At 38.5% G+C, this 119,477-nt stretch overlaps 4 protein-coding genes and 1 long non-coding RNA gene across 6 annotated transcripts; 2 read left to right on the forward strand and 3 right to left on the reverse strand.

Annotated features, from left to right (window-relative positions):
• Nucleotides 1-330: 330 nt before the first annotated feature.
• Nucleotides 331-44,319, reverse strand: cdc73.L (cell division cycle 73 L homeolog). Its single transcript, XM_018258721.2, has 17 exons — nt 44,023-44,319; nt 41,265-41,370; nt 39,923-39,992; nt 38,145-38,207; nt 37,967-38,019; nt 36,480-36,568; nt 34,404-34,620; nt 33,383-33,481; nt 32,854-32,932; nt 31,930-31,994; nt 11,337-11,394; nt 8,067-8,102; nt 7,884-7,971; nt 7,536-7,697; nt 6,779-6,879; nt 2,782-2,923; nt 331-989 (listed from the first exon to the last, which is right to left on the reverse strand). The coding sequence occupies exons 1-17, from the start codon at nt 44,151-44,153 to the stop codon at nt 953-955; spliced, it is 1,596 nt and encodes a 531-aa protein (XP_018114210.1). The 5' UTR covers nt 44,154-44,319; the 3' UTR covers nt 331-952.
• Nucleotides 18,162-22,472, forward strand: b3galt2.L (Beta-1,3-galactosyltransferase 2 L homeolog). Its single transcript, NM_001094544.1, is given in 2 exon segments — nt 18,162-18,502; nt 20,875-22,472. A coding segment is annotated over 1 exon segment (1,266 nt). The 5' UTR covers nt 18,162-18,502; nt 20,875-21,011; the 3' UTR covers nt 22,278-22,472.
• An 8,993-nt stretch (nt 44,320-53,312) lies between the features above and the next one.
• glrx2.L (glutaredoxin 2 L homeolog) lies at nt 53,313-60,960 on the reverse strand. The gene is made up of 5 exons (XM_018258722.2): nt 60,863-60,960; nt 57,536-57,613; nt 56,625-56,682; nt 54,150-54,326; nt 53,313-53,570 (listed from the first exon to the last, which is right to left on the reverse strand). Exons 1-5 carry the CDS (start codon nt 60,910-60,912, stop codon nt 53,451-53,453), a joined length of 483 nt encoding a protein of 160 aa, XP_018114211.1. The 5' UTR covers nt 60,913-60,960; the 3' UTR covers nt 53,313-53,450.
• Nucleotides 60,961-63,806: 2,846 nt separating this feature from the next.
• ivns1abp.L (influenza virus NS1A binding protein L homeolog) lies at nt 63,807-100,345 on the reverse strand. 2 transcript variants are annotated; one of them, XM_018256772.2, is made up of 14 exons: nt 88,172-88,190; nt 87,069-87,193; nt 86,624-86,793; nt 80,053-80,128; nt 76,421-76,594; nt 75,730-75,855; nt 72,278-72,376; nt 71,178-71,304; nt 69,451-69,675; nt 68,285-68,406; nt 67,737-67,863; nt 67,040-67,171; nt 66,778-66,951; nt 63,807-64,915 (listed from the first exon to the last, which is right to left on the reverse strand). In XM_018256772.2, the coding sequence occupies exons 1-14, from the start codon at nt 88,173-88,175 to the stop codon at nt 64,662-64,664; spliced, it is 1,935 nt and encodes a 644-aa protein (XP_018112261.1). In that variant the 5' UTR covers nt 88,176-88,190; the 3' UTR covers nt 63,807-64,661.
• A 48-nt stretch (nt 100,346-100,393) lies between these two features.
• Nucleotides 100,394-115,282, forward strand: LOC108714455. The gene is made up of 4 exons (XR_001935368.2): nt 100,394-100,521; nt 110,791-111,092; nt 111,531-111,573; nt 112,595-115,282. It is a non-coding gene; the product is annotated as an uncharacterized LOC108714455 (long non-coding RNA).
• Nucleotides 115,283-119,477: the final 4,195 nt, after the last annotated feature.

Genomic DNA, 119,477 nt, shown 5'->3' on the forward strand with positions numbered 1-119,477 from the left:
ATTTTGAACAGCCTATTTCTGTTCCTTTGCTGTTAAGGAATGTTTGAGCACTAAAAAAAGCATATACCGTAGTCAGCAAGTGTAAATTCATTTAAAAGAAAAAAAATCTGGTATCTGTTTATAAGTGAACAAGGTTTATCAGTTTTGGAATTCCAGTGGAGACACTGATAAGAAGATACAAATAAATTCACTTTTTAACAAACAAAAATCCGTCTGTCTTCCAGTATAGGATGCACAAGTAAATGTCACAGTGCTAAGCAAAATAACAAGAGAAACAAAATATATAGATAAACAGATGCTTCAGCATTGATTAAAGATACCGGAACAAAATATTCTTCCCTTTTTATTTTATTTTTCATATTAGGTGCTTTTGGGAGAAGGAAAAAAAATCAAAATCTTTTCATTACAGTATTATGTGTGCCCACCATTTTATTAGAAACACAAAGAATATCACTTTAATCCACATACAAAGCTGTATGCTTCTCTTCACACTGCCTACCAATGAGCACGCCTGATGCCATATAGAAACGGATTTGGCAAATGTGAAACAGCACAGAAGAGTTTCTTACCGTAATGAACGAATTCCAAAAAAAGGGGGGTAAAAAAAAAAAAAATCAAGAGTATAAGAGTGAATGTAACATTTACATATACATCAGTATACTGTATTTGAAAGAAAAAAAAAAAAAAAAGTATTTGTTTAAAACAAATGCTCTCCCTGCTATCAAAATATACAATTTGAATTGCAAACATTGCAAACCTTTTTTTGTTTTTTTAAAAATAGTATGTTATCCTCTTTTTTTTTTTTTATTGTAAATGATGGCAAATTGTCCAAAAAAAAAAAAATATGGTGGCAATCGTGGTTCATTGGACAAATGCAAATAGAGTCCTAATCTCTAAATGGAAGTAAAGTCTCAATCCTTTCTTCCCATGTAGAAATGAGTATCCAAGCTTCTCAGAATCTCAAATGGGCTTTGTTTTTCACCATATACCTAGTGGACAGAGAAAAATGTGCATCATTAAATGGGAAATCAAATTAGAATTAATTGTATGAATTGGAAAGAGCACTTTGCGGCTTGGAGAGCCTTGAATTCTAAGGCATAAGCAGTAGTTTATTTTCAGAAGGCTGATCTTTAATTATTAAAACTCTGCCTCTAGCCATGTGAAAAGTAAACTGCTACACCAAAGCATAAACAGAAGATGTAATATAAATTTGTTCAATAAAACATTAAAGCCTTTACTCAGGCTCATCTTTGCTTATGGCCAAATTATTTTTTTGTGAGAATGTCATCCCCGGCGACAGTGTCGGGAACATTTAAGGAAAGCTACACCTGGATATTTCACTATACGTGTATAAAAGTAGCTCCTTTAAAATGCGTAAAATTTGGAATACAAATCGATTATTTATAATGCTGCAGCACTGAAACCTGAAAGCAGAGCTTACACTCTACTGCTACTTCTTTTAATGGATATGCCATTATGTTACACCAACAGTATATACTTAAAGGAAGTGGCACGAGTCTAGTAAAGGGAGGGATGCACCAAAGGGATCTGTCAGAATATGGAATGATTTGTCCGACTCCCAAACCAACTACGAACTCACAATAATTTACATATGAAAATGAACAACATCGAAAAAGTAAAGCAGCCGGGGGGAGTTGAACAGCTTAGCAACCTTCTAAACGTCCTGCAGTATTACATGCATGCCCACACAAACACAGTTGAAAGAAACCCCAGAATGCCACAAAAAAAAAACAACAACACGTATGTTGAGTTTGTAATTGAAATTGCATATAATCACATGCTCGTTGCATACAGTTTGTGGCATTTTAATATAAGAAATGTAATCTATCCCTAGTAAGGCATCCACACACTTAAATATAAACTTAAAGGGGTTCACCTTTAAATTAACTTTTAGTATGATGTAAAGCGTGATATTCTGAGAATTGCAATTGGCTTTCATTTTGGTTTTTTTTTTTTTGGTTGCTAGGTTCAATCTACCCTAACAACTATGGATTGATTTGAATAAGGGGCTGGAATGTGAATAGGAAAGAGTCAAAAAAAAGTGCAAAAACCAAAATATAGTAATACATTGTTTTTAGATGGGGGTCAGTGAGTCCCATGTGAATGTCGGAAAAAGTCAGAAGATGAAGGCAAATCATTCAAAAATTATGAAAAAGAAAAAATGAAGGCCAATTGCTTAGAATCAACTATTTTATAACATACTAAAAGATAACTTGAAGGTGAACCACTCCTGTGATAAATGGTGATATTTATTAAATATATACATTTTTAATGCTTTAAGGATGGAGAAGATGATGTCTTAAGGACAGATACACCATTCCTGTAATTGTAATTGGTTGCCTACTAAATAGTAAAGGCCAACATACATGGGCCAATAAAAACTGCAGACAGACCAAGACAGTAGCTTATTGGCCCTTGTGCGGCCATCCGACGGGCTTCCCCAATCGTTATCTGGCCAGATGACGATCGGTCAGGGTAAAAAATTCCGTTGGATCTCGGCCACATCTGTTCCACCGCCCGTATTGCCTCCATTCTGATCTGATCGCTGGGCCCTAGGGCCCACGATAGTATCAGCCCAATATCGCCCAACTCAATGTGGTCATATCAGGGAGAGATCCTTTCGTTTGGCAACATTGCTAAGGAAAACCTAGTTCCCCCTCTCATTAACAGAAATAGCTGGTTATCACAAAATACATTTTAAAAATCTGCCAGAAATAATTGGCTTTTGCCTTCATATGCCTTGATAAAATGAAAAGTTACCTGTCCAAAGTCTCCCAGAACTTTAAAAACACAGGTCTGTCCAAGTGCCGTTTGTGGTAACTCAATTCCAGAAGTGTCACATCCCACTTCTGCACATTGGGATCAAGTCTAACTTCATCGTACTTTAGGTGGAAAGCTTTAACTGAAATTCAAAACATAATAGGACCTCAGATATGCCTAATTAAGCCATATATTATACAGGTATGGAACTGGTTATCCAGAATGCTCAGGACCTGGGGTTTTCTGGATAATGGATCTTTCCATAATTTGGATCTTCATATCTTAAGTCTACTAGAAAATCATGCAAACATTAAATAAACCCAATAGGCTGGTTTTGCATCCAAAAAGGATTAATTGTATCTTAGTTGGGATCAAGTACAAGGTACTGTTTTATTATTAGACAGAAAAAAAGGAAATCGTTTTTAAAAATTTGGATTTGGATAAAACGGACTCTATGGAAGATGGCCTTTCCATAATTTCAGAGCATTCTGAACAATTGGTTTCCAAATAACAGATCCCATACCTGTAATACATTGTTTTTAGAAGGCCTTTAAAACAAAACACATTCATTTAAATGTTAATATGTATTTTAATTTATCTTAAAGGGATAGTCATGGGGAAAAAAAAAAATTCAAAATGAATCAGTTAATATTGCTGCTCCAGCAGAATTCTGCACTGAAATCCACTTCTCAAAAGAGCAAACAGATTTTTTTATAGTCAATTTTGAAATCTGACATGGGGCTAGACATATTGTCAATTTCCCAGCTGCCCCAAGTCATGTGACTTGTGCTCTGATAAACTTCAATCACTCTTTACTGCTGTACTGCAAGTTGGAGTGTTATCACCCCCTCCCTTTCCCCCCCAGCGGCCAAACAAAAGAACAATGGGAAGGTAACCAGATAACAGCTCCCTAACACAAGATAACAGCTGCCTGGTAGATCTGAGAACAACACTCGATCGTAAAAACCCATGTCCCACTGAGACACATTCAGTTACATTGAGAAGGAAAACCCGCAGCCTGCCAGAAAGCATTTCTCTCCTAAAGTGCAGGCACAAGTCACATGACTGGGGGCAGCTGGGAAATTGACAAAATGTCTAGCCCCATGTCAGATTTCAAAATTGAATATAAAAAATCTGTTTGCTCTTTTGAGAAATGGATTTCAGTGCAGAATTCTGCTGGAGTAGCACTATTAACTGATGCATTTTGAAAAAAACATGTTTTCCGATGACAGGATCCCTTTAAATCATACATATCATTTTGAGCAGATCTACAGGTGTATGGCCAATTTAACTCTAACTCATACATCCAAGAAATGTACTATTTAAAGGAACAGTAACACTAAAAAAATAAGAGTTTTAAGGGAATGGCAAATATAATAAACTGTTAGACTGCACTGGTGAAACCGCTGCGTTTGCTTCAGAATCACTACATTAGGTTATAAAAACAAGCTGCTGTGTAGCCATGGGGGCAGCCATTCAAGCATAGGATACACAGTAGACAACAGATAATGTCTGTAGTATACAATGGTATTCTTCAGAGAGAGAGAGAATCCTGTGCTTTCCTCCTTTTTCAGCTTGAAGGGCTGCCCCCATGGTAACACAGCAGCTTCTTTATATAAACTATTTTAGTTTCTGAAGCAAACAGACCAGTTTTATCAGTCTAGCATGACAGTATATTATATTTTCATTATTTTAAAAGGCTTTCGTTTTTTGGTGTTACTGTTCCTTTAAGGTGGCATTTACAAAGACTAAGGAACACTGATACCACTGTGCAAAGAAAGAGAAACTAGGACTGTGCATACATAGTGCTTGAATATGTACCTCTGCTCTAACCCAGTCTGCAAGTAGAGATGTAAGAAATGGGTAAAGGTAAGAACCTGAAGTGCTGAGAGAATTGCTGAAGATAATTCTGGAAATAAAGTTATTAGTTTCTGGAACGGACAGATTATTTTCCCAGTTAAGCAAATCATTTTGTCCTATAGATTTCAGAGCCAAAATAATGGAATAGTTCTAGATCAGCAACCTTTTTTTTCCAGTTAATGGAGTCCTTGAATTCTTTCCTTGCATGCAATATGGAATTGAAGCTGCATTAACGAATAAATGCCAATACAATGTTTGTAGCTCATTTTGTAGACTGCCAGTAATGAACTAACATTGAAGTAACTTTTAATATCATTGGTATATTTTTATGGCATGGAAAACTCAGTCTTTTGTTAAAGGCTGCAATAGTACAAAAATAGCAGATACGGAATCTTGCTATGGATATTAGACAATATGCTTTAAATAACACCACTGGAATGAATGCAGAGTAAAACCAGCACATTATTTCCTTTACATAAGTTAAAGGAACAGTAACAAAAAATGAAATTGTTTTAAATTAATGGAAATATCATATAGGGGCTGATTCACTAAATTCGAGTGAAGGATTCGAAGTAAAAAAACTTCGAATTTCGAAGGTTTTTTTGGGCTACTTCGACCATCGACTACGACTTCGAATCAAAGGATTTGAAGTAAAAATCATTCGACTATTCGACCATTCGATAGTCGAAGTACTGTCTCTTTAAAAAAAACTTCGACCCCCTAGTTCGCCAGATAAAAGCTACCGAAGTCAATGTTAGCCTATGGGGAAGGTCCCCATAGGCTTGCCTAAGTTTTTTTGATCGAAGGATATTCCTTAGATCGTTGGATTAAAATCCTTCGAATCGTTCGATTTGAAGGATTTAATCGTTCAATTCGAAGGATTTAATCGTTCGATTCGAAGGATTTAATCGTTCGATTCGAAGGATTTAATCGTTCGATCGGATTTTCTGCGCTAAATGTTTTCAATTCCTAGTCGAATATCGAGGGTTAATTAACCCTCGATATTCGACCCATAGTGAATCAGCCCCATAGTGTTGCCCTGCACTGGTAAAACTGACCTGTTTGCTTCAGAAAAACTATTATAGTTCATATAAACAAGCTGTTGTGTAGCAATGGAGGAAATTGGAAAAAAGCTTTATGGCACAGGTTAAATAGTTGATAACAGATAACACCAATATGTTCAACATAGCTTATCTGCTGTGTAACCCAAGCCCTCTCTCCTTTGACTGGCTGCCCCCATTGTTACAAAGCAGTTTATTTATATAAATAATAGTAGTGTTTCTGAAGTAAACAGCAGTTTTACTAGTGCAGGGCAACACTGCATTATATTTGTATTACTTTAAAACATTAAATTTTTTGATGTTACTGTTCTTTTAAGAGCAGGCAGGGGAGAAATTAAAGCAGCAGACATGATCTTACATGAAGCAAGCTACACAACTGTAATGTTCTGGTAGCGTGGGGCACAGGAATGGAAACCCCAACTACACCAGTCATCAAATCGTCATTAAACAAAATGATGGGCTGAGCTCTGCAATTCTGGAGAGCTGACTATTGCCCACATTACATTATTTCAAGGTTCAACACCAACCTACGCAACACTGTTGGTGACTCTCTCATGTTCAGTGTTTAAATTGTGTATAAAACTGTGGCCTATTTAGCCACAGATTTATATGACAAATCCAAGGGTGTTTCTGCAGAGGCAGGCAATATGTTACTTGCATGACCAGCCATAACTATAAGAACAAATTAGTTTCCTTCTTTCTTTTACTCATGTTGCTCAGGCCATGTTTTAATATGTATATAACACTATTTTCCTATGAGGATTCGTACGATTTTCGGACGGGGTGTGGAGAGTCGATCGAACAGGATAAAAGATTTCTGTCGGCTGCCGATAATATCTCTGCGTGTATTGCTGATCGTACGATTTTCAGTGGGAGACTGTCATTAGCTTTTGTCGGACATAACTTTTGTACAATTGCCGTCAGGGGCAGAACATCAGCTGATCTGTTCTTTTACTACTTTATTTGATCAGAATGGTTAGTGGCAGGTCAGGAGATGGGGAAGTCCAATATTTGGAACGATCGGATCTTTGCATCTATGGCCAGCTTAACACAAGGCAGCAGAGACGGCAACTTACTTTTCGCAAATATGTCTACAGGAGAGCCATCAGGCAACACCCACGGCCAACCCTTAAATTGCCAGGCCGGTCCTTGGACAAAAACTGCCACGACACGATCCCTAGTGGGAAAAAAAACCAAATAAAAATGTTTTAGTAATAAGGAATAATGGTTATTTCTGAAGGCTGAAAAGGTAACAGAGAAACCAAACATGTTGGCTCATTATGTGCCCAAACATTGTCGCCCGCACCATGAGCTCCCTCCCAGTGAGGGGGTCAGAGCACCAATGAGGAGGGATGTTTTTTAGGGGATCAATTAGTCAAGATTTAATTTGTTCATAATGGCTAAAAGTAGTGATGCACCGAATACACTATTTTCGATTCAGCCGAACGTCCGAATTCTTCCTGAAAGATTTGGTGGAATACCGAACCCTAATTTGCATATGCAAATTAGGGGTGGGAAGGGGAAAACCTTTTTTACTTCCTTTTTTTGTGACAAAATGTCCCGCAATTTCCCTCCCTGCCCTTAATTTGCACATATTTATAATTTATATAAAAAATATATAAAATATTGACAGGTTGCATTTTTAAATTTGAAAAGCAGAAAGTTGAAAACTAATAACTCTCAACCATAAAAGAGTAAAGCCAACTGACAAACTTTCCCTTTATTTCAGTGACCAGCTGTTAAAAGAACAACAATCAGAATAAAATAACTTCTGCAGAAAGTAGCCACGTTTGCTACGAATAGTAAGAGAGAATAAGTATCTTTATGTCATACCAGTCCTGGGGGAGCAGCTTTAGTGGCTGGTCCACAACTCTGTACGGAACTGTAACACTTATGTTTGTTCCCCCTGGCTGCATTTGGTCTTTTCTCCTCTGAATTAAGGTTTCATTATCCCTCTGGCAACCTTGTTTCTTCTTTTCGTCGGATGAAACAAACCTTAAGGTAAGCAGATATTTATGATTAGAAATTAATCACCCAAAGGGGTTTTTTGGAGGCTTTGGAACCAAGCAGACAGATTACAATACATACAATAGGTAGTAAAATGTCTGTATAACTTAAAACTTTGTACAAGCAGGAAGAATGGTTTGTTTAGGGCCCTTGTATTTTCAACAAGCCACTTACTTGAGATCTTGCAGAAGGTCTTTTGCATTTAACATAGTAATTAAAGAAGTGGTAGCAGCAGGTATAATGATGATGGGCGTGCGTGACCCTGTGCCAAGTAAAAATACAGAACAATTTTTAAATACATACATTTCAAAACCTCGCTTTTTGTTTATTTTATTTTTTCTTGAAATAAAAGGTTACCTTTTTTCTGATTTGGAGGTGGCCTTGCCTGTGAAACTGAGGGGAAAACAGATGGAAAAAAAAATGAAAAACCACCATATGAGCAAGCAAAGTAGATATGTAGCTGTAAATAGATGCATGTGCAAGTGTAAAATGTACAGTACACACATAAAAGACATCTAATTTGAATATTTGTGAAATGCAACAGGTTAGACTTAAAGAACCATTACATAATATAGAATATATTGGGGCAAAGGGGACAGTGGAACAATTACAGATCTGATTTAATGTTGCAGGCGATTTGCCAGTGGGTTTTCCTTAGTTTTGTTAAAACCCTAGTTGCAGGGGAATGTTGCCTTTATTCCCATGGGCCCAGCAGTGCTTTTAACTGCCAACAGAGGCTGGCTGGACTGATAACAGATTTACAGCTTTCCAGCTGGCAGCCCTTACTGCACTGGCAGAACTACAGCTCCCAGCTAGAGGCTGTAATGGCATGCTGGAATTTGTATTATAAACAAGTATTTATAAAGTGCCAACGTATTCCACCGCGTTGTACAAGACTGTAGTCATGAGAAACAAGAAAATGATTAAATGTGTCCCCCCCCTTGACTGCTATTTGAGATCAGACACCCCTCAAATCTGGGAGCCATTAAGCATCAGTAAGCAACCATTCTCTAGCAAATATAAAAAGTTCCACTTTTGGGATTTAGTTCTGCTTCAACAGGGATATGTTCCAATACAAACCAGACACATATAGTAGCAGCAGCAGCTTTTTCTAGTACAATGTTCTTATCTTAAATGGAATTTTCTGTGTTACTAGCCACTGCCAGCATTACTTGGGATGCAGCACACAACGGAGCTTCATGGAAAGATACAAACACATTGTGGCCTGTCAATTTTAAATCTATCCCCTTGTTTCGCAACAATGAGACAAGCCGGGCAGCAATCCTGACCTTTTAGTGCTGATAAGTATTTCATAGACAGGGCTTTGCAAATACCATATCTCAGGATACTGGAGAAGGGAGCTTGCAGACACCTGAAGTCTACTCTTTTCCCTTATCAAATATAATTTTTAATTAAGGGCAGCCAAACTGCAACTCCATCAAAATGTTGCATCTTAGAAAGCATATATTGTAAAGTCTGGTAAAATGACTTTGTATAATGTAGTTTCTTTGTTTGTTAATTTGCACCCAGCGATTTCTATATGCTGTCACAGCACTGCTATTATAGTGTAATGTATATATAACAAAGACGTGTACACACAGTATGCTGCCCGTTGCATGGTTTCAGGAGTAGGATACAAGGAATACATTGTGACAATTCAGAGAAAGCTAGTATTGATTTGAATGCACACAGAATGAGAGCACAGGGAGGTGGGTGGCTGAGTGTATTAAAATTCTCCTCTGAATAGGTCCCATTGCATTAATGAATTGAATGCGTGGAAACATGATGCTTATTGTGGTGTGGGGTGAGGGGTAGGGTTGCAGAAATGTTAAGGCCTTTGTTAATGGGTGTGTGGTAGGGGACAAAGAATTAAAATAAAAATGTTCAAATCAAATTGTGTATAGATCTGTGGTTGTGTTCTGCCAATTTTCTGGCTATATGTCACATGTATATATCAGTTATCATAGGGCCCCATACTAAGTTAGTAACTAAAAAAAAAAAAAAAAAAAACTACTTTCATTATGTCAAAATGCTGCTCATGATCTCCCTAACACCACCCACATTCCCAGAAGCCACATTCTCTATGCAACAATCACCTGTACCCCCTTCACCCAACACGGTCCTGACTGGAGTACCCCACTAGTGGTGACCATGGGTATATAAGCATATGCATATATGTATACAAAAATTTACAAAGTATTGTTTGCCTCTTCGCCTTTACACTATTCACACAAAAAACAGCAGATATCCAATAAACCCAAATAAGGAGTCTACCAATGTAGATGTAGAAATATTTCCCTTTTTCAGGAGGATTATACTTCAAGGCAACTTACAAGATCACTCAAAAATCAAACAGTAAACTTACTCTGGACCATTTATCAACACTGGGCAAATCTGCCTGTAGGCAGTAACCCATGGCAACCAATCGAATTGTTACATTCGTTCTACCTGCAGTGGGCGGAAAAGAGATAAAATTGGTTGCTATGGGTGATTGCCCATGTGCTAATGTGCCCAGTGTTGGTAAATGTGCCCCACTGAGTTCTAAACGTCAGAATGTTTTCTGTACACACGTATTTGAACAATCAAATCAATAATTTGCTGGGTACAGGAAAAAGTTTCCTATATTTACCCATCAGTTTTCAGTGACATATCAGCCATATATTTGGGTTCCTAGATCCTAAAGAATGTTGTGATGAGAGAGAAGACAAAGGTTTCCCCTGTGGGCTCACAAGCTGAGGAACTGTCCCTCTGAGAGTTTTGGGTCTATGCTCACAAAGGCTGAGCTTTTAGCTTGATGTTAGCCAAACTGTGCCTGATTGGCAATCAATAACTCGCACAAGTATAAAAAAATATATATTCTGCCAATTAATGCACATCTATTCTAACTATTAAAACCAGATTTCTCATCAATCACATTCTTTTATATAATTATGTCTCACAATACAATCCTTTCATTTTGCCACTGCCTATAAATACACTGCCTGTCCCTTTTAAAAACCATGAATACATGAATTTAGCTCAAGGTAAAGTAGAATCATAAGGTAAACTGTGAGTAGTGGAATAAGGAAAACAAAATAAGTCCGATATGGGTTAATGAGCAGCTTATTAACAGTAGCTATTAATTGAAATGCTGGTTAGAAAAGGCTGCCTGTCACTTATTGTGCAGTATATATGGGGTTAATAGCGAATAGGCTTTGGGCCCAGAGGGACCAGCTGTTTGATAGGATACATGACATGAATCAATTTGAAAAAACAGATTCAGTTTCAGGCTTGTGACATTATGAAAAGTGAGCTCAAATTTCAGTGTTTTATCTCAGTGCTTATCACCTTCACCTTCACTTGGACTCCAAAATTCCTTTCAACTTCTCATTTTCCCTATTAGAATATAGAGCGGGTTACGGCTGGACTCACTCTGCTGGTAATAATAAACAGAATATATAAAGGTACTGTTTTAAAAAGAACGACATGAAGAGTTTTAGCTGAATAAAGCTCTCCTCATAGAAGCACTGCAGCATAGAAAGTCAGCAGACATCACACCCTACTAGTCCAGAACATTTTATAATATAACTATGCCCAAAATATATCTAACCTGACCCCAATATCAATAACCTGCAGGTACATAGTTACCTGGTCTTGGCACAGGCTGTACAGCTGGAGTCTGTGTCTTCCTGGCAGATGCACCTTCCTAGAAAACATAAAAAACAAGAAGTTGGTCACAAATAGCCAATATAACAGAGTGGAGAAATGTAATTATTTGTAAGCCTCTATGTGCAGATGCACTGAAATATAATCATAATAGCTGCCTTTACAAAATGTTTTCTGCACCTTAGGCAGAAAAGATGTGACTGCCAGTCCCTGGAAGGACCAAAATCATAAAAAGGTGCAGTTCACCTTTAGGGTAAGTCCACACAGGGCGTTTTGGGGAGATATGGTCGCCTGCCGACTAATCGCCTCGATTTTGCGGTGACCAATCTCCCAAAACGCCTTCCCTGAATATACGCCGGCTAAAATGAAAAAACGCCGGCGCTAATCACACGCAGTGGTTCATTTTCCGAAGTTGCCTCACGAGGAAATTATGAGCATCAAAATTTATTTTTGACGCATGACGCCATACAAATCTATGGGCGTCATTTCAGCGGCGAAACTAGGCGGTAAAAGTTCGCCCATCCCTATTCTCCAGAAATAAAGACTTTTCAATCAATTTCAATGTTTCGATTTTCTATTTCTGTTTTACCAATACTGAAGTGTAATTTTTCACCTTATGTCTTTCTCAAGCAAAGAAAGGGGGGTTACCAAATAGATACATTTATTGGATACATTTCTTATCTTTGGCCCTGCTTAGCAAAATCCCTGAGTTTCATTGAAAGCAGAATTGATACAATAGTTGCTAATATTCCCACAGATGCTGCTGAGAAATGTATCAACTAAAGTATCAGATTTGAACAGTTCTGAATATGTGCCTGGGTTACTGAGCTGCCTGATTGAGAGACACTAGAGACGGAAACATTAAACATTATACTTTAATTGTGGAAAGATAGTAAAAAATAAAACATGGAAAGCAATTGGGGGGGAAAAAAAAAAAAAAGCTTCATTTCTGATGAGTAATCCTAAAAACAGGCAAAAGTGTTTGAAAAATGAACAACCCCTCTAATTAGAGCAAGGATCACCCTTGCTGGAATCTTATGTCCCTTTCCATTCAACACAGGCTACAATAAATCAGATGGTGCAGATAATTATCTATCAAGCAAATGTCTTAATGAAAAGCCAATTCCACATAATTGATCCCAAACCTGTACACCGAGTGACATATTTATCTTCCCTGCCCCCTCCCAATAGTAAAGTGTTTTCACTTAAGCCATTTACCAAACTCCAATCAATGAGCCCAGCTGAGACCTTCCCCTACACCCAGCGCTGGAGGCCTCCAAAGGGTTTTTATGGTCTGCTTAAAGGGATTCAGTCATGACTTTTATGGTGTAGATTTTATTACTAAATCACACAGATAATTCACTCTAAACAAACAAAATTGCATTCCTGAACCAATAAGTGTATTTTTTTTAGTCGTAATATTAGTGTGTAGGCAGCCATCTCAGGTCATTTTGCCTGGTCATGTGCTTTCAGAAAGAGCCAGTGCTGCACTATGGAACTGCTTTCTGGCATGCTGTTGTTTCTAGGGATGCACTGAATCCAGGATTCAGCCTTTTTAAGTAGGATTCAGCGAATCCTTCAGCCGGCCGAACCCAAATTTGCATATGCAAATTAGCAGTGGGGAGGGAAACCACATGCCTGTCACAGAGCAAGGAAGTAAAAATATGTTCTCCTCACTCCTAATTTGCATATGCAAATTAGGATTCGGTCCGGTATTCAGGCGAATCTTTCGTGAAGGATTTAGGGGTTCCGCCAAATCCAAAATAGTGGATTCGGTGCATCCCTAGTTGTTTCCACTACTCAATGTAACTGAAGGTGTTGCAATGGGTCCTGGATTTTTACTCGAGTGCTGTTCTTATATCTACCAGGGAGCTGTTATCTTGTGTCAGGGAGCAGCTATCTGGTTACCTTTCCATTGTTGCTGGGGGGGGGGGGGAGAAATATCACTCAAATTTACAGTACAGCAGTAAAGAGTGACAGTCACATGACTGGTGACGCCAGGGAAACTGACAATCTGTCAAGCCTCATTTCAGATTTAAAAAGTAAATTTAAAAAAAAAAAACCAGTTTGCCCTTTTGAAAAATAGATTTCAGTGCAAAAGTCTGCTGGAGCAGCTTTATTAACGGATGTGTTTTGGAAAAAAAAACAAATCTGTTTTCCCATGACAGTATCCCTTTAAGGACTCCACATGCTACATTTTATGGAATTGTCATTTGAATATTTTCCAGCCCTTGAACAAGATGTATGAGAAGTAATTGGGCCACTACAGGCAATAAGCTGGAGAGCAATGGCCTAGCCCTAGCCTATATGGCAGATAAGAAATGGGCTCATGTTTGTGACAGGTCAGTTCAGAGACCACTACAGGTATAAAGGTAGCTTCATAAGATAATCGCTGGGGAATTCATCTGAGTAACTTTACAATATTGGCAAAATCAGTTGAGTCATTTCAGCCTTAGGAACAGTAACACCAATTACAAAGTGTACCAACGTAATTAAAATATAAGGTACTGTTGCCCCGCACTGGAAATACTGCCACAGTTGCTTCAAAAATACTTCTATAGTTTATATAAACAAGCTTCTGTGTAACCATGGGGCCAGTTATTCAAGATGGAAAAAGGCACAGGTTACACATGAGACAACAGATAAACTCTGTCCAATACAATGGTGTTTTTATCTATTTTCTGCCATGTAGCCTGTGCCTTTTTTTTCAGCATGGATGGCTGTCCCCATGGCTAAACAGTAAATTGTTATATAAACTATAGTAGTGTTTCGTAATATAATATAGGTTTAATACTTTAAAAGGATTTCATTTTCTGTTCCTTTAATAAGCAGGCATTAGTGCAACAAGCAACAGAAAGATGATGAATACAACATTTTGCTGCTTAATTCATTTGTCCAGTTGCATTACAGAGATTGGAATTGCTTAATTTGCCTCCCAATCTATAATCATACAGAAAAGCTTAAATAAAGCTGAAAATCCCTACTTCCAACGCGGCACAACAACTCACCTGGGGACACAGAACAAAAAGAGAAGAAAAAAAACAAAGCAGAATTCAACCATGCGCTCCCATACACCAACAGAATATAAAATATATATGACCTTCCATTGATCCAACAAGTGTTTTATAGATCTTTCAATGTGTATTTTACAACTCCAACAGAAACCATTACCTATTGAAGGTGAAATGTATGAAAAAAACCAAAGAGACTTAAGTCTTAAAAATTTCTATTTTCTTTATACAGTCCTAAATATGAAAGCGAAGCATAACGCTAACTCTTGTTATGTTTCTCACTGGTACAATTAAGCCGGCAGAGAGGAATACGCTAACGTGGAGCTTTTCAGCTTTAGGAGTGCAAACATTAGTTTTATGAAAATTATAGTTATAAAATCCAATAGAATGTTATGCGTGAGCCAGAGGACAGGTTTCTTTATGGTGACTTACTTTCTCAAGAAGTACTATGCCAAAAAAAGAGCAGGATGAGAACAGCACCCAAAATCGACCAATAAAGTCATATGAAAAAGTTTGGGAAGTTTGGGAAACTGTAGCTGAGCTTTTAAAGTAGCAACTTCCTTTTAATATATAAAATGCCTTATGGAAACCGTAGTATTTCAGCAGTGACAGTTTATTGTATTAACAGAAAATATGCAATATGCATCATAACAAAAATAGACAGGTGCATAAATCTGGGCACCCCAATGGAGATATTACATCAATACTTTGTCTCCTTTTGCAAATGTAACAGCCTCTAGACGCCTCCTATAGCCTTTGATGAGTGTCTGGATTCTGGATGGCGGTATTTTTGACCATTCATCCAGACAAAATCTCTCCAGTTCAGTTAAATTTGATGGCTCCCGAACATATGGACAGCCTGCTTCAAATCATCCCATGGATTTTCCATGATATTCGAGTCAGGGGACTGTGATGGCCATTCCAGAATATTGTACTTCTCCCTCTGCATAAATGCTTTTGTAGATTTCCAAGTGTGTTTAGGGTCATTGTCTTGTTGGAATATCCAACCCCTGCTTAACTTCAACTTTGTGACTGATGCTTGAACATTATCCTGGAGAATTTGTTGATATTGGGTTGAATTCATCCAACTCTTGACTTTAACAAGGGCCCCAGTCCCTATACTAGCCACACAGCCCCACAGCATGATGGAACCTCCACCAAATTTGACAGTAGGTAGCAGGTGTTATTCTTGGAATGTGGTGTTCTTCTTCCGCCATGCATATCGCTTTTTGTTATGACCAAATAACTAAATTTGTGTCTCATCAGTCCAAAGCACATTGTTCCGAAATGAGTGTGGCTTGTCTATATGAGCTTTTGCATACAACAAGGCGTGAGTTCAGAAAGGGCTTCTTTCTAATCACCCTGCCATACAGATGTTCTTTGTGCAAATTGTGCTGAATTGTAGAATGATGTACATATACACCATCTGCAGCAAGATGTTCTTGCAGGTCTTTGGAGGTGATCTTTGGGTTGTCTGTAACCACTCAAAATCCTCCTCATATGCCGCTCCTGTATTTTTCTTGACCAGGGTTTTACACATCTTTTGAGAGTTGCTTAGAGGATCGCATGCCGTCAGTCTTCAGAGGAGAGCCAAACAAAAGCACAACTTGCAATTGGCCACCTTAAATATCTTCTCATGATTGGACACACCTGCCTATGAAGTTCAAGGCTTAATAAGATAATCCAACCAATTGCAAATTGCCTCAAAATGTCAATCTACATCATACTTAAAGATCATTTAAAGGTGAAAAACCCTTTAAAAGCAAGACAGCAAAGCCCTGGGCTGGTGCAACTGAGTTATGTCCTATACTAAGGGGCTTGAGGAAAAAGTGGAAACCGTTTAATAGGAAAGCGGCACAATTCCAATAAGCAGTTGGTACAGCCTTAGTGGACTTCCCTGGAAAGCTAAGCCTTTACAGGGCTGGGATTAGATAATTAAGGTGGTGGATGATGGAAATGTATTGATCTCACCGATATCTTAGTATACAATGGGTTTGATATTTTTTAAGAATTTAAATCCTAAAGTTACAAATGCAATGCATTCATAATTACTAGAACTGGGCTAAACGTTGCATTTATTATTACATACCCTATAAAGTTTTAGAAGAAGAGCAATGTATAAAGCAGGGAGGCTGATGTTACATGCAACTGTAGAACAATACTATGCAGCTTTGGCTTGACTTTAACATGCCTGCGCTATTTTAGTCTCTGAACAGTTCAGGGAATATTTCTCAGCCCCATATGCAAGTCAGTCATTGCCATCAGTTGATGTGATGAATGATGCGCTGCATAATTTAATGCACTTGTTTCAGAGTGCTTATACTCAGGGGGACACAGCATTAAAAGCTTGCTTACAGGGTGTCTAGATGATTGGAGGAAAAAAAATATTCCTTAAAGTGATACCGACACTAAAAATTCTCTTTTCAAAATATTAATCTACATTAAAAGTTACCTATAGGTCATGTTGATCGTTTTTCATGGATAGTTCTGCTTTTGTGAGTAATTAATTGTCACTTGAAGTTTCTAAACCTGACTGTCCCTTCTCAACCTGTCAGTTAAGAGTTTCTAATGCTAACCGACTACTGCTGCACAAATATGGCAGCCCCCTGATACAGAAACATGGGGGTAAGAAATGTAATGTTAAAGCATCAAGCAAATACTTTTATGGCAAAATTATAAATAGAATTCAAAGACAGTGTTATGATGGAGAATAAAAAAAGGTTATTTTCTGATGTCCGTATCACTTTACTATGGGCGTGAGAAGATAATGTATTAATGAGAGGGTACTGGTACATTTACATCTTAGAATCTAGAGAAAACATGAATTTCATTGGATTGTGTGAGCTTTGGGAGGTGCATATATTCAAATTACACGTGCCTAAATCTGGCATTTAAGGGAGTCGCTTTTTGTTTTAATTAATGTAACACAGCTTAGCAGACTAACTTCTACAGTTCTTCAATAGCAAAGACGGCACATAAAACTATATTAAATTATTATGTTTCTAAACTTGCTTATTTGTTATATGGCTGCAGTAGGAAAAGCATGAATACAGGGGAATAGAACGGACTCTGCTAGCTCTGTGTATTCCAGATAAAATGCATAAACATTCAGTGAGATGCAGCCCAAAATACCAACGGGTTGGAAAGCAGTTCCAGTTAAATGACCTGCCCCTAGTGCTGGAAGGAATGAAAAAGTGACTCATAAAATAAATATATAATGCCTAAGGTGGCAAAAGTAAATGATTTGCAGGCAAAAACGTTTCGGTTTTGCATTAGATTTTCATTGTACTGCCTGTAACAGATTTTACCCAGGATATGGGTCACACTCTCAGTATGTTGGCAGCTGGCTAATTCTTTTAAAAAGACATCCTATTGAGGGGGTCAGGCTACCAACATAGAAGGCATGTGTAGATGTTAAAATCCATGCGGTCTTTTTAATGATTGTCATAAGCAAAAGAGAAGGAAAAAAAAAAAAAAAAAAAAAAAAAGGACAGGGGGCTGGCTTGCTGCTTGTAGACAGGGAGAAATGCATGCAAGGTTGTCACGTGAGTATTAGCCTGGCTGTGACGTTCAATTCTGCTCTGTCAGAAGACGGCATCTGTCAAATCGCACATTTAAACCACTGACTCTGAGAGAAGCAGCAGCAGCCTGGGAAACAGACCTGCTTCTCTGCTCCATAGATTTTCCCCCCGCCCGCCCCCTCCATAGAGCTCAGTCTTCCAGGGAAGCAGCCTAGCAACAAGGACTGAGGTAAATCCTCCACTATTCTTTCATTCAGCTACACTATGTTCTTGCCCAGCTTTCTGCAACACTGCTGATATTAAGCAACACTGGCATGGATACAGACGGCTGAACAGCAGGGACACCAGGCGAGATCTGATGAAGCTCTCGGCAGCCAGCGAGACAATGCCGGGGATGTTGGTGCATGTGAGTCGGCGGAATATACAAAATGCCCATGAGTGGAAGAGGCAATAGGACAGGCTGCGGGAAGACGGACAGTGGCCACAAGTACACGCAGAGAGGACATTTCCCAAGTGCGCATGTTCCACTACACATTTTCTCTGGCCAAGTGATGACGTGCCAAAACTATTCTCAATAAGTGAATTCCAACCATCATGAGCAAATACAGTAAAAAAGGTACGTAACAAAACCCATTTGCTTAAATCAGATTAACCCAAATGTCGCCGAGCAAAATCCTACCAAAAGAAAAAAAAAAACTATGAAACACAACGCCTAGTATTGTATAAAATCCCACACAATGTCCATAACTGCTTGGCATGGGGAATGTCACAGGGGAAAGCTAAATCCCCTAACAAGTAGGTCATATTTAATCTTTATCTGGACTAATCTCTAAGCTCGGGTGACTCCGGCAAGCTGCTGAGATGAGGGAATGGTTAATAGCAGATCTACAATTTAGATTCAAGCAGATGGGGAATCAGAAAGCAGTTCAATGTGTTTAAGGGAAAGTATTTATCCCTTGACGGAAAATTAACGTTACCTTGTATTTAAATGGGTAGCAAGGGTTACTGTAATGGGAGGTGTAATAGTGAAGAATTCATGTGTGCACTGCAGGGCTTGTATATAGTAAAGTGTGCAAAATATGAAATACTATATATGCCATGGACACAGCTAGTTTGTGCAAATGAAAACAGTTTTACAGGACGAAAAGCATAGGGAAAGTAAAACACTGTTTCTATAATGCAACACTGCTGGGAATTAGCAGTCTTCGGATCGCCACCAAGAAGTAAACCACAGCTCTGAAAGGGTAGTACCGTAAATGCTATTAGTCCTAATGAAGGAAGGGAAAGAGGCTCTTGAAAATAGCTTGTTCAATTCCATGTGGCCTGCAATGGGGTACCATGAATGCATAGAGAAGGAACACAGGGTATCAGGGATGCCAATACCAACCACAGGCACTGAAGGTGCAGCATAAACATATTTTTACAATAATAACACCACCTTAAAAATCTAACACTTTACTTAATTATTCCACCGGCTACCCTGTGCTGCTCAGTTGTCTTTACATCAGCCAGGGGAAATTTACAATCCGTTTTTTATGGTTTAGGCATGGGAAATCTTTGTACAGACACTGCTCTTATTTACGGAAATCATTCATTCTCCATAGAAGCCGTCTCACTGGCTGACACAATGTTTTTCTCTACATAGTGGCCGTGTTTATAGCAGGACTAGGTCAATAGTTGCATTTCACAGGCTGCAGAAGGAAGCACAGGCATTGGTGCATCTGCAACAGTAATCTAGATTTTCCTTTAGCAGGGAGGAGAGGAAACATTGAATTGCATTACCATACATTATCCCAGGGTGAATAACATGAACAAAAACAGCAAAATGTGTCAGCCCAGCACATGCATTGTTCACTGGTTTCCATGCGACTTGTCAGATCCATTACAACTGATATAATATATTTGATTAAAATGGGTACAGAAACGGCAAAAAGGATGTAATAGTCATGAAGAGGTTATTGCAACAGGAAGTTAAATTGCAAATAGAACATCCTCTGTAAAAAATACACGCCCTCAGATTCACAATACAGCATATCCTATGGAATATTATTACAGGCAGAACATTTTGAAATGTACGAGTAAGGGCTGGAAGTAGCATGGTTTCATATAAAACCAACATGCTCAATGCATAGATATAAACAGCTGCAATCTGACAGAGATTTAAAGTATATTTTAGTATAAAAATATACTAATATACCTTTGCAGAAAAACTTGTATACAACAAGCTAAAAACATGATCACCCGTGCCGAGCGAATGAAGTGCCCTTAGTTTAGTCCAGTGCAGGTCACCAAACAAAATGCAACTCTGGCTCCCTCTTGAGGAAGAGACTGGTAATGCAAAACAGTGAAACCCAGAGATGTTTAAATATTTTAGCAATCAGGGATTTAACAAAACAAAAAAAAAAATCAATGTATAGTAGTGGAATTTTGAATGAATGACATTCCAAACATTTGTTCTGACATTACATCTTCAATTTCCTTTAAGTGTATAAAGTGTAAGCAGACTGAACTGGGGAAAGCTACTGAACCCTGAAAATGAGTTTTGACAACTGCATCTTCTCATTGACTTTTTGAACACAGCGGCTGCCAATGAAAACATGCTAAGCAGCGTAGTGTGACTAACACAACCCAGCTCCCATCAAGCTCACACATGCAGCAGGCTTCTCCAGGCACATGACAAGCACTGAAAATAAAAACAGCAGATTAAATGAACACGTTATTTCACTAAATTAGCTACACGATTAATCAGCTAACTAGAAGCCTAGCCCCAAGCAGATGACTTAAAGCATCTCCAGCTGCAAGTGAGCGTTAAATCACCTGGACAAAGTCTTTATTCAGCAGCTTAGTCAATAACCGGACAGAGGCAACATCTACTAATTGAGCAGCTCATTGGAAAGGAATAGGTTGAGGAGGAGGTTTTTGCCATGTTTTGTATATATCAATAAAATATTGGTTTAATGAAAGTGCTTCTAATACTTCTCTTTGCAGGTTCTCCTTTACTTGATAAAGCAAGTGGCAATTGGAAGAATGAAGCCTAACACCAAAGAAGAGTGACAGCCGCACAGAGTGTGGGACGAGAGTATCCAGACCTGTGCAATAGAGCGCGGGGCAGCATCACAACCAGCATGCTTCAGTGGAGGAGACGCCATTGCTGTTTTGTCAAAATGACCTGGAATAGCAAAAGGTCTCTGTTCCGCACTCACCTCACCGGTCTCGTATCTCTTGTGTTTTTATTCGCCATGTTGCTCTTTTTCAACCACCACAGCTCACTCTCGGGCAGAACTGGACTCAAAGAAAATCCAGTGACGCACACAATACGAGGATACAGGGCGACAAAAAGCGATACGAACAGCTCGCTAAGGAGTATGTGGAAGGACGGCGTTCATCAAACGCTAAAGCCTCACACAGCTTCTAATGTGAGCAGCATGGAATTGATACAACAAGGAGTAACTGGGTTGGAGAACACACTAAGCACAAATGGAAGTATATACAGCGAAAAAGGCTCCGGACACCAAAATGTGTACCATTATAAATATATCATCAACGAGCCTGGGAAGTGTCAGGAGAAAACGCCGTTCCTTATTTTGCTCATAGCAGCGGAACCAAGGCAGATTGAGGCTCGACAAGCAATTAGACAAACTTGGGGTAACGAGAGCCTTGCTCCGGGGTTCCGAACAGTAAGGTTGTTTTTACTTGGGATACATGCCACGGCAGATGGGGCAATCCAGCAAGCCATTATGGATGAAAGCAGGCAATACCATGACATTATCCAGCAAGAGTATTTAGACACCTACTACAACCTGACCATTAAAACGTTGATGGGCATGAACTGGGTAGCAACATATTGTCCAAAAGTTTTGTACGTCATGAAAACAGACAGCGATATGTTTGTTAACACGGAATACTTAATACACAAGCTGCTGAAGCCTGATCTCCCCCCACGAACCAATTATTTCACAGGATATTTAATGAGAGGGTATGCGCCAAATCGGAACAAAGACAGCAAATGGTACATGCCCCAGGATTTATACCCCAGCGAGCGTTACCCAGTATTTTGCTCAGGGACTGGCTATGTGCTCTCTGGGGACCTTGCGGAGAAAATCTTCAAAGTGTCTCTAAGCATCAGACGTTTGCATTTAGAGGATGTATATGTCGGGATTTGTCTTGCAAAGCTGCGTATTGACCCTGTGCCCCCGCCAAACGAGTTTGTCTTCAATCATTGGAGGGTTTCATACTCAAGCTGTAAATATAGTCACCTAATTACCTCCCATCAGTTCCAGCCTGGAGAACTTATTAAATACTGGAATCACTTACAACAGAATAAGCACAATGCCTGTGCCAATGCAGCCAAGGAAAAAGCCAGCAAGTATCGGCACCGTAAAATGCACTAAACAAAAAAAAAACTGGACAACGTATTAAATAATAGATTTTATTGTGCAAATTGAAAATATATACAAAAGCATGTGCAGTTTGGCAAGCTTACTGGGAAAGGCTTTTCAATAGGAGGATAATGGGGAAATTATTTTTTTATTTTCAAAAGATTATTAGAAAATAAACACGGAAACTAAAGGGTATTAACAAAGAAACAAAAAAAAAAGTAAAAATTGTTGTGTGTTAAATCTGTGCAATAAGACGCATGCACACTTTCATGGTACACCCGCTCTTTTATGTGCCAATAAAATTCAACTGGTCAAATTTTGCATACAAACACAAGGAAAGTGTATTTCTGTTAATGAAAAAACTGGCAACAACAGGAGAGCCCGAAAAACAGATCAAAGGCTTCAAGCTCCTACTGTTGTTAAAATAAAGAGATTTCAGGGATTTAAAGTAGAATAACTATCCAAAATATAGAAACACTAACTCACGGTTTTAACTTTACAGACCTAGCATTTCAAATGGTGCATTATATTTAAGAAGATTTTCCACCATTTGTAATGTACAAGTGAAAAGGTATGGAATCATCAACCAGAATCCCAAAAAATATGGCAGTCAGTGCCAATATCATTTATACAAATATTTTTTTTTTATATTTGACGGATTCTAAAAGCATCAGGCAAATACTTTTATGTCAAAATTATAAATAGTATTCAAAGGCAATATTATTAGAGATATAAAAAAACAATTATTTTCTGGTGTCAGTATCTCTTTAAGGCTGGGTACTCTAAAATATACAATGACCAAAAGCCTCTGAAATATTATCAAGAGGAACCAACAAATACCAATACAACTGAGGGCCCAGCAAACACAAATACGACTGACCTAAGTTTTAAGAAATATATTCTTCTCAACATATTTAATTCAAGAGCTCAGTCACTCTCATCCAATTAATTTTGGAACCTACATCCAAAATAACAGGCACATTAAGTAGGTTCAAGGAAACTAAAAAAGTTGAAACATCCAAAATGAAAAAGCTTGGGCAGCCATTCAAACTGTTGGATCCACATACACATAGCAGATAACAGCAACTGTGTATAATAATCGTTTTATGTTTTACACCGTTGGCTTAAGAAAGGGGTTAAATGCCATTTGTATAGAGAGAACTATATAATAAAAAACGTCTCATAAAATTGTATCTATTCATCTACCAATGAATACCCTGATTTCAAACATTTCATTTTATGGGGTTGCTGGGCCTTTAAATACTAGTAGTAGTAACCCTTTCATTTCACATATAGATGCAGATATGTAGAAGCCCTATATATGCTCATATAATACACAAAAGCCATGAATATCTTGTAAATTATATCCTTATAAACGGTGAGTTCTGATGTCATCAGTTATAAACGGTGAGTTCTGATGTCATTTGTCACGTGACTCATTGAAACGTGTGTATTATAATAAATAAAGTACCCCCTGTTGTAAAATATGAGGATATTAGAAGATACCTCGGAGTTCCATGACCTGTATAAAAACACTCGGCCTTCGGCCTCGTACTTTTATATGGTCATGAAACTCCTCGGTAACTTATAATATCCTTATATTTTACAAAAGGGGGTACTTTATTCACTATATATTATTTTCCCCTCTGGGGTAAAAGGGTATGGTAGCATTCCCTATTTATAGCTGTGCAAAATGTAAATGATGTATTTTTTGTGCTTTGTATCTTAACAATGAAGAAACTGCGTAACAATTTGTGCGACAATACAAATGATTGCACTTGATGTTTGCACTCTACTAAGTGGGGTACAGAGGGAAAGTTACATCTATAGAGGGGTTGGTGCAGTTCTTGGCAGGGCACATTAGAGCAGTTGTGCAGTAAAGTGTAGAGAGATCAGAAAGACCCACTACAAGAAGGGCAAAAAATTATTATCAGAAATAAATTGGGACCTCTGTATTCTCCATTGGGAAAGGGACTAATGTGGGTGATAAGAATTTTCTGCGAAGAGCTGAAAGATGGGCAAGGAATCCATTATCCAGAAAGCTCCAAATTACAGGATCGACATTTTAATCAAATAATTAAGATTTTAAAAAATTATTCCATTTTCTCTGTAATAAAACAGCTTATACTTGATCCCAACTAAGATCTTAGTCACCTGTTGGAGGCAAAACAATTCTAGAGGGTGCATTTAATACTGTTTAATAATGCATTTAATAATGTTTAAATATGTTTTTAATAGAAAACTCCAGTTCTCAAGCATTCTGGATTACAGGTCCTATACCTGTAATAATCATAGTAGGTACTGAATGTTAAAAGGCCTAGTGAAGTACAACAAGGATTTTATGTCAACTATATTGGGGAGCATAAAAAGCAATTTTGTATGTACTTGAGAAGGGACTGCTCAAATTAAGTTGACTTTAAAGGGGACCCGTCACCCAAAAAAATTATTCAAAATCCTATTTTATCACATTAGTCAAGCAAAATGAACTTAAATTACACTATATAAATTATTTGAATCATGTTAACTTCAGTCTGGTAATTTAAAATGATAGCAAGCAGGCAGCAGCCATTTTGTGGACACTCTTTTTAAGGAAAGCCTTTCATCATCTCAGAATCATGTTTGTGCATCAGAATGGGGGAAGTGATGTCCATCCCCATATGCCCTGGCTACACAATTAAATGGTGAAGAGAACGGGGGAATGTGTGTAGAGAAGCGACATCTAGGAAGTGCTGAATGGAAATTGAAAGTAATTGTCTGCCCCGCCTCTATGCCCATGGCATAGAGGAGGGGCAGACAATATTTGATTGACAGCTGAGATTTTTAAATGAGCTTACAACAGCAATGAATGCTTTAATAAAAAATAGAAATTGGATTTCATGTTTAATTTGAAAAGGACTTTTATTATACAGATTTTTGTGTCTGGGTGACAGGTCCACTTTAAGGAAAGTTAAGATGAGGACACCAAGGGGACACTAGTGAGTGGGCACCAATATGCGTCGCAAAACATTTGTAGTAACACAGCTATGTAGTCAGTAACACAGATATGAAGTCATACAAGCTGGTATAAGAATGTTAGTCTCAGAGAATGCATTACTAGTAACTGTCAGTCAAAAACCTCACATGCTGCTGTAGAAAAAGCAGATCTCTGCCTCAGCAATAAGGATGAACTGTGTTGCTCTGCTAGAGACTTTCATACAGTGCTTGGATGCCATATGAAACCTCCTTGGCCAACAACCTTAAACAGGACTTTACTGAGCGTCTCTTTGCACCATACGGTCTATGGGAATATTCCTGTCCAGCCATGCAATAAACTGCCTCCTTTGCTTCTAAAAAGGTAACCCACCCTCTATGGCTGTAGGAATCGGAAAAACGTTATGTTTTAAGGAAATTGGCTGTGCCATTCTTGAGCTTTTCTGGCGTATGAACTGGGTTAAGCAAGCCAAAGATCACTGACAAATGTGGCACTGTATGTGCTCAGGACAGATCAGTCAAGGAAGGTAAGGCTGCTCGTTTTAATGGAGATCAAATGTGTGCTTTTTAGTAAATCACAAATAGGAATGCAAATGACATATCGGGTGTATCTGGGATGCAGCTGCGCCATGGGAAAACCTTTCCTAGAGATTTTTGTTATTCAACTGCCTGGAAAGTATAAAGTGTCCAAGAAGATAGGTTCTCTTTCTGAAGTTAAAGAGATACAAAGGAAAAAAAAACCTGAAATCAATTATCCAAAAAAACAAGATAGCAACTAGCAGCCGTGGGACACATAATGCTATGCCAAGCTTAAAGTTTTCAGCCTCATACATAAAAATCTGATTACAGGGAAGTTATACTGTACAGCAACAATGGTTAGGTTACTGGTCCAACAACATCCCATCAGTGAGGTTTCCTTTAAATGTAATTAAAGGAAAAGTAAAGGTATGTAAAATGCAACGACATTATAAAAGGTACAATAAATCAAAACCCTCTGCGTTTTGATTTTTTTTGCGCATGCTTTTAGATTCCTACTTCCATCCACAAATCCAACATGATAATAAAAGTGCCACCATTTCCCTCCAAGTCCCAATCAGTCACACCAACAACTTAGCGAGTGACTTGCACATTGCAAATGAAACACAGGTTTGATTTTTCTTAAAAGGAAAACAAGTTTTACTAATAAATAGATGCTTATTTCCTGGTCGGCTTCTGAAGCATGGGTAGAACTGCGTCCTGTGCTATTATGAAATATACACATTAAGGGTTTAAAGGGAGATAAGCGAGCTAAATGGCAATTGTTTATATAGAAAACACTTTTTAGAAAGAGTACATTATGCTTTATTTCGTACCTAGTCTATTATGCAGTGAGGGATATAAAAATGATACACCTCTAATTCAGAGTGTAAAAAGATTTTTAAAATGACATTTACAGTGAGAGGAAGTGTGAAGAGTTCCCTTATTTATGGGATTAGCTCGCTGCATAACAACTGTTTTTTTTTTTGGGGGGGGGGGAACTTGGGGGACATGGAATACCCAGAGCAAAATATGCCCAAGTCTAGTAACCCATAACAAGCAGGTGCGTTTCTTTCAAATGGTGACCAGTAAATGTTACCTGGGCAGTTGCTTATATTAAATTTCCTTCTTAAAAATGTAGGACCCGCAAAGTCCTGCTACAAGAATAATGGCAGACTGGGAATTTTTTGCTGCAAAAGCATTTTCTCACTCTGTGGGAAAGGGGGACAAGATGCTAAAAACCACCATCCATTCAAAAGAATGGAAATTGCTGCCAATTTCCAGGTCCTGCCCAGTGACAGGTGCAAATGATTCAAATCCACGCTGTGAATATGAACTTGTCCTTGGCAAGGAATCCTAGAAATGAGGGCAATTCCCAGCATTTTGTCACCCACCCGCTGACGAGAAAATCATCCAGCAACAAAACACTGGAAATTTGCCCAGTTTGCATTTCAATTAGGTTTAGAACTCTAGCCTCACGCTGTCTCAATACCCATAAGCCCAAGAAACTCAAAGTAATGGAAACCAACTACAAATATTAACTCCGGCCATATACAGCATGAAATACCAGTTTAGAGAAAGTACAGTAGCAAGTCAAAGGACCAGTGAACCCAACTAGCAAAAAAACACATTTATAATAAAGGTATGGGGCCGGTTAGCTGGAAACCCATTATCCAGAAAGTTCCGAATTACGGGACGGTCATCTCCCATAGACTATTGCAATCAAATAAATCAAAAGTTTAAACATATTCTCTTTTTCTCTGTAATAACAAAAGAGCATCTTCTTCTTAATCCCAACTAAGATGTAATCAATCCTTATAAGGTATATTTAGAGGCAGATTTAACAAGGGTCGAATTTTGAATTCGAATTTTCGAGTTTATTTTTATGGCCAAAACGGTCAAATTCAACTAGAGAGTTATCCAAATTCGATTTGAATTTTCAAGATTTATCATACTCAGGCCCTTTAAGAACTCAAATTTGATTTATACTGCTGTATAAGTCAATGGGTGATCAATCTTTTTCAATCAATTTGGTGATGTTTGCAGCCTTCCTGACATTGAGGTTTTTTTGGAGATAAAAATCTCTAATTGTGTTTTTAAAAATCAAATTCGATTCGAGTTTTCGGGTCGATCTTATTCACCCGACTTTTAAAAATTATATTTTATTGATACATTTAGATTGGTCAAATTTCGAGTTCATGGAAGTTTTACAAAAAAACTCGCATAAATTCAAAATTCGACCCTTGATGCGATCACTTGGGGGTGCCTCACTGTTGGCACCCAAGTAAAAATGATTTTCCATCTCCTTTAAAGTATGGAGAGCCAAATTACTGAAAGATCCCTTATCCGTAAAACCCCAGGTCACAAGCATTTTAGATAACAGGTCCCACACCTGTATAAAAGCAACTGCAGGATAATAAATATGAAAGAGATATTGCCTAACACCTCCCGGCATACTTTTTGTGTTTGAACAATTTTGCTTACAAATATCATTGATATCAGCGTCGGATCATTTTGGGGAGAATAAAAGTAAAATGTGACAGATGCATCACAAAATGCTCTTAGATGAAAGCCTTAATGCGGCCGTGCAACATTACCATGGAAACCACTCGGAGCTCGCTGCAAAGTATTTAAATTTTGACAGCCTCATGAGAAGGCTCATACTGAATGATAGTAAGGCTTTGTTTTGCTAGGTAATTCAGCCACTTTTCTGCTTGAACCATAGAATTTACTACTAAGTGCTAATGCATTCCATGCTGCGGTTATTTCAGAAGTAATTGGATGAGCGAAGCTGCAGAAGAATACCCAGCGGATGGGATTTTGGTACAAGCGTATGAATTTTTATTTAACAAGGCCACGCATACTAAGGTACAGACGACTTGGTAATAGTAATAAATACGATTGAAAGTTTTTACTGATCCCCCAGATACAAATGAAAGGCAAGTCTGAAATTAAGAATGAGTTAGCGAAAATGCAACCACTTAATGAAGCCAATCAGAATGCAGAAGAATAACAAGGCCAAGGCGAATTCTCTTATTGACGAGCCCTAAGGAGCCACTTTGTGCTGCTTTATTCACGGCCTGCAACTGGGAGCTTCTCGGGTCATTAGAACCTGATCTCATTTCTCTCATATTGATTTTACTAAAATGCAAGATGCATGATAAACATTTGCAATAAGATATTAAAAAAACAAAGAATATCAGTAGCCGTTTTAACCCCTTGATTGCCAGCACCCACTTGAACTATTTGCTGTGGACTTAAACCTGCACTGCAAAGTACAATTTCTTATAGAATTCAGGATTCTGTTTGGGATTCAGCCAAATCCTAAGTGATCAGCCATATTGAATTGGACGGATAAGCTTTAGAAAACTGATGGGGGCACTTTCTTTATTGTTAAAAATGTATGCACTAATTTCAATATGCAGATTAGTTGTTAGTGAATTTGGTATTCATCCGAATTCAAGATGTATGTATTCTATGCATTCCCCGTATCTGCAGTTCCAGTTTTCATACCCCCTATCCTTTATACTGCAAAGGCAAGGCAGGCATAAAGCCTCCAAACAAAACAGTACATCAATTGAAGCTAAGTGCTATCAGTTGGTACAACGAACGGATGCAATTTTCGCCAGTATAACGTTTAAATAGGCATCACATAAATCCCCATTCTCAGCTAGGGTTGCCACCCGGCCGCTATTTTACCGGCCTACCCGGTAAAACACCTGCCAAGGCCGGGGCCGGTATTACAAATTTACTGGCAATGTAGCTGGCGGTAATTTGTAATGGCCCTGACCCCTTTGCTGTGCCCCTCATCTGATCCGCCCCTATTTTCGTCACACCCGCCCCTTTCTTTTCCGCCCCCCACCATGGCCGGTATTTTTTTTTTTTTTTTTTAAAGTTGGCAACCCTATTCTCAGCAGCACACCTTGCAAACTTTTTCAAAACTTTTGCAAATGTTTCCGTGGGTCAGTATAGAACTGCAAATCCCACAAAAAAAAGGTCTTTCAGAAAGAAAAAAAGTGAAGGTTAAAGACAGGCCCGGTCTCATTGGAGGGATACTTTCATGGGAAAACATGTTTTCTTTCCCAAAACGCATCAGTTAATAGTGCAGCTCCAGCATACTTCTGCACTGAAATCCATTTTTTTTTCAAAAGAGCAAACAGATTTTTTTATATTTAATTTTGAAATCTGACATGGGGCTAGACATATTGTCATATTCCCAGGAGCCCCCAGTCATGTGACTTGCGCTCTGATACACTTCAGTCATTCTTTACTGCAAAGTTGAGTGATGCCACACCCAGGCCCCCCCCCAGCAGCCTAACAATAGAACAATGGGAAGGTAACCAGATAGCAGCTCCCCAACAAAAGATAACCGCTCCCTGGTAGATATAACAACTACATTCAACAGTAAAATCCAGGTCCCACTGCAACACATTCAATTACATTGAGTAGGAGAAACAACAGCCTGCCAGAAAGCAGTTCCATCCTAAAGTGCTGGCTCTTTCTAAAAATCACATGATCAAAATGACCTGAGATGACTGCCTACACACTAATATTATAACTAAAAAAAATACACTTATTGGTTAAGGAATACAATTTTATATGGTAGAGAGAATTATTTGCAGTGTAAACAATGTAATTTAGAAATAAAAACTAGCTCGTAAAATCATGACAGAATCCCTTTAATAAACACTAGGCAAATTTAAATCTGGGCAATAAGCCACAGCAACCCTTCATTAGTTTTGTTCAGCTTTGTTACGGGAAGTTCAATGATAACAACTGTATGACTGGTTACTATTGTTACTATACTTGTGCAAGTATATTAAAGAAAAAGGCCTTCTTTCGGACATAAGGAGTTAAAGAAATTCTTCCAAATGACATCAAGACCATTTATTCAAAGAAATATCAAACCATTGACACGCCACTAGAAAGAAATAATGGGATCATACTACCCCCAAGTGGCCATTATATATAAAAAAAAAAAATTCTAAATTCACATTTAGGGCAGAACTCCACGGACGATTCCAGTGCGATCCAATGTGCTGCGCAAAAATGCAGGTGTCACGTCGGATACACCGGAAATATGGTAAGTAATTCTATTGTCGAATCGTGTCTCAGCGTTGATGCGATGCAGGCGCTGCGTCTGCATCCGACAATCGTGTCACGTTGCATCAACAATGCGACACGATCCAACAATAGCATTACTTACCTTATTTCGGCTGCATCCGACGGGACGCCTGAGTTTTTGCACAGCGCGTCGGATCGCGCCGGAATCGTCGGTGGAGTACTGCCCTGAAATCCCAGATACATATGAGGTAAGATATGCCTTTGCAGCAGAAGTTGAAAACCAACAAATTTATACAAGATTAAACATCATTTGCCTCAGTTGCGTTTACAATCTAAGATTCCTATCACACATATTGTGGTCAGTTTTATCCGGAGCAAATTAACCATCCAATAGGTTTTCCAGATTGTGGGGAAAAACAGGAAATCGTACCCAAGACTCCAGCACTGCAAAGAAGCAATGCAAACCACTCAACCACCATTATGGCCATTCTATTTTAATAAATAATTGCTTAAACCAGGATTAGGAAGCCAGAGCTAAATCCTTGTGTACAGCAGGGGAACACACAAGTTTGGCCCCATAAAGATCTGCCCGTCACTGTGCCAAAAACTGGATTTTGGCCAGAAAATATAAACTTTGGTTGGTAGCGTGGAGTTGGTGTTTCTCCACCTGCATTTTCTACAAGTATAAAACTGGAAGGAACATTCATTTTCCTAAAAGACAATCTTAAACACGCACTTAGGCTGTGGCCAAGCCTATTTAAAATATAAGAGTAACAAATGTTGATTTGCATAGGTTTCACTTTTCAATCATCAGACCTCAACCCCAATGACTTATCTTGAAAACATTTATACAGGGAAAAGCCTAAACATATCAAGACACATTAATGCTCTAAAAGTATCAGATTCTCAGATTCTTCAACATAGGTATGAGCAGTGGACACACCAAATAGTGAGACACTTTAACTTGGAAAATATTAACAATCACATGACAATTTAAGTTAAACTATTTATGTATATAAGAAACAAAACCTGGATATTTGCGGAGTTTTAGACAATTAAGTAAACACCTGCAACTTTCATCTGCCAAAGGTAAGTAACAAATTTTAAGACTTACAGTCACAGACTTCAGTGTCATGCCGTGGTATGTTCCCATAGTGTCAATCTTAAAGCCTTCCGTTTCTATAAAGGGTTGAAAGAATGGTTAGCTTTTCCTTTCAATCTACACAGTTGTATGAGCAACACTCAAAATAAATATCTTTTGTATTGTTGATCAGACTTAATTTAGTATTCTTGATTCACAAAGAACAGAGTTAAAAAAAACTGTGCACAGGAAAAACGTGTATATACATTATAAAAAAAGCTTAACAATTGGATAAAATGCCCCAGATTACTGCTTCTCTCTCTCAATAAATAAGATTTCCAAAAGAAGACATGACAAACATTAACAGGACGTGCCTGTGACTTGTATAAACTTGACGTTCTAACTCACCAAAAAATGCTTAGTTATCTTAGTGCCATAGTGAGTTATGCAGTAACTCCAATAGTAATGTCTAAAACTATACAAAATAATACCCCACCCCCCATTTATTTGGACAGTACTGATTAAAAATTATTATAGTGTTGGATATAAGGTTGACTCAAAGATCCTCTTCCTTTTTATTATTAAAGGCAGTGGTTAGAATTGATACAATAGTTGCCAATATCCCACAGATGGTGCTGAGAATTATATTCACTAATGTAGCAAATCGTAACAGTTCAGAATCTGCACCTGGATTACTGAGCGGCCAGACTGAAAAACCAGAGACATAGAACATTAAACCTTAAACTTAAATTTTGGAAAAATGTTAAAAAAAAAAAAAGAAGTAATAATTTTATAAAAAGTCTATTCTGGTGAACTATCTGAAAACAATTGAACTGAAAAACTTTGTTTGGCATGTGAACAACCCCTTTTAGATTATAGGAAAGTTGTTTTTAAAAAGGGTAAGTGTGCCTTTATGGGGAGTTAGCATAATATAGATATTGAAGCCTAACAACTTACCTTCTTTTCCTTTGAACCTTTCTTGATCGTATCTGTTGTACGCGGCTGGGACTGGCTTATTAGTTCTTAATGCTGGATCCTACAAAACAGAAAATCATATTCAAAGTGAAGATTTATATGTAAAGCTGGCCATAGACGCAAAGATCACGATTTTTTGTGTGGAGAGTCCCGACATTTTTCGTTCGGCGGTCGATCGGACAGGTTAGAAAATTTCTGTCGGCTGCGGGTAATATCTCTGCATGTATTGCCGATCGTACGATTTTCACTAGCTTTGTCGGACATAACTATTGTACGATTGAGGTCAGGGGCAGAACATCGGCTGATCTGTTATTTTACTACTATTTGATCTGAATTGTAAGACTTTGATCTGAATGGTTAGTGGCAGGTTGGGAGATGGCGAAGTTCCGATCGTACGTTGATTCGTACGATCGGATCTTTGCGTCTGTGGCCAGCTTAAAGCTACAGACCACTAATAAGCAATGAGCCAGATGAAAGACAAACAGACACACAAAAGCAAATAGTCACTTACAGTTGGTGCTGTGGTTTGAGTTGGTCTTTGCTCAGGAGCCCGGCCTTCTTCGCGAGCTTTCACAGACTGAAGTATTGCAAATATGTTCTTAGCAAAGTTCTGGAGGGGAAACAAATCATTTTAAAACTGGATATCTGTATTGGAACTTTTCAAATCAGTTCAAAGAGCAGGAATATTCTGCAACTTATTACCAGGTTCCCAATTAACACTATACAAAAGTGAAAAAAGAAAATATGAAGGTTTGATAAGTGTAAATTGTATGCAACAGAACACTTCTTCATTTCTATGTCTGCCAATTAACTAAACTTTCTCTGGCAATGATTAAAAAATGCAAAGCTGTACAAAGTGATATAAATTCATCTATAAATAAGATGTTATCAGGAATGCAGGGAGTCTACTATTTTTGAATTTAGCAAAATAACCAAATATGAACCTTAATTTGCATATTCAGATTTGACAAATACTTATATTTGTGCAAATCGTGAATACCCAGGTTTTACCATCACTGGTAAAACTTGGGTATTTATATAAACAAGCTGTTTATACAGTATACACAATGGATCACAGATAAGCTCTGTAGTTTGCAATGGAATTCTTCAGAACTTATCTGTTGTATCGTGTGCCTGTTCTTTTTCTTTGAATGCCCACAGCAGCTTGTTTATATAGACTATTGTAGAGTTTCTGCAGCAAACACACCAGTTGTCCGAGTGCAGCACAATCAGTACATTATAGTTTCATTATTTTAATGCACTTTCATTTTTTTGGTGCTACTGTTCCTTTAATAGGTCAAAAAAAACTTGCTCCTCACTGGAACAAAACATCCAACTGGAATGCTGCAGTCACTTTTTTGACCATGGTTTAGCCTATATACCTATGGAAGAATAACACTTTTTTCACTAGAACTATCTAAAAATAATGGAAACGCTTTCCAGCTATACTGAGTCTGAAACTGTAGTTATATAAACCATAATATAATCTGAAAACAAAGTTATAAGCAAACTAGAGATCACAACAAGCATACTTTGCCGGTGCTCTGTAAGATAGTTGTCCGCGTTCTCCACACTCTCTCTCTGCTCACAATGTCCCTGGTGAAATCTACTTCAGCGTCTACAAAGCTTCTCTGTTTTAAGGCAGTTATATCATCATCCAGATCTGTTTTGATGGTGGATCGTTTCTTTGCCATGATTTTCGCTTTGATAGCCGCAATTTTTTCAACAGACATAGCCTCTGAGAGTGATCTGAAAGGCAAAGAATGTATAGTAATATTATGTGAAGTAGTCTTAGCACAGTAATCAACTTTCACAATTCTATCAATTTATGAGGCAATTGCTTTGAAGCAGAACATAAACACATTTATAAGTAGGATATCTAGAACAACTGAAGAGTAAATAGGAAATTAAAATACTGTACCAAGCGGGTAGAAAGAGAATACAAATAATATTTTAATGTTGCATTTAAAGTAGGGATGCAGGATTTGGTTTGGGATTCAGCCAAATTGGAGCCTTTTTCGGTAGGATTCAGCTGAAACCAAGTGCCTAGTTGAATCCAAACCCAAAAGCCACATAAAATGCCTATTGGCAAGTGCGGCTTTTCCTGAATACTGCATGAAAGATTCACAACTTGTTGTACCCCCAAAAAAAAAACAATAAAGGGCGTTCAGTATATCCCTAATTTGAAGTAAATCGGATTAGAAGATGCAGACTGCCATTTATATTTATAAATGGACAATATATAAATTATACGTACATTTACATTTTGGTGAGGGAGAACTCAATCCACTGCACCAATCAGATCTACATATAAAGTTTTATTAGAAAAATCAAAATAATGCCAGATAACATTTAGCCATTAGGTCTAGTGGCATGAAGCGCAAGTAGGTAGGTGGATATTTTAGATTTTAATCTGCTTAAGAGACAAAGCTATGACTTTAGAGAGGCATAAGACTCAGAACTGTAAAAAATATTGCAAAGGAAGCATTTTATCAACCAGCATATTTCAGCTGGAGAAGTACCTGAAAGCACTACTCCCTCACTTAACTTCAGTGAGAGGCTTAAAAGAGAACTCAAACTTAACTAAAGAAGTAGGGTAGAAATGTTGTACATTATATTTTTGGCTCCTGTATCTCCTCAAGGCAACCACAGCCATTTAGCATGAAAGATCTGTGCCTCCAAATATGCCCCTGTAGTTCCCCCATCTTCTTTTCTGCTGATTCACTGCACATGCTCTGTGCTGTTGTCACTTTTTGAGCTTAGGGAACAACTCAAAATATACAGCACACATACAAGTGTCACAATATAAGGCTGATTAGTAATCAATACCGATAATTATTACATGGCAGCACAGAAAGCAGTGCAACTACCATCAGAATTGAATAATCAGCCCTGTAGCCTCAGCTTATATTACAGGCCAATTTCATTTTCTGTGTGATAATTTGCAACGACCCCTAAGCTTAGCTTCTCAAAGCCCACCGAGCATGACAGACACTGAACAGACACTTTCCAAGATGGTGACCCCCTGTGACAAGTTTGAAGTCCTGGATCATTCCTGCTATTGACATGCTGAAACTTTAGGCTGGTACAATAAGAGCAGTATATAAAATACCTTACCTTTTTAGTGTTTAGTAACACCAAAAATGTAAGTTTTTTTAAAGGAATGACATTATATAATGTACTGTTGCCCTGCACTGGTACAACTTGTGTGTTTGCTTTAGAAAAACCATCTATAGTTTATACAAACAAGCTGCTGTGTAGCCATATGGGCAGCCATTCAAGGACAGGATACACAGTAGATAACAGATACTGTAAGTTCTGAAGAATTCAATTGTATACTACATAGCTTATCGGCTATCTGCTGTGTATTCTGTAGCAGTTTCTCCCTTTAAGATTTGAATGGATGCCCCTGTAGCTACACAGCAGCTTGTTTATATAAACTATAGTTGTGTTTTTGAAGTGAATACAACAGTTTTACAAGTGTAGGACAAAAGTACATTATATTGTAATTCCATTAAAACACTTTAATTTTTTGGTGTTACTGTTCCTTTAATATAAGCTCTATATTAATTGCCTACGTTAATGGAGCATTTAAACACTTTCCTTACCGAATCTGTTCTGTTGCCACCATTCCTTCTTTATGGCCTTCCAGTCGAGCAGCCAACCGCTCTTTGTCAAGACGTACACGTTCCTCATCCTAAAACACATTATTGCTTTTTACTAATTTGTAATACATTAAAAGCTAAATTCTTTTCTTTATCAAAAAAAAATTTAGGAAAAGGATGAACACCTAAAGTTTCCTTTTGAAAGTTTGCGAAGTACTGAGTGTGTTTAGCATCTGCTTTATGGGATTTCTAATAGTTTATCTGAATACTGACCACTGCTTTAGACAAATTTTAGTTTTTGCGAATAACCTCACACTATTCCACCTAATCCCAGCTTCATAAATATACACACAGTGATAGCTTGCGTCTTCAGAGTGCTTAAAAGGGGAGTAGGGCAACACAGTCATTTTTCATAATCTGTCCATGCACCCAACAAGGTATCTGGGAATAAAAGAACATAATGCAGGAAAGGTGGGGTATATCATAGAAAGCAAATAGTAGTGTTGTCAATTTATTTATCTATCCATTCATACGAAAAGTCATGGGCTACTGTGCATAACAAAGGTAAATCCTGACAGCAGCCCAAGTGTGTCTGTCTTATTGCTTTTTCAGAATTATCATCTTTATTGTATTTCAGCTACATACATACATATATATTAACAATGGTCAGTATGGACGTATGATTTAGCTACCACCATATTCATGGTGCAGTCGTTTAATGTACAGAAAATCAGTCAAAATAGTAAAATAAAGAATTGTTTGCTAAAAAGGGAAACAAGCCCAGTTTGGGCAGGACGGGGGGCTTGTCCCATACCTGTAAAAAGAGATTATATAAATGCATCACACAGTAAAAATTCTCCCCTGCCACATTTGGTTAAGAAACTAAATACCATTACTATTAATGAAGGGTTTAAACAAAGGGGAACTAGAACAGTTTATTATTCTTCAGCTGCTAGTGGGTGGTGGGAAGTTCAACATCTGCAGAGACTCAGGTGGCCAGTCCTAGTGGACCATCTAACCCAGTGATCCCCAACCAGTAGCTCATGAGCAACATGCTGCTCACCAACCCCCTTGGATGTTGCTCCCAGTGGCCTCAAAGCAGGTGCTTCGTTTTGAATTCCAGGCTTGGAGGCAAGTTTTGGTTGCATAAAAACCAGGTGTATTGCAAAACAGAGCCTCCTGTGGGCCGACAGCCCATATAGGGGCTACCAAATAGCCAATTACAGCATTTATTTTTTGCCCCAGAGACACTTTTTGTGTTTGTGTTGCTACCCAACTCTTTTTACATCGGACTGTTGCTCACGGGTAAAAAAGGTTGAGGACCCCTGATTCTAACTTATACAAAACCAAGCTACTGCAATATATTTCCCAAGCCAACACCTCTCAGCAAATGTAACATCGGGTTTACTTGACTCGGCAGAAAGAAATTAGCAGGGGAGCTGCAAGAAACTTCCTAACCCCTTCATAATGTGCAGAAAGGGAAGACTCACCTCTACTCTTGGTTTCTTTGCCTCAGCGGATATTTCATCTGCAACTCTTTTCACTATAATGAAAACAATTGTTATGGACTCATTTAATTCCCTGGCTGCTAGAGATCTTGTAGAGCACTAGGGGGCCATCCTTGCATCCAAGAGAATAAAGATTGCATTAATGTTCTTATGTACATACCTTGGGAGGATCTCTGAAGACCAATTTCAAGTGGAGCACTTCTGTCTATACTGGCAGATGATGCTGTAGAAAGTAGAATTGGTTGAGATAATGTAAATGCAAATATACTGATATATTAAGGCCAACATCAGTTCAAAATCTCTTATTTGTTAAACTTGTGAAATGATTTTAAATACATGGCTTTTAGGTAAAAAAAAACCTGTTTATTTATCAGCACTATACTGTAGCTCTAAACCGACCAAAATGTAAACATATGTATCCCTTAACCTTTAAAAGGACATAAACATCCAATGCTAAATCCGGGCATGCATGCTGTTAAGAACACAAATTGTCCTCAGCAACAGTCCACCCAAACTAATTGCAAAGTGTTTACTTCACCCAGTGACACCTTAAAAAGACAGTGAGCCAACAGTAACAGTAAATGCTCAGCCGGGCAGGATGTTTCACAACAAGGGGCAGATTTATCAATGGTTGAATTGAAAATTCGGATTTTTCGAGTTTTTTTTATGGTCAAAATTGTCAAATTCGAAGAGTTATTTAAATTCAATTTGAGTTTTTAAACAAAATTTTATTCAGTTTTCAAGATTTATCATACTCTGGCCCTTAAGAACTCGAATTTGACTATTTGCCACCTAAAACCTGCTGAATTGCTGTTTAAGTCAATGAGAGAGGTCCAGGAATCAATTTTGAGCTGTTTGCAGCCTTCCTAACATTCGAGGTTTTTTTCGTAGAAAAAACTCGAATTGAGTTTTTAAAAATTTGATTCGAGTATTCGGGTTGATTACATTCACCGACTGTAAAGTGCCCTTGATGGTCTTTCTTTCCCCTGGACAGAAAACACAAAAATAAATATATATATGTACCAAGGACAAATATATATGTATATGTATGAGGGTATACACCCGGGTGGGTGCATATCTCTGCTGCAGACCTCCGGAGAGCGGGAAGACAGCGCAGGGGGTGAAGAGCAAGCCTGCGAACCTCCGGAGAGCTGGAAGGCAGAATGGGTTACAGCTGGAGAGGCTCTTGAATAAATCAGTGGCCCCTAAGTGTGGCGTGATCTTAGACGCCACACTTTGAGGACACTAAATGAAACTGAAGGGAATAGGAGGAGGAAGGAGATGAAGCCCAGAGCAGGAGGAGGAGCCATGTTTTGCAACTTAGTGTCCATCTCCAGCTCCAGGATCTTCATCCCAAAGTGCCTGTGTCCCCCAATTAGGCAAGAGAAAATAGATTTTTGCAATACATTTCGATTGGTCGAATTTCAAATTTATGGGAGTTTAGGGGTGTTTTTAAAAAAAACTCATGAATTCGAAAATTCAACCTTTGATAAATGTGCCTCCAAGTGTTTCATATAGCTTTTGGTGTGCATTAAGGAGCTGTAAAAGTTTACAAAGCTGTTATTTTGCCACCAGAGAGGACAGCATCTCTTACCATGAATTCTCATAGATCAATAAACAGAATAGAGGTGCTTAAAAGACCAGTAACAGCAAAAAAGAATACTTCAGATGCAATGTTACATACTTTTTATAGGCTCATAGCAACACAGTGCCCAAACACAGAAGTTCTGTACCATAACTGCAACATAAGCCCTACCAGAAAAACTACAAGTAATACAGATACACTCTTTAGAAATGGTTCAGCATCTTTTGTGTGCTAATCATTAGTAATGTAAAATAACTTTCATATTATTGTTCATTTTCTGGGTCTGTTAAAAATAAATGCTAGGGAGTTCAAAAACAGGTAATGAACAGTATGAAGTCACAACTGGCACTTACATGTTTCTCCATTTAAGTATGCAAGGAGATCTTTTCGATCAGGTCTTCTAACCACAGGAATGTTTTCAGTCTGCAAAAAGTGAACAAAAAAACACAGTAAATTAAATATACACACTTAGACAAAATACACACTTACACAAAATATATTCAATGAAAATTACAATTTATTATTACAATTTTCTAATGAATATCAGAAGGAAATCCAGTTCCACTCCTAAATCTCAGTGGGTGATATATATAGCCTACAGGGCATTCTGTTAATATGAAAGTTTTAGGAGGGGAACAGTGTTTCTTTTCTTTTTGCTCTGCTTACAAATGAGAAGACGCTCTCCTTTCTCCATTTCATGTGGATCCACTTCCCTAGCTCTGCATACGCGGATCATAAAAACCTTGCACTATATTGATGAGTCCCAACAATACCATAAGTGGTCTGCACTTGGGATCTGATCAACAACTGTTCTGGCTGCGCTTTAACACTGGGGGGCACATTTACTAAGGGTCGAATATCGAATTCGACCCTCAAAGTAAAATCCTTCGACTTCGAATATTGAATTCAAAGGATTTTGCGCAAATACTATCGATTGATCAAAGTATATATCGTTTGATTGAACGATGAAATCGTACGAATTGAACGATTCAAAGGATTTTAATCGATCGATTTTTCTTCGATCAAAAAAACCTGATGGGGAAGGTCCCCATAGGCTAACATTGTACCTCAGTAGGTTTAAACTGCCGAAGTATGTAATCAACGTTTTTTTTTAAAGAGACAGTACTTCGACTATCGAATGGTCGAATAGTCAAGCGATTTATACTTTGAATCGTTCGAATCGAAGTCGATGGTCGAAGTACCCAAAAAAATACTTCAAAATTCTAAGTTTTTTTTACTTCGAATCCTTCACTCGAGCTAAGTAAATGTGCCCCCCAGTGTTCGGACTCTAGTCTATACAGTATTATTTTAGGAGAAAAAGTGGTTTCCTCACTTGAAATGATCTTCATGTTGTGATGTATATCAATAACATAACATTTGGAGGCTTTGACTGAATTGCATGCACCAATTGTTGATATTCGTACTTGGTTAATTTACTAAATGTACTAGATCATGAGTATTAAAAAAAAAGAGAATACAAGCAGCTTGTCTAAAATGCATTGGGCTTTGTCTTGACTTGCCTGAAAGAAAACTTTACAGGTAATACATCTCTTGCCTGGAATGCTTTGAGACCTCAGGTTTTGTGGATTAGGGTTGTTTCCATAAGTTTTGTCAACACTTCTTAAGGCTATTACAAAATATTAACTTAATGAAAGCCATTTATATAAAAAGTTTATTTTATTTTGTACCACTTACCGCAGCACGCCTGACATACACAGGATGAGAAAGATGTACATTATTGAGCAGGAACAAAATGGAGTCTAGTGTATAATATTCTCTGGGCTGCCCTTCTTTTCCTGTCCTGCATTAAAAAAATGAAGACCATGTTTATGAGCCAGTATCCAGATATGGGAATAAATATGGCACATGCAGTATTTTAAGCAATACCAATTAAACACCCACTACTGGTTGAAGGCTGTTTCCCTATATTTATAAAGTACCAATGTATTCTGAATAGCTAGGCACTTATGATTAAAACAGTGATTCCCAACTAATAGTTTGCGTAACAACATGTTTCTCCAGGTGGCCTGAAAGCAGGAGCTTCTTTTTGAATTCCAGGCATGGATGCAAGTTTTAGTTGCATAAAAACCATCTATACTGTCAAACAGAGCCTCCTGCAGGCTGCCAGTCCACCTAGAGGCTACCAAATAGCCAATCACAGCCCATATTTTGCACCCATAGGAACTTTTTGCATGATTATATTGTTCTCCATTTAAATGTGACTCATGGGTAAAAAAAAGGTTGGGGACCCCTGGATTAGAAGGTTAACTGTAAAACATCACACAATTATTGTTTCTTATAGAGATGTCTTAGATTTTGTTGAATTTGCACTTTTATTTATTAGCTGTAGACTCATTATTAGTTAAATTCACTGTCTGCCTGCAGGTTACATAGTTACATAGTTAAATTGGGTTGAAAAAAGACAAAGTCCATCAAGTTCTACCCCTCCAAATGAAAACCCAGCATCCATACACACACCCCTCCATACTTTTAATTAAATTCTATATACCCATATCTATGCTAACTATAGAGCTTAGTATCACAATAGCCTTTGATATTATGTCTGTCCAAAAAATCATCCAAGCCATTCTTAAAGGCATTAACTGAATCAGCCATCACAACATCACCCGGCAGTGCATTCCACAACCTCACTGTCCTGACTGTGAAGAACCCCCTACGTTGCTTCAAATGAAAGTTCTTTTCTTCTAGTCTAAAGGGGTGGCCTCTGGTACGGTGATCCTCTTTATGGGTAAAAAGGTCCCCTGCCATTTGTCTATAATGTCCTCTAATGTACTTGTAAAGTGTTGGCAAGCAACCGTTTAATTGTAACCCTATGTTGTTTAAAACTTCATTACGCAATACTATAACGAGCTAATTCAGCTATTGCATCATTATTAAAATGGAGACTAAGTGTTTCCTTTCCAGTGTTTTCCTGCCCTGGGACAGTTCTCTTTTTTAGGAAAAAAGAAATTAAACTGCATGGGAATAAAAGCAGAGCAGCAATGCACAGCCATGTTACCTGCATATCCCAGGTGTCTAGCTTCATGTCACTAGGGGCATTGAGGAAATATAAAAAGCCTGTGTGGTGCTGTGCTTTTTGCGCTAAGAGAATGATTTAATTCACCGAGGGGGACCTGACATACAGACACACCATCCCCAGTGTTCGTGTTCATTAAAGGGGTTCTTTGAGTTAGTAAACCAATTGCAAATAGTCTCGTAATATCACTATATTACGAGACTATTTGCAATTGGTTTAATTTATTATTTGTGGTTTTTGAGTTATTTAGCAGCTATCCAGTTTGCAATTTCAACTATCTGGTTGGTAGGGTCCAAATTACACTAGCAACCATGCACTGATTTAAATAAGAGACTGGAATATAAATAAGAGAGGACCTGAATAGAAAGACAAGTAATACAAAGTGGCAATAACAATACATTTGTAGCCTTACAGGGCATTTATTTTTTAAATTGCGTCAACGACCTCAATTTGAAAGCTGGAAAGAATCAGAAGAAAAAGGCAAATAATTTAAAAAAAAATATATGTATATACAAAATAAACAGAGCAATGGAAAAGTTGCTTAGAATTGGCCATTCTATAACATACTAAGAGTTAACTGAATGGTGACCCACCCCTTTAACCCTAGTTTCCAAATGCCTGAAATGTATCCAGACTACGCAAAACCATAACTTTTTGATACTGTCAACTTCCCCATAAAGCAGGGCTGGGAGGTGGACCAATTAAGACAAAAGGTTTAATATGAAAGGGGGAAAAAACCTTGAACCAGCGCTTGGAAGCGGTTTCTCTATTATAGACATGCATACAAAATGGACTATTTGTAACTATACACCCCCTTATGATGTTGCCTTTACTATAGCTACATGCCAAAGGCAGACACTGCTGGACTGAAGCTCCCAGAATCCTTTGTATATTATTTAATGTTTACACATGCTGAGATTTGTAGTTCAGCTACTTCTGGTTAGACACATCTAGTTACAATAGATACATGCCATCAGTACTTCTTATAAACACACACAGATAGCAAGAGATGGAAGATGTGGATGTACAGCTTGTGGGAGTAGAAATATAATGCTGAAGCAGCCATAATATAGACAAGAGGAAATCCAAAAGCAAATGCGGAGCCATGAGTCCAAGTGGAGAGTGTACTATACACTTATACAGGGAGCTGAACTCTCAGCAGGGAGTTGTAGTAGAAGGAGTTCCAAATGGAACTGATACAGTTGTTGCCATACTCCCAAACCTTCACTAGCATTCCGGGATGTGAGAGTTGTAGTTGAACAGGGAGCACAGAAGAGAAAGGTTGGAGTTACCCGGATAACCCAATGAGGAGCAAGACTTGGAGTGCGGCATTAATGTATGTGTTGCCTGGTGGCCACCCAAACAGGGGAAGAACAGCATGACAGCGAGTGCCCCCCACTTGTGCGATCTACTCACCCCCAAATCACATAGTTCGTCTTAACATTCTTGGGCCAGGAGAACTCCCCGAAGATAACCTCATCTCCTTTCACGTTGATCTCCTTCTTTTGGATGTTGTACTGACGCAGAACGCTCAACACGTCCGCCATCTTCTCCTCCTCCGCCTCCTCACTACTCCCGAGGATGCGTACAACCTACTAATGCTGTGGCTCCGTTCCGACAACAGCAAGGACCCGGAAGGGCCAGCTGCCCCACGCAATGCCTGCTCAGATCTCACACAGGACCCAAGTGACAACCTGCCCGAGCGATAGCCTGAGCCTTCTACAGCAAGGACGCAAACACTAGAGGTGTCCCAGAACATGCCTGTCTAGAAGTGCATGCCACGCGCATGCGTACAAAATTGGTTCCTAGCTGTGTGGTGTACCTGTCTGTATTAGTAACTAGTAGTAGTGTAAACAAATCTATCTGTTTTATCTACACGGGGAAACTGTTTGCATGGGGACCCAGTGCATACCTCCCAACTGTCCCTTTTTCGGAGGGACAGTCCCTCTTTTGACAGCTCAACCCGCAGTCCCTCATTTGTACTGGAAAGTCCCTCTTTTGTCTGCACTGAACAGCCAGAAAAAGAAACAAAGTTTCTCACTTAATTGGCTTTTAGCAGAGAGCCCAGAACAGCTAACAGGTGCAAATAAGATACTTCCATAATTAAGAACCAAGACCTGACGCATTTGTCTACCAGGGACACATAGTCACAGAGCCTATGACTAATTGTCCCTGGAAGACACAAAATGATTCTTCCAGCAACCACCACAGAGCAATCCTCTTCCTGCTTTTTCTTTCTTTCTTCTTCTTCTTGCATGCGCAGTACAGCGAAAAGCCAAACTTTAATGAAAAAGACAGCTATTTCGTTCTTCAGTGCGTCTGCCCTGGGACATTTGGAGAGTGAAAAAGCAGGAAGTTAATTGCTCTGTGGTGCTCACTCGAATAGTAGTAGTAAGGTAAAATGGTTAATTGTTTAAGTACAAATGTGTACTAAATAGGTATTTTTAGGTTACCCACCAGGGGGAGCTAGAGGGTAGCTGTTGCTAGAGAAAGCCCCTAGTTGGTGGTGGAAGGGAAGTTATATAAGGGAAGGTTGCTGGAAGAAATAGTGTGATGCATCCTGGGCAAGAAAGAGAGCATCAAGCTCTCTGGTAGTTGAGTCATTCCCTAAAAGAGATAGTGACTTGGGTAGTGAGGAAGCTTGTGTTGGAGTTTAGATAAGGAGAAATATTTTCAAACTTTCATAACCTGCCAAATTTTGTAAAACAAACATGGTAATTAGGGGGTGTGGCCACAGAAAGGGGTGTGGTCAAAAAAATTGCTGCGCTACGTGCGGAAAAACATTTTTTGTCCCTATTTTTACTTCCAAAATGTTGGGAGGTATGCCAGTGATATAGGCTCCCATCTGGGTGGATTGGATATCCATGAACTGAGTACATCCCCAGTCTTGAATATATAGTGAATAAAATACCCCCTCTCGTAAAATATAAGGATAATTATACCTTACCGAGGAGTTTCATGACCATATAAAAACGCGAGGCCGAAGGCCTGGGGGTACTTTATTTATTATAATACACAAATTTTAGTGAGTCGTGACATAAATGACATCAGAACTCACTGTTTATAACTGATGACATCAGAACTCACCGTTTATAAGGATATAATTTACAAGATATGCATAGCTTTTGTGTATTATATGTTTTATCTGTTCTTGGAAATGTCCCAAATTGAAAAACGAATGCATTTGTATCATCAGCACAACACGAGAGATGAAATGTCCCTGTAAGCAGGGATGCTCTCTTGCTATGAGAATGGTATGTGTTCATTAGGGATGATCATGTACTTCATGCAGAGGTTAAAAAAAAAATGTGCATAGTGAGAGATGGGCAGCTGCTAATGGATGATACTAGAAATGTACTAGAAATGTATGTCCCCACCACAACACAGTGAATCGAGAGTAATAAACCATTTAACCATTTAACCTCCCTGGTCACCTCATTGCAGGTTTTTAACTAAAGGGAAATTTTTAAAGTTTGTACATAATATGACAGTTTCCTATACACTAGTTTAATGCTATACAAGATACCTACATTTACTTTCTGGGTGCTGACAGCACTGAAACAGACAGGGTCAAATTGGCCATGTTGGGTTAAAAAGGACTTCACGTAAAGGGGTGGTTCACCATGTTTTAGAATGGCTAATTGTAACAGTAATTTTTTACAGTTTTTGAATTATTTTCCTTCTTGTTGTGACTCTTTCCAGCTTTCAAATGGGGGTTGGATACCCCATCTACAAAACAAATGTCCTTTAAAGCTATTTGCTACTTTTTATTACTCATAGTTATATTTGGGTCCTCTCCTATTCATATTGCAGTCTCTTCAAATTAATGTGTGGTTGCTAGGTTAATTTGTACCTTGCAACCAGATTGCTGAAATTGCATTTGTGGGAACAATGCCTTTTTAACAAATGTCATGAGAAAATATTTGTTGATAAATCATGATCCAAGACACCTTTGCCACTTTATCAGAATAGTCCTACACTGCCCGTTCCTGTTTTCCTGCTACCTACTCAGATGTGTGCTCTACCAGGGGTTCCCCGAATTGAAGTGCATTCTCTCTACTCCTATTTCTTAGAATATATGCTTAACCCATATGTTCATCCAAAAATACATTTTGGCTGGGGCTCCTATTCCTGTTCTAAGAGACCTCAGTGACTTTGAGAGTAGGCTGCTTACTGGGGGATGTTTTTCAGGGGTCACATTATGCTATATGCTGAAGGGAATATAGGTATAAAAAATATTGTCAGATAGGACAGGTGTTGAATACCTATCAATCCATATGAGCATGAGTAAAGCTGGCCATAGACGCAAAGATCTCATCGTACGAATCGAGGATTGATTGTACTATCGGATCTTTGCGTCTGTGGCCAGTTTAAGGATTGAAAGGCTAAACAGACAATGGGGCAAATTCACTAAGATGCGAAGTTGCGCCAGGCGCAACTTCGCCGCACTTCGCCACACTTCGCCGCACTTCGCCAGGCATAGTTTCACCAGGGCTCCGCAAATTCACTAAAATCCGAAGTTGCGCACAGGGGTAGCGTAAGGTTGCGAAGTTGTGCTAGCGTTGATTCGCTATATAAAGCGAAGTTACGCTAGCGAAGGCTAATTTGCATACGGCGCGAAATTCAAATTTCAATGGAGGAACACGTATCTGCACTACAAATGCCTAGAAAACCTTCAAATCAGCAAATAAAATTTTATTTTGCCCTACACATGTGCCCACTGTCTAGGTAAGTTGCCATGAGTCAGGAAATGTAGGGGGAGGAAGGGGAGCCCCAAAAATTTTTCGATCTTTTTCAGCCTATCAGCCATCATGTAGAAAACACGCCAGCGTTTTTTTGGGACTTAGAAAAAAAATGGACTTTTTTTTAAACAATCCCTATCTACTCTATTGCGCTTCGCCAGGTCTGAGGTGGCGAAGGAAGTCTAGCGTAAAAGGTAGCGTTCAGTACACTGCGCAAGTTAGTGAATTTGCGTAGTTTCGTCGATAGCGAAGATTCGCCTGGCGTAAGGTTGCGAAGTAACACTAGCGAAACTACGCCAGCGTTCGTTAGTGAATTTGCGAAGTAGCGAAAATGCCAAACGCTAGCGAATTAACGTATTAACGTATTGTATGAATCAAAAATACCAGTCGAAAGTGGAATCAGGAAGGGTTGCAAAGATAAATGCTATGGTCCAGCAGCAGTGCATTAAATGAGCACCCCAAAAATATATTCATTTTTAATCATGTAATTTCTTGTGTAATTAAAAAACATTATGTTTAAAGCCAAAGTCCTATTTATTTATTGAGTAAGTTTGATTTCAGTCCTGCTGCCTATCTTTTATTTGTTGTCTAGGGAAAATGGATGTTTTTTATACATATATATTGCAAGCGTGTGTACAGTTCAGAGTGTAGTTGGAGATAGGGAGACAGAGCAGTGAGGAAGTGTGTGACAGCTGGGTGGGGGTTTTTGGCAAGCAGGGGGAGGCTGGCAGACCAGAGGGGCTGCTGTAAGATTCCATAGACAGTCATTGTTTAGTGGGCTGGTGGGGACTGTATGGGCCTCTGTGTACTTAAAATCCAAGTCCAGGCCTAGTGGCAATACTGTTAGCCCAGCTTTGAATGTTTGGGGCTTCTGATCCATAGGTCTGTTCAAAGCAGTGCTAGATATATGTAATGTCATAGATGGGCCACTACATTTAGGACTATATGGGGCTTCTGGTGAGTTGAGAGCTCTATTTGTACTTAGCTGTATATACATGTAAAATGCTTTCTGCAATGAAGTCCTAGCGCACATTACAATATGATCACTAACAGATGTTGTGTCTACAGACACATTTTATCATTGCCAAGCAAACCCACATGGTCTATTGAATTCTGACGAAATGTTGTACAGGTTTAGGACCTGTGATCCAAAATACTTGTGACCTGGGGTTTTCTGGATAAAGAGTCTTTCCTTAATTTGCAACATCATACCTTAAGTCTACTAAAAATCATTTAAACATTAAATAAACCCAGTAGGATTGTTTTCCCACCTATAAGGATTAATTATAATTATATCTTAGTTAGAGTCAAGCACAAAGTACTATTGTGTTATTACAGAGAAAAGGGAAGAATGTTTTAAAATTCTGAACTATTTAATTAAAATGGAGTCTATGGGAAACAACCTTCCCATATTTTGGATAACAGGTTTCCAGATAACAGATCCTATACCTGTTCTTCAAAAACCAAACACTTATTCTGTATTCTCATACAGCACACCTACTTACTCTGCAATGGGAACTCCAGGCTACAGGTAAGTAAAAAAAACGGTGTTTTAGAACAGTGCTGTAAATCCGGATCATCTAGCATTCCAGTCTCCAGAGCCTGTTACACAAGTTTCACAAATTAGACTTCTCATCTGTACATGGAATTTCAGCCATTCTCTAACTAGCTACCAAGGGGCTTCTGCAAATTCACCTGAACTTCTTTATGCGGCGTCACCTAAAGGTGATTTACCTTAAAATTCTCTTTCTGCTGATAAGCCTGTAGAAGTGTTTATTTAATTCACCTAAACATGTTTATGATTTGTGCCTTAATATATTTGATTGATTCGACTGAAGGTTTTGCTGACTTTCTTGTAGATTATTAAAAATGTTTGTAAACATCTTTGCCAATTTTTACATGTGCATGAAGATTCGCCAGTTTGCCTGCAGATGTCCCTAGAGAGCTGTCTGATTTTTTTTTATGAAGTTATTTCTGTTTGTACTTCCTCTTCTTTAAGCAGCAACATCTTGATTCTGTATGAACATACAAGTTGATATTACATTTAAAAATGCCTAACACCACAATCCAGCTTCCTTTATTTAAACACTTATATCTACTATATATCATACTACTGCCATTTGTCTGCTTTATATGGTAATAGGGTTTATAGGGTTGCCACATCCAGTTCAAACTACTTGTCTGGGTTTCAGCATTCTGGAACCCAGAAAAAACACTGCCACAATAATCCCAAAATTGTCCCAATCCCCCCACCTGTCATTATCCTGCTCCCCTGACGGCATTGTCCCACCCCTAAACATCATCTGCCTTGCCCCAGTGATATAACTGTCCATATTACATGAACATAAATCTCTAGGTACAAAGCTGACAATAAAAGGATTAATAATTCCTACTGTCCAAGGTCAAGTTTGAGTAATTTATTAATGTTAAAGTGGATCTAAACCCCATAAATTAATTGATGTAAACTCTCCTAAGGTTAATTGACTATACAGGAAGTGCTTAGAAAATGCCCAAGACGCTCTGACCTTCAAAGGGTCATGTTAAGCTGCAGCCCTGGCATTAGCAGTTTAAAATGGCTTATATCTCAGAAACCACTAAAAATAGGAAATTAATGTAAATTGCTCAGAGAACTATCATGATATCAATGAAGGTCGTTCTGGGGCCTTTGCTTCATTTGGTGAATGAAGTCTGATACCAGTGTGGAAATCTTGTAAGATAGATGTGTGATATTGCATATTACCATAAATCTGATATGATGATATGATTAAATGTTTATGCTGTCGAGAATTTTGCTGCCAGCTTTAACAGCACCTCTCTGTGTGAGCTTTACTGATGGATGTACAGTATGTGTAAAGACTAGGAGCTTTGGAAATGGGTCTAGCTAATAAAGAACTTACTAGAACCTGAATATAAGTATACTTATAGCTGGAACAGGATAGTGCCAAAGGTTAATTTTCAGAAAACAAAAAACAGCACCTTTTATTCTTAGATAAGTCTGTAAGTGGTCTAGGGCTCCAATATGATCTGGGGCCCATCTAGCTTTTTTCAATTATTATTTAAATTTTCTTTCTTTAAATATTTATTATTATTTGCATTGCTGACTCCGGTCAGGTGCACTTGCTAGGGGAAGAAGGCAGACAAGGCACATGCATGCACCCGGATACGTGCAGATCCATTGATGTCACTGGCATGCACCAAATCAGACCTGGTGTAGAGAGCTTGGGTGCTCGCATGCCTGGATCTGCATGCATCCAAAACCCGCAGTAGCCTAGAAAGGGGTCTGTGAATGTAGCCTAGGGGCCCCACATCTCATTAATCCACAACTGGGTATACTGGCTAATTCTGATGTGTATTGCATCCTGGTAACACACAGGTAATTTCCTTTATGATGTGTTACATTCACATGGAGCTTATACAGATAGTTCCCAGTACCATTCAGGGAAACGGTGTATGATATTTCTGCACGACTATTAGGAAGCTTCTATTTTTTCCCCTTCTATTCAGGTACCTGATGAAGGATACTTGTATCCAAAACATGTGTGAGAAATAAAAACACACTGAATTTGCTGTGGGTCTCCAGAGTTTATGTTTAAGCTGATTTACAAATTTGGTTGCTGGACGGGCCTGTTGAGGACACCATATATGAGTGAAGGACCAGCAAAAATCTAAAAAGTACTTGTTAATATTCTAGAGATGCTGCTGAGAAATGTATCAATGAAATCTTGCAAACTTGTAACAGTTCAGAATCTGCACCTGAATTACTGAGCTTCCAGACTGAAACACCAGAGACATGAACATTCAACTTTAAACTTAGATTTGGGAAAAACAGTAAATAAATAATGGAAAGTAATTGAAAAAAGTCTTTATTTCTGGGGAACAATCTGAAAACAAGTGAATTGAAAAAAGTGTTTGGAAGGTGAACAACCCCTTTAAAGAGATACTGATTGAGATACTAATTTTGCCATAAAAGTATTTGCCTGATGCTTTAACATTACCTTTCGTATCCCCATTTTCCTCTATGAGGGGGCTGCCATATCTGTGCAGCAGTGGTCCGTTAGCATTAGAAACTCTGACAAGAAGGGACACAGTCAGGTTGGCAAAACAGTCAGATTTAGGAACTTCAAGTAACAATTACTTAGAAAAGCAGAACTATCCATGAAAAATGATCAGCATGACCTATAGGTAACTTTTAGGGGCAGATTTACATAGGGTCGAATATCGAGGGTTAATTAACCCTCGATATTCGACTGACGAATGTAAATCCTTCAACTTCGAATATCGAAGTTGAAGGATTTACCTCAATTAGTTCGATCGAACTAAAAATCTATTTTAATCCATCGATCAAACGATTTTTCTACGATCAGAAAATTGCTAGGAAGCCTAGGGACCTTCGAAGTAGCCAATTCGATGGTCGAAGTAGCCAAAAAAATCATTTGAAATTCGACATTTTTTTTCTTCTATTCCTTCATTCAAGCTAAGTAAATGGGCCCCTTAATGTAGATTAATATTTTCAAAAGAAAGTTTTTAGTGTCAGTATCACTTTAAGGTTGATAGTTTACTGTGTGTGCTTGATGGCCCATGCATTTGTCAGCAGTGGCCTTGTCAGAATTTGCCAGAACAAAAGAACTGAGGGGAAGAAGAGGAGCCAGTAACTCTCTCTCTCTCTCTCTCTCCAATGAGGAGTTAAAGGGCATGTAAAGGCAAAAAAATAAAATCCCATTTTTACTTTCTTTAATGAAAAAGAAATCTATCTCCAATATACTTTGATTAAAAAATGAGTACCGTTTTTATAAGAAATCTGACTGCAGTGAAATTCTCCCTTCATTTACTGCTGTGGATAGGAATTGTCAGATGGTCCCTAACTGCTGAGCAGGGAAACAATCATACTTATGAACAGCAGGGGGAGCCCCCGCCTTACTTCCCAGCCATGCAGAATTCAAGCAGCTTTGTTTATGACGATCCCTAAGCAGCCCAGACCACACTGATGTTTAACAAAGTTACAAGATGGTGACCCCCTGTAGCCAACTTTGAAAGCATAAATTATTTGTTTGATTAGGATTGTGGTGCAGTAAGTTCATGTTTATATTTAGTATACAAAATACAGCATTTCTATTTTAGACTTGATATGCCCTTTAAGAAGTTTTGCCCTGTCTCCAGATGTAAATGAAAACTAAGACCCTATGCACTGCACTGCACGGCCGATGGTAGGGTTTGCATCAGAAAATATTAAAATGCATTATTCTACATGGCAAGCCTTAACTTTAGTTTTTTTTTTCAGGAAGAAATGCCATAAAACCCACACTTTGTTTCTAAAAGCCATACCTATTTACTATATTGTATCAATTCCACAGACACTGGCATGCTGAATACTTATATATAGGCATTTTGGAACATTTTAGTTACCAGTAATTTAAAAAAAAAGTTTTTGTTTTTTTATTTACAGAGGTTTATTAAATGTGTTATTTATATGCATACATTTAAAAACATATTAACCACGGAATAAATAATATTACTGATAAGATTTTGGTGCCAAGAGGAGGAGAAAGGGATTCTGGGAATTTAAGGGGGCTAGCTGGAAGGAAGGGTGGAAGAGCCAACTACTGAAACAATAGGGACAGCACTGTGGATAGCAATATGACATTACAATACTCCGCTTCTGCCATCAGACTTTCTGCTGGGCAGATTGGGTGCAGGTATATAAATTTAGGTGCTGGGTCGAGTTGGGAGCGGGTGGGTTTGGGTCATGCCTGGGTTAACAAAAAGTCCTGCACATCACAGAGGATACCTGGGTTTACTAACCAAGATGGCGGCTGCGTGAAGGTTTTTCAGGCGGATGAATTAATAAGGAGCTCTGGTTTGCAGTAGGTTAGCGATTATAGTCACTGCAGGGTGTCTAACAAATTGGCATCTACCAGTGATTTTACCTATCCTTCTCTATTTTTTTTTTTTTTTTAGAAGAATAGATCAGTCGGTTTTATTTGGCTTATTTTTGGCAGTGGGTGGAGTTCCCCTTTAATTGAATCTCCAAATCAGGCACATGTTCTTGATTCAGCACAGTCAGTTTTTCTGAGCCGAGGTAGATCTTGCAGCTGTTCCAGCTCACTATGTAGCAGCACTGATATTACACTCTTGAACCAATTTCAGTAACTTGCCCTCTCTTTCAAGATTACGTGTATCTGTGCCACCTCCAATACATTTCCCGTTAACATACACCTGGGGGACCTAAAGGCAAAATATAAATACAAGTTACTTATGAAAATAATGTGACATTACATTGTATTTTTATGTTTAGAATATCAATAGTCATTTACACAACAGAGCTCAATACTAGTAAGTAAAGGTAGCGACTGGGTTTTTCTTGCTTCTGAGGCAAACAGGAGGCACAGAGGTGTCCAACTTTCTTCTGGATCTGGATCTTCTTAAAACTCAAGTTGGCATTATTTCAACAGATTCAATTAATATATTATACTGCTTTGAAAGTCTCCTTCTCCATCCTCCTCTCGCTGCTACTCTAGGATAAGGCATACATAGTTACATAGTAACTTTCTGGCTCATCTGCTGGCACACACGGCAGATTTAAGCACCGGAACAAGAGAGTTCGCATTTTGGATCCGCAATTCGATGTATATGCCTGAACCCAGGCTGACACAATAGTGCAGACAAGGAAGAGGGCCGATACCAGAGTAAAGGCTCATTCTTGAACTGCAGAATGTATGAACCCAGAATGTCGGCGTCGCTTTACAGACAGTTCCTATTGGGAGGTAACATTGACATTCATGTGGCAATTTATGCATTACTCACAGTTCTAATGCCACTCAGTTGGTGAAGTGCCGCTTGTATCTGGCTCCCGTTCTCTACTTCATCCAATTCGACTGCTGTGTACTGCACGTCTATATTTCTGAAGGCGTCTTTTGCCATTACACAGTATGGACAGCTGGTTTTTGAGAAGATCACTACACAGTTTTCTGCAATCGTGTTCTGAAAAAAAAAAAACAACGAAATGAAAAGATTTCGATTTACACAATGTGGTTTGTAATACTATTACAAATAATGTGTAGTGGAACAGACAAAGTAAGAAGATTATCCTTGTACATCACTTTTACGTAATATCCCAGTCTGCTACACATGTATTCCTGATCCCGTATTAGTATCATCTGCTTAAAGAGCTCCACATGGCACTTTCTAGCTGTGCTTAACGTATTCCCTACAACCATATTATCATCTGACTTCACTTGTTAATGAGGATCCATTTTTAAATTAAGCCACCCTTAAACAACATACCATAAATACCTACCTGTCATTCCTGAAGGCGTCATTCATAAACCATAGCTAAAATGGAGTGCTATGCATGTCTGGAATAAAGCTTTATACTGTTATGAATCAGGGTACAACTCAATGGTCATTTTAGCAGCACACAGTGTGAGCCAAACTGAATGTAAATTTCCATGTATAGTCCTTTCCAGTTAGCTGACCAACCAGATCACTCAGGACAGCTATGCAACTCTTTCAGCTGATGACCACACACAATAATGTGATTAGCTGATTACATTTGCCATCATATGAAATTGGAATCTGCTCAGAATCAAGCATATTCCAATCAGAATGTCTCCTTTTAAACTACACAAAATAACAGATTATTTGTATATCAAATTACTGGGCTGATTGACATTACAGGCATGGGACTGGTTATCCAGAATGTTCTGGACCTGGGATTTTCCAGATAACGGATCTTTCCGTAATTTCATACCTTAAGGGGGTTATTTACTAAAAACTCACGAAAAATTCATGATTTTTGTTTTTTTATAAAACCGGACCTTTCGGACTAAAATCACGAATTTTTCTGATTTTTTATAAACCCCCAGGAAGGAAAAGTCTGAACCTGAAAATCCAGCATCTCAGACCTGTTGAGGTTGCATATAAGTCAATGGGAGAAGTCCCAATGATTTTTTGATGTGCGCCGGGTTTCGTGCAATACCCTGAACTTTTTGGAGTTTTCGGGTGAAAATTCTGAAAAAAATCAGATAGAAAAATCCGGAATAATCGTGAAAACTGGATTTTTTCCAGCAAAGCCCATTTTCGGGAAAATTTAATAATAAGTGTAAAAAAACCCGAGCGGATTTGATCGGAGTTTGTAGCAGAAAATATTGAGATAATTTCAGACTGTGATAAATAACCCTCTACGTCTATTCTAAAATCATGTAAACATTACATAAACCCAATAGGCTGGTTTTGCTTCCATTACGGGTTAATTATATCTTAGTTTGGATCAAGTACAATGTACTATTTTATTACTACAGAGAAAAAGGACATTATTTTTAGAAAGTTGTATTATTTGGATAAAATGGAGTCTTTTAACAGTTTTTATTTTTCCATTTTCTTGGGATAAGGGTACAGAAAACTATGGGTAAGCTTTCTAGATAATGGGTTTCTGTATAACAGATCCAATACCTGTATATGTGAAAAAACTGCATTTCCACTATGGAAAAGGACTCTTCTGTGAACAAGATGCAAACATTTATAGACTGGCACAAGAACATCTGAAAGATTTAAAAAGCTGTAACAAGGTCGGGAAGTATATGTGGAACTGGAACGGGAGGTTGAAAAGATAAAAGACATAAAGCAATAGTCCAGCAAAGAAAATATGTTAAATAATAAGTATTAAGATAGTAGATTATAATAAGCATAGCCCAAAAAGTAATTCAGTCTTGAGTTTACATCTTGTGAAAACTTAAGCCTGAATAAAGGGAAACTTATGGTTGCTACCTGTAATCCTCTTTAATACAGTATAGCAATACAGTTCTTATACAGGTATAGGATCCTGGAAACCCGATATCCAGAAAGCTCCGAATTACGGAATTGCTGTCTCCCATAGACTCCATTTTATCCAAATATTCCAAATTTTTAAAAATGATTTCCTTTTTTTCTGTAATAAAGCAGTAGCTTGTACTTGATCCCAACTAAGATATAATTAATCCTTATTGGAAGCAAACCAGCCTATTGGATTTATTTAGTGTTTAAATGAATTTCTAGTAGACTTAAGGTATGAAGACCCAAATTACGGAAAGATCCGTTATCCGTAAAACCTCAGGTCCTGAGCATTCTGGATAACAGGTCCCATACCTGTAACAGACAAAAGTGATTATAAAATGTGAATGGTTGATTGTTATCCAACTTGTGGCTTGACAAGCCGATTCCTAAACTTAATATGGGTGGTCCTCATATAAAAAGGGTTAAGAATCACTGATTTAACAGTATAAAAAAGTGTAATTAAGTTACCTTTATCATATCAGTTGCTTCAGTCTCAGGTATCTCTTTTGTGGAACTGCTTCCCATTCTGAAATAAATAGCAAATTTACAAAATTTACTATAACGTGTTGCTTTATTCTTTAATTTAGCAGAAATGTACAGCAAAGAGTTTAAAGACACATTTCCAGGCTCTGCTGATGAGTAGGAAAGAAGGGCTTGTGGAGCATGGAAGTTACATGGGGGAAGGGGGAAGCGGAGTCACGTATAAAGATGAACAAAATAATAGATCTTTAAAGGGGAACTATTGCAAAAAAGAATATTTAATATACGCTAACTCATATTGAAGTAAAACACTTTCTAAATACAATTAATTAAAAATTCTGCATTGTTTCTGAAATAAATCAAATTTATATTCACCATTCCTCTTTCAGCATCTCTTTCTCTTTAGTCTGTCTTCAGACAGCAGTTAGGTGTCAGATAAATGATCCAATATATCTTATAGGGGGGGGGGGACGCTCTTCCCTAGCAGATGTATTAAACTCACTCAAATAACGGATTCCAATACAAACAAAATAACTACCTTTTGCACAAATTCTGCATGTAGAGAGACAGGATTTCTGGTAATTTTAATAAAGTGAGCTCTAATACATCTTCTAGGCAAAAGGAGCCCCTCCCTATAAGATATATTGAATCATTCATCTGACATCCAACTCCTGAATGAAGACAGAATGAGAACAGATGCTGGGAAAGGAATAGTGAAGGTAAACTTGATTATTTCAGAAACGGTAGAGAATTTTCAATTGTTTGTATGTAGAAAGATTCTAATTTTGGTATGCTGAAGCGAATGTTGAATTTTTATTTTCGTGATAGTTCTCCTTAATAAATAGACAAACATTAGATTAGATGATGATCAGCAATTTCATAATTGAAACCACACTTACTTTGTTGCAAGTAAAGTAGAGAATCTGTTTAGCAGATGGCAAAATGTGCTCTCATTCAGCTTCAAATTGTTCTGTTTCCTGCAGCAAAGACACCTTGTTAGTATACTACATGCCCAGATTTAAGTGAACGAGCAGAAAAAAAAAAAAACTGTTGCAACTATACCCTTTAAGGGCACAGACATGGAGATTGTGTTAGAAAACAAAGCGCTCCAAGTGCCATCCCACCGGCGATTTACATTCTAGCCAGCGGGAAGGCGATTCGGGAAGATTAGTCGCCCGAAGAAGATGAAATTTCTTGCCGGGCGACTAATCTCCCCGAATCTCCACGTGTGTCTCTGCCCTTAGAGTTACACATGTAACATCTATTGTCTCTGTTTAGCGGTTGTCATTGGCAGGCCATAGAGTAAATTAATCCCCCTCTTGCCCAAAGCAGGCATAAAGTAGCTGGTAGCTGTAATTTCCTACCTTTGCTCTATACTTCTCTCATGTAGGCTACTTAGGGTTGCTACCTGGCCTAGCCAGTATAATGCCAGCCAGGGTCAGGGCCAGTATTATAAATTTACTTGCAATGTAGTCAGGGCCGGATCTAGGGGCAGACAGAAGAGGCAGGTTTCTAGGGTGCATCAGTAGCGGGGTGCTAAGTACATACCCCCTTCTGTCTGCCTACTCCTAGTTTGAGGCCTATGATGTAAGTTGTTGGACACTGCCCATCATAGCCCGGTACAGGCCAGAAGATAAGATGGCAACCCCATGGCTACATCTGTACAGAAAATGACAACTTTTATTTTTAGCTGGCTTTATACGCTTTTCAAAATATATGCAATGTAGAAAATAATATTCTTTTAAAATAGAAAATGCTACCTTGCAAGTCCAGACTGACTTAGTTCTCATGTCGTGCATACCAGGCAAAACACAAGCAGATAACACCTCCACATAGTGCTGATCAAGGGTGCATACCTCAGACAAAGCCAGGGAAGGGCCTATTTGCACAAACAAGTAATTTAGAGAGTTCCACTGGTGCATTACGGGTGTCCATGGGGTTAGCATCAGGTATTAACCCAGTGTACTCTAGGTTAGAAAGCCCTGTACCGTTGACACCTTTTCTGGAAAAATATACAGACTCTTTCTTCCCTATGAATACATTGGTATCAAGTGTAATGGTTTCCAGCGGGTCAGTAAAATGCTCCTATGTGGCTAACTGTAGACTATCCTTATATTCTTGGTCCACCTTTTGCTAACAGTAGAGAAAAATGTTGCATGCAACCCCTAACCAAAAGCTTTATTAAAACATATAAGCTTGATTAAAAAAAAAAAAAGAAAGTATTTACTAATAAACAAGAGGACTGCAGAGCTGCAAGGCAGTAATGATAATCAATGTATAGCTGTGCCACCTAATATCAGAACTGGTTCCTCTGCAAGAGACTGGTACTACTGGTATGCCTGCCAACATTTCCAAATCCAAACGATGAGAATATCTGGTTACACCCAGATCAGACCAGTTTAGCTGAGGCAATTATGTGTGTATTTCAATGTATTCAGAAGTCATTCATGGTAGAATTAAAGGCGGAACGGTTTGTAAATGTACAATGCATTTAAACCTGGTGTTTCTGGTTATATGGTTTAGTGACTCGTGTGACACCAATTCCATTTCTCAGCACAGATTATAAGCATGTCTGATTTATGGCTCTTGCGTAATATTAAAATATGCAACAATATACTAATTTCTTACACCCTAATTATAATTACAGCATGGCATTAAATGGACAAAATAAGGGACAGCAGCATATTGTGGTAAAAAGTTTTAAAAAATTGTTCACCTTCCAGCACTTTTTATTTTAGTACAGCTGGTTTCAGATAGTTCACCGGAAATAAAGACTTTTTCCAATTACTTTCTATTTTCTAGTTTTTCTAAAATTGCATTGTAAAGTTTTATTTTTGACCTTCAGAAGCGGAGGGGTTGCAGACCCTGTAACTGTTTTAAATTGATACATTTCTTATCTGTGTCCCTGCTGAGCAGAATCCCTGAACTTCATTAAAGGGGAACACCGTTTTGCAAACCACAATTTGGTAGAGGCCCCCATAATGCACAAACCCCTAATATACCCATTACAGTTACCTTCAAAAACTATAAATAAATGCCATTCTCTATGCTGAAATCCAGCTGGTTAACAGTTCTTCTCTTTCTGCATCATTTAAAATCCTGGCAGGGAAGTAGGGACGAAAACACTGATGTTACATATTGTAACCAGTTCTCCACAGCTTACAGACAGCATGCAGGAACTACATAACCCACAATGCATTGCACTGTGATGTTCCTTATTGAAATAACGTGTGCAGGGAATTGTGGGGTTTGGAGGATGCAGGCTGAGGACAGCTGGCTGTTGATACAAAGTAACAGTAGTCAGCCAGCTCAGCAAAATAGAGGCACACCGCCTCAAAGTAAAAACCAGTTTATTGAAACATTAGGGGGCTGTAGTATAAAAGACGCCAATTACACTGCAGCCACCTGCCGTTAATGTTTCAATAAACAGTGGTTTTGATATTATAATGTTGCTTGCTTGCCTGCCTGCTATTCGTGCTGCGTGTGCCATCAAAACATGCTACAAAAATGAAAAACATTTGGATTCCAAACTTTGGAAGGTGAATAACCCCTTTAAAAAGGGCTCACCTTTAGGCACTTGTTATGGCATCAATATTGATCAGTGGCGTAACTAGAAATGACTCGGCCCCATAGCAAATTATTTTTCAGGCCCCCCAAAATATCTAGAGATTGACCTGTTTTTTTACCAATATTTGTTGAAATTGTATATGAATTAGGACTTCATGGGGCCCCTATACTTCCTGCCCCCCCCCCTCCTGCAGCCACAGGGTCTGCTTCCTGTGTAGTTCCTCCCCTTATATTGATATTCCCAGCATATAAACAGAGCCAAGCAAAAATTGCGCTCTGGGGTGCAGCAAGACTGAACTCCTCGCGCGTGCGCAAAATACTGTGAGGAGTGAGTAACGGGCGGTGCGATTGAGGAGGGGGGTCTGGAGATTCTCCAGGACTATGAGTGAGGTATAATATGGGCAGAAAAAGGGGCTACGTTGCTATCGCGCCCCCTTCGTCGCTGCTCTCTAAAGCAGGTCACAAAGAAGCCGCTATAAACTAGCGATGACCGAGAAATAACCCGGGATAACACGGGACAGACAGTCGGCAGAAGGCATCAGTATCTGTTCAGACATTAGCAATCAATCCTTAATAAGCTCACACATCCAGTGTAAATGACGAAGTGATGCCCGTGAAAAAAGCAGCTAAGAGGAAGCACGACAACAACACTCACCTACCTGAGGCTGCCCGTAGCACTAGTTCCACACCGGCTCAGCACAGGCCACATCTCACATGCACTTCCCACTGTCCTTCCGCTGTAGTGTCATATCCCAGCATGCATCAGGAGGGCATGCCTTCTACTATTTAAAGGGCCAGTAACATTCCTTGAACAAGCACAGCCTAGATGGAAGAAAAGCGTTTTGCACTTACATATCGACCTTGTCAAAAAATAACTGTAGGGGCCCAATGGTCACTTATGTACTGCTACTCCCTTTCCCACCCCAGCAACCCTTAAAGTGGACCTGTCACGCCAGCATAAAAAGCTGTATAATAAAAGTCTTCTTCAAATTAAACATGAAATCCAAATTCTTTTTTTTCCTATTAAAGCATTCATAGCTGTTGTAAATGCATGTAAAAATCTCAGCTGTCAATCAGATATTGTCTGCCCCTCCTCTATGCCTTAGGCTTCTCTCTTTACCATTTAATTGTGTAACCAGGGCATGGAGATGGACATCAGGTCCCCCATTCTGGTGCACAAACAAGATTCTGAGATGATACAATATAATAACAGTGTCCACAAAATGGCTCCTGCCTGCTTGTTATAATTATACCTTCCCAGACCGAACAAAACAAGATTCAAATAATTTATATAGTGTAATAAAAGTTTATTTTGCTTGTCATAAAATAGCATTTGTAATAATTTTCTTTGGGCTACATGTCCCCTTTAATTTTTTTTTCCAACCTCACAAAGACAAGGGGGACAACTACAAGAATCACTTCTATTGTATGCCGTCTACTTGGAAAACTTTCATCCAAATGCCAATGTAATTCATTGTATGAAAAAAGCATTTTATTATGTCTCATGCTTAGCTTAACATGTTTCCATAGTAGTGAAATAGCCGACTGAGCAAGAATACAATCATATGGAGGCCTAAACCATTATTCAGCAGCAAAATGTAACTTTAAAGGCACATCTTTATATCCTGTTTATACAAAAGTTACTTTGATTGTATGTTTATGTTGTGAAACATATTGGTTTTTACCCATGTATCTTTATATTTTTATTGAAAAAAAAACTACAAAAATAGACTGACACTGCAGATTTAACATAAAAAGTATCTTGTGTTTATTACTATGTAATAATCAACTTGATACTATTTTTATATTAAATCCAGAGTTTGTCAGTATATTTTTGCAATTTTTCAGCCTCAACATAGTCTTTATCAAGTTTTTATACACGGTCGTTTCCGTTAATTGTCTCAACACAAAGTTTTTAATAAAAACCCTATACTTACTGTAATTACAGCCAACAATGGCTCTGCCTTTGTCGGCTGGTGGGCAAATAATATTAGCATCGTGGAAGAGGCCCTGGACGGCATCCCATTCAGCTTTGATAATATTGTAAAAACCAAAGTTAGGTGGAATTTTTTAAGATTCATCAACCAATAGATGTTTGAAGGCGGAAATAGTTTTGGGGGTATTGGGAGGTTTATAAGTGCTCTTCGGTCTAAATGGGCTTGTAGTTACATTGTTACTTGTATGACAGTGCTCCTTTAATTTCACTCTCCTTTGGAAGTGATGTATATCTATTATAAGATCAAGTGTTTTTATTCTGGTAGTTGGTACGAATGAGAAGCCTTTAGATAAGGAGCTTGAGGATGTCAGGGACTGGCAAAATGTGATACTATAGGGTCCTCACATACAACCAAACTACTCAAAGAGCTGCACAAGCCAATATGCTGGTGATGGCTAATCAAAGACAAGTCCCTGTTGAGCATCCCTGATGTGTGCCATCTGGCCTTGCAGATCTGTTGACATTAGTTTGTCTAAAATCATAGTTATAGACAATTTTTTGTGTCAACTAAAGACATTGGTAGCTCTTTTGTTTACTATCAGGAATGATATGCATTCAAGGTGTAATTGATACAAATAAGTTAAAACTCAGCACAAATGCATTTGCAGCATACTAAGGCAAGTAATAGGAGAGGCATTAATGGCCAAACCGGAATGTGCTGTGTCATGGTGATGTACAAAAATCAGCAGCTCTTATAACTACTAGAACATCTAGGTGAGGTTCAACTACTTGAAAACTAATACGCACCAATTACATGCTGTATGGTAATATATATTTTATGTAACCAAGTTCTGTGCATGTTTTTAACTCTTGAGCAATGCAGGCTTTATTTTTGTGTTAACCTTACCCTTTTTACAAATCCTTTTTTCAGGGTTGGTGCAGCAGTTATCAGGGGTCACAGAGAAACTATATAGGATGTAGAGAAACTATTTAGGATGTAGTGGCAATCCTCCATCAGTTGGCACAACTGTAGCACCCATGCTCACTGATACAGAGAGTTGGTTAAAAAAATAAAACATGTTGCTCTCCCAATGCCTTGGATGTTGCTCCCAGGTGCCTAGTTTGGAATTACTGGCGTGGAGGCAAGTTTTGGTTGCATAAAAACCAGGCGTACGGCTATACAGAGCCTCCTGTGGCTGCCAGTCCATATAGGGTCCACCAAATAGCCAATCACAGCCCTTATTTGGCACCCCAGGAACTTTCTGCATGCGTGTGTTGCTCCCCAACTTTTTATTTTTGAATGTGGCTAATTGGTTAAAAAGGTTGGGGACCCCTGCTATAGAGCATCCTCTTTGGCATGGCCCCGTTGCAGTTTTATCACCACCATGATATTAACCGTTATAAGATAACTACTTACTATTTAACTCAACCCCTAGCTGATAATAATGGTACATTGCTACAGGCTCAGCATTCTATACAGGAAAAGGGTAAAAGATGGAGGGTTGCATGACTGGTGGGGTGGGGGTAAGAGTGTTTATACACATGAAAACAGGTTTATAACCTTTCCTCTATGTTTACACTTTTGCACAAGTGTGTTTCGATGAAGCAAGAGCCACTTTAGAAATTACATGAGATGTCACAATATGTTTCAAGGAAACACCATGCAATCTTGTTTACAGTCAATTTTATTTAAGAATAATGTACATTACAAGTGAGGAAAGGACAAAAAAAAAGTTATTGCAGCTTTTTATTTCTTTTAGATGATAAAATATCGTTGGAGGTTTTCCTTTACAGGGCACCTACAAAAAGATTCAGCTTGATCAAAGACTCTAAAAATGAGTATTTGCAGACAAATCCATTTCTTAACAACTGGCTTCAGCCTCTGAATTTCAAGACATTTCTTAAGGAGAGTAAAAAATGCATTTGAAAAGACTGCAGCTCTCCTCATAAATGAAAGCAAAAAGGACTGTGTCTATCAAAATCAAAAAGCTTTGGGAAAGGTCTCAAAGAATAAGCACATTAATAAAGTGTTGATAATTTATTGTGCCTGCCGCCGAGTATATAAAACAGTAATAAAAAGGCAATCCAAAAGGTGCGTGTTTTGGCATACCTGCACTTCTTTACTCAAAAATATTGATTCAGTAAGGCTTTTAAGCACATTATTTTATAGTAAAGAAAAAAAAATCACTTGCATTCAATTAAAACCGAGTAAGATTTTTTAACTACTGAGTAACTGGAACTCTACACGTCAGTGCAATAGGAACAGAGCGAACATATACACAAGAATGCTTGCGGAATAAGAAAAAAAAAATCCCTGGTTTTCATAGAATTCCACAGTAGAGCAATTACAAAGTTAGCAGTTATTTAAGACATCCCTTCTTACAAATAAATGAAAAAGAAGTATTTACAACTTTTTTTGAAAATATGCAATATGCAAAAATGGACGTTGCTGGTACAACAACAAACATGAGGGACTTAAGTCCAATCAAAGCTGTGAATTGCATCAGTGTGAGAAAGCATTACTAGGATTCGCACAGTTGTGTAAATGGACTCCACTCATCTGTCTGAGGGTTATAAACTTCAACTGTATTTAAGAATTCATTGCCATCAAAACCACCTGCAGCATAGATTTGATTTCCTACAGCTACCACTCCTGCATTGCTTCTTGAAGATGTCATACTGCCCACCATCTTCCACTCGTTTCTTTCAGGGTTGTATGATTCGACACAACATAGAGCATGGGTACCATCAAAACCGCCAACCACTAATAGCTTTCCTGTTTAAAATAAGACAAAAGATGTTTAGCATCCGAATAGCAAGAAGAAAAAATAAACAGCTTTAAATCTTTAATTATACAAAAAAGTTTGTGTTCTGCAGTAGTAGAAACTCATTGCAAGGTGCTTAACATGTTTGCCACATACACAGACCAACATCTGCAAAACAAAAATTGTATTTTAGCCAAAATAATAAATGCCCTCTCATATGACTTGTTTTTAGCACAGATATGGGATTTATTATTGGGACCTCAGGTTTCCTGGACAATGAAATTCAGTAATTTGTAGTGCTACTCCTTAAGGCCACTAAACACACTTAGGCATTAACAAAAAACAAATAAGCAGTAGAATTGTTTTGATACCAACAGATGCATGCAGCTTAGTTACCCATCAAGTTCAAGGTACAGCTCTATTAATAAAAATAAAATGGAATTCAGTCAAAATATAAGAATTTTTTAGAGCTTTCTGGATCCAGTTTACCAGTAGTAGATTTCATACCTGTTTAATGAATGGTGTACTTTTTAAAATATTGATACAGTTGTTACTGAAATACATGGTGTAACCTGTTGTAAGACAAATATGGTGTTGAGTTGAAGTGGAAAAAATAGTTCCAGCTTGGGTTTGTTTTTTTTACATTTACATTTTTTAAGGACAAGCAAATGGTTAATGAGGAACTATCGGGAAACTAATAAAAGCTTCATCATGCTGGCATTTTCTAAATATCAATTAAAAATTCTGAGCCGTTTCTGTTCCCCTCTCAGCACCTGTCTATCTTCATTCTGTCTTCATGCAGCAGTTGGGAGTGTGATTTTGAATGACAGATCCAAATATATCTTTTATGGGGGCTCCTTTTACCTAAATGATGTATTAGAGCTCACTATTAAAATCATCAGACATCCTGTTTCTCTAAGGCAGTTAGGTTTTAGATTTTGATTGTACTGGAATCAGTTATTTGAGCGAGCTCCATACATACATATATACATCTGCTAGGAAAGGGAGTTACCCCTAAAATATATATTGGATCTGTCAAAAACTGGACACCCAACTCGTGCGTGAAGAGAGAGAATGAGGAGAAACAAGATGCTTAGAGAGGAATCGTTAAGATAAACTTGCCGATTCCAGAAACAATGCAGATTTTTTTTATTGACTATATTTAGAAAGTTCCTTATTTCAGCATGATGAAGCTTATTTTACATTTTCACAATCGTTCCCCGGTTTTGCCACAAATAGGCAAGAGTTTGGGCTCTTTATCAGGCCACTACTGTGCATTTACACAGCACAGAGCAGACGCAAGGAATCCCTGGACAAGAGAGGAGATGGTAAAGCTTCATGCAATAGAACAGTACCCCAGGCCTTTGTTACTGATGAGGGTCTGATTAGAGCACCAATATAGTTCATGCTTGTATAATTGAATCAGCTCCCAAACTTTGTCAATTTGTGGGTCCTGGTGCAAGTACCCTGACTGGCCACCTTCCAATCCTTTTCACAAGTATTGATTGAAGTACAGCACCACAAAAAAAGCTTGAAAAAAGGCTCTGTGTAGCCTGAAACGTCGCTTATCCAGGCCCTGCCAGTGTTCCAATAAAGGCATTTTTATCTATAAGAAAAAATTTTTTTTGTGGTGCTGTACTTCAATCAATACACCAATATAGTTCATTCTGACATTCAAACATATAACCAATTGGTTAATTCTGTGCATTTCATGATCAGTTCTCCCTGTGAAAATAATGCTAGTTTACAAATATAGCTATTATCTTAAAGCAGGACTGGACTAAAGTCTTTTGAGAGATTTGATGGACCAGTTTTTGTATGGAAATCTGTAAGAAAAAGATTGATATCAAAATGTGATGTGTATACAGATTACCATCATAAACAGCAACACCGGAACCACGTCGAGCCACGTTCATAGGCGCCACCAATGTCCAGGTGTCATTTTGTGGATTGTAACATTCTACCGAATTAAGACAATTCCAAGATTCAGCTCCTCCAATGATGTATATTTTGTTGCCCAATTCACAAACAGCAGGCTGGTGCCTTCCTGGAGGTTGTAGAAAAGAACGTTAATAAAATAAAGCTGTGGCCACCAAAACAACTTTCTTTAAGGTCAGTAAAGTCTAGACACTTACTAATGTTTAGCTGGGCGCAACATGTCCACATCCTTGTTATTGGGTTAAACACGTCACAGTTTTTAAGACCTTTCTGGCCATATGGATCTGAACCTCCCACAACATATAAGTTTCCATTGAGAGCACACACCCCTTCAGGAATAAAGGATTTAAGAATAACGTTACTGACCACTTTAGTAGATGCAAAGGCTATAAATCATACATAAAGCATACACAACAAATTGCACTGAGAAATGCACACACAACATTACATACAAATACTATCAGAACAAAAAAATTCAAAATGTGTTTTTTACAAACTGTATAATCCACACACACAAGTTACACACATACAACATGGATAACAATTAGCATGAAAGCACTTGTTTTCATGTTATATATTCCATAATAAACTCAAGATTAATTTACATGGAGGTACCTTTCTTAAAATACAATGGTTTTTCCTACAGATCGACAGACGTTTACATTATGTTATTAAGTGAATGAACTACCCTTAATGTAACTTGAATCTAAACGTCTACTGAGCTTACAGATTTTCCAATATAAATAACCTGCTTCTAACAGTACTATTAAGGGATTTTAGTTTTTTTGGTGCTACTGATCCTTTACATTGCCTTTAGATACTGCTTTTATAATATAAAAAATGGTACACAATACAGTGCTTGAGAAAATCCTAGCTTATTTCCTGTATTCATACCAGCATTACAACGGTTGCTTCTTAGTTCAGGAACAGGTGTCCAAATGTTTGATTTGGGATCATACTTTTCTCCACAACTGAGATCATCAGAGTGACCATTTGATCCTCCAACAACATATAGATGGTCCTAAAATAGATCAGAACAACTTCATTATCTGTTTGAGATGCCAACAGTTTCATTAGGTTATGCATATGAAATGTTACATTTATAACTTGCAAAGTGTTCTTTGAATCTTTCAAATATTTAACAGACATGTTTCTCTCTTTTTTTGTAAATTTCTGTACTAACTCTTACATGATATAGAGAAAGGCATCTCCAGTTTGCCTTGGAGGGGAAATATGCTTCCTGGCTCCAAGAGGACTAGTCGCTGGATCAGACCGGAGGCTTTGTCACCCATGGAAAATCATCTCTCATAGACAACAAAGTGAACCATTTGCCATGACCTAAACAGTTAATTTAAGTCTATACACACTAAACATCACTACTTCACAAAAACAGTTTGTTAAATATAAAAATAAATTGTGTTTTTCAGGAGTCCGGATCATACCATCAGAACTGCCATTTGGAAACGGGCTCTTGGTGTTTTCATGGGTGCAATAAAGGTCCAAATGTCTGTCTCTAGATCATAGCACTCAACTGTACGCAGACATTCTTCTCTGTTATAGCCACCTAAGGAGACGGTTGTAAAAGATTATCATTTAAAGTTTTTAGCTTGGCGGTCATGTCAGTATTAACTGAGCAAGCGTAAGCCAGTCTGTAAAGTGTATGGGACTATTACCTATTGTTACTTGACACTTAAGGGTCAGGGCACACGCTCAGATTTGGGGAGATTAGTCACCCAGCCACAAATCTCCCCAAACTGCCTCCCGCCGGCTAGAATGTAAATCGCTGGCAGAATGGCACTCTGAGCACTTCGTTTTGCGTTTTCCGAAGTCCCCTGAAGTTCAACTTCAGACAGATTATGCCGTTATCTACTGATGCAGAAAATGCAATTTTTTTACTTGCCTCAAGTATAGGATAAAAGAGACCACCCAGAAAAGGGTTAGAGCACATATGTTAATAGGGTATGAATAAAGCCTATCTGGGTAGCACAGTGATGCTGTTGTTAGCAGTGATGGCACCCTACAGTGCCTGAAACAGCCCCTCAAAAGCCAACACTGTAATCTCCTGATAATTGCCTTAAAAAAATTAAATAAATAAAGTCGTGTGTGCCACAGTGGTTCCAAAAGTGTAGGCTTTGGAGAAAATGCCAATTTTATCTGTTAAATACTTCTGGAAGCCCAGCTTGAAGGTCAATTACAGCGGGATCTGAGGTAAACACTGATTTGCTGTCCTAGACATCCTTGGAAGTATGGATGAATGGTTGATAAAAGTATGTTTTCATACATCTGTAATCTTGTTTGTCCCTCAAAAGGGGGAGCTTCAACAGAATCTTTTTTTTACAAACCCATTGTGTGAATCGCAAAAAAAATAGGCTAATGTCACATGGTTCTCTCTCTGTGCTGGCATATACAACTTCTTTGTGTGTGCTGATACAGGATAAACATGTGTCATTAGACTAAAGATCTTGCTATGTGAAAAGTTTTGTGCACTGTTGCAGTGATGCATTTTATTACCCTTTCCTTCTCTTCTTTAAGGTATAGTACAGGTGTATACACGTTTTTATCAAAATAGGCCAGATACATGCACATCAAACTCTGCATCGACACTTACCTGCTGCAATGAGTTTGCCATTTAATTCTGCTGTTCCTAGACCAGACCGAGCGTAATGCATGGGAGACATGACCCTTTCAAGAGAGTCCTCAGGCTGTATTTCAAGACTTAAACTTTTTGTCAATCTAGGGGTGCTTGATGGAGAGTTTACCGGGCTGTTTCGTCCATGCAGGAATATAACGCATAGTGTGCTATTCAGCACAGCTAAACACAGATAGGTATTATCTGCAACAAAAGTATGTATTTTAAGGACAGGGACATAAAGTTTCCACACAAGATACATCTAAATGTGTTAGTATAGAAAAACACAAATGCAAAGCAAGGAAATTCCCAACCAGTATAATTTATGTTTATTGACAGGCAGCAAAATGCCTGGAAATACCACTCCATTTAATAGAATTGTAATCATGGCATCTCTGGGAATGCACTCACATTATTACGCAACAGTGTCACTTATACGAATTTCCCTGTCACAGACTCGTTTGTCTGGGCCAAGACCTTAAAGAGGAAGTTCAATGAATAGAACTTGTGGTAAACATAACTAATGTTAATAAGCAAAGTGTAACAAAAATCTAGTTTGTGTCTTATTTCTTCAGCTAAACAGAAAAACTGCAGCTTCCTTTTTTTAAAAAAAAAAAAAAAAAAAAAAAAAGCAGAGGATAGATTGACAGTGCACAGATTAACCCCTACATAATGGACTTCAACTATAAACCATGTCAGCCAGTCAGAACAAAGGGGTGAGGAAAGCGGGTTATATAGAGGTCTTTAGCTGCAGTTGAAAAAAAAACTCTGCTAATTACTGGTGAGTTAGTAAGTCTGAAAGCATAACCATGCCCTATGCAACCACTAAAGGAACAACAAAACATGGAATTCTATTGATTAAAATAGGCATTATGTATTTCAAGCATATTGTATCTTTTTATTTATTTACTCCAGGTTTATAAGGTGTATACTGCCTCTTTCAGTCATCTATTGGAGCTATCTGCTCCAAGGCATTAATGCTTCTTTAAAGGGGATGTAAAGTCAAAAAAATAAAATCCCATTTTTACTTTCATTAATGAAAAATAAATCTATTTTCAATATACCTTAATTAATAAGTGTACAGTTTTTAGAAGAAACCTGACTGTATGCAGTGAAATTCTCACTTCATTTTACTTGCTCTGACTGCTGCAGATAGGAAACTTAGACGGTCCCCAACTGCTCTGCAGGGAAATATCATACTTTCAAATGGCAGGGGGGAGCCCCCCCACATTACTTCCCAGAAATTGAGCAGCTTTGTTTATTTCTCTGTAAAGCAGCCGACGACAGTGTAGAGATTTGTACCCACAGACCCAGTGCAGTCTGCATTATTTGGCTTGTGTTATTTTGATAGTTCATGATTATCCCTAAGCTTAAACTCCCAACTGAAGCCCAGACCACACCGATCATGTGCGTAGTGTAGTCTTGGTCTTACAAAGATGTTTAACAAAGTTACAAAATGACAGCCCCCTGCAGCCAACTTTGAAGGCATAAATCATTTGTTTAATTAAGCTTCTGGTGCAGTGAGTTCATGTTTAGGTTTAGTATACAAAATATAGCATTTCTAGCATTATTCTATTTTAGACTTTAATTCCCGTTTAAAGGAGACCTAAACACCTAAAGAGAGACCTAAAATTCATCAAAATTGTGTTGAAAAAATGAGATATACTGCCTCTTATCAGTTTAATGAAAAAATAAGTTTGACTCACTTGTTTTCTTTTCTGATGCAATAATTTTCCATTCATGCTTTGGACACTGAATCAGGGCACTAGGAGACAGAGATCCAGATGAGCTGCTAATGAGATTCTTATGGTTGTTTTCACGTGGGGACTTTTTCTAGGAAAAAAAAATTGTGTGTGCTGTTGCTTGGGACCCACCAGGAAGTTCAACTATTAAGAACCAACTATATATGTTTACGAATTCTAGACTTGGGTATTTAACATTTTCTCATGCTTGCTAAAAACAAAGATCGTATTATTTAATCTGCCTCCAGGGCTCCCACACTAAACATTTTCAGGACAATATCAGAAATATGAGTCAAGGCTGACTAGAACGTTTCTGCCCACTAATTTATATAAGAAAAAAAAAACAAAAAAACATTAGAGCATAGATATACTACTAGAAATCAACAGTTCAAATAGGGAAGGGCAAGGTTGTACAGTAATGAAACCTAGTTGACCATTGGTGCCCGAGCCAGAAACAAACATGTGAAAGACCATCCACGGCTTGTAGTGTTAATGTTTTTTTTTAGATTTTTGGGTCAGGGCACACAGGCAGATTCTGGGAGTTTAGTCGCCCGTCAAAAAATCTCCTCTTCTTCGGGGTGACTAATCTCCCCGAGATGCCTCCCCATCCTCCCTGAATCTGTAAATCGCCGGCGGGATGGCACTCAGCGCGATTCGTTTTGCAAAGTTGCCTCAGGAGGAAACTTCGGGCGTCTTTGGAAAACGAATCGCGCCGAGTGCCATCCCGCCAGCAATTTACATTTTAGCCGGCAGGAAGGCAGTAGGGGAAAATTAGTCACCACGAAGAAGAGATTTGTCGCCGGGCGACTAATCTCCCTGAATCTGCCTGTGTGCCCCGAGCCTTAGCCAATTCCACTCTCTACAAAACTTCAATGGGTGGATTAGTTTACTATTCAGTTCAGTCTATGCTACATAAGCAGTTCTTATCTATGTGATGCAGGCACAATACATTTAACTAGGCAGATCAATAACTAGTCACTATCTGTCTGAATTAGATAAGAATCTGCAGCTTCAAAGAGGACTAATGTATACAACCTAATTTTGTTTTACATATGTATATGTACCTGAATTAATTGTATATTGTCTTCATGTGCTTCGGTATGCTCACCAAGAGAACTGCCATCAAGCAACTTGTGGTCAGCTGAGTAATACAAAGTTTGTACCTGCAAAATAGGAATGAAACAGGCATATGGATACTACTTCTAAAAATGTTTAATTTGTGATCCTGTATTCCATGTTATCTTCATTGTGTTCCAACTTTCAATTAAAAAAAAAAAATTATATTGCATGATGTCAGAATCTTCTAATTACTCAAGTCTTCCTGAAGAAATCTTCATTTTCCAATAGGTAGGGGTGAAGGCGTTAAACACAAAAAAGAAAGAAAGAAGAAAAAAAAAGATACAGGAATAAAAAGTAAAGAAAAGGAGATACGAGAGATGACAGAAGCAAAGATGTATACAAGGACACATACAAGATACTTTCAATATACATTAGTAAAACAAAGTTTCATAAAAGAAACATTCAGTACCAGTAACTAATATAATAGGGGATAAGGGCAAATAGGTTTCATACATACAGTTCTGCAATATCAAAATATGTTTACTAAGCAAAAAGTGCTAAAAAATTTTATCATTTTTCCCTTTCATCATGCTCACTCCAATCAAGATGCAAGACGAAGCCTACTTTGAATGCTAACGTCAAAGGAAAACTAACACCTAAACAGAAAGCTTGATTTATATATATATATATATATATATATATATATATATATATATATATATATATATATATATATATATATATATATATATATATATATATATATATATATATATATATATTACGTTTAAAAGTTATTGCTTAGAATTAAAAACTTCATATCAAGTCCCTGTAGCATCTCCAAAAAGTAAACACTGAATAATTTAAAACCCTGAAAGACCTCTACAGAAACAACATAAATGTATTCTCTTTCTTAATTCTTAATAAAATGCAGTAATGCAAATTAAAAATATACAAATCTTTCATGCTGTGTCCAAGGGCTATTAGGTGTTTTTCTCCAGAGACTCAATAACGTATATCCAAAAACATGTATAACCTTATCATGAGCAAAACAGGGTTCCAAACAAAAGGTTGCACCTCAAAAAAATCCAACCACCAGTAACACTAATTAAATAATATGGACGACATGGCTTCTGTAATAAAAAGGCTATGCTATATTTAGTACAATTATAGGACATGTCGGTTAGACGCCCTTCAGAGGAAGGCAAGATTAAGGTGTGATTATCTATCCAGACAGAGATGGAAAAACACCTTAAATGCATAAATAAAGCCAGCAGATACCCAGATTAAGGCTAATTATCTTATTTTTTTTATTTTTTTTTTTAAAAAAAGGAAACAAGCAACCAGTACACACAGAATGTCCCTGAGACAAGAAGGAGGATAATCCATAAAAACTTTCTGTAGACAACCCTTACATATGTGCTATGACGAGATGATCCTTGTACATTTCTTTAGCAAAATGAAGGTCATGAACAAGCATCCATGAAAATGCATAACACTAAACAGCAGCTTTGAGCTAAATATCTTCACTGTTCTCCTTTAAAGCTGGCCCACAGACCCAAAGATCCAATCGTACGAATCAATGTACGATCGGACTTTCCCATCTCCCGACCTGCCACTAACCATTCAAATCAAAGTCTTACCATTCCAACCAAATAAAGTAGTTAAAGAACTGATCAGCCGATGTTCTGCCCGACAGCAATTGTACGATAGACAAAGCTAGTGACAGTCTCCCACTGAAAATCGTACGATCGGCAATACATGCAGAGATATCATCGGCAGCCAACAAATATTTTTTAACCTCTCTCGATCTCCGCCAGACGAAAAATGTCGGGACTCTCCACACATGTTCCGAAAATCGATAAGATCTTTGAGTCTATGGACAGATTAACTATATAAATCTCCTGCACCTTCTTGCCATTTAAGGGTGTATTGCTTCAAATATACTTGCCAAAGTAATAAATTACTTGAAAAACTTTACTTACTTTATTCTCTAAGGTTTTCTAAGTAGCTTTGCAACTGCTCTAAATTGTTTATGGTTCCTTACCCTTCTCTAGTCTGCCTCTCAAAAAGTAAAAACTAAATTCTATGCAGATACAAAGATCAGCTACCGCAGCAAACAGAAAGCAAGCAGAGGCTACTTTTGATTATTTTTTTTGCACTACAGAGAAAACAAACAATAAAAGAACTTTTAACTTTTGCCTTTCCAATACCAGGTATTCCTTTTTCTTTAGAATTTTTTCTGTGGCAGGGCTACATTAAGCCAGTTTTTTTTACATAAATTCATAAAAAGTCAAGAACAAATTAGATTTATACATGCACATATGCACAGTAAATTACACATTAACAAAATTCTAAATCTTAAAATGAATTTTAGATTAACTTACTGGCATACAATTGTAGTAAGGTGAGTAAGGTGCCTGTACCAATAAGTTATGCTTAATATTCAGTTTTTACATATCTCAGCCCCTTGTTTTGTAGGTAAAAAGAGTGTGGAAATTAGTTTTTATCAAAGAAACAATCTTTGATTTAAAAAAAAAATCACAGATTACGGTGATGCCTCTTGCGTTACATGTTCATGGGCTTTGTAATACTGAAAGGGGTTAGCAAAATGTATCAGTATTTCAATAATGTATAGCAAGTAGCCAGTCATCCTCAACATCAGAGCTCAACTAAAATTCAATTGTTTTTGTTTCTTTAAATGAATATACAAATCTAAAATTGCTGGTTCATGCAACCGTTACTATAAATGTATGCCTGGTAAGTAAGCTATGGATATAAAATCACCCTCATGTTGGTTTATAAAAAGGTTGCAAAACCATAAGAAATAATCAAATTTTACCAACACAACGGTAATCTTATAAATGCCTTCTGTTGTATTAGTATGAAAAAGGCAGGCATTCTTAGCTAGGAAAACGTAGATTGTACATGTCACAGAAATCCTGTAAAAGGAGTAAACACCATTAAATCATCATCATGGTTCTCTGCCCAGAGCGGATGTTCTTAGAAGGCATAGGGCAGACTTGAGCTTCAATACGGTTAAACCTTGAGGTATCTTCATTGATCTTCCATCTTGGGTATCCTACTTTTGTTAAATAACCTATGAAAATATAATCAACGGGGAGGAAAAAACTATTAGAAATTTTCTAAAGAAAAAGGCCAATTCATGCATTAAACCTGCAAGAAAATGTTGGAAATCTATAGTAATTTTCAATCAAAAAAAACGTTAGAACTTAGTGAAAAAGTGAAAGGGGAAATTCGTGGGAAAAGAACATCAGATTTGTTTTGGGAAAATAAGATTCAGTCTCACCTTCAAACCTACCAGTTTTGGACTGAAAACAGATACTTTCTTTACTTTGGGCTCTGATTATCATAAAAGGACAATTGAATTAGTTGTAAAAAAAATTACTTTCCTAGGATCCTACATATATTACAGTCATTCCTTTGCCAGACTAACCTCTTCCATTAGGGCATCCAGATTTTCACCATTCTCCCATATGCTCCGCTGAACCCAGTTGATTACCTTTGTATATAATTTACCATTGCTGGGAAGCGAGACATTTTCTTCTAGCATTATTTCCAGCTAGACAAATGGCAAAGGGCAACAGTGTTACTTTTGTGCAATTCACCATGATTAACAATATTACAAATGTCATAGCCATCAGTTTTCTTATTTTAATAGTTCATTAAATTGAAAAAATTTAGTCTGCTAGGTGTAGTTTTCTTGCTAGGCAATCTGCTAGGTGTAATTATCTCTGCAGAAAGGATACCAATACAATATCCGTAATATCAGACTTGTAAATGAACATCTAACTTCTTCAAGCATGCATATTTCCATGTGCAATTAACTGCAAATTAAAGTTTGCTAGAGTATCTATTTTTTTCTTTATCACATTACAAACAGAATGGGTAAATACCCCACTCCACCAGAGGCAGTAGTACTAAGCTATTTAGTCAGCTAGACTGACTTCATGTAATGTAGTTACAAGTAACTACAGACAATCTCTGAAGTCAGAATTTCTGTGAATGGTGGAGAATGGCATTTAAATGGTTGCAGGTAACTGAAATAATGTATAGTCTAAGGAGAAAAGCAAAAGTGAGCGGAGAACTAGAACATTTTAAAAAGATAAAACATTATTGTTACTTACGTTCAGTCTTGGGAGTTTAAGAAAATCATCCTGCTCAGAAATCTCAAGAAGGTGCTCCTGAATGTAATTGTCAATTTTAGTTAAAAGGCGCCAATCTCCCATTGTGTTAACAAAATTACGGCAAGAAATACCGCTCTGAGCATCTATTTTTGATATTAAGTAATCTCCACACACCTGACAAAAATTCAGAGAAAATAGTCTTTAAAGGAAAGCTAATTTTACAATAAAATGCTTATAAATGCTGGCAGAGGTGAATGCAATGGCTTCATAACTATGAAGATCAAATATGATAGAACAAGAAACCATAGGATATAGATGCTAAAAAACAATAACACATACTGAGACAAAAGGTAAACTCTGCCAACACACTGCACATGTTGCATTTCTCAGTGTACCTACATTTGTAATGCAGAAAGTTAAGGAAGATTGATGTTATAGTTTTATAACATATAAAACATAAGTAGTTTGCCTATCCTTCCTTTAACCTGTCTGGGTGGGCTTTGTGTTACGTTATCCTAACTACTCATTTTGCAATGCGTGAAAGCAGATTTTGTTCTCAATATATTGTAGAATAGTTCATAAAGCGACTGAAGTGGTGAAAAGCCGCTAGAACAAAAGTGGTTCTATATTTGAACCTGGAATTAATTATCAGAAAAGACAGCCAAGTGTGAGTTCACAACTCAGTAGAAGCAAAAATGTTGGACAAATGTTACATCAGACACTCCTTCATTAAAGGCCGGGATACTGTCATGGGAAAAAATTTCATAATGAATCAGTTAATAGTGTTGCTCCAGCAGAATTCTGCACTGAATCCATTTCTCAAAAGAGCAAACAGATTTTTTTATATTCATTTGAAATCTGACATGGGGCTAGACATATTGTCAATTTCCCAGCTGCCCCAAGTCATGTGACTTGTGCTCTGATAAACTTTAATCACTCTTTACTGCTGTACTGCAAGTTGGAGTGATATCACCCCCTCCCTTTTCAACCCCAGCAGCCAAACAAAAGAACAATGGGAAAGTAACCAGATAAGATAACAGCTCCCTAACACAAGATAACAGCTGCCTGGTAGATCTAAGAACACACAATAGTAAAAACCCATGTCCCACGGAGACTCCTTCAGTTACATTGAGAAGGAAAAACAGCAGCCTGCCAGAAAGCATTTCTATCCTAAAGTGCAGGCACAAGTCACATGACCAGGGGCAGCTGGGAAATTGACAAAATGTCTAGCCCCATGTCAGGTTTCAAATGTGAATATAAAAAAAATCAGTTTGCTCTTTTGAGAAACGGATTTCAGTGCAGAATTCTGCTAGAGTAGCACTATTAACTGATGTGTTTTGAAAAAAAACATGTTTTCCGATGACAGGATCCCTTTAACCTAGATGGAAGCATAGTTTCCCCTGTGTCAACAGCATGTGGTTTAAAGAAAACCCCAAAAATGAATGTGACTGAAAATGTCATTTTATATACTGAACTTATTGCACCAGCCTAAAGTTTCAGCTTCTCAATAGCAGCAATGATCCAGGACTTAAAACTTGTCACAGGGGGTCACCATCTTGGAAAGTGTGAGACACTCACGTGCTCAGTGGGCTCTAAGCAGCTGTTGAGAAGCTAAGCTTAGGGGTCAGTGTAAATTATCAAGCAGAAAAGGAGGAGGTTTGCATGTAATATAAGCTGATGCTACAGGGATAATTAATCAATTTTGGTGCTAGTTGCACTGGTGTCTGTGCTGCCATGTAGTAATTATGTGTATTAATTACTAATCAGCTGTAAATTGTGACATTTATATTCTATGTGTACTGTATATTTTGAGGTGGTCTCTAAGCTGAGTAACTGACAGCAGCACAAAGCATGTGCCATGAATCAGCAGAAGAGAGGATGAGGAGTTACTTTGGAGGCACAGATCTTTGGATCTGTGGTTGCCTTTGGCTGGTACAGAAGAAAAAAACAATGCACAACATGTCTAGCTGCTTGTTTAGTTAAGCTTTAGTTCTCCTTGAAGTCCCAAACTGCACTTGAAGCCATGGGTGCATTTTTGACAAGCACTATACAACCAATGAGTTCTACTTTTTATTATGAGGTAAGCAAGATGCTGGACAGTGGGGGGCAATAGATGTGATCTATTTGGATTTTTGCCAAAGTGTTTGATACAGTGCCCCACAAATGACTGCTTTCTAAACTAAGTTATATTGGGCTTAATGAAGTCATTTGCACATAGATAGGAAACTGGCTACAGGATTGGGTACAGAGGGTGGTTGTTAATGGTACATGCTCTGCGTGTATTGGGTCCACTTTTATTTAACTTGTTTATTGGGGGGTGTATTGTAAGTAATGTATCAGTGTTTGCAGATGACACAAAACTATCCAGCCCAATTAATTCCATCCAGGATGTGGCATCCTTGCAACACGATCTTGACAAACTGGCAATCTGGGCAGCTAAGTGGCAAATGAGATTCAATGTTGATAAATGTAAAGTCATGCACCAGGGATCTAAAAATTTACAAGCTACTTATACCCTTAATGGGACTGCACTAGGCAAATCCATAATGGAAAAGGACCTTGGAGACCTTGTAGATGATAAACTTGGCTGTAGCGAGCAATGCCAGTCATCAGCATCAAGGGCAAATAAGGTCTTGAGCTGTATTAATAGGGGCATAGAGTCACGGGAGGAGGGGGTCATTCTCCCACTGTATAGAGCACATATAAGGCCCCATGTAGAATATGCCGTACAGTTTTGGTCTCCATCACTCAAACAGGACATTATTGAATTAGAGAGGGTACAGAGAAGGGCAACTAAGCTGGTTAAAGGTATGGAAGATCTTAGCTATGAAGAAAGACTAGCCAAATTGGGGATGTTCACGCTGGAGAAGAGGCGCTTAAGGGGTGATACGATAACTATGTATAAATATACAAGGGGATCATATAATAATCTTTCTAATGCTTTATTTACCAGCTACCAGCTGATACAAGGTCACCCATTCCGATAAGAAGAAAAGAGGTTCCTAAATATTCGGAAGGGGTTTTTTACAGTGAGAGCTGTGAAGATGTGGAATTCTCTCCCTGAATCAGTTGTACAGGCTGATACATTAGATAGCTTTAAGAAGGGGTTGGATGGCTTTTTAGCAAGTGAGGTAATACAGGGTTATGGAATATAGCTCATAGTACAAGTTGATCCACGGACTAGTAAGATTGCCTCTGAAGCAAATTGGAGATGCTTCAGATGGGGTTTTTTGCCTCTCTCTGGATCAAATGTCAGTTAGGCAGGTCAAAAAAAGTTAAAAGGTTGAACTTGAAGGACGTGACTTTTTTTCAACCTAACTATGTTACAAACATTTGAATAGTAACATTGTGTTTGCAGGCCCAGCCACTAGGGATGAGTTGTGCGTTAAAAAAAAAAGTGTCAAAAGAAATTTCGCCACGTGACAAATTTTTTTTGACGACCATAGACTTTAATGGGCGTCGGCGGCATTTCACCGGTGCCTAATTTTTTTTCGAAACGTGTCAAATTCGCCCATCCCTACCAGCCACATCTCTGAACAATGCTTGCCATAGATTGGGTATGTGTGAATAAATTATCTAACCATCGGTCACTTAAATTTTTAGATATCCACAGACTGACAGAAAATAATTACCTGTTTCACTCGATCAATCTTAAGTTTTTTTGCTGCAGAGTATACATCTTTAACAAGATCTGTCTCAGCTTTAAGCCTAAAATAAAAATTAAATCAATTAAAAATGAGTCAGCAGCTTCTATTCTAAATGTTTTGACAGCCACTTTGTTTGAAAGACATTTAAGGGAATATTTATTAAGGTTTGAGTTTGATTTTTCAGGTTAAAAAAAAAAAACTAAGTTTTTCAAGATTTATTATAGCTTAACCCTGGAAATTGCTCGAATTCGAAAATACACCATCTAAAACCTGTCGAGGTTAAGTAAAAGTCAATGGCAGAGGTCCCTTGAACCATTAAGATGTTAATAGTAGGGATGCACCGAATCCTTTGGAAAGATTTGGCCGAATACCGAACCCTAATTTGCATATGCAAATTAGGGGTGGGAAGGGGGAAAACATTTTTTACTTCCTTGTTCTGTGACAAAAAGTGACGTGATTTCCCTCTCTGCCCCTAATTGGCATATGCAATTAGGATTCGGTTCGGCCGGGCAGAAGGATGTGGCTGAATATGAATCCTGCTGAAAAAGGCCGAATCCTGGATTCGGTGCATCCCTAGTTAATAGCCTTCATGATGTTCAAGTTTTCTTTTCAGAGGGTTTCAATCGAAAACTCGATCAATTTGATAGATTCGAGTTTTTTTGTCTCCAAAAACTATCAATTCAAGTTTTCGGGAACTCGCCGATTTGAGTTTTTTTCCATTCTAGTTTTTTCTTAAATTAGAAACTATTTGAGTTGTTAGTTCATGAGAGGTCTAAGAACAGCTCAGATAACTAAAATTTGACCTTTGATAAATAACCCCCCTTAAAATATTTTTCTGCAGCGGTCAAATTTTCTTTTTGACAGTCAATGCCTGTGATAAAAAGGCTTACAATAGTAATACATGCACAGTACCCAATTGAATGTACAAAGAGAATAAACGTGTGATAAATGTATGGCTTTGTACCATAAGCCTTAATTGGCAACTACACAAAAAAAGTAATATATTTAGCATGATGAAATTAAATGTTAATTATAAGCAACTTTTCAGTACACATTTATTACAAATTACAAGTTACAATATTTGCATATGCCTCTTTCCATTATCTATTCCATATGTCCTGCACAAAGTCTTGCACACTTCAATTCTCTTGCGTAGGTCAGAAAAGGAGATTTTGTGTACTCGCCATTAAATCTCTCTGTGTGGGGGACACAGGGACAGTGGGGTACAGCTGGTACATCCAGGAGGGAGGACACAACTAATAAAAAACTGGCTCCTCCACTGGCTATACTCCCAGCAGGCAGAGCTTAAGTCGGTTTGTAACAAAATCAACAGGAATCAAATAATCCTCTATAACTTAATAACATGTAATAGTTAATACAAAAAAGGTAACATGTTTGATAGACAAAAGGAGAGCCTCAATCCAGGGCGGGAAGCCCTGTGTCCCCCAAGAGACTAAAGAGAAAGATTTAACGGTGAGTACACAAAATCTCCTTTTCTCTAGGTCTGCTTGGGAGACACAGGAACAGTGGGGACATACCAAACCTGTCCCAGAAATCCCGGGTGGGAGAGTTAGGCTCATGTGGAACAACCACTGCGGCTTGAAGCACCTTTCTGCCAAAGTGAGTGTCAGAAGCCATAAAGGTATCGAAATAGAAAAATTTGCGAAAAGAGTGGACCAAAGTCCACGTAACTGCTTCGCACAGCTGTTCTGCCGAGACCTGATTTACGAATGCCCAGGATGTACTCATCCCTACAATCTGGTTTTAAGCCACGACACTCCACTGAAACTGCCCTGACTCGAATAACTAATGACCTTCTAAAGCTAACAATCATTTCTCACTACTAATACTGCTTGATCTCTCAGCTGCAGTTGACACTGTAAATCATCCTCTCCTCCTCCAGTCCATCCATTCACTTGGCCTTCGTGACACAGCCCTGTCCTGGTTCTCTTCTTACATCACCAATTGTTCCTTCAGTGTCTCCTACAATGGATTAGCATCTTCTCCCCTACCTTTTTCTGTTGGGGTTCCTCAAGGCTCTGTCCTGGGACCATTACTATTCTCTCTCTATACTTCCTCCCTTGGCAACTTAATCAACTCGTATCGTTTCCACTACCACCTCAATGCTGACGATACTCAGATCTATCTCTCATCTCCTGATCTCAATCCAGAACTCCTAACTCGCGTCTCCTCCTGCCTGTCCGCTATCTCTACCTGGATGTCGCAACGCTACCTTAAATTAAACCTCTCTAAAACTGAAATGGTTCTTTTTCCTCCAACTAACATCAGTAACATTCCGGAAGCATCCATCATAGCTAACAATTCCACTATGACCCCCTTTCCCCATTCCCGGTGCCTTGGGGTTATCCTAGATTCTACCCTGCCATCCACTCCTCATATCCAGTCACTTATTAAATCATGTCACTTACACCTTAGGAACATATCCAAAATACGATCATTTATCACCCAAGATGCTGCCAAAATTCTTATTCACCCTCTCGCCATATCAGGTCTAGACTACTGTAACTCTCTTCTAATTGGCCTTCCCCTCCAGAGACTGTCAGCTCTCCAGTCCATAATGAACACTGCTGCGAGGCTCATATACCTCAGCAACCGCTCCTCCTCTGCCACCATTCTGTCAATCCCTGAACTGGCTTCGGCTACCTTTCAGAATCAAATTCTAATTAATGACACTGACATTCAAAGCACTTCATAACTCTGCCCCATCCTACATCTCTGAACTCATCTCTATATACTCACCCAACCGTTTACTACGCTCCTCTACGGACCTGCTCCTCAACTCTTCTCTCATTACCTCCTCACATGCTCGCATTCAAGACTTTGCAAGGGCTGCACCCCTCCTCTGGAACTCTCCCACGGTCTGCCCGACTTTCTCCCAACCTTTCTGCTTTCAAGAAATCTCTTAAAACGCACTTCTTGCAAGAAGCCTACCCTCACTCTGCTTAAAGGAAAACTATACCCCCAAAATGAACACTTAAGCAACAGATAGTTCATAACATATTAAGTGGCATATTAAAGAATCTTACCAAACTGGAATATATATTTAAGTAAATATTGCCCTTTTACATCTCTTGCCTTGAGCCACCATTTCGTGATGGTCTCTGTGCTGTCTCAGAGATCCCCTGACCAGAAATACTACAACTCTTACTGTAACAGGAAGAAGTGTGGAAGCAAAAGACACAACTCTACCTAACATGTATGGTTTGTTGGTATGTTTGTGAGTACAGTGAATCCTACGATCCCAGGGGGCGGCCCTTATTTTTTAAAATGGCAATTTTCTATTGATGATTACCCAATGGCACATACTACTAGAAAAGTATATTATTATGAAAATGGTTTATTTACATGAAGCAGGATTTTACATATGAGCTGTTTTATGCAATATCTTTTTATAGAGACCTACATTGTTTGGGGGGTATAGTTTTCCTTTAACTACCATATGCAACACCACATACAGTACCACATTTCTCAACCACTTAATTCCATCTTGCCCACTCCCACACCTTGTGTATTACTCCTTTCCCTTTAGAGTGTATGCTCTTTTGCATAGGGCCTTCCTCACCTTTTGTACCAGTATTGATTGTGATGTATGTAACTCCATATGTTCTATGTATATAATTCATGTGATTTAGTTGTATAATCACATTTACTTTACAGCGCTACGCAATATGTTGGTGCTATATAAATACATGTCAATAATAATCCCTCTGGTAGAGTGGGCAGCAATCCTAGCTGAAGACGATTGGACTTGTGCCGTGTAGGCTCGCTAAATGGTTTGCTTGATGCAACGGAAAATGGCAGATTGTGTGGCAAGTGAACCCATATGAGGTCCCGAAGACAAGATGAGCAGAGCGTTAGTCTTGCAAATGTCCTTAACTCTATAAATATAGAATTTTAGAGCTCTAACAGGATCCAGAGAATGTAGAGCCACCTCCTTGGGATTAGATGGTGAAGGACAGAAGGTTGGAACCGTAATTTCTTGGTTCAAGTGAAATTCTGAGAGCACCTTAGGTAGGAATGAAGGGACAGTTCGGAGAACTGCTCTGTTGTGATGGAAAACCGAGAAGGGTGGCTTACAGGATACGGCGTTGAGTTCCGAAACATGTCTTGCTGAGGCAATTGCCAAAAGAATAACTGTCTTATAGGTGAGCCATTGAAGATACACTGATCCCAGTGGTCTAAAAGGTGGGTGTTATAAAGCTTGCAATAATAAGGTGAGGTCCCAGAGGGGAGCTGGTGGTCGGATGGGGGAAGCTACATGACCAACCCCCTGCCTAGAGGTCTTGATGTCAGGCACTACTGGAATAGTACAGAGAGAGCGGAATCTGAGACTTTAGAGAACCAAGAAACAGACTCTTGGATAGCCCTTCGGTATTAGGGACTGAGAAACAACTTGAACACACCATTGTTTGGTTGCACCCAGGGCCGCCATCGGGGGGGGGGCAGTTGTCCCGGGCCCCCCAGCTTTCTGAGTGCTGCACAGCGGCTCTGTGCACGGAAGATTTTCTCCTATTAAGATCTGCTGTAACCTCATTGGTCCTTTATGAATAAGTCCCGGTAAATCTGCATTGGATCCCCTTATCTAATCCCTGTACAGCTTTACCGGGACTTATACTTAAAGGACCACAAGGGTACAGGAAATCTTAATAGGAGGAAATCTTCTGTGCACAGAGCTGCTGTGCAGCATGCTGAAAGCAGGGGGGGTGGGCGATGACCAGGGGGCCCTGACCATTTTGTTGTACGGGACTCCGTGATTTCTAATGGCAGCCCTGGTTGCAGACTTGCTGGTATGTCTTGGCTGAAAAGTGGCTTCCTGGCAGTGCACATTGTGCGTGCTACGGCTTTGGATGAGAAAAACCTTTGAGACAAAATCTGCCACGCTGTCAAATTCAGGTATGACTGATTTGGGTTAGACCTTGCAATAGAATATCCTGCAGAGGAGGTAGCGTCCAGGGATTCTGCTACTGACAACTTGAGAAGGTCTGTGAAACAGGACCGTCAAGGTTACCTTGGTGCTATGTCTGCTCTGTCTGCAGCCGTCCCATTATCCTTTGAAGGAGAGGCAGAGTCGTACGCTAGATGAAATGACGTCTAAGGCTAGAGGATCTCGGTATTGAGCTAGAAAAACTTCTACCCTTTGATTGTGTCGAGTTGCCAGGAGGTAGAATACTATCTCGTAGAATACTTTGTTGTTAGTCCACTCGCCTGGGTCTATGGACTGTCTGCTTATAAAAACTGCTTCCTAGTTGGGGAAATGGCTGAAAGCATGGCCCATTGGAAAATTAGCCTGACCTCGTTTAAGGCCCCTCTGCCTCTCATGCCCCCCCCCCCCGGTGGTTGATGTAAGCCACCACTGTGGAATTGTCAGTCCGATTTGTTAGCTGTCGTTGCCAATGAAGGAGGCCCAGACGGATAGCTCGAATCTCTATTGGATTGATTGGTAATTTCTTCTCCTCTGAATTCCAGAGTCCCCGAGTTGACTTCCCCTACAGGACAGCTCCTGAACCTGATAGGCTTGCATCTGTAGTGAAAAACTCGCCAATGTGGATGTCCTAGCTGTCTGCCTAATGTCAGGTTGTTGGTCTTCAGCCACAAATGCAGAGATACCCTCGTCTGGTGAGATAAACGGGTCTCTTGTAGTAGGGATTGTCATTTCCACAACGTCAAGATGTTCCACTGAAGCTCTCGAAGATGGAATTGAGCGAATGGCACTGCTTCCAAAATGGCGGCCGGCGCTCTGTATAAAGCGCGAGAGAGCTGGTCTGCCAGTATGGGTTAATGACGGTAATGATGGCCAGAGCATTGAGCGTGCTTACAAAATGGCAGCCGGCACTCTGAGAGGCGCGCTAGGGATACCGGTCCGTTGTGCAGGCAAAGTAGTGCCAACAGGCATAGCCCTTCTGCAAGGCCTCCCCCTTAGCCCGGAAGAAATGCGGTTGTCCCCCCAGACAGGGGTCAAAGCCCTTCCCCCCCTACCCTAGCAGAGGTTCACCCAGACTGTGGAGTCATTGCACAGGGGTGACTTTCCTCTGCCCTTTCCTGTCTGTGCGGGCAGTGTCTGGCACGGGTGCATGGGAAGGGAGGGAGGAAGGAGGGAAGGGGAAGTCGAGGGAGAGCCACCCGGGAGACTTACCTGTGCTGGATAATGCTCACTACTGTCTGCCGGCCAACCTGGTCTCCTCCTGCAAGGGAAAGGAGATATACTCTGGAGACAGGTCTCACGTTGGGGGGTGCTAATGAGCTCTTTTACTCAGTGTAAATGTTCAGACAACCCCAGGTGTCAGCATAAAAACGGACTAGAGAAAAATTAAGTCCTAACCTCCCGAGGACACAACTCAAACTGAGTTAAGCTCAGCCTGCTGGTGGTATAGCCAGTGGAGGAGAAGCAAGTTTTTTAATTAGTTGTGTCCTGCCTCTTGGATGTACCAGCCATACACCACTGTTCCTGTGTCCCCCAAGCAGACCTAGAGAAAAACAATTTTAAAAAGAATATAAACAGTTTAGTTTGAGAAATATTTGAAATATTTTTACTTACTGAGATGTGTATGCATAATTTAATAAAACTTCAACAGCTTCTGGATTCAAATCATCAAATCTGACAAGGGAAATGCCATTAGATTCACTGTCGCTGTTGAAAATTTCAAATAAGAAGGGGCTGCAACAGGCAAGAACTGCTCTGTGTGCCAGCATTTCATGGCCGCAGACCTTCAAGGTTTGAAAACACAAATTAAGATAAAACAGAAATAAAAACAAACTGTTTACAGTTGCATTTAAAACGTTGTGGATATTTCAAATAAAACCACATCAGACAGTTTGATTGAACATTTTAAAATGACATGCAAAAGTTTTTAGTACTGAAAATACATAAGAAAATAAGTTAGCTATCCCTATAACATTCTAAAAATAACAGTATGACATGTTTGAATGATGATTGTAAGTGTAATTCTAAATGTGAAAGAATGAATTATAACGAACAATACCTGTAGTTTGACATCACAAAACTGTCCGCTTTTACGCAAGGCATTTAATTTAGCCACAGATGACTCGATAAATTGTTCATCTTCAAAATTTAAAGATCCGTTAGGAATCATTTTCCTGTGTACACCTGTTTATGAAAAAATATTGAGAAAGAGAAAAATTACTTTTCACCAATACACTTAGCAAATTTATGGATACCAACAGAAGAGGAGAGGGGCTATAGTTATACAGTATTGTAAACTTCCATATGAACATTTTCCATCATTTTTTTGTTTACATCTCTCAATCACAAAAACACCTTGGAAAAATGTTTGCACTGCACGTGGTTCTCATAGACTGAATAGTACGTACATGATCTAAAGGATGACTTTTGTACAGGTATAGGACTAGTTATCCAGGAACTCTTTATCCAGAAAGCTCAGAATTACGCAAAGGCCGTCTTCCATAGAATATTTTGTCCAAATAATTAAAATTTTTACAAACCATTTCCTTTTTCACTGTAATAAGAGACCTTGTATCTTGTACATGATTCAACCCAAGATATATTTCTTAGTGAAACGTTTAAATGATTTTATAGTAGACTTAAGGTATGAAGATCCAAATTACATAAAGATCCATTATCCAGTAAACCCCAAGCATTATGGATAACAGTTCCCATACTTGTACTTACCGTGAGAAAAATAAAATGATGGCACTTTTCTATATGGTATGGATAAGGATTTACATGTGAAGCATAATGGAGACCTACATCTCTAGCACTGGTTTAATTATTTTATGGAAAGATTTGCTTTGGAAAGATTTAAAACCCTTAATCACTATCCTCTACTGGTACTACCACTAAAACCCAAAATAAAATTAAAAAATGGGGTTTTGTATTTGTCCATATCATGAAAATCTTTGCTGCTCAAGCTCACCACACTACTGGGTAACTGGGGCTGAGTGAAACGTGATTTCGATACGCTGTATAACTGTATATAGTCTGTATTGACATATAAAGGAATCTTGAATCTATGTCTTGCAGCACATAACAAATCAAATATTAACAGTCAGCATCACCATCTCCACAAAATCATGAATCTTTATTTTGCTCTGCTGAGGAACTTACGCATTTTGGGTGTTGCCACCCTCAGTCATAGGTTCGGCATGTGTTCTGTACTAGCCATCTGGATTCTCTTACTCAAGTTCATAAAGGATGGGAAAAGCCATTTTCTAAGGAACCCTGATATGACAGATCTCGGTCAAGTGCATCACATTGAGTCAGGGTGCCACATTTTCTTGCCTTGCTTTGGATAAATCACTGTGTTCCCGACCCACACATCACTACTGTATACCAGAAAATTCAGCTCTAAATGTCAGAATTGAAAATGAACAATTTTTACATTGGTCCCAGGAAAGATCATCCCAATTGTTATGTCTACGCAATTCGTTGTTACGTCTATAGACTTAGCTTAAAGGGATACTGTCATGGGAAAACATGTTTTTTTTTCAAAACGCATCAGTTAATAGGCTATACATGCTAAATGCTGTCTTTTTCTGCCAGCAGAGAAGTGCCCAAACGTGGCTGCACAGTCTGTCATTTACTTAAATGAATTTCCAGACACTAGAGCGAATGGTGGATTTTGGACATAACTTGCTCCATGGTCACACTCAGGGGCTTCTCTGCCAGTAGAAAAATGTTGATGAAGAACATGCCAGGTACCACAGTGGATTTAAAAGGATTCTATGGGAAAAGGCATTTCCACATTATGGAATTATATGCAACAGGTTTCCAAAGAATAAATCACTCTCCTATTTAGACATCAGAAAACAAAATCTCAGGGACAGCTAGAAAAAAATACTATAAATTGCCTTCAATTTAGGACTGTTGTCAAAGCACATCTCAATCACAGGTCAAGATCTAAAGCTAGTGTGGGACAGAGCAGTTTCTCAGCCTGTCACTGAATACTGGGAAGCAACCTGTAACAATTCCTAGCACTTTGGGGAAATTCCTTTGTAATCCACCTCTTTAAGCAAGAAGTCTTGGGTATGTGAGAAGTCACAGGTGACACAACAACACTATATGAAATGCACATTACGTAACATGTTTGGGTAGCCCTATTGAAATTTTTGTTTCAACGCCTAATTCGAAGTACAGTATTTGACCTCTTCACAAGTTTACAGACATATGAAAAGAGCCCCAACCGCTGCACACCACTTGTGAGGAGATGGGGGGGGGGGATGCAAGCAGGTCCAGGTATGTGTGAGCAGCCTAGGGGCACGCGAGTTTTAAATCCAGCCCTGAATAAAAGTTATGTTATACAGCCAATAGGTAGCCATTCTCCCACAATAATGCAGCTCAAATAGCTGAATCAGCACACATTCCCTCTCTCAAACATCATGATGCAAAAAGGTTGTGGCTCTTAAAGTATGTTACTTTATGAAATACAAGAACGACTATTTTTAAATAATTATATGAGAGCATAAAGGTGGCCATACATGTAGAGATCCGAGGCTGCCACTTTGAGGTGGGCAATATCACGCTGATCTGATCATGGGACAACCAATTGGATCACATCGATGAGCATATGGGTGGTCGGATCAAGGATCACATCAACAAATCGATGCGGTCCTCCATCCAACGGGATTTTTAACGTTGCCCGATCGACTTTTGGCCAGATAACAATCAGGGGAAGTCCGTCTGAGTGCCCCATGCAATGCCCAATAAGCTGCCGAATTAATCGGTCAGCAGCTTATTTCTGCTCCTGTATGGGGACCTTTAGACAAAGATGAATAACCAAGCAGAACAAAGTGGCTCCACACAAATCAGTTGCTAGTGAAGCCTCAGTAAACAAACGGTCTCTGGGGATGATGAAGTTCTATTTAGCTCAGTGGAGCTTCTCAGTAGAGAAATACAAGTCAGAATGCCCCTGAGAGAGTCAAGAAGTCAGGGCCATAGGAAAAGAGCTGATGACGTCCTTGGAATGGACCTGTAGGTTCGTTTGAGCTTAAAAAAAATAATAATAATAATAATAATAATAATGGCCCAACACAGGGCACATTAATGGATTTGTTTTATATAGCACTACTTGAGAATGCAGCACTGTACTGCAGAACAGTAAATTAATACAAAGTACAGGTATAGGATCAGTTATCCAGAAACACGTTATCTGGAAAGGCTGTCTCCCATAGACTCAATTTTATCCAAATTCTTAAAAATGTTTTCCTTTTTCTCTGCAATAAACATTGGAAACACAACCAGCCTATGAGCTTTATTTAGGGGCAGATTTAATAAGGTTCGAGTTGCATTATACACTAAAAATTTGGGTTTTCAAGGTAATTTCAGAGGCAAAAAGCTATTTTTGGGTTAAAAAAAAAACCTACACCATCTAAAACCTGTCGAGGTCATGTAGCAGTCAACGGCAGAGGTCTCTTGAACCATTTGAAGATGTTAATAGCCTTCATGATGTTTGAGGTTTTTTCAGAGGGGTTCGTCCGTAAATACGATCAATTAGAGCGATTCCATGGGGGTTTTTTTTGGCAGAAACGCTATCAATTCGAGTTTCTGGGTTGTCAACAGCAACTCTTGAAGTTTTTTTTCTTAAATTAGAAACCATTTAGATTGTGGGTTAATTCAAGGTATAAAAAAAGCTCCCATAACTCTAAAATTCAACCTTTGATAAATAACCCCCTTAATGTTTAAGTAATTTTCTAGTAGACTTAAGGTATGAAGTTCCAAATTACAGAAAGATCTGTTATCTGGAAAACCCAAGTTTCCAAGCATTCTGGATAACAGGTCCCATACCTGTACAATAATATTACATACACAAAGTACATGTACAATAGTGATATACCTGATTTCATGAAGCCTGTAAGTACAACTCAGCGGAAATACCTCATCTCACTAGCAGCCCCAACACCCAGGAGACTTGTATCCATGCTGTACTCCTGAGAAGCGTGACCTAAAGTAGCACCTAATAGCAACAGGGCTTGCTCCAATATAACTCACTGCCCCCTTTTTATTATCAGAAAATACTAAAGCAATAACAAACATGCTTGTTTGGACTATCGCTTGAGAATGTTAAGGATTATTATGATAAATATGTTTGTCGACAGTTGAAAACACAACTGAACATTTCTAGTATCAAGCAGGAAATATACAGTACAAACTAGGCTTGCCTGGACAAAAAGACCTAGCAATGGAAGTGCATCTTTAGAAAGAATAGAAAGAATGTGTCTGTGTGTGCGTATGTATGTATATATATATATGTGTATATGTGTATATGTGTATATGTGTATATGTGTATATGTGTATATGTGTATATGTGTATATGTGTATATGGTGAATAAAGTACCCCCTCTTGTACCCTTGTATTATAAGTTACCGAGGAGTTTCATGACCATATAAAAACGTGAGGCCGAAGGCCAAGTGTTTTCATACAGGTCATGGAACTCCAAGGTAACTTGTAATATCCTCATATTTCAACTGGGGGTACTTAATCTACTATAATACACAGGTTTCAGTGAGTAATGTGACAGAAATTACATCAGAACTCACCATTTATAAGGATATAATTTACAAGATATTCATGGCTTTTGTGTAAAAAAAAAAAAAAAATTATATATATATATATATATATATATATATATATATATATATATATATATATATATATATATATACTTTTTAGAAATGATGGACAGCACTCACTCTTAATGCAAAAATTCTGTATTAAATATTAAAATACATCACCGTGTATGTGCACATTATTCAGCGACGTTTCGAGCCAAACTTGGCCCTTTCTCAAGCCATATGTGACATGGTGCAAGCATTCAATCTGAATCATCAATGATTTTTAAAGTCCAAAAAAGGAAGTGACATAATATGCAATATGATTCATTCAGTGCAGGGATTCCACCCCGTAACCTGAATAAAAAAACATAATCAGAATAAATACAATACCTCAAGCTATTCTCTTTATAGATACAAATATAAATCATAATCTTTGTTAAGACCATGTGGATGTAGTGTGTTAAATTTGTTAATCCACCATACCTCTCTCTGTTTCAATCGCAATTCACGGTCCCCTCCTCTTTTTAATGGGGGCACCGTTTCCAACACCATGTATCGCAATTGGTCACTGGTGTGCCCATATTCCTTAAAATGTCTTGAGAGAGGTAATGCTAGATTCCCAGTCCTAATGGTTGATTTATGTTGGGAAATTCGTGACTTGATTTTCTGCACGGTTTCCCCAACATATAACTTGCCACAGGGGCACAAAATGACATAAACCACAAATTGGGACAAGCAAGTATAATAGCCCCTAATTTGGATTGCCTCCCCAGTCTCTGGATGAACAAAGGTTTTTCCTCTGATAACATTTCTGCATTGTACACAGTTTAAACATTGGTACATGCCTGTATTGCGAGTACCTAGGAACCTATCCGTATGATCTTCATCTTTCCTTACTTCTGCTCTGGTGACTAATGATCCAATTGTTTTTCCTTTTTTATATGAGATCAATGGGGGAGAGGCAAATTCCCTTACCATGGGGTACGCCCTGCGCAGTATGTACCAATGTTTACGTAAAATCATGTTGACTCTGCCACTTAGTGGCCCAAACTGGCTAACAAAGGTAACCCTAGATCCTCCTACTCTTCTTTTCTTTTTACTGCTAATAATTCTCTCCGCTCTGTCCAATGTCTGTGCAAATTTCCCTCGAGTTGAACGTATGTGAGAATTTAATTGAGGGATGAAAAATTCTCACATACGTTCAACTCGAGGGAAATTTCTTTTCTCGACATTGTAATCTATAGAGAAATAGGCTTACAAACGAAGTTATATTCAAAGCCCACTGATCGAAATCAGATATTACACTTTTCCAGTAACCATCCGTTACATACGAAACAGTCCATTCCAATCAGCCAATTGACACGGGTACATAGATTGGTAAGTAATCCAAAGGTGAGGGAACAACAAATCAAACAGATGAAAGGCAAGTTTAGACAGAGGGGCTATCCAGCACAGACATTGGACAGAGCGGAGAGAATTATTAGCAGTAAAAAGAAAAGAAGAGTAGGAGGATCTAGGGTTACCTTTGTTAGCCAGTTTGGGCCACTAAGTGGCAGAGTCAACATGATTTTACGTAAACATTGGTACATACTGCGCAGGGCGTACCCCATGGTAAGGGAATTTGCCTCTCCCCCATTGATCTCATATAAAAAAGGAAAAACAATTGGATCATTAGTCACCAGAGCAGAAGTAAGGAAAGATGAAGATCATACGGATAGGTTCCTAGGTACTCGCAATACAGGCATGTACCAATGTTTAAACTGTGTACAATGCAGAAATGTTATCAGAGGAAAAACCTTTGTTCATCCAGAGACTGGGGAGGCAATCCAAATTAGGGGCTATTATACTTGCTTGTCCCAATTTGTGGTTTATGTCATTTTGTGCCCCTGTGGCAAGTTATATGTTGGGGAAACCGTGCAGAAAATCAAGTCACGAATTTCCCAACATAAATCAACCATTAGGACTGGGAATCTAGCATTACCTCTCTCAAGACATTTTAAGGAATATGGGCACACCAGTGACCAATTGCGATACATGGTGTTGGAAACGGTGCCCCCATTAAAAAGAGGAGGGGACCGTGAATTGCGATTGAAACAGAGAGAGGTATGGTGGATTAACAAATTGAACACACTACATCCACATGGTCTTAAAGATTATGATTTATATTTGTATCTATAAAGAGAATAGCTTGAGGTATTGTATTTATGCTGATTATGTTTTTTTATTCAGGTTACGGGGTGGAATCCCTGCACTGAATGAATCATATTGCATATTATGTCACTTCCTTTTTTGGACTTTAAAAATCATTGATGATTCAGATTGAATGCTTGCACCATGTCACATATGGCTTGAGAAAGGGCCAAGTTTGGCTCGAAACGTCGCTGAATAATGTGCACATACACGGTGATGTATTTTAATATTTAATACAGAATTTTTGCATTAAGAGTGAGTGCTGTCCATCATTTCTAAAAAGTATATTATGGAGGAACTACCGGAGAGCTCCTAAGGACGTGCACCGCAACAACGGATTTTAGCGTGAGTGCTGTTACTGAAAATTTTTTAGTTTTATATATATATATATATATATATATATATATATATATATATATATATAGTTATCAGAAAAAGTCCGCACACGCAGGTCTTAAGTGAAAAAGAAAAATGTAGTTTATTCAACGTATATTATTCAAAGTATATTATGGAGGAACTATCGGAGAGCTCCTAAGGACGTGCACCGCAACAACGGATTTTAGCGTGAGTGCTGTTACTGAAAATTTTTAGTTTTATATATATATATATATATATATATATATATATATATAGTTATCAGAAAAAGTCCGCACACGCAGGTCTTAAGTGAAAAAGAAAAATGTAGTTTATTCAACGTATATTATTCAAAGTATATTATGGAGGAACTACCGGAGAGCTCCTAAGGACGTGCACCGCAACAACGGATTTTAGCGTATATATATATATATATCTATATCAAATTACAACAGGTTTAACAGAAGTTATCTATTGCAAGATGACCTGCAGTTAAAAATATCTATATGGAGCCAAACACAAGATTATTCCATATAGAGAGACCAATATTTCTGAGAAAGGTGATTCTCGATAACAAAAAGTTACAGCATTTTGTACTGGTACAGCAACTGTATCAGTTTTTCTTTCCTGGGTATGCGAGTTTGAAAGTGCTAAAGGAGAAAAAAACCTGCATGAATAGGATCGAGCTGCAAACGTGTATGAAATTTGATTTGATTAATTTGAGGGGTTTTTTCACCAAAAAAAAAAAAAACAACTTGTTGGAAATGTTTTAAAAAATTTTTCAACAAGTCCAGCAAACGACTACAAATTGATTGTACGAGGTGCCCCATAGGCTAAAACACCAATTTGGCAGGTTTTAGATGGCGAATAGTCACATTCGAATTCTTAAAGGGGCAGTACATGATAAATTTCAAAATTCTAATTTTTTTTTAAATTCAAATTAAATTTGGACTATTCCCTAGTTGAATTACACTAAAATCTGAATTTAAAAATTTGAATTTTCAATTCGACCCTTGACAAATCTGCCCCATAGTATCTTAGCAAAGCCAATTGTCACTATTGTCTATTCTGTAGCCATGAGAAGTAACAGCTACTAGTAGTTCTGTGTGTCTTCAGAGGTCAAGAGGAAACTTCAAGCGATTTTGGGTAAGGATGCACCGAATCCTAATTTGCATATGCAAATTAGGGGTGGGAAGGGGAAAACATTTTTACTTCCTTGTTTTATGACATAAAGTCACGGCTTTTCCCTCCCAGCCACTCATTTGTATATGCAAATTAGGCTTCTGATTCGGTTCAGCCAGGCAGAAGGATTTGGCTGAATCCGAATCCTGCTGAAAAAAGCCGACTACCGAACCAAATCCTGGATTCGGTGCATCCCTAATTTTGGGTTACTGAAGCGACACATGGGTTTTACCACCAGCGATTCACATTACTGTCATTGGGAAGCTTTTACAGATTAGTCGCTCGTAGAAGCAGAGATTTATCTCCTGGTGTGCCACTGCCCTAATGCTTTCAATTGCAATTTCATTTGCAAAACACTTTTGGATCCCTCAGATCTGGAATAAATTTATATCGGAAAAGTTACTTAGAATTACTTTTTTTTTCTCCACCATGCAAAAACAGTCAATAGGAATTATAAAGGGTCCCTCCACCCAGTGATCCTTATGGTATTTGCCCAGCTTTAGCATTGCAAGTTTTTAAGTTGAGAACCTTCAGTTCCGCCAATGTTTCGTTGTTTCCAATGAAGTCATTGGGAAGCTGCATAGTTGGTTTTGAAGGCTTGCCAGCTGACTCATTCAGAAGAGAATATGTCTAGGGCAACACAGAGGAAGAAGTTGGCTCACTGAAATACACAAGGTAAAAATCAGCCCCACCCAGGCATTAGCCTCCACTTCTGCCTGCGCTCCTATCTGTTATGTTGGCACATAGCTGATTTTCTGTCACATTTCTTCATTTACATCAGCAGTGTCCCTGAAGCCCAGCCGACAACATTCCGGATGCAGTCAGGAGAGGAGCCTGGGGAGGGGCAGATTTTTGGTGTGTGTCTTGCATGAAGCTAAAACTAATAAAAACAATAAAAACAATAAAGCTTACAAAATGCAGCCCAATGAAAAAATGTCAGTCTCTTAGATTATTTCTTGCCGACCCCTTCACAGTCTCTCAACTGTACATAAATCCAAAATCGAATATATAAACCCCCAAAAGAGGGAATACGTATAAGGAGCGATCAGCGCCTGTGGCAACAGAAATAAAAAACAAACATAGCGCAATACGTTTGCAATGTAGAATATCACCCCGTGCTTGCACTGGATGTTAAGTGGATGTGTTTTCCCCTTTTTCCTTCAGGTGGCTATTAGTGAATGAAAGTGGCAATTCAAGTGAACAGAGGGGCGGAAGAGTGCTTTTCCTGTGAAAATAAAATATATTCCAAGGATGCAGGTGCCTCCACCTTCTATATAAAATGCCTACTTACAAACCACTGGCGTGGTATAATGCGTTTAATATGAAGCTCTCTCAGGTTTTTCTCCTCCAGTGTTCGACTCCTTCCAGGTTCCCAAAGTAGGAATACAGACCGATGATAGTGTAACACCGTTTATTTAAAACATAATTAAAAGCAATTAAAATTTACACTCACATTTCCCTTGCGGGTTTTTGCGCATTGAGTCCAACAAACAGTTTTTCTGGGGTCCCCAGAGGCAGTCCTGCCAGCTCGCTCCAAAAATCTTTTCTGCTTGCTCCAGGTGCCTTGGTCCAGGTTGTTGCGTCCCCCAAACTATGCCTAACGCGTTTCGCTGGATGCTACCAGCTTCCTCAGAGGCGTCTCTACCATCTTTGTTTGTATCCTTCCTTTTAAAGCCCATTCCAGCGTGTTCGTTTGATTTCCGCTTTCACTTCCGGTTTATGCGTTCCAGCTTGTGCGTTCCAGCGACTTCACTTCCGGTTTGGCGCATATAACTCTCGATCTTCTATGTACTGTAATGTAGGCTGGTATATTTCTCTCCCATGTCTTCTTTCATCACTCCTCTGGCTTAGTACCCCACCAGGCCACAATATAACAACCCAGCTCCACAAAAGGATATATATATATTTCTAACAACATAATAAAATTTGCAAAAATAGTGATCAGAGGGGATCATGGGAGATGTAGTTTCCCCTGTTTTTTTATATGTTCAAAAAACTTTGTTTTCATCCATATATACATACAAAAAATACATACTTTTTTTATAGCATTTAGAAGTAACAATGCAGGGGAGTCATGGGAAATGTAGTTTCTCTGTTTTTTTAAAATGAAAAAATCTTTCATTTCATATATTTTTTACATATTTCTTCTCATTAGTTTCTCCCGCATATATTAGTTCTAAATTTTTTGTGTTCAATATCTTTCATAAAAAAGCTCTTAAGTTAATATCAATATTTAACCCTTGTGGTATAAAAGTGTGCATCTTGTAAATCCATTTGCTTTCCTCTTGTAGTGTTTTTCTCGTTAAGTCTCCTCCCCTCCAGTCCTTTTGTACTATACTTATACCCCAAAATTTCAAATCCTTAGCTTTCTGATTGTGACATTCTTTAAAGTGCTTTGACACACTGTGGTTCATAACTCCCTTTTCTATATTTCTTACGTGTTCATTAATTCTTTCCCTTAATTTCCTATTTGTTTTACCGATGTATTGAAGGCCACAAGGGCATTCTAAACAATATATCACATTTTGTGTTGTGCATTTAATACAGTGATCAATAGTGTGTTCTTTTTTTGTCACATTGGATATAAATTGTGTCCCTTTCTTTCCATACCTACAGGCTTTGCAGAGTGCGCAGGGAAAAAAACCTTTCCACTCCTCCTTTGGTTTTTTGCCTTGTGTTCTCTCTGTGGGGATGAAGTTACGCACTATCATTTGGCTTAAGTTATTTGCCCTTTTATATATAACCTTTGGCCTTTGGGGGATTTTCCCTTTTAAGAGTTCATCTCCCTCTAATATATTCCAATGTCTATTTAAAATTCTTTTTATTTCTTGTGCCCCAGGGGTGTATGTGGTGATAAACGATAAGCTTGGCTGCTCATTAGTTGATTCTTCCTTCGTTTTCTCTTTCAATAAATCTGCTCTGTCTATTCCTCTTATTTGTTTTCTCGCTTTTTGGATGAGTTTATTTTTATACCCCCTCTGTTTGAACCGTTCTGACACGTAGTTTAATTGACCTAGCTAAAACTAATGCTACAAGAGGTGCAATCTCAGCTCCTCTCAACCTGTGTTTTCTCTGCAAGTGTAGAGAAGCTGTGTGTCTGCACTGATAAGGCACAGTGTTGGCCTGTATGCAGACACATGGGATGGATATCAGTGCAAAAAACACTTTCAAGCCAATATCTGCTCTGTGGGTTGGCTGCAGATGGGAAGACTCACAAATCATAGCAACTGTAAGAAAAAGTGTAAACACTACGTGACTATTAGTAAGAGATTTTCTGAACTCAAGGTACTAAGAGATTCTGCCTGCTACTTAATTACAGGTCTAAGTGTTTACAAAGATAAAAAGTATCTGTTTGCATCCCTGGTTTCCGAGGCAATTTATGGCTTGCTCCTGCCTACGCCAGCCAAACATTCCTCACCCAAAAGCAGACGGTCTAGTCCCACTTCAGAGAGGGCCCTATAAGTCTAAAGGTGGCTATAGATGCACAGAGAATATCGTATGAAACTAATTTTCATATAATCGGTGCGTGTATGGTGGGAAAAGAGCCGACCGATATAGGTAGGAGACAAGACAAAAGATGATTATTTACAGCCATTTCCTACAAGGTCAGAGAAGAGGAGATCACAACAATGCAGGACACCTGGTACCCCAATAAGGGGGGGGGTATAGTTACATAAGAGATTCCAACTGCACTTGGACTACAAATACCAGCATCCCCCACAACAGGCTGGGCATCCCTGTTGTATATCATGAAACGGTCTAACATATATACAATTTATAGAAAATATAAAGAGTACTTTTATCTGCGCTTGCACTTTCTCTCCCCACCACTAAAGGTTTTCCCCCCAAGATAAATACCCTTTCTCTTGTACTATGGCAGGGACAGTTAGAATGAACAATTGCTGCAGGTCCAGATCGGTCCGTGTACATACCTCCCAACATTTTGGAAGTAAAAAGAGGTACAAAAATGTTTTCGCACGTAGCAAATGGTTTTGACCACGCCCCTTTATGTGGCCACGCCCCTAATGATCATGTTCATTTTACAAAATTTGGCAGGTTATGAAAGTTTGAAGATATTTCTCCTTATCTAAACTGTTTTCTTGTGTCTGAAAATTGTTACAAAGTATCTTATTTGCACCTGTTGGCTGTTCTGTGCTCTCTGCTAAAAGCCAATTAAGTGAGAAACTTTGTTTCTTTTTCTGGCTGTTCAGTGCAGAGAAAATAGGGACTTTCCAGTACAAATGAGGGACTGCGGGTTGAGCTGTCAAAAGAGGGACTGTCCCTCCTAAAAAGGGACAGTTGGGAGGTATGTGTGTAGGAGCAGGTCGGTCCGTGTGTAGGAACACCAGGTCGGTCCATCATTTGCGGCAGTAGGACGAGACAGTCGCACGACGCGTCCGGAACACACGAGGCCCATTAGAAGTAACGCAATGAAGCGGCGGCATCAGCTGAGTGAGAGAACACGAGCACGTTCCTCCTTCCTTCCAGCCGCCACCGACCCCTTCCAATTGTAATGGATTCAACCGCATCTTACTCCTCCTCTCAGTATCTCCCCTAACTCCATGTTAATCACACAGCACTGACATTCCACCTGCCGACGCTGCGCAACTACAACTTCCACAATGTCAGCCGGATAAACCACAACAGGAGCTTTGGCTCCTCAATATTATCTTGTAAAGCACCAAATGCATTCGTCGCCTGTTCCCATCCACTTAAGCACGTGACGCCATCTGCTAGTTTACAGTATCATTCTCTCCTCACTCCGACACCGCTGCCCATCGCCAGTAACTCGCCTCACCAATGAATCACAACCATCATCCCCCCGCCTGACAAACAGCAGAAGAGCTACATTACCTTGCGACTCCCGACACGGTAACGAGAAGCTGGCCGATGCCACAGCTCTACACTGCATCCCACACTGGAGCGCGCCAAACCAAAGAGATGGCGCCAGCAGCACTATCACTCGCTAGAACGCGCGCGTTCACTGCCTAGCAACAGCACGCGTCACGCCTTAGGAGCGAAGGCGGGTGGCTCGATCGCCTCGAATGAGTCCGGACAACTTCCTCGTCATTGGTCGGAAAGGAAAAGGCGGAAACGTACAGTGAATGTTCTTGACTTCGTGTGGCGCTGGACCTGTACAAAGATGGCCGATAGGGAAGACAGAAATGAAAAAAAGAGAGGTATAGAAAAGCAGCGGGATAATTCCAATGTATAAGGAGCTTCTTAGCAAGGGTTACAATTATTACGGGTTATTTTGAGAGATTCATATCGAACGGCGAGTTCTAAAACACTTTAATGTGCATGACCTTCCGGCTGTGTGTCAGCAATTAACCTTGTGTCACAGGTTCTACGTTGCCTGGTGATAGGAATGTGACCTTATTCTCCTCTGAGGGAACATGTAGGATATTGTGTGTATCTGTAGTACAGCAAGATGGCGCCACGTTTATAAAGTGATGGTGGGGCAGTATAAAGCCTGAGTTGTTCTTAACCTTTTAGTATGATGTACAGAGGGATATTCTGAGACAATTTGCAATTGGTTTTTATTTGTGGTTTTTGAGTTATTTAGCTTTTTATCCAGTTTATAATTTCAGCCATCCGGTTGCTAGGGTCCAAATTACCTTAACAACCATGCACTGATTTGAATAAGAGACTAGAATATAATTAGGGGAGGGTCTGGCTAGAAATATGAGTATCAACAAATCACAATAACCATACATTTGTAGTCTTACACAACATTAGCTTTTTCAGGTCATTGGAAAGGTGGAAAGAATCAGAAAAAGAAGGCAAATAATTAAAAAACTATACAATATAAATAATGAAAACCAATTTGTTTAAAGGGGAGGTTCACCTTTAAAGGGATACTGTCATGGGAAAAAAAAAATTAAAAATGAATCAGTTAGTAGTGCTGCTCCAGCAGAATTCTGCACTGAAATCCATTTCTCAAAAGAGCAAACAGATGTTTTTATATTCAATTTTGAAATCTGACATGGGGCTAGACATATTGTCAATTTCCCAGCTGCCCCAAGTCATGTGACTTGTGCTCTGATAAACTTCAATCACTCTTTACTGCTGTACTGCAAGTTGGAGTGATATCACCACCTCCCTTCCCCCCCCCCAGCAGCCAAAGAAAAGAACAATTGGAAGGTAACCAGATAACAGCTCCCTAACACAAGATAACAGCTGCCTGGTAGATCTAAGAACAACACTCTATAGTAAAAACCCATGTCTCACTGAGACTCATTCATTTACACAAAGTAGGGATGACTGAGTATTGGGGTTAATTTCAAGCTCTCTATCTCAGAAAGACACCCCCGCTCCAGGTGTAACAAGGTAATCCCATGATTCAGAGGAACTGAGAGAAAGCACGCAGAGCAGATTTACTGCTAAGTGATTTATTTTTCAAATCACTTAGCAGTAAATCTGCTCTGCATGCTTTCTCTCAGTTCCTCTGAATCATTGGATTAACTCATTCAGTTACATTGAGAAGGAAAAACAGCAGCCTGCCAGAAAGCATTTCTCTCCTGAAGTGCAGGGACAAGTCACATGACCAGGGGCAGCTGGGAAATTGACAAAATGTCTAGCCCCATGTCAGATTTCAAAATTGAATATAAAAAAATCTGCATACTTCTTTTGAGAAATGGATTTCGGTGCAGAATTCTGCTGGAGTAGCACTATTAACTGATGCGTTTTGAAAAAAACATGTTTTCTGATGACAGGATCCCTTTAAAGTAACTTTTAGTATGTTAAAAAACAGCCAATTCTAAGCAGCTTTTCAATTGGTTTTCATTATTTATTTTTTAGACTTATTTGTCTTTTTCTTCTGATTCTTTGCAGCTTTCAAATGGGCGTCGCTGTTCCCTTCTAAAAAAGCAAATGCTCTGTAAGGCTACAAATGTATTGTTATTGCTACTTTTTATTGCTGATCCTTCTATTCAGAGTTTCTCCTGTTCATATTCCAGTCTCTTATTCAAATCAATGCATGGTTGCTAGGGTAATTTGGGCCCTAGTTAACAGATTGCTTAAAATGCAAATTGAAGAGCTGCTGAATAAAAAGCTAAATAACTCAAAATAAAATACTATATTAAAACAAATTGCAAATTATGTCAGAATATAACTCTCTACATCAAACTAAGGGGCACATTTACTATTGGTCAAATATCGAGGGTTAATTAACCCTCGATAATCGACCGTCAAAGTAAAATCCTTCGACTTCGAATATCAAAGTCAAAGGATTTACCGTATTTCCTTCGTTCGAACGATCGAAGGAAAAATCGTTCGATCGAACGATTAAATCCTTCGACTCGAACTATTCAAAGGATTTTAATCCATTGATCGAACGATTTTCCTTCGATCAAGTACAGCTAGGAAAGCCTATGGGGACGTTTTAGGTGGCGAAGTAGATGGTCGAAGTTTTTTTTTTTAAGAGACAGTACTTCGACTATCGAATAGTTGAACTGTTTTTAGTCCGAATCGTTCGATTCGAAGTCATAGTAGATGGTCAAAGTAGCCAATTCGATGGTCCAAGTAGCCAAAAAAATACTTCGAAATTCAAAGTATTTTTTATTCTAATCCTTCACTCGAGCTAAGTAAATGTGCCCCAAAAAGTTATCTCAAAGGTGAACAACCCCTTTACTTAAAGGTGAACCACAGAAATGATAACAACTTGCCAGAGGAATATGTAGTGTAAATCTGCAGGACATATTATAAATAATGGAGCGATTGTCCAGGCTCCACAAATAACTGCACTGCCTGGGATTTGGAACAGGTTTTATAATATGAATTTATGAAAGCATAAGCCTACTACAACTGTGCAGATTTAATGCAGAAAACATGTTTCTTTGGCCAAACAGGATAATTAGAGCTGAAATGTGTTATTGATTAAGAAGGAATTACAAGGTTTTATGGAGATTAGAGCAAATATTGGAGTGAGCAGGAAATTTGCAGGAGTTAAGCTGGCCTTGCACAGCCAATACTAGGTGCCTACGATTTAGTCACTAAAAGATTGCTCAATGTATGGGGTCTAAACTGTGTCTGCACCAATATCTGGTCAGGGATCAGCTACATATCTATTAACGAGGTTGTTCACCTTCCAAACACTGTTTCCAGTTGAGTTGTTTTCAGATTGTTCACCAGAAATAAAGACTTTTTTTTTTTCAATTGCTTTTCATGTTTTCTTTCTTACTGTTTTTCCAAAATTTAAGTTTAAAGTTGAAAGTTGTTGCTCACCTTCCAAAGACCCTTTTCAGTTCAATTGTTTTCAGATTGTTCCCCAGAAATAGACTTTTTTTCAATTACTTTTGTTTTTTTTTGTGTGTGTGTTTTTTCTAAATCTAAGTTCAACGTTCCTGTCTCTTGTGTTTGAGTCTGGCAGCTCAGTAATTCAGGTGCAGTTTCTGCGTGTGGAAATTTTGCAACATTCAGTTGATAAATTTCTTAGCAGCATCTCTGGAGTATTAGCAACTATTGTATCAGTTCTTACAGCTGCCTGTAATGAAACCCAGAGATTATGCTCAGCAGGGACAAAGATAAGAAATGTATCAACTAAATGTATCAATTTAGAACAGTTTAGGGTTTAGTTCTACTTTAAGACTGGAAAATACAGAAAAGAACAGGTGAGCTGAAAACTGATCTAACATGTGCCACTGTAGAAATATATACTGCGCCTCTACTTTCGAAGTATGTATATTTATATTTGTAAAGTGCTCCTCAAGGGCAAAGCACTGTACAGCAAAACAATAAATTAGTAGTAACAAACAAGGGGTCATTGGAATAAAAAGTAATAATAAGTGCATTATTAGAAATACATAAATATAAAAAATATAATTACAATACAGATTAAGTGCTCAGTGTCAAGGAAACAAAAGGCTAGAGGACCCTACCCCGTAGGGCTTACAGTCTAAATGGGAGGGTAACATACAGACACAATTCAGAGGGGTATTAAGGTGCTGTGGGTTACAGTTTGTTACACTGTTATATAAGTGCCAGTTCAGGTGTTATCCAGGTGCTCCCAGAGGTAGTCTTTGAGTTTTGTTTTAAAAACACTGAAGGAGGATTCTCTCCTGAGAGATTCAGGAATGGCATTCCAAATATAAGGAGTCGCAAGAGAGAAGGGTTTGATATGGGAAACAGCAGTAGTAGTGGGGGGTACAACCAAGCGTTTGCTCTGAGAGGAGCGGAGGTTTCGGGCAGGAACATATAGAGAAACAAGAGATGAGATGTAATTAGGTGCAGAGGAATGAAGGGCTAAAAAAGGTTATGAGGAGGAGTTTGTAAGTTATTCTTTGTTTTATAGGAAGCCATGATAAGGACTTCAGCAGCAGAGGGGCCTGTACCCTTTTGGATGAGAGGAGGATAATTCTGGCAGTAGTGTTTAATACAGACTGTAGAGGGGAGAGATGGGAGTTAGGGAGGCCAGTTAGTAGAAGGTTACAGTAATCTAGTCTGGATAGGATGAGAGCATGCATGAGCGTCTTGGATGTATCAGGTGAAAGGAAGGGACGGATTTCGGCAATATTGCGTAAGAAAAAGTGACAGGTTTTGACAGTGGTGTTAATATGATCAGAGAAGGAGAGAGAGGAGTCAAAGATTACCCCCAGACAGCGAGCTGAGTTGACAGGATTAATGAGCATGCTGTCAATAGAGATGGTAAATAGGGGAGTAGGACCAGGCTTAGGTGGAAAGATGATAAGTTCAGTTTTTGTTAGGTTGAGTTTGAGATGGCGCTGGTTCATCCAATATGAGATAGCCAGGAGTCAGTTAGAGATCTGAGCCTCTGTTTCAGCTATTAATGAATAGGGTGGATAAATATATTTGGGTATCATCAGCATACAGACGATAATTAAAGCCAAATGAATGGATGAGATCTCCCAAAGACAGAGTGTACAGGGAGAACAACGGCGGACCAAGTACAGACCCTTACAGCACCCCCACATTAAGTGGAACTGGAGATGAGGTTTTGTTATCATAGGAGACAGTGAATGATCGGTTAGAAAGGTAAGAAGAAATCCAAGATGCAGCCTGGTTACGGATGCCAAGCGAATAGAGAATCTGCATCAGGAGAGAGTGATCAGCTGTATCAAATGCAGATGATATGTCAAGGAGGAGAAGGATGGAGAAGTGACCTTTGGCTTTGGCAACCTGAAGATCATTTGTAACTCTGCACAAAGCAGTCTCAGTATGGTGACCAGATCATGGGTGCATAGAAAGTTAGTAATACGGGCGAACACAATACACTCTACGAGTTTAGATGCAAGTGGTAGAAGGGAGACGGTAATTTGATGGACAGAATGGGTCAAGCGTGGCCTTTTTAAGAATAGGCTTTATACAGGCCTGTTTGAAAGGAGAAGGGAAGGTTCCAGAAGCTAGAGAAGAATTGAAGATGTGAGTAAGTAGTGGTGTAAGCTCTGCAACACAGTGTTTGGGCAGAGAAGAGGGCATAGGGTCAAGGGGGCAAGTTGTGAGTGGGGAGGACAAAAGAAGCTTGGAGACTTCAGACATTGTTACTGGAGGGAAGGAATTAAGACATGCAGAAGGGGGCTTATGAAGGAGGAGCTGGTTTACATTAGTAGAGGTAGAGATCTGATTGCGGATGGACTCTACTTTGTCTTTAAAGAAATCAGCAAAGTCCTGAGGAGAGTGTGTCTGGTTGACTGATACTGATGATGAGGGATGGAGAAGAGTATTGAATAGAGAAAACAGGCGTCGTGGGTTGGATTTGTGATTGTTGTTTGTAAGGGTACTGTAGTACTCTTGTTTTGCTTTTGACAAGGCAGAATTGAGGCAGGACAATAGAAACTTATAGTGAATAAAGTCTGCTTGCGTAGTTTCCTCACCCTACAAATGTTTCCCTCAGCAGCGATTCTCATGTTAGCCCCTTGGAGAGCATTTGGAGGAGACTAGTCGCCTAGTGTTTTAATAAACAATTCATTCATCAATGGTTAACAATATGTGAAGAGACTTTTGCACTATCTTTGCCGTGTTGGCAGCAAGATCTAACATATATTAACCAATGTCTATCTGCTCCTTTGTTTACATTTGCATTAAGTCTTGCGCAATAAATGTTAATTTCACAATGATTATCTGATTGTCCCATCCTCTGACAGATTTCATCATCTCACAAATTCACACAGTGTCTGTAAACTGTCTTTCACCAAAGATAAAAATTGAGTTGGAATTTAGGTGGATTTATGATTGTTAATATGAAGTTTCCTTGTGAGACAACTTCGGGCAATTTCGGAAATTGAAGTGCCGCGAGTGCATTGTGCTGGCGTTTTTTCATTCAAGCAGGCGGAAGGCAGGAAGAAGGCAGTTCGTGGAGATTGTCGCCCTGCAGAAGTGGCGATTAGTCGCCAGGCGACTAAATCTCCCCGAATCTGCCCATCTGCCTTTAGCCTAACTCCAAAAAAGCTATTTCCACTTTTGTGAACCCCCTGTATGCAGGGCCACCATTAGAAATCACGGGGCCCCGTACAACAATTTATGGGGCCCCGTGGTTCCCATCCACACTGGCACCCAAGCCCCACCCAGATCCCACCACTCCACCCAAGCCCCACTCCTTCCCCCCAAAGACACACAGACATCAGCGCTAAAAAAGTAAGCCCCCACACACAAGTTATAAAAAGCTATTGATGGTCAGGGCCCCCTTATAAGTTAAAAAAAAAAATTGGTGCCAGGGCCCCCCTTACAAGTTAAAAAAAATTGGGGCCCCAAAATATTTTTTTTTTTAAAAAACATTGGTGCCAGGGCCCCCTTACAAGTTAAAAAAATTGGGGCCCCAAAAAATATTTTTTAAAAAAACATTGGCGCCAGGGCTCCCTTGCAACTTGTAAGGGGGGCCCTGGCACCAATGTTTTTTTTAAAAATATTTTTTGGGCCCCCAAAATTTTATTTAAAAAAACAACATTGGTGCCACACCCACCCCTTACAAGTTAAAAAAAATTGAGGCCCCAAAGAATATTTTTTAAAAAAACATTGGTGCTAGGGCCCCCTTACAAGTTAAAAAAATTTAAAAAAAACTTGGTGGCAGGGGCCTATAGAATATTAAAATACATTGGTGGCCAGGGGATTAAAAAAAAACACAAATTGGTGTTCAGGAGACTTGAACTCGTGGCTTCAGGACTTCAACTTCGCCTCCTTTCGTGACTTCGGGTCTTTTTGCCGCTTCAGGAGTTTGGCTGTTTTCGTGGCTTTGGGTCCTTCGGCTGTTCGGCTTTTCCGCACTTCCGCATTTTGGCTATTCGGGATGGCTGCACAGCTTCAGCGCTCTTAAGGGGGGCCGGCCAAGTGCGTTTCAGGCATCAGGCTTACCTTAAGATCTCTGATGGGAGGTCCAGTGAGGGGCGCTGGTAACTTCTGGGGTCTGGGGAGCTGCCACCTGAGGCAAGGTACTCACCTTGCCTCATGGCACAAACGCCCCTCGGGCTGGCTCTTTCAAAACTGCAGCACTGGCGGGCCCCCCTTCATGCCTGGGCCCGGGACACTTGTCCCCCCTGCCCCCCCCCTGATGGCGGCCCTGCCTGTATGTTTTAAGTTTTTGTATGCTTTATTTGCCTTCTTATTCTGACTCTTTCCAGCTTTCAAATGCGGTTCACTGACTCATTTTTCTATTCAGGTCCTCTCCTATTCATATTCTAGTCTTTTATTCAAATCAATGCATGGTTGCTAGGGTAATTTGGACCCTACCAACTAGATTGCTGAAACTGCAATTTGGAGAGCTGTTGAATAAAAAGCTAAAAAAACTAAAAAAAAACACAAATAAAAAAAAACTGAAAACCAATTGCTAATTGCCTCAGATTATCACTCTCTACATCAAACTAAAAGTTAATGCAAAGGTGACTCCAATATTATTGTATGAGACAAAGTTTTGTTTTTTTTGGCAACTGTTTTTTTTTTTTTTGCACAATACATTGGCGTCTGTGGGTGTTTCTTTTGCGGTAAAACTATAAACAAGTAAAGCACATAATAAACAAAATGTATAATTTATATAACTTTATGAATAAAATAGTTTTTAACTCACACTTAAATTTTTGTGCTAGTTTTAGCCTAATGCATTTATATCTTATAAATCTTTATCTAAATCTAAAGGAACAGTAAAGCCTCCCAGGCAAATTTTCAGGTTTAGTAGCAGTGCAGAGGCTCCCAGCCATGTCCAATCACATCACTAACACTTGCCCAATTTATCTGGAAATTTGCCTAGTTTGTCAGCTGTTAACCCTCTGAGCCAGCTGAATTGCCCCATTTCATTGGCACCCAGTGACAGACTGTATATATATCTGTAACAATCTCGTCATCAGAATCTTGCGTAGCGTTGAGTACATTCGACTGCACAGGATAACCCTGCGGTCTCCGGTGTTCACCAACGCCCTTTTGGGGCCCGGGCTTTCTGCAACAGAAAACCAACAAGGAAGTGCAGATCTTTAGCAAATAGTCCGTAAACGAGGTACCGGCAAGGATTTAGAATAGACGTAGTCAAAACAGGTGAAGAATCAAAGGCAGGCGGCAGGAATCGTAAACAAGAGTCAGGCAGATCTCAGAAAAACAAATAATCAGATAGAAAATACGCTTAAGCAGGAACAGTAAACTGAAGCCTAGCTTGGGCACTCACAAAATGGAGGACTGGAGCTTTAAAGGAGTTTTTGGAGCCAAATTCGACGCTCGGTGCTGTGATGTACACGTGATGACGCTCTGCATCAATATAAAAGAAATATGCGGAAGTGCGCGCAGGGACCAAAGACGAGACGCGCCGGGAGGTAAGAGAGCGCAAAACTCTCCCGGCGCGTCTTACAATATATGTATGTCATTTGATGTTTGTATGAAAATAATTTTTTAAATTACTAATATGACATTATGTAATTAGAGAGTTGAAAAGGCTACTGCAATATAAGTTTTCAAGTTTTCATATTGTAGTAAGGGCAAGGGAGCAGCAACAATCAAATACTGTAGTATCAAACTAGGAACAGCACCATGGTTATGAGCCAAGCTAAAATGCCTTTTATTGCACACACAGGGCATTACAGCAAAGTTTCAAGCTTTGCCTTGCCCTTTTTCAAACTAATTGAACAAACAAAATCCTCTTTATACCCTTACACCCCACCTAGTGGTTATTCAGTGTATTACAAAGAGGTAAAAAGTTACAAATAGTGCAAAAAGAAATGCAATGTATCCAAACATCCATATAGAAAAAGCATGGACATTCATTTTATGACAACCAGTAAAAGATAAAAACATGAACAATATATAAAAAATGGAGTCAGCTAAAAATAAAATTCATCATTAAACCCTATACGGGGATATATTCATTATTATTCCCTGTACTATTCATTAAACCCTATACAGACAAGACAAAGTCATGGTCTGTCTGACGTATTCCAAACCACAAGGACATTTGATGATATACACCACATATGTCAAACTACACGAGTATAATCAATGAATCTTACTAGGAGTTCCTTTCCTAGGATGGTAAATAAATTCTTCACAAAGCACATTTCAACAGCAGCTACAGTTATAACGGAAAGGTTCCATTCTTACCCTTCCTTTTCTTAGCCCTTCCTTCTCTGCTTCTCCCTACATCTAATTGCACAAATCGGGTGAGAGTGGGCGGAGTCGAGCAGGGAGTGGTTTGGGGTAGAGGCAATGAGTGGAAAGGGTGGAGGTGGGAAGTGGACAGTAGGATGGGGGATCAGAGTGTGCCAGGCCTCCCTCAAGAATTTTTTGCAGGGGGACCCGGCATACTCTAATTACCCCACTGAATATCGCCTCAGTCTCTTCTTTATTTATTTACTGAGGGTTTTGTATTGCGTGACAAAAGTGACATGGCTTTCAACATTTTTACCTTCTTACCAAACATTTTAGTTCTATTTAATACAGCTGTTCATTTAATCTCCTCTAGCATGGATAACAAAATGCCCAAAATTTTTTAAAAGTTTTACAGGCAACAATTCACACTCATACAAATAAAAAGGTATTTTTGGATATGTTGTTGTCCATGCTAGTGATTAAGTACAGCGACAACACATATTGTGTGTCTTTACACTTAGATGCCTACTAGAACTCCTGTTTTCACAATGTACTCCTTTAGTTTATTTTGCCTTTCCTCCCTCTTAACACTCTCTCCACTGTAGCAAACATATTCCCCCCAGATTCCGAAATGGTTGCTCTTACATCAACAGCATTTGTGCCACCCTGAAGCACCTATACAATAGAACCCATATCTTATAGTTTTCAGGAGATCAGATTTAAAAAAAAGTGTAAAATCTGAGAAAATGCAAAATCAAGCAACTCAAACTTTAAGTACTGCAAGGATATAATTCAGTCACTTTTTGTTGATATAATTAATTATTATTCATTGAAATACATCTTTAATAACTTTCATACTCTGATTGATAAGAAGGTTCAGATTGAAGACTATTTATTTAATCCAAACTAACTTCTGACTTTTTTCCCCTTAGAAACTGTAAAAATACAAACCAGTGAAAGAAGAAACTCACGAAACTCATGAACTTGATGAGATTGTGGTTGACAAAGGGAATGCTGTACTAAGTGGAATTGCTAGCGTTTCTAAGTAACAAACACAACAGCAAATCAACCAGCCAGCATACATTCCCTCCCATGTGAAGGGATATTTTTGCTGCCACAGATTGAGGTTGGGATAATTGAAGGATGTCAGCTGACTTACAACAATATCAAGCCACTTATGAACGTTACATTTGGACACCAGACTCTGCATACAAGAATATGCTCAATTGTTCAGGTATTGTAACACTGTATTACTCTTAACAACGTATTATATTTTACGTATTGGGGGGGTTATTTATCAAGGTTTTTGAAGGGGAAAAAAAAACAAAAAACGAATCTTTCGAGATTTATTAAAGTCCGATGGTCTACAAACTCAGAATCCGAAACCCCAGCATCTAATAGCTCTCAAGGTCCTTTATATGTCAGTGGGGAAGGTCCCAGTGTCTCCGCTGAATCCGCTAATGTCTGTACCAATATCCGATGAGTTTGAAGTTTGCCCGACCCTATTTTGTCGGGCTTTTTTCTTCATAAATAAGGTCCATTCTGGCAATCGGATTTCTACCTTAGAAATACAGAGATAAATTCGGCCCTTGATAAATAACCCAGTTCAGTTATCCAATGAATAGCCAATTGTTTCATGTATAATGTTTATCATCTTTATTTCAACCACCAGATACTGACCTTAGACATGCACCAATCAATTTCAGATTTTTCAGGTAAGAAACAAATGAATGCCACATTTTATATTCTAAGAGCCAGTGATTCTTTGCCTATAATACATATCCCATTCAGCAACCCCACGCATTCCTCAACTAATTAATGTCACATTTAAAAAAAATATTGACAGATGCTTACACATGTTCTAGAATGCGTTTATGCGCATTTATGTTTATATTATAAAACATTTATGTTCATATTATAAAATATTCATAAATTACTTTTCAGGTACTTAAGTCTTTGATATAAGCATTTAGAGCTGACAGCCTGATCGGGGATACAATACTTTTTTCTTTTTATTATAGTGCAGCATGGAATTCTGAAAAGCACACCATAATATGTTTTGATACTGGAAATGTCTGGTACAGTTTCATGGATGAAGCTTGACAGTATACACATTTTAAAAAAAAACATGAAAAGTTAGGAGTATATGTTATTCTACCCATTGGCATATAGCAAATTCAGTTACAGGTTACACGTTTTATAATAAACATATCTTTTAGCTAAAGACTCAAGCTTATCTTCAAGGGGCTATCTAAAGGTTAGCCTCTTTATTTGAGATGAGACACTAATAAGTTGAATCACAATACAGTGAAAATGTTTGTATGTGTAAAAGTCTTTTGACTTGTGTATACAAAAAAACGCAACATTTTTCCTTGTCCCTAACAAAAAGCCCTGTTAGTCTTGAAATGTCCAGACAATATACCAAAAGCATAAAATAATCAAAATAATACACTTTTTTTCAATTTAATAAATGTGTTTTTCAGTATGTGTAAATTATATATGAATATGAAGAAAATAAATAAATATGTAATATATAGGGGTCATCCGGGCCCCTCCGCCGCCTGAGGCCTGAGCAGTTGCTGCTGCCCCCCCTCCCCCGGAAATTCGCTCTTAAAGTACCAGGAGCAGCATTTTTGCTGCCCCTGGTACCTAGTGGGGCGCTGCCGCCTGAGGCGACAGCCTCAACTTGCCTCATTGGCGAAGCACCCCTGGTAATATATATTATTATGTCTACAGACTGAAACCTCAGGACAACATGAAGATGTAGAAAATAATCTGCTGTTTCCAAGTGAAGTAGCCTATTGCATTTCGCCATCTGCAAATTTTTTCACAAAACTGCAGCAAAAATTTGCCTCGGAAAAATTAGCTGCAGAGACAAAAAGTCACCATAAGAAAAAAATGCCCAATGACTTTAATGTATTTCAAGTAAGAATAATTGTCTTGCATGTAAAAAATTGTTGTGTGTAAATTGACGGCCACTGACTTCAATGCATTTACCTAAATTTTTGGCATTTCACAAATTTGTTTTGATAATTTTTCAGCAAAGCAAAACGGACAGATTCGCTCATCTTTAGTTATGTATATTTTACCTTTCTTGTATTTCAAACCTTACTTTTTTAAGCATGAAAAAGTTATGTGAACCCTTACCACTATAATCACTGAAATCTCTATTATATTATATAATATATTTTTAATATATTATCTCCTCACTTGGTGGGTTTTCTTCATAAGTATCCAACTGTGACTTTAAAGATTCTATATCCCACATACTTTAAGCAATTTTTCCTAATTATTAAACATTGAATCAGTTTACATGAACATTGATTGGGAATATACTGATACTTCTTCTGACGTACATCATTCCCTAATGTCACATGCTTTGTTCATACAAACAAGCATTTTAACTAAATTGTAAAGCTATTGGCCATAATAAAAAATAAAAAGGATACTCAAATTCATATACTGTATACTAAAACAACAAACCAATAAATGTGCAGTAAATCAATAAACAACCTATATAAATGAATGACTTTTAAATATACCTACTTATATCTACTACTTAGTAACCACTACTTAGTAACCGCTACTTAGTAACCGCTATTACATAATAGAGTCAACCTTTTTGACTAAAATTTATATCTGTCTTGGTTCAGTTTCATAAATATCTTAAATAATTCATATAATGTACATGTTGTAAAGAATCCAAGTTGGCAAATTGAGTATAAATGTTAGAATAGAATAGCACAAAGCAGGGTTTTTTTAATGCAGGAATTTTAGTAATTTGCAATTAGAAACACCATGTACTGATTATCAGGTCAATAGAGATTATATGATGTTTCTAATTGCACCAATCTGTGTGTGCGTCGATCTAAATGCCAATAAACATCTTGATTAAATAAATAAATAAATGCACCATATTACTTAGTAGTCACTATTACATATAGAATCCATTTAAACTGATTGAATGTTTAATTAGACATTGGGAAAGAAAAGTTGCTTAAAGAAATACTGACGTGTTCATATATAAATCCATAGGAACGTACAGTGTCGTACTGGGACATCAGGGGCCCACCAAAAAAACCTAGGCCAGGGGCCCAAACCCAGCGCTATTATTCTTCCCCTCCTCACTCAACCTCTATTTGCCTATTCTGTTTTCTTTACATACTATAATCTATTATTCCATCTTTTTAGACTTGTTGTTCTCATAGAAGTAGGAAATGGCCATGAAATAGGCCAAATGTTTAGCAGCATGATGGACCACTGACACCTGGGCCCACCGGGAGTTTTCCCGGTATCCTGGTGGGCCAGTCCGACACTGGGAACGTATCTGTATTAGTTAATAGATGCGGCACCAAAAATCTTTGCAACCAAAAGCCTCTCAAAGCCTTCCCTAGTCCAGCAATACTTACTAATGATGGGCGAATTTATTCGCCAGGCACAAATTTGCGGCGAATTCCCGCGATTCGCCACCAACGAATAAATTTGTGAAACCGATGCGAAAATTCACCAGTGAATGTGAGCCGGCGTCAGTGTCAAAAACTAGACGCCTGCGCCGAAATTCGCCCATCACTAATACTTAATACTTAATAATCGGAAATAGCTAAATGCTTTTCCACAGTCGTTTCAGTAACATTGGGCTGGGGGTTTTCATAGGAACTTATCAGTATCCGTTTAAGAAAGTAGAATCTTTTAATTCTCAGTTGGATAAAGTTAAAGAACATCCATAGTTTAAAGAATTGGATGAACTTGTAAATAAAACTGGATTGATATTGAAGGATACTAAGAGAGATTGTTGAAAGAAAAGATTGTAAATACAAGAGGTTTAACTATTGTATTTAGTAATCTCTTCTACCAGCAGAGTGTGCTATTGCTTTGTGTTTTTATTTCTCCTAACAAAGGCAGTGGTAAGTCTAACAGTGAGACAACAGATGATAAGGCTTTATCTACTGCCAACAGAGCTTGTGCTGTAGACTTAACTAGGAGACAGTTTCAAGGGGAAGCATCTCATGTTCATAGGCAGGCTTTAAGAATTCCATGAGATTTTGGAGAAATTGGGCTGATTATATAACCATATAAAACTACAACAATGGACATGACTGCATCCACAAAAAACACTATACAAAGATGACTTGTGCCTTATCAATCAATGCTTAATGTCAGTTTTGTTTTGCCTAGACATTATTGCAACTATTTTGAATGAGGTGCACTGTACATAACTTTAGACACAAGGGAACCATGTATGTTACACCTGATAACCCATAATTTCCTCAGTTCCTATAGTAGTCTATGTCACATTCAACCTATGTTGTGCCAACTGAGTAGGTTAAAAATGCAGATATAAGTTTTTTATTTTTTCAGTCTAGCTGTTGGGGTAAAATGTTGCTGTTCACTCAAAGAGACTGAATAAAGTTCTTAGTTTATGAACTCTGGAGTCTTCAATTTTAGCATTTACGGAAATGACTATAACTACATTCTTGCCTCTAACATTGTCACCTCTACAGGTTTAGCATACTCCCAGTCAAAACACCAGTCCCTGGCTGGACGCACAAGACAGATTCTTGCTTTTCCAATCCTAAACATGATCTGCAAGGTACTGTATGTGGTAAGAATATCCCATGTGCAAGATGGCGTCATCAACTATACATTTCTGTTGTCATGCCCCACACCTATAGAAAAATCTAAGCCCCCTGTCTTCATGCGTTGACACTGTTAATCCTGGCTCTGAAGTCTCCCCCCCCCGCTTCCCCTGCCCTTTCCACTCATTGTCCCAGGGGCGTAACTATAGAGGAAGCAGACCCAGGCCCCAGGAGGTATAGGCTTCAATAAATATTGGTAAAACAAGTCAACCACTAAACATTTTGGAGGCCTGAAAAATTATTTGCTATGGGGCCCAGTAATATCTAGTTACTCCACTACATTGTCCATATGCCATCCTATGTACTACTGGACCTGTTACAGCTCCTACCTATTTATTCAACACTTCTCTAGCTTCAGTCAGTTTCCACTCATTCAAAAAGTCTGTGTTTTAGCAATCCTGGCTCTGTAACTATCACCTTCTCCGTTTAGTCTGCCCGAAAAAACCTGAACTAGGATAACATCTGATTCAGCTTTGGCAGTTAGAAGGAAATGCCTTAACCTCTGTAGCTTGTAACACATATAACACTTATATTTGTGTTTATACAGTACCCACCCATTTATATTTAAAGTTCTACAGAGCAGGCACTTGCTTCCTCTTGTGTCTCTTAGCACTTACTCTTTAATATAATTGCATATATTTTATATATCAGTGTTCTGTAATTATATTTTACCCAAAATATACATACATAGTTACATAGTTATATCGGGTTGAAAAAAGACAAAGTTGATCAAGGTCCATACATAGGAGGCCTATTTATCATAATTGAAATTTGTGAGGTTTTAGAGATTTTCTAACCCTGAATTCTACATGACTTTAGCAACTTTTAGAGGTCAAAGAGGTTCTGGTTCATACATTTAATAAAGATAACATTTTTAATGATTTAGAGTAATAAATTGAATCCACGTGAAAAAAAAATTGAATGTTAATAAATCTGCCCCATTATATATCAAAGAATTTGGTCTGTGTAGGAGGTCAGGTTTAATAATGGGCTCCCTGGGTTTATGTCTAGGTGCTCATGTACTGGAGGGTTGCAGCTGATACTGTTTATTTTGTTTTTAGTTAAAACATTAAAAAGAGGCACTTAAGAAAAGCATGTTTTAGTGTCTAAACCAGGTGTGGTTGTTTGAATTGATGCCCAGCCTATTGTAGATGGAGCTGCAAAGAAAGAAAGGACTGTGAATATCTACAGTAATCAGTCATGTACATGGAATACTCGTGGGTTCAGAAACAAATCTTTACCATCTAATAATGCAAGTACAGTAAAAAGTGTTTCCACTCTTGGTTGAAAGTCTGCCTTACCTGTTCTTTTCAGTAAACTGCTTATAGATGCTTCCATACTTTTGTCACATCTGTGTAGACAGGCATGCGCTGAATTTAAAACACTTGGATTACATTTTACCAAGAGGGAAAACTGGAGCTCCTATTTCATTAATATGCAATGCCATGGTTTTGTTTGGGAAAGCGAGCAGGCGGGGGTGAGGGGATTGAATCCAGAACATAAGAAGACATGATTTTTATTATGCACTGCACATGCACTTTTTTTGTAAAATTGCTTTTGAAAAAGCTAGTTCCCTTTTACGCTTCAGATTGTTTGTAAATTCTTAATAATGTTCTTTTTTTTTTTTACCACATTTAGATTTCCAATATTTTTTCAGTTAAAACAAACATTTCAGTGAACCACAACACAACGCAATTCTGTGTTACACATTTTATTTTTTTCTAATCGTTTTTCACATAATAAATATTCCATGTATGTATTCCCTCAAAATAGCAGTTGTTCCTCTGTTGTAAACAACTCAATAATGCCACTTGGCAGTTGGATAGTCTAAACCCTGACTCTAGGATCTGTTTGTTATAAAAGTCCCTAGCAAACAACAGTGAGCGTTCTGTGCAGTAGTAACAATTTGTTAGGGAGCGGGATAGGACAAAATAAATGTTTGAAAGGGTTATTTAAATATAGTTATAAAATAAGCTAAAATATCCAAAGATTTTTTTCTTTTAATAACATCATACTACTGTGTAGTTATTTAAGGGCAAGAAGACCCCACCTCATTGAGCCTCTTACAACATCTCAGGAGGTGGGGAAGTCATCCCAGAGGAAATGATTAATAGCAATGCTGGATTACTCTGGCATTCACAGTCTGCTGTTGGCAAGTGGAAGGGAAAAACTTGTCTATTAAAGGGGCTCAAGGGAGGTTTTTCATAATGATTTCAAATGACGACAGTTATAAATAACAAATCAGTAGTGATTACAAGTATTCAATAACATCATTGTTAAAAAGGACAGATTTATAAAATATCATTAAAAGAATTTAGTTACATTTGATTCTCAGCACCAAGGACAAAAATGTGAGCATTCAAAACCACATTTTCAAGTGTTCCATACGTAACATTCGTTTTCTGACACTATAATTATTCTTCATTTAAAGACCCGCCATATTCCATTATTTTATTACAGAGATTAGGATGTACATCAGTCCTTGCCCCAGTGGGGCTTACAGTTTTCCAGCACAGTATTGTAAGTTACAGTATTGTAAGTTTTATAAGGATACAAATGACTTGCTTGTATGTGGGAAGAAACCAGAGTAGCAGTCCTCAAATTTGAATTGCAAAACGAAACAGAGACCACTGGGAAGTATTACTGTGCTGTCGTCTGTATACACTATAGTTGGGATTATGAAGGTTTAGACATAAAAGATATTCAAAGAGCACTTAGGAATTCTCTTTAATGAAAAGTTTTTTTTTAACACAGAGACTTCATACACTTGTATCAGTGGCATAGGTTACTGGGTATCACATGATATATATTTGAGAACTGCACATTAGGTTTATCCACATACCCTGTATACTCCCGTCCCCCTTGCAGCTGCTGGATCTGCCCCTGATCTTCTCACACCTCTGGTATATATTATAAACAGAAGTTGGGATCAATTACCAACATTGGGCAACTTTTCACCTGCAAATTTGTATGGTCAGTAACCCATAGCAACCAGTCACTGATTAGCTTTGATTAACCACTGCCAAGTAAGCCATATATTACTGCCAAGGTCTAAATATGCCCAGTGTAAATAAATGAGCACCAACCAAAATAGACAAAATGCTTTCAAAAAGAGTTTAATGATTACATGAAGTTTGCAGTATGATATATGCCTTACAAGTACATAGCTGTATGTTGGTAGAGAACAGTCATTGCTTTGCATTAGAAATATAGGTAGTATATAGGAATGAAACATATTATTTTTTTTTTCATTTCTACCTCTCTTATTTGCCACAGCACCAGAATGAATGGATTTCAATTTTATAATCTCCTGCATGTCAACAAATCATAAATTACTTTTGAAGGGCTGTTCTAACATGATATTGCGCTTATAAGTAGTAAAATGAGCTACATATGACATAATTAAAAGTCAAGGTTATAATTGTGCCATTGTTTTTCAAACACAAACATAGGGGCAGATTTGTCAAAGGTCGAGGTGAAAATTCAAATTAAAAAATGCAAATTTCGTGCTAATTTTTGTGTACTTCGACTAGGGAATAGTCAAAATTCGATTCAAGTTTGAAAAAATTAGAAAATTTGAATTTCGAAATTTATCATGTACTGTCTCTTTAAAAATTCGTCTTTGACCATTCGCCATCTAAAACCTGCCGAATTGCTGTTTTAGCCTATGGGGATCTCCTAGAACCTATTTGGAGTAAATTGGTGGACTATGAAAAATCGATGGTTTTTTTTGGAAAAATTCTTACGATTCGAAATACGCTATTACTTTGATTCATACGACTCGAATTCGATTGAAAAAATTTACCTATTCGATCGAAAATGGACCTATTTGGCCAAAAAAAACCTTCGATTTAATTTTGTTTGGACTTTTTGAATTCAAATTTCGAAGTTTTTCAAATTCAAAATTCGAACCTTGATAAATCTGCCCCATAGAGTATGAAGTCAGACCAGGCAATGAGAATTGCTATTTGGTCATAAGATCA

The sequence above is a fragment of the Xenopus laevis genome, chromosome 4L (assembly GCF_017654675.1).
Source record: "Xenopus laevis strain J_2021 chromosome 4L, Xenopus_laevis_v10.1, whole genome shotgun sequence".
NCBI classification, from domain to species: domain Eukaryota; kingdom Metazoa; phylum Chordata; class Amphibia; order Anura; family Pipidae; genus Xenopus; species Xenopus laevis.

Excerpts from the sequence above, each read along its gene's own strand:
- cdc73.L (XM_018258721.2), bottom strand. The coding sequence starts at position 44,153 with ATGGCGGACGTGTTGAGCGTTCTGCGTCAGTACAACATCCAAAAGAAG. Across the intron at positions 38,020-38,144 it reads TCTTCAGAGATCCTCCCAAG|TGAAAAGAGTTGCAGATGAA; the intron begins GTATGTACATAA and ends TTTTCATTATAG. Across the intron at positions 34,621-36,479 it reads GTGGCAACAGAACAGATTCG|ATCACTCTCAGAGGCTATGT; the intron begins GTAAGGAAAGTG and ends TTTGCCTTTCAG.
- ivns1abp.L (XM_018256772.2), bottom strand. Across the intron at positions 76,595-80,052 it reads AGATTGATCGAGTGAAACAG|GTGTGTGGAGATTACTTAAT; the intron begins GTAATTATTTTC and ends AATTTTTGTCAG. Across the intron at positions 75,856-76,420 it reads TTAAACTCCCAAGACTGAAC|CTGGAAATAATGCTAGAAGA; the intron begins GTAAGTAACAAT and ends CCATTTGTCTAG.
- glrx2.L (XM_018258722.2), bottom strand. The coding sequence starts at position 60,912 with ATGTGGCCTGTGCTGAGCCGGTGTGGAACTAGTGCTACGGGCAGCCTC. Across the intron at positions 54,327-56,624 it reads AAGCAACTGATATGATAAAG|AACACGATTGCAGAAAACTG; the intron begins GTAACTTAATTA and ends TTTTTTTTTCAG. Across the intron at positions 53,571-54,149 it reads AACTGAGTGGCATTAGAACT|GTCCCCCAGGTGTATGTTAA; the intron begins GTGAGTAATGCA and ends TTTTGCCTTTAG.